Source organism: Lichenostomus cassidix, chromosome 2, assembly GCF_008360975.1.
Source record: "Lichenostomus cassidix isolate B80296 chromosome 2, HeHo_3.0, whole genome shotgun sequence".
Classification (NCBI taxonomy): Eukaryota; Metazoa; Chordata; class Aves; order Passeriformes; family Meliphagidae; genus Lichenostomus; species Lichenostomus cassidix.
Window position 1 is genome coordinate 36,031,037 of NC_139482.1, and position 144,179 is coordinate 36,175,215.

The window sequence follows — 144,179 nt, forward strand, 5'->3', positions numbered from 1 at the left end:
GAAACTCTATTTGAAGCAAGAAGTCTGCAGAAACTTCTACTACATTTCTCCTGTTGGTCATCTTCCTGAATTTCTCCTGCTCATGCAATGGAAGGAGTGATATGGCATTGTGCTTCCATTCTTAAGGCGGGAAACTACTGTGAAAAATGGGAAGAGAAGGTAAGCCCAGGAGAAGACAGGATAGATGTTATGTAAGGGCTGGACTGCAGTCACCCTGTCCCTGCCGAAATATTTCTCAGGTGTAAAAAAAAAATAATTGCCAAGCAGTGGAACAGCACATTAAGGAAGTGGGCGTACAACATCTTTTTCTGAGGACGAATTTCACTTAGAAACCTCATTCTCCCATACCATCTCAAATAAATCTCGTAACAATTTTTTTGCTAGTCTTCTCCCCCTTCTCTCTTAAACTCTTCTGAAAGTGTTCTTGCATGGTACAGTAGCTGAGACACTGGAAACAGCCTGTATTAGTTGGTACAACTTTATAGTCCCTGCTGGCATAAATGAAGGGTTAAAACAAAGGTGCAAATGAATGCAGATGCTCTTCAGGGTGTGTTACAGTTCCAGAAAAGTTATATATACTCATACATAGCAAATTTAAAACTGTGAAAAAGCCATCCCTCCAATATCTAGAAAGTCCTTCTTCCTTTTGGGAAGTTTCTAGCCCTTAAGCTTCTTTCTGCAAGGATAATCATATGCATTGAGTACACCCCATGGAGTCAAGAACTTGGAAGATTTTTACAAAGGCCCTAAATCTTTTTTAAAATGAAAAACCTGAAAGCAATCTCAGCCCAAGTATCAGTGGCTTTTGAATGCTTTAGACGTGACTACACAGTTCACTATCTGGAAAATAATACCTGCTTTTTTATTTTTAACTGAAAATTGTATTTCTGCAAGAAATACTTTGTCTGAATTTTATTTTGTATGTGTGAGAAAAGCATCATCTTCCAATGAAAATGGTCAGTTGCTGTGCAAGAATGCTCAAAGCAAATAATTTTTTTGAGTTTGCATGACTTTTTTGTGTGTTCATTTTGAAATACGAGTATAAAATCAAATGTATTTTTTAATTTTTCCCATACTTGCCATTGGAAAGCAGATTTTTCTAATAAAGCAATTATTTTTCCACTGGCTTTGTGTTTTGGCTTGTTGGGTTTTTTTTGTTATTTTTCTCATAAGAAAACATATGGGGGTTTTGTTGTGTTTTAATCAGATTTAATAATGATTAATACTTGACATTACTTTTACTGGGTTTTTATTGGCATGTGCCACAGTTAGCACATATATTACACATTGGCTCCAGAAATAACCAATCCAGTCCAGGTAACATTAGCCTTTGCAGGTGCTGATGGTAGATAGGACAGGAAACGCTTTGCTCCTCGGACAACTCGGCTGCTCATTGCCAAGGAGCTTTTGCAGAGGGGGCCTGGCACTGCAAAGTAGCCAAACTTCTCCTCACCTGAATCAGGAACGCTGCAGATATGCCAGCATTTGTGGCCTCCCAGGTTTTTGGTGGCCTTCCTGGTCACTGATACCCATGCTGGGTGAAAGCCAGCGATTTTCATCTGGGCCAGGGCAATAGTTTTCCAAGGGTTAGTCCATCCAAGAGGCAGTTGATATTTACTGTATTAACTCCTTCAAGAAATTATTATTCAGCTCCATAAGAGCTGGGTATTGGTTTGATTTCTGCTGCACGTTTGTCTCTGTGTAAAGATGAGGCAGGACTATTTCTGCGCCAAGGAGAGGCCCATCATTGCAGGAGACAAGAGAACAAACATTCTCACAGTATAATCAATCTTATAGAGCAGATGGATACAGTAATTAGAGCAAAAACAATTTTGCCAAGAATATTAACATTTCAACAGTTTATCAGAAAGGGGGTGTTGACACCGGTCAATAATTTTCTGATTATTGCAAAAACATCTTAAGTTGTTGACTATTTTGTGCAAAATAGGACAGACTAATTTTGGCCTCCTGACCTTGTTTACAGCAATGGGAGGTAGCATTGCCACCAAAATCTTTTTTAAAGCAAACAAACAAATAAACATGTGCTTTTCCATGATTTGAAGGTATTTTACGCCATAAAGATGTATGGGGTTTCCAGAGACCATATTTATTTATATTTTACTCAGTCTCATGATACTTGGGTGCATGTTGCAAAAAATTAAACAACTGTTGTCAACAGTTAGCACAAGTCAAGCCTACCCATTCCTCCTCCTCTTCCCATACGTGGATGAGATAAACATCATGCGTATGGACCCAAAAGAATGAATAATAATAAAAAAGAAGTTAGAAGAATCCAAGTCCATCAAAGTTTAAAGCACTCCATTCACCAGGGAAGAAATAGCTTCTCTTCGGTTCTTTTTTTCTGTTGGAGTGTAAAACTGGCAATTCTGTGTAGGACACGAGAGGAAATACTGGAATAAAATTAGTACAGATGAGGAGTGGGACATTTTACTGATATTAGAGTGTATTTCTGTCATCTGTTTGTCTTTTATTTATTTTTTTCCCTCCTCTGTTTATTGTTTCTTCCATTTTTTCAGTATCAAGGCAATCCTTGCCATTCACATGCTTTCTCCCCTGTGCTGTTCCTCGCTTGCCTCTGATGCTGTTCTCATGGGGCACTGTCAGTGCTGGGCCATTAACACCCTGTTACACAGAGCCAGCAGATTGGAGCATTGCTCTGTGCTGAAGGACCCTCTCATCTGCCTGCCAGAAGGGATCCCTCTGTGGGTCATCAAGGTGCTTTGATGGAACAGCTGATTACACAGCTGGATAGAACATTTGAAAAAAATCAGCACAAATCCTGCCATATAACTCACTTTGAGGTATTGTGAAAAGCCTGGGTGTGTGTGTACGAATTCACTTTGTCTCACTTTCCCTTAATGAATCACATGAACCAGGTTCTGGCAGAACCCAGGAAAAAGAAATCAGCAGAAGGAGGGAATTCCCTTGAAGTCAGGAATGCCCTCCTGCCTACCCTGCCAGACACCAGTGCTGAAGAAGTGGGTAAAAGACCACATGTCCAGGCAGAAAGCTGCAGTTACAGCTGCTTGTCTTGCATGTGGCACATAACTTCTTACTAGCAGCACTAACACTTTGCAGCTACAGTTATATATCCCTCAGCTATGGCAGTACAGATGGTTTGATACCAATGACCAGTTCTTACAGCAAAACCAAGGAGGTGTGGGGTAAAATGTCCTTAAATGAAATATTTTCATCCCCAGTCTCAGTGCTCTGTGAATATAAGGCCAGGAAGAGCTTTCCTGTTGTGTCTTGTGCCTCTCACTTGTTTCCTGGCTGGGTAAAAGGCAGAAAGAACTACACCAGACTAATCTGCATCATGACCATGCTGGGTGGGAGCTGTCTGTGGCATTTCACCTCCTTGTTACAGCAGCAGTGACCTAAGCTTTTATACTATGATGTCTAGAAAACAAAGCAGTTTTCCCCTTGCCCTAGCTAAGTAGCCAGAGACCATCAGGAGAGCAGCTCAGCAGCTGCAGGAGAAAAGGGGCAGCTGCTACTCAGAGCCTTTGCAGCTGCTCCGTGCTAGACCCTGTGGGTTAAAAGTCTGGACTTAAAAGTCCTTGTGAGAATAATTGTCCCATCTACTGGCTGGCTGGCAGAGGTTCTGATCAACAGCTGACATATTGATTAAACAGGAGAGAAAATGGATAAGCAGATAGACTTGTATTTCCAAAAATAATAGCAAGCGAAATTGAAGCTAAATCACTGGAAATATGCCCTTTTGAATCTTTAAAGGTCAGGAGTGTGCATCAAAGATCAAGTAATGGAGGAAGTGGGAGGGGAATAAATACCCTGAAGGACCTGAATCAGCCCGAGTTTTGGCCTTCAAAGTTTGTGCAAAGCATTTCCCGAAAGGAGGCAGAAAGGAGGAGGGCAAGCTGAAGCCAAGCCCTAGGGCAGATGGTGGCAGATGCTGCACACTGGAGCAGTGCTCCATGGGACATGATGCCAGCCCAAGGGTCTGCCTGCACAGAAATGATACATTGGATTAGGAAATTCACCCTGGCTTCAGGAATGAGCTGCATCAAACGTGAAATGCAATCACATTGCTTTGATCTGCTTTCCCACTGCGCTCACTTTGTCCAACAGTGTTTGCAAGCGGTGTCAGGCTCAAGGGCTGCCTGCTGCCCTGGGGAGGTACCCCAGCAGTGCCCATCCCATCACCCAGAGTGTGTTCCAGAAAGCCCAGTGACAACTGGAAGAGACCTGGAATCAAACCAGAACATTCCTGTGATTCTTCTCCCAGCCATCCTGTAGCGAATCTTTAAAAAGCTTGGGAGTGATGTCTTATGAGTTGATGATGTAAATATATATATATATATATGTAATCTTTTGTGAACCTTTCCTCAGGGCTTCTGAAGAAGAGAAAGGAATAGGTCAGCTAAACCTGAATGAAAGTGGGATGTGCACAGGGAAGGCTGAAAGAAAGGTGGTACCAAGTGATGAGAAATGGCCCAGTTTTGTAGGCAAATGGGGTCAAAGGAGCCATACTTCACTCTTGCTGCAGTTGGAATATAGTTGTGAACAGCAACTGTACTGGTACCATGGCAATGACCAAAATTATTTGGGTATAAATTTTTATGCTGGCATGTGTGGGAGGGAATGTTTTGTAAATATGAGGTGACCTACTCCTCAATGAAATTCTTCAAATAATATTTTTAAAATATGGTTAGAACAATATAGGGAATAAAGTACACAAACTGCTTTAAGCATGTCTTACCAAGAAATCAGCAAATTTCTGTCCACTGAAATTTGTCACACTTGTGACTATGGAGGACTCAAAGCAATTGGTTGGATATTGGACACTGTCCATGTGGATGCCATCACTAGGTTGCCATTTATCCAGTAGAAGAGTGGAAAACCGTCCCTGGACCCTTCAAAAGGTCAGATCAACCCTTGGTTTTCACAGTTTCTTTGCACTTCTTAAAACCTATTTGAGCGTTTTGGTATGATGGGGTGTGTAAAGCAGTGAGCTCAGCAGTAAGGTGTGCAGAAAAATGCTCCATTTACTGATTTTTAATCCTGCTAGTTGATAATTTCAAGCATTGCTTCCAGTTGTGTTACAAGAATTTTCTTTTTGTATTGACCTTCCATGCATCACCTATGGGTGTGCAGGTATTTGTTGAAGAAACAAGCTGAGCTACCTTTTTACAAGCCTGTTACTGTGTTCACTCTTTCTACATTTTGACAAGACATCCATTATGTGAACCAAAAAGTGGTCCTCATTTAGTTTTTCCTTGTGAATAACTCAGATTTCCTTCAATTTAAACTAGTCTTGTAATCCTCGAGCCATCTCTAGGCATGACTGCCCCCAATAAGATTTATCCAGATATTTCTTCTCACTCACTTTTCCTCCTTTTCTGTCTCCCTCACTCTCTCAGCTGATATTAAATCCTTGTTAGGTTTGGGGTACAGCATGTTTCCTACTAAGGCAAGCCACCAAGAACACCTCCACTTATTTCACAGTGCAAGCTGCCATGCTGATAATGATAAAGAATCACTTTTCCTTCACTTGTGAAAAGACAGCCTAGTTTACCTTTCCCCCTGCCCTGGTTTTCTCTATAGAAAGTTTTTTTTCTAAATTGCTTTCCCTAGGTGAAAATGTTAACTGCAGATGAAAGGCCATGTTTAGGTTGATGATGGGAGAGTGAAGAAGATTTAAGGTGTTTTGGGGCAGGTCATGTTCAGGGGATCCCCCTGGAGATGGGACACATATGTGGGACATAGCTGAAGCAGTGCTGCCTGTTATCAGGTCAGTGTCCTGCTTTAATGTACATGTGGAAAAGCAACAAGGTTTGTACTGTAAAGAATGTTTATTTTGTAATGCAAACAACAAAAGAGAGTACCCTTTGTTTCAAATTCTGTTCTGGGAGAAGGTCCTCTGCAAATTCAGTAGGACTGTACATGAATTTTCTGGCCCCAACAATTTCCAATAATTGCAACTGATGTTTTGAGATGACCACAGCAGTATGAAAACTCTGAAGCCTCTTGGGGCAACTTACTTGCTCTAAAAGTTCTGAACTGTGTGTGTTTTATACATCTCTGCACCCACAAAGGTCATGTTTTTTTCTGTTCTCTCGCACTATGATAAACACCTGAGCTATAAAACACATTTGATTTTTTTTTTTAACTCCTGGGCCACATCTGGTCCGAGGAGAAGGAGCACTGTAGGAGACAGCTCCGAAAAGTAGGTTTGAGGCTACAAACATACTGCTTGTGTTTGGATCTGATCCTGGAAGAAAATGAGAGGGTTTACAGCCTGGATACTACTTTAGCACATTGTATGGATAAGCAAGTAACCTAGAAAGAGAGTCCCAGCTGCATCTGCCATGGTAACATGTCAGCAGCTGACAGAAAGAATCCTGCATGTCTTACGCACAGGGACGGTACCAGAGGACAAACTGATAGGGGACCTCTCTTGCCATGGACAGCTGAGGAGGTTTTTGTGTTAACCTAGATACTGCCTGACAGGGGAAATCCCACAACTGGAGACAACTGTGCATTTTCCATGGAGTCTTGGCAGTAGTCTGTAGTACTTTGGGTATTGCCACAGCACCCCTTGCAAAAAAGCTCAATTCCCCGTGCAAGGGCGGCTATTGCGACTTTTCTGATCCTTTCGTCTTTCCCTGGCACCTTTCTTCTTCCTCCCCTCTGGAAGGCATATCCCCTTGCCCCCTCTACTCCATCAGCTCAGAAGCAACCTGTCTCATGATAGGTTTGCTCCAGTTGTCACTCTCCAATAAGCAAGAGGCTTATTCAAGCCACTCTGCAGGGCTCACAGCATGATGACAAAGGGTAGGTGACATCAGACACATACAGTCCTTGCTGCAAGCCTCATATTAAACTGTGGCACATATACCTGAGTGCTGGCACATCACCAGCAGAGGTGACATGTGGCCAAGATGACCTGGAGCAGGAAGAGTGCCTGGGTCAGGCTAAAATGAAACAATACAATGTGAGATAGTGGGAGGGCTGCCAGCAGCAGAGCGGACGGGAAGGCTCCCGTATGAACCTTAAAGCAAACAAACTCACTGCCAAGTAGCACTTCTCCTGCTCCAAGGAGGATCACTTATTGCAGTTTGAATTATTAGCTCATTTGTTGTAGTAAAAGACTGTGTGGACGCAAGGCACTGTGAGGAGACCAACCTAAATTACCTCTGCATGCAAAAAAAGGCCTGGGAGTATATTTATATCCCTGCTTTGCTATGGGACTGTTATTCAAAGCACAATATAAATCATCATGTAAAAATCAAAATACCTTTGGTCTCTGAAATGTACCTGACTTCAAAGCGCAAGTTCAATAAGTTAAGCCGAATTGGTAATACTTAATGTTCTAGTAGAGCCTCTATAATGTCTAATTTATACTGCTCTTAACATATGGAGCATTTGTTTTGGCAAATGAACTTAGTAATATTTGGTGCCTTCGCAGCACACAATCAAAGCACTGACTTTGTAAATCACTGCAACAAAGTCACTGGTTTGGAGGAACCTTCTCCTCTTTCTCCATTTGCTGCACCTTTACCTTCCCAACTAAAAGAAAAAGTGGAATAATTTACTTTTATACATGGACACTTTTTGCTGGGTCATCTCACCAATTTAAAGGAGCTATACAAAACACAAATCTTAACCCCTGCATTGTAGGGTAGTGAGTTTTTATAATTATAAGCAACTTGTAGATGTGACTGGGGCTTGAGACTGTCCCCAGGCCACGGACCTCTTGGAATCTGGGACCTAGTTTGGTGTCTTTCAGAGTGGAAAAACAAACTCTAGGGACTCTAGCATATACACATAAATCTTGTCAGTTAAATATAGAATAATGGGGAATAATCAGGGAGCAAAAATACTCCACTTTTTATGGTAAACCCCATAAAACATGGTAAATACCTCAGTTTTATGGAAAAAAACTAAGTCCTGCCATCCCCTCCCAGCTTTCAGCTCCTCTTTCTTAGGCGTTTGGTTTTCTTTGCAGCTTAAATTCTATTCCTAGTAATATTCTTTCCCCATTCTTTCCTAAGTATGTATGAAATAATCATTTCTTACAGTCAGAGAAGATCTACTCAGTGAGTTTTACTAACAACTTCCCAACTAATAGTGTTTTTATGTCTCAGTTTTTGTCCTTCATTACAAAATTCAGATCTAATTTCCAAATCTTGGCCAAAATGGAAAGGTATGTTTGTTTGTTTGCTTGTTTATTTGTTTAGGGTTTTTTTTGTATATTTCCGCCAGATGGTGAGAAAAAGGAACTTAACTGAAAAGGACATAAGGTAATTTTCTAGGTAGCCTAGCTGGTTCATGAGTCAAGGTGGCATTTGCTTGTTGTAGCTTAACTCCTAACAATACAAATCTCTGGCATTGACAGGAAGCTGGAATCCTTAACACCCATATCACCTTTGAAAACTGCTAAAGATTTAACAAAAATGCTTTTGGTCACTTAGGCCAAGTTAAGACTGTACTTGAGCCCACCCACTGGGACACAAAAAGGCAATGATTCGAACTCCTGTGCAGGTAATGTGTGACTACAGAGCCTGAACTATTTGGAAGATAACCTCAGCTACAGTAGGAGAAAGAAAAGCGAAGATAATGGAAAAGAAACAGCTATAATAACCATCTGCAAGCACACATGGCCTCTACTTCAGTACCCATAAAACATAAAAGGATAAAAGAAAAGGAAATTACTTGCACAATAGCAAAGACAACTTCATAAACATTTCTTCTTATGCTTTGGTAGGGTTGCCCTGTTTCTGGTATTAGGAGTCCTGTGTGTATTAGTTTTTAGTGTGGAGAGAGGTACATTCCAGGAAGGCTTTTCCTTAACTTCCCCTTCTCCCTTGTACATGCACGCATTGTTAGATGTAAAGTGTACCCAAGGGTGCCAGCAGTATTGTCCTGCCCATCAAATCAGCTTGCATTGCCTGGGCTGCATATCCTGCCCCTTGGCTGTGAACAGAGATTAGTCTTAGCTTTGTCTGCTCGGCTTTATGAAGTAATGATGCCATTTGAAATAAGGGAAGAAATGCAGTGGTGATCACAGTAACTTCCCTGGACTAGGATTAATTTTGCCCTTCTGTGATCAGCATAGCCTTGGCCTATCAATAGCTTTATAGCTGCTACAAGTCCCTTAAGTGAGAGCATAGGTTTTACTGCCTTTCTGTTGGAATGCAACGTCAAATTACATATACGTGTCCATCCTAAGGCTTATTTCCCTCCCAGAGTGCTACTAAGGCTTTTTCTTTCAACTGGACTGGATCCCAAGCCCAAACCATGGTGCAGCCCCAACACAGTCCTGGGAGCTGCCAAGAGGTGCTGCAGCTGAGAGCTGTTCAATGGACCCACAAGGGCGTTGAGACAAAGGACAATCTGTAGCAGTTTTAAATGTGTAGAGTGACACTTTGTTGCCTAATATGTATCTTCCTAATGTCCTTAATGGAACTAACCCAAGAAATTTGCTAAGAGTAGTTTGTGCCTTTGAAACGCATGTTGAGTTTTGCAAACTTTTAGTCATTTCAGAAGAACTGAGCTGAATTCCCATCCCGAGTCACACCGGGTGTGAGCTATTTCTCTCCTAGGAGAACAACAGCGTGTACTTCATAACTTTTACCTGCAAACTGCTCTTTAGCCTAGACATGAGCCTTGCATAAATTCAGAGGTCACCAATTGTTATGGCTTTATCAAGAACCTTATTAGTGATCATTAAAAATAATCTTGCTTAGAAGGGGACTGCTATGGGCAAAGCCCATCTTTCCTATTTACTTTATGACTATTAATGGGTTTTTTTAATGTTTATACATTAGTGCAAGGAACAGTGTTAGCATAATTCTAGTGTAAAATAAAACCAGCTGTATCCATTATAAGTGCATTACTGCCAGGAACTGTAAATATGTTTATGCCTGATAGCCTTCTGACTCAATAATATCCTGCTATCTCTGTTGGGCAGGCAAGTTTTTAAACCAAGAAAAGACAGGTTATGATTTTCATAACCAAACTGGGTTTCTTTTTGAAGTATGTTATCTAAATTCAAATTTTAAGAAGGTCATTAAAAAAATCTGCCTGTGATTTTAAAGGAGAACAAAGTGGTGGCAAGAAGGTACGATGTGCACTAAGAACAAGTTATTCCTCCCAGATATACACATACGCAGACAAACCCTGCCATATCATACCATACAAACAATTTTAATTGTGTAGTTACAGTCAATAACCACTCCTAGTCAGAACATTTCTGCATAAAGAAAATTGTGATACACTTATAAAAACAGCCAGCTGTAACAAAATAACTGGTGTTTTCATAGCAATAAACTCATAAAAAAGAAATACACCTTTATACAGAAAATTTATACAGCTGTAGCTTTAAAATTGATTGTAAACCAAAGGAAGACACATTGCAAACATCAATTATTTTCACATTAATTGCATAAGTTTCTAAGGTGATCTATTAGTTTTATTTACCTAAGCTTATTTGCATGATAGTAAAAATTGCATACAACAATAAGAGTGAAGCTTATAGTATGAATTGCTTGGATAACATAGAGCACTTTTTATAGGCAACTGTGTAAAGCACATTTTCTCTATTTAAAACTTTTAAGACACTTTGTTTTACTGCCCATCAAAATACATTTATAAATAGAAAAAAAAATCAGTATGGTAACAAGAGAAGCAATATTACATTTAACGGAAACTTCCAAAAAAATTAATTACAACATGATGCTGCAGGATCTACAAATAAATAATGAGGACTAAATTGTGTTTCACATTTTCTTTTTCATTTTCTCTAAAACCATGTAACAATGAGAATGGAAAAAAAATACAGTGACCTTTATTTCCAAAAGAAAACAAATCTGAATTACGGCAGTGCCATATAATACAAGGCATTTGTTGGCATATGTTATCTTTAAACTGCATTCCACAGTCTATAGTTCTTTTGTAACATACAATAGAACAAGAGTAACAAACTCTTTTTATTTTATTTTTTTAAATAAATGTGAGTTTCCAAAGATCAAGTGTGGAGTGCTACAGTAATAATTAAAAAACAAGAACAAAACAGAAACGAAAAAACAGTAAATCACAAAAGTTGTAATGCTTGTCTGAAGGCTCCAGAATCAAAATCACTGGTATCATGCTTATTGGGTACACTCACAGTGTATCCAGTGAACACAAATTAATATCAAACAATCCTCAACGCTTCATCTGTTGCTGCGAAGCAGTTTGTAAAACAGAGTAAAACATCTAGTGCAGTCTGCATTATCCTTTTTTTCAACTTTTGTGCAAGTTTTGGAAGATTCATTGGCCAAACAATGAATAATAAGGGTTTTTGACAGAACGCAAGATGGAATTTTCATTTCATTAGTAAATACCAGCGGCACTGTTGAAAGAAAATAATACTTTTAGATCAGTCTTTCAATTCAGCATTAATCTCTGTGTTCCCTTCTACTGATAACTCTTCTTCTAGTTTAACTGAAAAAAGCGTGTTTGCATTTTTGTCTTGGATGCTGTCTTCTAAATCCTTGAGCAGCTCTTCTTCCTTGTATTCTGCAACATCCACCTCCAAACCAGAATTGTCCTTCAGCTTCCCATGGTGCTTGAGATAATATCGCTGGTTCTGAAAGAACTTGATAATGGTGTACTTGGGCAGGTCAAGCTGAGCGGAGAGAGTCTGGATTGCTTCTTCATCTGGATACAGGCCTACATCTTGGATGAAACTCTGTAGGATCCCTAGGGCCTCCACGGAAATCTTTGTTCGCGGTCGGGGTTTCTGACGATTTTCATCCTCAGATTCAGCTGGTGATGCTACTGTCGGTTGCCTTGGGGGTAGTCTGGGACCTGGTTGTTGTTGCTGTTGCTGCTGCTGTTGTTGCTGTTGCTGCTGCTGCTGCTGCAAGACAAAGAACAGCATTTTTTTGTACATGTATTCTTGCTTATATTTTGTTACTGAGAAAATCCTGGGGAGGGAGCAGGGGGAAGAAATTGCAGAGCTGCAAACAAAGGCTTAGTAAGTTTAAAGAACAAAAAGGAAGGAAAAAAAAGGGAAGAACAAAAAGAACACCGTAGGTTTGTCGGACCGAAAGCACTGATGATACGACATCGGTGTGACTTAGCTGACAAATTTTAATGAACATGCTCCATGAGTCAAGTGCAGACAAGACAAAATGCTAAGTAGGTGACATAGTATAGGATTAACTTGACCAGCTTAGCCAGAACTGTAGCAAGGGCAAAGTGAGAAAAGTGCCAGATGAGGGCAAACGTGCCGGAGCTCTGCCAGCAACAGCAGCTGCTGCCCAAAAACAAGGGCTGCAAATCTCTTGCAACAGCTAGATGAAGGGACTGGGGAGTCAGGGGGAAGGAGAGCATTTTAGCTCTTTAACTACATAAATATCTCACTGCTGATCTGACCTCGGCATGCACTGAAGTCTTGTCAAACTTGCAACCATTACGACAGAATGTGCTGGCTGGAAGCACCTAACGTGACACTGTCAAACCCAGCCTCGGCAAGGACAAAGGGAGCTGGAGGTAGGAAATCTGTATTTCCCCTTCTGGCTCTGACCTCTCTTGCCTGTGGTCTCTGGGCAGGCCTGCATTGCCTGTATCCCAACGAATAAACAGGGAGCAGACCTATTTACCTGCTTCTGTGTTTGTGCTGGGGATTATTTAGTTAATATTTATAAAGCACTAAGATGCAAAGCTCTAAATAAGTTGCACTATTATTATTAGAAGGGAACATGCTGCATTCCAAAAACTCAGGCAATAAAAATGAGCCAATATGCACATCAGAAGAATAAGATAAAGCAAATCATGATGTAAATTATTAACAAGAGCTTAAAATGAAGTTTTGCAAGCATGGATTCAGAAACATTCTTAAAAGGTGAGGCACTGAGCCCTAGGGACAGAAATGTTTTTCTCATCTACCACCAGGGCACAGTACACTATAAGATCTATTTAAAATCAAAAGTAGATTTATCAGCTACTGTTTGTGTTGACAATTCTTTTGCTGCACAGCACAGGAAGCACTGGTTAGTAAGATATTTTGGATCAGCAAATTTCTTGTCATATGGTACAAACCACCAGTTATTATTAAAAAACAACCACAGCAAAACAAGCAGTTGCTATCACTGCATTTTATTTTCCTTTGAAAGTCTCCCCTCAACAATTTTTTGTGTTGTGGTAGTGGATTGCAGCCTTCCAGCAGCAGTTCTTTGAGACCCTAAGAAGCACAAAGTGCTGTACAAATGGTGTAATACTGAAGGGATTATAATTTTGTCCACTTCATAGGGACTCTTGTGGTTGTGGAACTTCACATAGATCTCCACCACCTGTTTAGAAGCCACTACTTTAAGTGATCTTCATATTCTAAGATCTGACACAAATGCTAGTGGAATTAGGGCTCCATCCTCATCCCTATTCACATCCTTTCACGTTTTATGGTCTGTGAACAGTCCCATTCAGGGCTCCAGTCCTGAAGAGATTCAAGACTACTCCCAGCACATTAAATTCTTGCAAGACTAGAGGCTTTGTATATAGAGTTTTAGAACTTGTGTCTGAGCTACATATTTATGCATCTACAACAATTACTGTTTAGAAGAGCGGAGACAAAACTCAGGCCCAATCTCCCAATCCTTACTCTTACAAGTCATATTAAGAGATTACAATGCAACTGCTTATGCGAATAATATTTATGAGATCAAACACACAACTTTTATCAACAAGGCAAGAAAATCTAAGTAAGTGGCATAGTGGTAGAATGTTTATACTGTGCATAAGCTTCTCCTTTTATCCCCTTAAGAAGCGATTTTATTAAAAACAATGTACATTTTCAAACAAGTGCTGTTTTATTACTTAATATAGATCTTTCTCTCTCTTTTTGCTAAATCAAACAGCAAGTTTCCAGGCTTTCACAATTATTTTAGTACTTGATATCCTAAGGGATTGTCTTATTCAGTTTGCTTTATCTTTAATATACACTCGTGTTGTTTCTGGCTGTGAGATAACTCTATCCTTCCTAGCTTTGTAAATATTTTGCTGTATAGGTAATACAAATGATACACAGAGTCTCAGCTGAGGTTGGGAAAGCATGGGGTAATATCTGCCCTTTAGGAAGGAGCAGTTACAAGGCTGACCTCGGGTCTTTTGTGAGAAGTGATTAAAGAGTCCCCAGCTCAGAGAGACAGCAGTCCCCCCTGACAACCTGGGCTGCACAGCTTAGCACAGCAGCCAGCTCTGCTCCCAGCTGGCAGTGCCTGTGCCAGCAAAAAGGGTGGGTGCAGACCCTGGAGGAGGCATGGCTGGGGCTGCCCTGAAGTAGAGGGCAGCTGTTTCCAAGCCTCACGGTGTGGACCTTGCATCCCCTGCTGTCTCTCCCTGACACAGTGCCCTTGTGCCGGCTCACCTGCGGAGCAGCACCCAGCCAAGGTCCAGTGGTCAGCAGGCCTGGTAGGAAAGCGCCTCTGTGCTCTCCTTTCCCAAGGGTGGTGGGAGAGGGGCTCTGAAGGAAAAACAAACAAATATTGACTCACCCCAGTCTCAACGGGGGTTAAAGTGGGATGAGGAATCCCCTTCCCTTCACTCCTACCCAGGACGAGCCGCCACTGCTGAGGGCTCTTGCTTAGTTTTCCAACAGCAGTGCAACAAGGTCCTCCTGCACCTTTGGGAAGACCTTTTACAACCAGTGCCACATGGCCCTGCCTTTTGGTCCTGGTGCCTGTCCAGCCAGGGACAGCCAGCACAGGGCTCACCCTGCCCTGCACACAGATGCCTCGGCACACCACCACCACACATGCTTGCAAAGAGCCACTGAACCGAGACAAGAGCTGTGGGTGGTCACACTCTCCTTTGAACACTGGTGGTGGACGGCAGTGAACTCTTATCTTGCACCAGGAGACCTGCGTTTAGCCTGACCAGGAGGGAAGAAACACTAATTTCCTTTGCTCCATTTAAAGCTTTATTTACTTAGCGCTCTGCAGGATTGGCCAAGGTAAACTAACCTGAATCTGTTCTGCTGGCACATGGATAATGTGGGAAGGCCTGTCGCCATGGTGATGAACTGCATTGCTTTCTTGTTCATAAATGGCATCGCGTTCAGGCTGAGGAAGACTGAGGAACCTTCGGATCATGGAGAGATTCTCCCAGAGGGTCCTGTTCTCTGGTGAAGGATCTTCTTTCCAACGTAACAGCTCGCAGAGCCACCCCTTGAAGATAACACCAGCAAAACATTAGTTTTTTTATCACTTTGCAAGGGGCAAAATGAGGGTGAAATGTGTACTTTAGAGGTGCTGCATTCTCTCATGCTCTCACCTGATCGAAAGGGCTTTCACTGCACAGGCTGGGCTTAAAGCAAACACCAATACACTGAGAGGCTTCCCAGCCATTTCACAGACCCTTACCAACCTTGGGTATTTTGGAAAGCACCTTCCACTTGGTCCCACAGCACAGTGCTTGCTCTTTGTTTGCTTGACTGTAGGGCTGCCTAACATAAATCACAGCAGTAGAGGAGCACCCTAACATCCTTCCAAAAGACAGAAATCCTATGACTAGATGCAGTCAAGCAATAACTTCTTAATTTCTGCTCCAAGTAGAGGTTTCTCTGCAGGTGAACTTATTTCAAGTTATACATAAGTCTGTTTTCAGATTGTCCTCCCAGATGCAGAAAAAACCAGTCTCTCAATTTTACACACAGGATTATTAGGGGTTGAGGGGAAGGAAGATGTGCTCTAGCTTCTGATACATTTATACCATTTCCACATCAAGGATAGCAAGGTACCTACGAGTTTTTGGAATACATAATAAGAAGTCAGCTACAGAATCCCCTGCAAGAACTGAAGCAATTGCTAATTTGCTTCCAAAAGAGACATACGAGTTAATCTCAAAAATTTAATGTTTTCTTACATCTTCTTAAAATTTAATTGAAGATTTTTTCTTAACTGTACACTGGTAGTTCTAAAAGAGGAATGTAAACCCTCTAGCTAGGACAGTGTGCATCAGCAGAAATTTTCTGATATATTAAAATTTAGGAACAAAATATTACATGTATAAAACATGCATATTTCCTTTATTTTAGCTTCAAGGATCTGTTTTCAAAAATAGGTCCATGCAATTTTATTTCTTAATGCTGTAGGAAAGATAATGTGACATTTTATTGAATCAACAAATAATATAAATGTACAGAAGCTTTTAGATCCTTTTTATATGTACTGGTAGTGGATTAATGGTTTATCCAGACTGGTTTACTAAAGATACAATAGACACATAGATATGATATAGATATGTATTTTCTTGAAGATACTCATATCTTTAGCTAACAGTTAATAAATGCAGTGTAAAAATATTGCTACAACAGGAAAAGTAAAAGTAAACAAATAATGTTAATGCATTCATATTGTATATGAAAATATTTAGTGAGGTGCGTATAAAAATTTGAAGTATATTTGCCTGGATATAAGTGGAAAACTGAACAAATGACACAGAAGAAAATGCCCCCAAGAAACAATCAAAATGAAAAATGTTACAGAGATGGTGGTAGCAGAGCTGAAAAAGGAAAAATTTAAATGGGGCCAAAATCTGCCAGGTGCTCTTAAGGTGTGCTAGGGAGGGAGTGGAGAGAGGGGAGAGCAGGGGCAGCAGAAGGGCTCCCCTACAGCCCAGGGATGGAGCACACCCCATTCCTTCACCGTGCACCAAGGGGGGACGCTGGGTATTGCCCCAGGGTTTAGCAACATGACTGGGAAACGCAGCCAAACGCCTTCACATAGAGCACACAGCGCTCAGCCTGTCCCGGCTGGAATCGCATGGCATGTTTTCAAAACAGTGGCAAGGGTCTGTGGAATCTCGCTGGAATGTATTAGCAGGGTAATATGCAAGCTCTCCCTGCCCCTAACAGAAACAGCATGTTGCCTGTGGTTCTCTGCTCACCTTGCATCCTCGGGGATACTGAGTGGTGGGTTATGCTCAACAGCACTATTAGTTTTCTGCAGTAAGTTAAGAATGCTGCACTCAGAGGTGGCTTGTATGGAGGAGAGAAGATGATGAAGAGAAGCCAATCTAGATCTTTTAACTGAAAACAGTTATAAAATCCTTAATTAAAAACCCCAAAGCCACAAACCATCCCATACCAAAGTGTAAAAATTGTCCTTTGGTTGTTTGGAATCTGCATTGCTTTACACTGGACAGACTGTCCCTCTTTCTTTCTAATGGTGGTGAAACAAAGAGCAGAGCTGTCTATCACGACAGTTTGGTGAAAGTAAACAAAAAAACCAAGCCAACCTGACTACCCCCATGAAACCTCTCTAAGGCATACACACAGGCTGGAAAAGAAGTTGCACCACGCACTTAGAAGCTGCACATATTTTGTTTGCTGACCACATGAATCACAGGGTTTGTTTTTTCTTAAAAAGACAGTAGAAACACTTTACCATTAAAAAATGTCCAGTAGAAAATATAGTTCCTAGGCAATAACATTTTTTGCTGATTAAACATATTTCACAACAACAGTTTTTGTTAACTAAGAAATACCTTCTCCCCTTATTGTCTTTTCTGTTTCTGTATTTACTAGGTCAGACCTTATTTTTATTAATTACTGATAGCTAACACTGTATTTCCAATATTTTTCTCTCAATTTTTGCACTGAAATAATACTTCTAATTCCTTATCTAAAATTATTTGATGAATTGTAACCTGAAACATGTCTCTGCTAGCCTTTCAGGGATTTTGAGATAAGGAAGACAGATATTTCTGACAGGGTACACAGAAAAGATTGCTATTCTACCAAAATGTCTCTATTCCACTTGGCACATTTTTAAAGAAGTAGACACACTCTGAATAAACATCTGATGGAAAACATGAGAAAAACCAACTGAATTCTTTTATAATTAGGATAGAAAGGATAGAAACAATTTTTTGGTCTTCATTGTTTATTTCTGAACATATTTATTTAAGTTGATCTCACCAATATTCTCAGAAGAGATAGTGGATGGACAGCAGAGAGGCTATTCTTACTCTCTTACTTAAGAGAGTAAGAATTTTATACCAATATGCTTTCTTTTGTTCAAGGCAAACAAATAAAACTAGAAGTACTTCATTTAGTTTCGGGTTCAGAATTCTGTACATGAAATAAAGCTAATTCATAAAAGTGACTTACATGAGAAAGTATAAAATGTTTTTATAAAATTTAGGAAAAGTAAGCATCCAGACTTTTGCAATGGTTAATTTTAAGTTCTGTAAAATTTATTAGTTTTGTTTCCATTTGATCTAAAAAAGTATGAACTGCTGCAGATAATGTAGTTGAATTTACAAGTGAATGTAACAGGGCTGTTTTTTCTCCTCTCATGTTTTTTAAGTCTAGATCAATTTCTGCCTAGTTTCTTTTTTTTCTTGTCTTTATAGTTTTACAGGAAGTGGAAATGACCACAAAATAATAAGGAAATATTTATGACTCAGATTAGATCACAACTGGTTTATACAGCATATAGAGTACATTGTTAAAAAAAAGCGTTAAAATAATGAAGCTGATACATTTATGCAGAAAGGCAAACCCCCCAAAAACTCTGCAATGACATTGGGAACAACCTTGATTTTAAAACAGAGTAAATTTGCCAGGCAACATTACACTGAATATAAAGAGAGTACAAAGCAAAATATAAACATTAGCCACATGTAAATATGTTTGGAGAACTTTCAGGATGTTACTACTTTTCAAACTGACAAAGTTTAATTTGACACCTTCTGTTCTAAAACCTTTGTTTCTATTCAAAATCACGCCTTTAGCTGCTATCAATCACTATGCTCTCCCTATTACTTAAAATACTGGCATGGGCCCTGGATAAGCTGAAAATGCCATGCAGATGAATTCTGAGATAATATGTTCAAACCTGTTATATACAACACAAATCCTGTAAAGTTATGTATTGTAAACCTACATTTATTGGGAACTAAAAGTCTTAAATCCATCTGCTACAAAGAAAATACTGTTATGCACTTTCAAGTAACCAAGTACCATCTGCAAAGGTCTTGCTACAGTAAGCAAGAAAATGGTGAAAAAAAAAAGATGCTAAACCTAAGATATTTAAAATAAATAAGAGTCTTCTGTCTAGTTTTCTGATAGGGATTTAGTAAAGAAACACAAGACATTAGAGGAAAAAAAACCTGTGAAAGCCGAACTGCCAAATTATTGCAGGAAAAGCGCAAAGAGGATAACTGCCAAAACTTAGGCTCTACAATACCCATGAGCATGCTTATTTTAAAGAAAGCATCTATGCATTTTATCTACATATCCAAATGCTATATATCCAAATTCAGTCAGACCTGTGCCACGCTTAAATAAAATCTTCTCCTCTTTCACACAGAGTTTCTAACAAAATATTCTTCCATTCTCATACCTTTCTTATTGAAAGAAAAAAAAATCTACACCTAAAGTAGAAATACCTACCCTAATTACATCAAAGAGGATAATATTAACAATCTGGCCAAAGCTTTCCAAATCAGTAACAAACACATCTAGTCTGGGAAGAGAAGGCTACAAGGTGAAGCAATTGAACCCGTTTGGTCAATTTCTTAGAGGGATAATAATTTGCCAGATGAGGAATATTTCTTACAGAATAACAAAGACTTTGGCATTTTTTGGAAATGCTGTAATTTAAATCTAAGAGGGGAAAACATTTTAACGTATCAGTTCTAAGACATGATCAGTTTTTCTTTGGTATAGTATATTTAAGATTATTTTGTATCATTCTCTGGGGTATATAGTATAATAAAAATATATGGTGTTAAAAGAAATCAATCTAAATAGGGAGGTATTTGATACAAACATTTTAGCAGAAAGTGTGAATTGCATTTCAGCATCTACCGTGAACAAAGACTAAGTACATAATCCATTAAACAGTACTTCTGACTAAAAAAAATTGAGTATTGTAGACTAAACTAAAGTAGGCATTTTGAATGAGTACATTTTCAGCAACTAACTAGAAAGCTAGCAATTTATCATTCAACAAATAATTTTCTACTTTTAAAAGAATCTGTAAGTGTTACTTATGCTAATGAAGACTGTTTTTAATCTGCCCACAAACATGCTAATAGAGGGCAATTTTTTTTTATTTTCAATGCTGAAGGCACTCCAGTTTATAGAACGCAGATATGAAATTACACTTGGTAAAATGGGCTCTTAATTGTCTGAGCAATCCAAATCCTTCACCTTTAACAGGAAAGCTTATAGACAAAACAAAGGAAAAGAACTCATGGACTAAACTTTAAATATTGACTTTTTTCCCTTCAAAAGCCATCTAACTTGCTTTACAATCTCATTATTGTTCCAAATGGCTGCACTCATCTTAGATATTTCTGTTTCTTTACAAAACAGATTCCACATATACAAGGAAAGAAAAAGGGCCGACACAACCACTACCACGTATGCATATAGTATTAGTCTTTAGTATTAAACCTGTAAGCTGCACATTGCACAGAAAGGTTGCTTTTGGAAAAGTCATAATACTTTGAGTGAGATACATAATGGTAGCAAAGGAGTACTGAAAGCATTTTAAATTATTTACTAGGTTAAAAGGGTGAAATGGTACTTTAAATACATCAAATTTCATCATCTGGGCCATTTTTTGGTAGCAAAGTGGTATTGATCTTTCCAAATGCTTAAAATTAACTATTTCCAGAAGGTCATTATTTGATTAAAGGCATTAAAGTTGAGGGCAAGAAATGATGCACTTTGTCTTCTTTCCCATTCAAATAATCGTGTAATTTAATCAGAACTATCCCTTCATGTCCTGTAATAAAAATGTTTGTCTTAAGATATTGTTCTTTACCTAACATATTAACCTTTAAATGTTATGAAGTTCTTAAGAATAATCTCTGCTTAGAGAAGATTCTTCCATAATGCAATGAAAGGATCTCCAGCATTTAAATTGATAAGGCCAAATTTCCCTTACACATTGATTGGAAAATGCATTAAACCCTTCAACTGAGATTTCTCGCAATGTTCAACAGGATCAAAGATTCAGGGAGTTCTGAATCAGTAAATTCATGCATATGGCATTGAGAAGCAAAAATAAGCAAATGTCACTTCAGCACAAATACCACCAATAAGTAACAATGGACACTGCTTTAACTTATTTGGGAAATGTTTGTGTTACATTTTTATTATGTGAAAAAATAGAATAGGGAACACCCACTGCAGGGTAACAGAGCATTTAATTCAAAATTCATTTTCATGCTGAGATCACTTAAATCTGACTTCTTTCTGTGTGAAATACCTGTGGGTTCAGACATGGAAACAAGCCTAGATGACAAGAGCAGTCCTTTTTACCCTTAGATGTTACTCTGGAATTTCCTCCTGCAGGAAAATTTATTCTGACTGCAGGTTTATCTTTCCTAAAATACATAAAGTGTCCTGGCTAGCTCCTATGCAAAGCTGAATAGACCTAAATGCTCCACAGAAAAACTGAAGTCTATTAAAAGAAAGGCCACTGGGTATTTTTATAAAAATTTAGGAAAACTAATAATCTACCAGACTTAGCAATTTTTGATACTGACCAACAGTATAAAAATGTTAGTGAATTAATTTTAGATTATATTTTCAAGAAATTTTAAGCACTGACTTCCTTCTGTGAGGCATATAGTTTTGACTAATTTTAAAAACTGTAGTGAATATTCAGTACTTTGGAATTTCCCTATTTTTCTAAGAAAATTGTGCATCTTGAACTTAAGAAGCAAAAGCCCATTTCTAGCTGGTTCCAGAAGATGAGTAGAGATACCAGAATATGAATTCTTGTCTTGGTATGTGGCCTAAAGTGATAATAAATGTCCCCGGAACAATGGTTGCCTCAGTATTTTATTTACACTAATCAGCATTAAGTTTCAGGCTTTGCCTTTGAGCATTCTCCTAATTCAGAGAAAGTTTGAAACCTGAATCTGTCCTTTATCTCCAGGTATTCCTGGTTCATCTATTTTACTGACTTTCATTACTAGCACGTTGAAAAGGGAAGCCAGATGTGGATTTTAAGTAAATCTGTATCTACCATCATCATAGATGAGATTTAGCAAAACAAACAAACTGAAAACCCCACAACTTCATAAGGCTTTTCAGAAGAAAGGTAAACTTCACTAGCAGAAAAAACTTCCTCTGAAGAATCCCAAAACAGATTATGCCATTTCCTTAACTTTCTTATCTAACCTATTATTTAGCTGCACCACCTGTCTGGATGTTACCTCCACCTTTTCTCTGTGAGGTGAAAAACAAATGACCAAACAGCTAGCAGTGATACTGACAGAATTTCAACACATATTTTCAGTGATATTTTAGGGGGAAAGGATTCCTAATGTTTCTTCATCCCTCTGCCTTTTCTTCTCCCTAGCCACAGCATTTCAAAGTTAAATACATATTTCTATTCTTGTAAAAATCCAGACAAATAAATTAAAAAAGGAAACTTGCTAAAGGAACCTCCAAAATTGAATGACAAGCAGCCAACAAGTACAGAAGTGAAATGACATGGAGAGCTGCTGTCCTGCTCCCAGTCTCTTCTGTCATATCAGACCTCTGCTTCTACGTGGAGCCATGCTGAGTGGCCAAGAGCCAGTGCTTGCAAAAAATAAGCTGGATGAAGCTCTGAGGCTGTATCAAAACTGGTCTGTGTGTCCCCTGTGTATGAGCACTGGAGACACCACCAGCTCATGGACAGAAAATCCTAACCTGTAACTCTAAACCTGGCTGAAAACATAAGTATCATTACTTTTTAGTTGAGTACAGAGGAAATTCAATAATCTAAATGAAGGGCTTCTTCCAGGCTTGGTTTCTCTGCTCTCAGCTTCCTTCACCTTTTCTTTCCCCTGTTCAAATGTATCTTTTTTACAGTATTGCCTTCAATTGCCTAGCAATGATAGATAGGCACAAGCCCTCATCAAAACCACAATGTATATGCCTTTGAAAATCTTACATAAAATGCAACTATATTCATATGCAAAAAGAAGAGAAAAAAGTAATAGATGCAAAAAATAATGGGGGAAGCTTTACTCTGCCTTCCTCTACCTCAGATCCTTCGTCTTTCACAAACCTCATTCAGCTGGCATTGTAACCGTGAGAGAATATCAGACAAAAATGGACTTAACAATAATAAAAAAATAGCTAAGAAGAAAGAAAAAACACCTGCTAATTATTAAATAAGTCAGTCTTGGTCTGGTACATTACTTTTTATAGTATGGTCATATAAAATGGGTCAGTGGGTTTCACAGAGGGTGACTGGTAATATATAGCCCTTTATCTTTTATTTAAGCAGAAAGAAGTACTGATTTCACTGCAATATCAATGTGTCCCTTGAAAGTAAATACAACCCTAAATTCAACCACGACCCTTAACAGCCCACTTTTATTTATTCTTAAACATGCAATCAATTTTGTGTGGCAGCTGTATCTGCAGTTTAGTTAGAGAAGAGTCTTTAATAGAAAGAGCCTGGCAATTTTAAAAATCTTTTTTACTACTATCAATTTACAGTGAACAGCAAACGTTTATTATTACATTGCTTACAGAGATTTAACATTTGCTTTGAGGGAAAAGACCTCCAGTAAAAGATCCATTGGGCCAAAGTGTCACTTTTGTAATTACTTATATGTTTGCCCATCATGTTATAAATTAAAAAAAATAATATTATAATTTCCCAGATGGAGCAATTTAATTTCATGGCTCCTTGTCATATGTTTTTTTCTTTCCAGAATTCATTTTGGATTGGGGAAGATCTACCGCACATTGAGGAATCACAGGCTCACAGATATTTGGACTTCATTGTAAATTCAGTTCAACTGACAAGATATTCCAAAAAGCGACATCATTCCAAAACATACGCAGCTCAAATGCATTCTCAGACATCCCTTCACATTTTCACAGCCTAACTAAAAGCTTTCATATAGGTTTGAATTAGACATTTAAATATTCTGAGAAAATGTCTTGTCTCTTGCAGTTAAGCTGGATTCTGTGGCTCTCAGTTTCATAGTGAAGAACACTTAATGCCCTGATAATGCCAAGGGTGAGGGGAGTCTTAAGAAAATTGAAAAGAAACTTTTCTCTGACTTTCCTCCAGATTTTGTTAACCACAGAAACAGTCAGAAAATTAATAATGTTCATTATCTCAAAGCAGTTAAAAAAAAAAAATTCTTTAAAATCCACACCTGTGAGAGTTAGATGCCTCCCAGCAAATGAGAAGGGAGCAGCCAGAAGCATGCATCTCACCCATGGAAAAAGAAAGGCAGTGAAATCCTCAGAAAGCTAAAATACCCTTACTTGTAGCACAATTGCTTGCGGCAGAAACTTTAAACAATAGGAAAGCTGGATCAAAAGGGAAGCTGGAGAGATCAGGTTTCTCTCTGCTGGGTGGGAACCAACACAAGAGTGTTTCCACGACGTTTGCTGTCAGGATGAGGTCAAGAACAGCCACAAGGGAAAAGTTCCTAGAGAGAGCAGTTCTTAGTGTTACAATTTTCCTCACTGGCCGAGGAGAGTGCCAGCTCAGCTGAGTCCCAGCCCCAGCTGTATTTCCAGACCAGGGTCTGCATGGAGCAGCACACTTCTTCCTGCCCTGATCCCTCCCATCCTGTTCCTCAGGTGAAAAAGACTTGCTCCTTATATAAAATAAGAGTAGTAAATAATTTATCAGAGGTGAGGCAAACTGGCTGCCCGAAAGCAAAAAGTAAAAAGAAACTCATTTAAGCCCTTCATAGCTTTTTTAAAAATAACTGGTCTTACATAAACAGTGGAAAGTTCCTGTATTAGTAGAGCTTTCTCTTGCATGCTATAGGTACTAGAGGTGCTAAGCACCAGGCTCAGCAAAATAACGACTGACTTGAGTAAACCCACAGATGTTAATTGATATGTGTGCGTTTCTTGCTTATTAGGGGGTCAAAACTTCAGGGAATTCTGCTAAGGACCACTCAGTCCAAACATCTTTGCTTTACAAAGATCCTGAAAACTCTGTTTATATGTTTCTCAAATGCCAACCTGAAGTAAGGGAACATGGCACTGCACAGGAATAAAAATGAGATGCCCCTTGAATAACAATGTGCTTTCAGATAGAATCTGGCAGATTTGAAATTAGATAAATATTTGCAAATTGGAATTTTTCCCCACTTAGCTAGCTGCATGCCTGCTCTAGCCTATTCATTAGATGCCAACAGTTTGGGTAATGCATAACCAAAAATCTGAAGTTTGACTTGAAGGTTAAATTTGAAGAAAGTAAAAAAATGGATGCAATGAGAAATTATTAGGAACAGCAAAATTAAAAAATATCTGGAACAAAATATAATCTCCTTTTTTCACCTTGCACTGAGAAATCCTGCAACATTCTTTCAGGTTTTATATGTTTTGAATTAGCCAGTTTAACATTAAAGGAGAAAACACACATCTATTCTTTCTTACTCTGCCTTTGCCCAGCAGCCCTTCACCTGATTTGTAATTGGTCACTCCTTTAACAAATTGCTTCTCAGACCACTACTGTATATTTGTGTTTGCGCAAGATGCCTTTATTCTTTGCAGTTACATGTTTAGCAGCTCTCAGTTTTTCAGCAGGAATTTTACCCTGTCATTTCCTGTTTAGTTACGGGTTGAGCTTGCTTTTGTTTTCTGCGCTGTTTACTTGGTACCCTGCTTCCCCCACAGCCAGGAACCACAGGCTGCTCGCTAACTCCTCAGCCTCCTCCTCGCCTCTGCCACCACAGCTTTGTTTTCATTTATGTCCCTAGTTGACTCTCATACAGCTCACTGAAACTTTCCCCCTTCTTATTAATGGTTAAAACACTGATATACTCAATCTTCAAAAGCCTCCGGAATCAGTGATCTGCTCAGAGAAGGCACAAGCAACCTGAGAAATCAAGAGTATGGCTTTTTTCCTATCTGAATCCATGTCACCACGCAGAGAAAGGAACTATGCTTCACCCACAAAGCCAGTAATGCTGGCACCCAGTCCAGAGAAGGCCAAGGGCATGGAATGCCCACACTGTGCCCCACACACAAAGGAATACATATAACAAAATCATGGTGTGTGTGGGGATTTGCCAGGGGTGGGATTGCAGCAGGCAGAGGACAGGGGTAGGACAGGATAAAGAGGCAGATGGAGCAAGAGTGACTGGTGAAGGTGTAAAAGGGACAGGAAGAGGTGGGAAAAAGTCCAAGGAGAACTAAGAGAAGAGCCATACTGAGAGGAATAAGAGGAGGTGGTGAGAGGAAAACAAAACAGAAGGTGAGAGTATAGAAAGCAGGAAGAGAGATTAAGAAATCCATCCTGCAAGAAACAGCACCTCTTGTCAGGCAGACAGCAGGTGCTGCCTGGGGAAGAGCTGATTCAAACATCTGGAGTGTAGGAACCAGAACACCTCTACCTAAGAAAGAAAAACTAAAAATAAAAGACTCAAAGGAGGTGGGAGAGGGTGCCACACTTTCTTCTTTTGGCAATCCAGTGCTTCCCAACTGCATGATATTTTTTGAATGGCTTTACGGAGAAACGAGTTCTTTTATTCCCAGATCCTTGCAAGAATCTTCACAGTTCCTTTCAGCATTACCTCGTCCAACATGAGCCCTTCCTGCGTTCCTCTTCATCTTCAGACTTATTTTTGAGATATCTGCGACCACAGCACTTCCAGAGCTTTGGCTGCACCTCCAGAATGAGATTTCCCCTTTTTTTGGGGCCTGCACAGATCCTGAGGGAGTCAGTAAAGGCAATGGCACTGCCATGCAGTGAGGAACACTGATGGCACACCTGCACTGACCTAGTCCAACTCAGCTCTGGGGAACTAGCAATGCACTCAGTAGCTGCTAGCCAACTGGTATGAACATGGGTCTTTAACCTTGTCTGCAGCAGCTTGGGAGGCCATCTACGTAGCTAAATTTTCTGCCACAAACTGTGCCTTCAGTGGCTTTCAAAACCTGTCCTGTTCACCTTCTTCTCACTGACTCTGAACACTGAGTCTTAGCTCCTTGACTCTTGCACTTTCAGTGTTGCCACTGCATCACAAGTCACTGCCAATGGATGAAACAACCTCTTACTAAAGCTACTTTTTTTTTTTTAAACCTCCCCTGGAAGCCTTATTACAGATTAGATTTGATGAATTTCTATCCAAAGCACTGCACCACTCCTCCTGCCTGACAATACCTGGAACAGGTTTCGAAGAATCTGCTCAGTTGCATTTTGCACACATACATTTTTTCCCTTGCTGTAAAAATTGTTTTAGAGTCTTATAATTAAAACTTTCTATCAAAATTGCATTAATTTTTTTCTCTGTGTAGGAAAAGTAGCCAACTGTGATCTACTAAAGAGTAGATGGTTTAAAAAAACACCTTAACAAGTATTGAAGGCTGTTTAATTAAGGAAAGCTGAACAATTTACCTGGGAAAAAATGAATTTATGAAAAAAAAGCAAAACCATTTACAGCAATTTTTACTTTCCTAGACAGTGTTTTCATGAGAAAATATTTAATTTTTCACAATCTGTTTCCAAAAGAAATAAGGGAATATTTTAATTAAAAACCAATCAATTTCCCATTTGCCAATATTTCAAAAGACTTTGAGGATTATTTTTTCAAAAGAATCTTTTCCCCAGAGGAAGAGGTACAGGGAAGAGTTAGCAAGGAGACAAAATCCGTGGTGAAAAACTTTGGCAGAATTTTTTTTTTCTGCTAAATTTAGGTAGCAGTGAAGACTACATTTTTTGGTTAGAAGCTCTTCTTAAAGTGAGGTGTTTGCTGGCATGTTATTTTGAAAACACAGGACAGTAGGATGACTTCTTTAATAAATGGGCATAAACCCCAGAGATTATAAAGTCTCGGAGTGAGTGACAAACCCCTGTGCAGTACCTGATTTCTTTGCCAAAACAGGGAAGGTTTTTAATAAAGGTTGGGGAGAAATTATCTCCAAAGACAGCAGTGCCTCTTCCCCCGGTATGTTTACTCTTTTATTTCACCCCTTTACAGCTAAAGGCAGACCTTAACACACACATGCACACACAAAAGGAAACAACAACCAAAGAGGAGGGGAAAAAAAAAAAAGCGCCTGAAATTTTAGTTACACCACATGTGGTTTTCATTTGTGAAAAATGAACAAGCTGTTTGTGGTTAAACTGTCTAATCTGCTGTTATCAATCTAGCACTGCATTCAAGATTTACAGGATACATCAGCTTCTGTGCCACATTAGCTGTAAAAGGGAGAGGGGGTGGGAGGAAAAAGGAGGAGGAGAGAGTTTATCCTGAGGAATAATATTTCCAATGCAGCCACACTCACACTACATCTGGTTGTGCTGGTAGCGGCAGTTAAATTGAAATATTTCACAGCGTGTGTCAGAAACATGCAGAATGGTAATTATGACAGATCTGATTAAGCCTGAGTGCCACTAGCTCCCTGGCCAGCTCCGGTTGTGCAGGTGTGACCTTGTGCGTGCCTGCGTGTGTAAATAAAATTAATTACAAGCGAGAGGGCGAAGGCTTTGGTGACATCACAAAGCGGAGAAACTCCCAAGGGGGAGACCTAATGGAATATTTTCCCTCAGTCTAATAATACAGTTCATATTGACTTGAGGTAATTAGTGGGATCATTAAAGCAGTTTTCCCGGCGTATTTGGCTGCCTGATCAGATTAGTGAAAATGTTCTTCAGAACAAGCCCTGTGTGGTCTGCCAGAGAAGGAGAAAATAAAAAGCAACAAAGCATATTTTGGAATGATAAGCAGCGCTGGACTTTTTGCACGGCATTTTGCAGGGCCAGTCCCAGGAGCCTGGGTGCCTGACTCTCCTGACCAGTTTGATCTTTCATCCCAGGTGCACATGCCCCTGCTGCATGTCACCCGAGACTTTTTAATTTTTGTTCCTCTATACTTTACAACTATGCCATCCCTACCCCTCAGTGCATAAAAAATCAGATAAAGGGCTTTGTGGGAGTGCTAGCCCTGGAAGAAATACATTAAGATAACTGGGGAAAGGAAGAAGAATAAATACATGATCAGCTACTCCCCACACCTCCCCAGAAGTCTAACAGAAGACTGAAGGACTGGTTTGAGAATCAGTAATGTTTTCATTTCCTAACGAGCTTACCCCATCAGAAGAAAAAGGGGAAAAAAAAAGCAAAAAGTTTAACTATGATATAAAGTCTTCCACAGTAACAGAACACAGAGCCCTAATCAAGAAATGGACCATTTGTTTAAAAACAGTCTATTGAGCATGCTCTACCTTGCAAATGGAATATGCCAAGCTCTGTCACAGATGGCAAGCTTTGACAGTTCCCATCCGTAGCGTCGATACTCGACAGTTCAGCACAAGATCAGTGACATTCTGTCTCATTAGAGCCACGCTAATTATCACAGCTAGTTTCAGGGGAAACCATGTGTTGCAATGGTCAATTTGAAGGAGTCTGTGCATCAACAAACTGGTAATAAGGATCAGACACCTTATTATATGACAGCATGCTGCCTATGATCTGATTTACTGAATCAGAGGTACTGAGGCAACACTGAAGCCTGATGGGTTATGGAATCGCGTGTACACAATGTGTAGCTGAAATACGCTTTAAAAATAAAAGGGGGCTATATAGAAACAATACAAATAAAAATTTTAAAATGGTGAAGTTATAATGTGGAGTTTTTTCATTTGCCATTAAGACATGCAGAGATGTTAGAGATCTTGTCAGCCAGTTTTATCTTTAATCAAATCATATAAGATAAATAATTCAAAATGAAAACTGTAAAATTATGGATTATGCTAAATTATAATTCATTCCATACTCTGATTTTTCAGTTTCAATAACATGTACCAAACATTCCTTATGTTGTGCCGTCTTGCTGCTTTAACATAATTTTATATTTTGTAAAGAGTTTTCTCTTCTTGGCTCTTCTTTTTCATTTGTACATTTAATGACTTCAACTTGTACTTCTCCGAGCTTCTCTCACTCATTTATGCTCTTTCCACCAGACAAAACCCATCCAACCAAGACCCCCCCCACTCTGCTGTTTCTGGACACCTGCGGGCCGCATCCTGCCAGGCACTCAGCGGTCCCAGCGCCTCCCAGGGATGCGCCGCAGGCTGTGGCCGCGAGAGCGTTAAGCATTAACTCCCAACAAGCGCAGGGCAGGTGTGCAGCGCATCCCTCCAGGGAAGCTCTCCTCAGGGCTCAAATACACTCCGTTTCCTGAAGCTGCTACCAGTCCTTTAAATGGCAGCATTTGAACAGCTCCTGCTGCCACCCGCCTGGCTGGGAGCCTCCAGCCTCAGCCGATTTGACCCCACATGGAAAGCAGGCTCAGGAAGCACATGTTTTCATCCGTGTGTCAACAAATACAGCCCCTGCCTTACGTGTTGAAAGGGCTACCTGGGCCCAAGGAGCTGTTTGAAGAGGTCAGTATAACCCTCTTACCAGTGAAGTATTTTCCATTCTGTACCTGTTTTTTTGGCTTGAACTATTTCAGGTTTCAATGCATTTTCCCCTCTCCTCTACATATGCCCTCTACATACATGGGCAATTGCATCCTGATGTGAGCCACCTTGAGGGTTTTAAGGTGGTTTCTCTTCAGTGCATCTTTGTTGATTTATGGAGTTTCTGTCTATTCTTTACTAGCAGGAACCCAAGGCTCACTGAAGTCAAGCCACCAAACCAAAGTCATACCAATAATGTGGGATATGGTCAGGATCAATGCCAGCCCTTTTTTGGGTCTACCAAGATCAAGAGATAAGAGAGTTAACTACACTCAATTTTTCTACCCTCTTTCTGAGAAGTATTTTTTTTAAAAAAAGCTAAGGAATTTCCTGAGCTTTTAACTTTTATTTCTGAGAGGAGATGTTGTAAAAGAGACTAGGACATGGGGCAGAGGAAGGATATGAAACATTCTTTTTTTTTCCCCCACTAGAAACCCGAAAACCTTTCTCCCTCCGACCTGGGCAAGACAGAACACACTATGACTCTGTAACTTGATATTTTGTGAAAGAAACAAATCAGCTCTATCTGCCAAGTTTCACAGTTTCACTGAATGACATGCCGCTTTATGGGGCAATTCTTGATTGCATGCAAAAGCCCATCTTGCTTTCTCAGTTCACACTCTTCCTCTTCCATCCCTGCTGACACCCGATCCCACCCTGACTCCTGCTGCTCATGGCACCTCTTCAACTGCCAGAGCAATCACCCCCAGGCAATGAGGGGGGAGGAAAATAACATTAAAAAAATAATAAAAAATAGATGGTGTTGTGTGCTTTTGCAGCTAATGTTTTCTAACTACTGTATCTCGCCTTCACACCAGGGAGAGGGGTTTATTTCCAGGTGGACCTGTGAAACAACAGACCTCGGAGTACATTGTGTTTCCACCTCGCGTCTCCCTGTGCAGCATCCCTCCCTGCTCCACAGAGAATCCATTGTACACTGAGGTTGGGAGGGGGTGGGGGGGAAGAAGGTTTTTAAGCCAAGATTTAAACCCAGGAAGTGACTCAGCTGCTCTGAGGGAGACAAAGGCAGGAGAGGACTTGACAGAGAGAGGGGTGATGGGAGAAGGACAGAGCCCCCTCCTGCCCTGCAGGTTGCACCCCTCTGGGCAGCCTGAGGTGCCTTGCCCCGAGGAAACAGCTTTGGAAATAAATTTCAAGATCCCTTCCTAAAGCCACATTGTTACCAGAGGGTTACTCTTGGTGATAAAAAGGTTTCTTTTCCTCCCGCTGGAAAATAGTTGAATAGATTGTTCTATATCTGCGGTAATGGCATGTTACATCTCTGTGCCAGATCCACAATACCGTGCTTGTTCAGTGTGGGAAGCTGTTTAAAAAAGACTTTCCTATTAGAGTATATAGCTTAGTCTCTAGATGGAAAAAGCCAGATCAAAGATATAGCATTTATAAAACTGCTGGTTAAAAAGATAAAAGTGAGATAACAGACATCAATTTTTCACTATAAATCTCTGGGTTTACTACAACATTAAAATTTCCAGTAAAAGCAGGGTTTTATATACCTGAACTCTAATGGCCTATTCTGAAAATATTTATGTCAGGAAAAGCATGGTATTTGCATGCCAAAAGCATTTTTAGTGCCAATGTTTAGCATTCCCTTCCCATTTAACTCCTTCCCATCTACTCATGAGTGCTAGATGCTCTGCCTAGTGCCTACCCGTTGGATCTGCTCACACAGCCCCTTGCAGGAGAACACTCCAGGTGCGTACAAAGGCAAAAAGTCAAACTCTTCTAATTAAATAGCACTGCACAAAATACTTGCCTGATGGCTCAGGATGGAGTCTCTAGCATGATCTAAACCAGTGATTTTACCACCAAGCTTTGTATGTGAAACTACTACTAACCAAAGCGAAAGACGGACGGAAGGACAGGAAACTGGGCAACACAATGCAACAGCTCAGGACTCTATGTCACTAGGTGAGGTTTCTGGAGGTACGGATAATACTCCATTAGATTGATTTTAAAATCAAAATCAAAGCATGTTTCTGTGAGAGCCAAGTGTCTCACCTTCCACATACAGGCATTTTTGTTTGGTGAGAAGGGAGGGCATTCAGCGCCTATGGGGCCATAAAGAGCCATCCGGCAGGATTGACACCACAGAAGAATATCAATTTCACCTGTTTATTTTACTACAAATTAAACGTCTTTAGCCAAATAATGCAGGCTAGCGGCCTTAAACTGTAGTGCATGGGACTCTCAGAGGTACAAAGCTTGATATTAATTCAGTTTCTGCAAACTGCAATTTCCTAAATTTAAGAAAACTTCAGCAATTTAAGCTGATTTTCAGCAAAGTTTTGCTTTCTTCCCTGCTTCATACTAGCACGTGCAAGCCACAGCTTTGCAGGATAAGCCCTAACATAAATCTAACTTCTCAAAACACAGCAAACATACAGAAACACTACAAGTCTCTACCTGCCTTATCTCTCAGGGCTCTTAGGTTTGGGGGTTTTGTTTGCTTGTTTGTCTGTTTTTATGGAATAAAATTAGATTTCAGCATCTGTCACCATCAAGAAAAACTCATCCCTGGCTCCCACATGAGAACATTGTAACCACTGCACAGTTACTGAACCATGATACCTTAATGATCATTACACAAATCAATTTTTTTTTTAAATAACAAAATTAAGAATGTGCTTCCATAATTACTAGAATCAGACTTTCAGGTTATAAATTTAATAAAAACCCAATATGATGAAATTGTAAAAGTAACGTATGCCTCACATTTTATGTGTGGATTCTTTTAATTTAGAGTTATTCAGGTGTGCTGATTAAATTTTAGCAAATAATACTGTTGGCATTGACATTATATCATTAAAAACCAACAACCTGGGAGAAGAGACAAAAAACTCGGTAAACCTTTCTGTCTTTTTTTTTGTATGCATTTTTGCAAAGCTCTCTTTTCAACATAATTTAACAAAAAAAAAAAGCAGGGCTATTAGACAGGCAACTACAATAAAAACGCATGATTTTGAATACAGACATTAGGTGCTTTGCCAATTAAAGTTCTAAAACTCCCCAAAGATATGATGTATTCCAGGAATTTGAATTATAATATGTTCCTTAGCTCCTCAGTATAATCATATTAATTAAAAATATATATGTTGTATTTAACAGATTTTGAATATATTCTGTACATAATATATCGATCATTAAAAACATAGAAACTTAAAAAATACACAGAATGTATGCCTTCCTATATGGGAAAAGAATTCAACATTTGAAGGAACGTTGAACAGCTGTGTCTCCAAACCTGTTCAAACCCATGTAACAGTTAGGCCCTTTTCTTTGGAAAAGCCAAGGAGCCGCCAACAAAGTGCACCATGGAACTAGAAATATGCAAATCATCCCTCACCAAAGCCAGCACATGATCTCTCTGACAGCCCTGCAACCTCTGCCTGATCCCACAACCTCTTCCACATGAGGCCCCAGCACACAGCTGGTTTGTTGAGCATCAAGCCCTCACACGGTCAGTCCTCTGCCACTCAGAAGGATTTTAAAACAAACCTGTCAATCAACACACTAGTATCTAATATGTTTCCTCCAGACTTTTCACTGTAATGAAGTGATTATCTCAGGATTTCCAGTTCCACTCTTGCCAAAGGCACTAACACAGCGCAAGGGAAGGAGCTCGTTTTTTACCTTGACGCTACCCAAATACAAACTCCTGTAGCGCATCATTTAATCACAATTCTCTACAAAGTGCTCCAGTCAGCAGAACATTATCTGCAGTCTCCTGGCTCAGGCAAGCTCAGACACCTTGCAGATATTGGCTGCTTAGACATCCAATCTAATGTTGACCCAAATCAGTTTATTAGGAAAAAAAGAAAGAAATAATGAAAAGGCCCTCCAACAAACAACTACCTTTGCCCCCTCGCAGAGCTGGTTTAGGTCACAAATGGTTTTACACTACAACTCCAGTCTACACTCAGAAGTTAATCAAGTTTTCATATCCAAAAACAAAATAAAACCAGCAATGTTCAATTTTAGCAATTTTAAAAAACAAAACTGTTAATCAATGCAACATTTTCTAATATGTGTCCTTCAGAATTATCACTATAACTTAGAAGGATTTCCAGTTCTGCACATGGAACCAATGCCCCCAAATTAAATAAATATCAGTATTAGATCTCTCTCAAGAGAGGTTCTCTTAGAGAATATGTTTGAACAAGCCTTGTTTTCTGTGTGAGGTAGACTTTTTCATCCCAAGAAATGTTTACTTGTACCACTGAAGAGTCCAATGCAGAATCTTTTACAATACATGTACCTCCTTTAATATGTGTGGCATTACAACATATTTAAATATTATTAATTGGGTGTCTAGCAGTCAGCTAGTTCGAGAAGACCCAACACATCCAGTCTACCTAGGAGGTTACTTCTGCAAAGCAGCTTTCTAGTACAAATGATACTTTATCTAACTACAGACCTGAAAGGTTGCTAGACACATAAATTAACATTGCATTCCTGACACTGGGGAGAAAAATTACCTTCCTTATATCCCTGGGAATACAGGTATAATCACTTAAGTAAAATGGAAAAGAACTATCTGCTTAGTGTTTTTTTCCATACTTGATAGCAAAGTTTGTACAAGAATCTAAATTTTATACCAGTGCTCAAATAAACCTGAGCTGCATCCTACCATCCAACCATGAAGCTTACAGGCTTCATTTTGATTACCTGTCCCTTTGAAAGTCAGCACTGGACAAGCTGACCCACCTAGAAATTTTAAGGCTTTGCACTTAAACAAATATACTATCACACAAATCAGATCAGAACAAAATTATGTGGGCTGATAGACAGGCTTCATACCTTAGCTTTACAGAAGACTACAGTGGGAAGGGGAAGGTGCAGAAAATGGACAGTTCTCTAACCCCAAGTTTTGACATGTAAATAAAGACATCTGAGGAGCACACAGGTTGGAAGCTGCTGTAACATTCTATCATAATTAGAAACATTTCAAGAGCTCTGTAATTTCCAATCAAAATTACAGTAATTTCCGATATACAAGCCATGATTCATGACAGAATTTTTACATTCCATGGGAGATTATAGTGGCCTGATGTATGACACACTGAGTACAGCACTAACATAAACAATTCAGTTTAATGTTTAAACAGCACTTGGTGTTTAGAATCCCACAATAAAAGAAACATATTATTGTTGAAATTATCACTTTGACAGTGATTGAAGGGTAGGCAGGCATGTGGCCTATAAAGCTATAATTTTTACAGTCCACAGCTTGAGTTTAATCATTTTGATACAACATTTCCAAAATATCCCTTTAAATGCTCCTTACACCATATAACTTGAGACAACATCCTTTCTGTACAATGAAGTGAACTCCAAAATGTGAACAGCACAGGAGTCAAAAGTCAAACACTTGTTAAAAAGAAAATCAGCACTAAAATGCTGACGGCCCAAGAAACATCAGTCTAACTGAGCTTCACTAGCTTTCCTTGGAAGATTTTTCTATGAAGCAATTTTAGAAAAGTAAAGGAGTAGTGATTAAGTGGATTTAACATTTAATCTGATGTGAAAATTCAACACTGCAACCATTGGTGCTTTTGCCATTTCTTTCAAATGTTTGTATAACCACAGTTCTAGTCTTTTCCATTTTTCTATATATTTTTCCTTTACTTCTTGAGTACATTCTCAAGTAAATCAATGCTTTTGCATACTCCAGTGATCTTTCTCAGAAGGCATGTCACTTATGATAATCACACCCAACAAGTGCCTGCTGATTTCCCTCTTGCCACTAAACTTGACAGAAAATCTTCAGTTGAAAAAAGCAGAATAGGAAACCACACAACAAAGGCTTAAAACTGAATATGCAACATATATGCATGCACACATGCAAGTAACCGAGCAGACATCACATTCTGCAAAGAGCATACATTTTTTTCTCAGCTAGAACTTGTGTAACTGTAATTTGTTAGGGGTTTGGTTTTTTTTTTTTTTGATAATGCTGTCCACCTCTCATGCACAGTCTCACCAGTGGGTCTGAATAAATATTTTTATGCAAAAACGCAGCACCCCAGTGTTCCTTGTTGCAGCACATGTAATTGCAAAACACCAAAGCCTCGAGATTAATTTGGCAGTAATACCCAGAGCTTGCTCACAGCTTTTGCCACATCCACACCAGCTAAAAACTGATGAACCTTGATGCCTTCTGAGCCACACCAAGACCCATGGGCACACAGTGAAAGTGTCTGGCTGGTGGGGAAAAGGGAGTGAGACATCTCACGAAGCCACTTCTCTACCCTGCCTGGTCCAGGGGAGCCAGAGGTTACCTCCAGACTCATCAAGGAGCCCTGAGTTGTTGTACCAGGCTGATACGCTGACCCAGCCATCCATTTTAACTCACATAGAAACTGATCTGGGGGAATAATTGCACAGAACAGGGAGCTTTTTGCACCCTGGGAGTTTTACCTGGCTTTTGGTTGCCGCAACCTTCGCAAACAGTGCTTGGGACACCTTAGCTCTCTTCATTTCCTGCTGAATCTCATCATAAATGGAAGCATTAATGTTCATGGAATTGTTTTCTGGTTTTCCATTCCTCTCTGTAGCAATAGTAGCAGTTTTGACCTAGAAGATATGAGACATTTTTCATTACGAAAAGGTTATTTTTCCTCTCTTTCCCTCCCTAAGTAGCTCCCCTTTGCATCTTATTCTTTTTATCCAATCTTTCTCTGATATTCTTTCAGCTTTTCAGAGAATTAACATTACATGTTATCTATGGTTCAAGCAACTGGGAAACAAGAAAATTCGGTGCATTGTAACAGGTGAGTGCATCTGAAAAATGAGTTACCATTAACAGACCACTGCAAATTTCAATGTCATAAAATAAATTAGGTAGAAACCTGTCAGACAGTCTTGTAGAGACTTGTGAATCCTTATATGATTTCTTTGCCCCACACAAATTAAATAAAAATTGTAAATGCAGCATAGAAGAATCTCTAATGAAATAGAAATCTGACAGATATATCTTGATTCATGTCTTATGCCCAGTACACTCAAATGCATGATAATGTTGAAAAGTTGTGGCTTTAGATTGAATTTTTAAAAATTTATCTTATCCGTTTAGTTCTTAAGAACTAAACGGATAAGATAAATTTCTTAGTTCTTTTAAGAAAGAGATGTTTTTAAGAAAGAGGCAGTTTAGAATAATGCATACTTTAACCACTCATTCATGAAACCAAGATAGGACTTTCTTAAAGCTACTGATTCTAGCTGTATTTCACATACATACATCAAATATTTATTCTTCTTGCAGTCCAGATTAAATAAAAACTAAACATGTAAACATGACAGAATTATTACAGTACCACCTTTATGCTGCATCTGCAGCATTAAGGAAAATAACAAAAAAAAAATACATCAGTAGCGACATGATGTGCAGGAGACTATCCTTTCCTTCATCCTCTGGAAATGATGGAAGTGATGTTTCAACACCAAGCATCATCCCACCAAGGTTAGACTGCAGTTTCTGCAATATCAGTTGAGAGGTACAAAAAATCAGCAGGTACTCAGCTCATCCTACTATATTCTCAGTAGTTAAGGATAACGTCTGTCTGTAGCAGTTACTCTTGCAAGGCTTGCTCAAGATTAGTGGACCTAATGGGCCACTAATCCTAAAGTGGTTCAGAGGAAAGGAAAGACTGGATTTCTGCCAAAGAACCCACAAGGTGATGAGCAAACAAAATCAAACCTTAAGATTTCAATTCAAACCTACTGATTCATACTGAGGTTACTGACAGCTAAATTAATTCAGTTATTCAGAATTTACACATCTCCTTTCAGATAGTCATTCAGCCTAATTTTAATCTAATGGACGGAGCCTGGCACTTCCAGAAGGTGATTCAGCCTACTCTTAAGTACATGTCTAAACCCACACTTTCAGTATCAGTTTGATCCAGTGCAAGTCAGCATCTTCCTGTGCTCTGAAGTCCCATGAGGTTCAAAAGGAAATCATGACAACATGGTAATTCATCTTCTAATCTCACTCTCTCTGAGCTTTCATATGTCACAGGTCTCACGATACCAGAGTTGAAGGCTTTGGGTGAGAGACGTACTTAGGCAAATCAGCAGCCCATTTTTTCCTAGAAATGCCATGCTCAATTTGTGTTAGATACCATCCATAATGCTTTTAAGATAAAATAATCTAGTTCAGAAACAGGGAGTGCATGCCACTTTTGCTGAGCCTGATTTGTCTATCAGGCTTTTCAGGAACTGTGCAAACACGCAGCCATTAACTACAAGAGGCAAAACTCCAGCAAGAACAAGGTGTCCACAAGCATTTCCCCTTGCCCCGACTCTGGCAGGCATTAGCACTTTCTAGTGTCTGAAAACCAGGGTCCTAAGTAAAAAGGGAAATAAAGAAAAAGCCCAGAATGTGGCATACAGTTAATAATGTAATTTGTTTTCATATGAAAACAATTAGTACTTTGTATCCATGCCCCTTTCTGCAGTGTGACATTTTACCAGCAACATTGCAGCAGAGGATGGCCAAGCCTGGACCAAAGGCTGCTCAGAAACATTTGAGGCACCTGGCAGCGGGCAGTAAGAAGAGCAGTATCACAAAAATCTCTCCTTCCCACTGCAGAGCAGGAAAAGGTATGCCTCACACCAGGCAAATCAGCACAGGGCTGCAAGAGCAGGCTCATCTCCTGAATACCATAAAGTGAAATAATTTAAAAATACTAAATCAGTGGCAATTTTATAACCTTTAAATGAGAAGGATTTGCTGGAAGATTAACTGACAACCGGTGTGGATGTTAAACACAAAACTGGAGACAGACTTATCTGCGTGCATGTAAAAGTCAGCCTAAACTAAATTAGAGAATGAAAAAGTGATGGCTTTGTCAACATGTCTTCTTGGACCTCGGGTTTAAATTTTGGAAAATGAATTTCAGTCCTTTACCCCAAAAATAATTTTAACTTGTAACTAATCTTTGAAGGACCCAACAGAAAGATGAGAAGACAAAGGCATTCAGCTAGCCTTTTGGCTAGTCTTTTGGGAAGGAAACACTTTGCTCTCATGATCTTGATCGAAATGTGTCTCTTCTGTAAGCACACTGCCTTTTTAATTGCTACTGAGCTTCAAAAAACAGCTCCACATTGTAGCAGTACTTCATAGATCACTTAACTGAGCTGTGAACTCCCAGATCATCAAAAACCATCACACACCATGCTGTAGAGATCATTTAAACTGCGCAACTTGGTCCACACTTTTCAATGTCCAATTTAATACGGATATGCATTTAACCCAAGGGAATTACTGAAAATCCCCATTCTGGTTTGCAAATCACATCTATCTTTATACAGGTACAATAAATTCAACAGCATCTACTATGTCACCAAAGTTAAAACAAACAAACAAACTCCTATTGCCTTCTGTTGATATTTAATTAGGGAACACTAATTGAATTCAGAAAACACTAATATCTGCATCAAAAAGCAGTATTAGTCCAAAGATCATCAGGGGAATAAAAGTCTTAAAATTATAAAATTATGGGTTTGGGGATTATCAAGAGTTGTGGTTCACAGTCATACCCTCTCCCTCTCCAATTCACTTCATTGGCCAAGTATAAAAAATCTTCTCCTGCCTCTTAATAACTTCTCTCCAAGTATCAGGTATAGACTCTGCCTGGTCTATATGGACTGTTGGTCTGCTCTGGTCTGATGAATTCCATGCAATAATGCTAATTACCTCTTGGAGAATATCCATACATAAAACTGTTTCATAATTTATACATAAGCAAGCATCTAGGCTGTTGTGTTGAATTTAGAATTGAGTTCAAGACAGAGGCTGTTTGAAGCCGGGTTGAAAAAACACCCTCCTCCTCAAAGAAACCCAACAGAAAACAAAAAAGCTCTCCACCGTGCAACTTCAGGACTTGGAAGAGGAGGTGGAAAAAGTATTCATTTCAGAGAGAAAAACAAAACAAAACAATCTCTCATCTCATCCACTTAAGCACAACCTCCCACCCCACCCACACTTACAGCCACATTTTCTGTTTAGGAAAGAAAACATAGATCAGCTAATTTTTTTTTTTTTTTGACAGTAACCAAATTTTGCCAACACTAACTGAAGAGGGGAGCATTATTTTACAAATGTAACACACTGAGAATCAGAAATTCATTTGGCCATCTTCCTATCACCAATCAATCTAGTCTTCTAAGAATACTCGAAAAAAAAAATAATACATTCATCCCCTCCTGGCCTACCAGATATATATTCTCATCAAATAAGACTGATTACAGTAGCAAGAAGTTCTGGATTAGTTCAATTTTTCTAAAAAAAGGCTAAGTTGTCATAGAAGGAGTAACCAGTATGAAGAGGTTTTCACAAACATGGAAGCTCATTCCTTCCCCATCGAAACTGAAACAAAAAAATCTTATATAACACATTCTCATAAGTACTGTTTTAGCTTGGGAACAAAAATCTTCTTTAATCCTGGTTTAGCTTTTAATATTACATTGTACATTAAAATTCATAAAGTAGTTCATTCCAGGCAAAACAAACTACTTTTCAGTTCTGCTCTGCAAATAGCAGAGGAGGTACAATAAATGCTGTTGCTTTCAGAACAGCTTTTATCAGGACAAGGTTTACTACTCCATTATTACAGTGGCGCCTAGAAGTGCAGTTATAGTTACGTGTCAGGGCTTCCATTAACTCTCCTCCGTGGTGGTTTTTGTGGGGGTGGGAGGAAAGGGTTGCATTTATTATTTTGTTCATTTTTACTTTTGTTAAAATGCAACTTGGCACAAAGATTATCAACCTAAATCTCAAAATTTGCCAACTTAAAAATTTTGCTGGTGGTGATATATGGCACATGCATATGTTTAAACTCCAGGGCTCCACCATAAAGTTTCATGGAAGCTGGTGTTATCCAGAACTCCTTGCAATGGAGATTCACTGGTCCTCAAACACCACCAAAGCAGTGTCCTCCTAGACACCAGTCTTCCAAGACTGACATCCTATCTCTGAGACCCAACCTGAGACTGTTTTAGTATGAAGAAACTGTAATTTATCTGTAGTCAGAGGGAGGCCAGGATTACATTATATCCATGAGATGAAGCTTTGGTCAATGAGTACCCAGAACTGTGACTCATGCAAGATTTGTGGATACTTCTTAAAACATTGCCTTGTTAAAATTACATGTACTCTGTTTTTACACAGTATGATGATGGGCCCCGAGGGTTAACACAAATTCTCTTTGGGGAATATGGGTGGCAAGAAGCATTCTTCCTCAGCTCTACTGAAATGGATATTACTTGTCCTGAGAAGGAAGTGTTCATAACTGCAGGATGGCTAAAAAGCTTTAACCAGAATATTTTGGAAAAAAAAATCTGACTTGGCCACCTGTCTCCATCCACCCCCACAAATCGTACAAAGGAGGAAGGAGTCATCTTCCCCCCACATCCCGAACTGCCCTGATGAGATGTAAAGGCCATCCCGAGCACCTTAGCATCCCCTAAAGCATCCCCAGATCCCTCATCCCCCCACAACATGCAATAAATTCTTTGAACTTGACTTAGGAGCACCCAAAAAGGCCTCTGGAGTGATCTGCAAGATGAAGGTGTTGAAGAGTGTAGAAAATTAATAAAAGAAATGGAACATGAAAGGACCTTTTACCTTCCTTCTAGACTGCAGAGATTAAACTACTTCTCCATGCAGTACCTACCTGATGGAGATGCTAATACTATAAACTCCAGTGCCCCAGGAAAGAGCCTAACAGACAGGCTTCTGCCCCAGGGGTGGCAACTCGAACAATGTCCAAGGGAAAAATCCTTGTGTACGCCGTCTCCTTGTGCTCAGTCCGCCAGTGTGGAAGATAGTAGCAGACTTTTACAACTGGACCAGCTTAGAGGTCTACACATGCATCCCAAAAGCTCATGCATTAAAGGATAATGATTTCAGTTAAAAAAAAAGAAGTAAGATTTTGCATTTTGTTTAAGTCAGAGAGAAAGGGAGAAGTAAGGGGGACAAAGAGCTTCTTAAAGGATTTCAAAAAAGAATTGGAAACAATCCAGATACATTAGCTCAAGTAGCAACTAGTAAGAATGCTGTAAAAATGAGATAAATTCAACACTGTTCCTTCTAACTCAGGCACCAGGGTTTATGCTCGGTGAGTTTCTACTACCCAATCAGACCTCCAAGGTCACGCTTTCTGTTTTTGCATATAACAGTATGCAAAATTTACACAGAACAATCTCAGCTGCTAAATGGTTAAGTCTGCTGTACTGTCTGGCCACCAGTTGGCAACACAAAAATGCAAAATAGATCCTTTTCAGGATGTTTATTTTCACATCCTTCCGAAACTGATAACTTGCAATTGCAAAATAAACCTTCATGTGTGGCATATTAGCTCCCATTTTTCATGGTTTCATAGTTTAATTGTTTCAAATGTTACACTGGTCTAAAGATTTAATATTAAATACATTGGCTCTTGCGTAAATTCTGTTGTCAGGATAAACGGTCTGTTTTCTCTTTCAATGGTTATCCAAGAAGCACATGGCCAAGCTGGAAAAATATTATGCTGTATTCCTGCATAGTGAACTTTAAATAATTGCTTATAATAAATTTAGTAGTAAGGAGGCTAGTAGCTTTATTTCCTCGGTATCAAATATTCAATAAACTGTGGACATTTTGGGGGAGGTATCACAGTAGCAGTTTGCATAAAAAATTTTGCAGTATCCTGACTATGATTTCTTTCTGCTGTGATTTGCAAAGTTATACTTGCCAGTGTTACAACTAGGATAATTTCAATATTATTTCTAGCATCAAGTATTGTAGTTATCTGACCAACACAGATATTTCAATTTTCAAACGTAGGACTCCAAACACTTAGCAGCAGGTGAAAAGTGCTTCAGATGTTTATAGATGGGTAATTCTGGAAACATGGAAGAAGGTCACAGAGAATTGCAACTCAGAGGTTTCTACATTCTCAGTCTATTCACTAGGGAGAGTGTGTGTGTTTTGCTGAATGACAGAGAACAGCACAACAACTGGAAAAATAAGTGCTTTGTTCTGTAGACCTCAAGTATTAGTCTATAAGGTTTCCTTGTTAACTTGCTTTCCTTTTGAAAAGGATTAAAACAAAAACGTATGGTGTTTCCACTTTGAAATGTCGCAATTAGGTTAACTATACTCCTGACTCACACTAAAAAAAAATGAAATGTAATTATGAACAAGAGCGCAGTAGAGACAGATAGATCCCCCCCTCCCCTCCCCAAATTTCGACTTACAGTATGTTTTGTCAGTTAAGAAAACCCCTAAGTCTCACTTTCTTTCTGGCTGCAAGGGATTTATACAGTTTAAAGTGTGAATTAAAACCAGTACAAGGACTACCTCTGACTTGACATCCTTCTGGAAGGTCCTGTAATTAACTCTGTTCTTTAGCTGTGAAATTGCCCAACACCACTTGAGACAGAGTGAGACATTACCTTGGCAGAAAGAGATAAGTTAAGAAGGAGGGTTAGCCTTGGCTCTGAATTACCTGGGCTGTGGGAGCAGGTACAGATATTAAAACAAACTCAACTGTTATTTTAAACACAGTTATCTCTATTTAACTGTTTCCCACTAAAGCATTACTATGTAAATAGATTCTTGTTCTTTATCTTGAAGAATATCTATAGTGGATTTTACAGACTAAACTCAGCTGAAGATAACAAAACCACACTATTAGTACAGTCTGTTTTTTCTGCTAAAAGTTTCTTCTCTTGCAAAAAGTACTGCTGCAGGTCAAGGTGATCTTCTGTTCTCCCTCCTACAATTTTGTTATTCCTTACTTTAGTGTGGTCCTTAGTATCCATTAGCTGAAGGAAAATTAGAAAAATAATCTCAAGAGGAATTTATAGCATTCAGAAGGGGTATGGAACATAGTCATAGTCACAAGCCTATGACTGCTTAACAAAAACCTGCTGTTTATATACTCAACCATCACAAAATTCCCACAATCCCAACCTTGCTTTGTTTATCAAAACTGGACTGTGTACACAGCATGATTCCCACATATCTGCAGATCAGTTTGGTTTTTCCCTGCATAGCTACAACCTTGAGCAACAGCAATGCAGAGTATTTATGAAAATATACAGGTTTTGGAGTGTTTCACTCACAACCACATTTCTTCTTTGTGGAAATCCTGTGCATTCCTACAGCTCACATGCATTTCTCATGTACCTTAAAACAAGCATCAAAGTTTCTTTGATCGACACAAGGACTACCCCATTGAATCTCTCAATCCCACTCTATGAAACTTTGTATTTTTTTGAGAATTAAATCAAATAAATTTTAGAGAAATCAATAGGAGTTTCATTTTAACAAATACTGAATGAAGCTTTAATGGACATATCCAAATCTTTCAGAGTGATAGATAAAGCAAGTCTATTATGTTACCCAGTTGTAAGTAGCTGAAGCTGGTGAAAGCATTCCCAGCATTTTGGGATGGGATCTTCTTTCCCCCATCACTTTAGTTTTACCTGTTTGCTTTCCTGAAAAATATTTTTAAGGCACTACAAGGTACTCACACTTCTGCTTTCATTCTCTCTCAGTTTAGAGATCCAAATCCTTCAAAATCCCTATCTGAAGCTTTAACATTAAGAACCTAAGAATTGTAAGAAAAGATGACAGCTAAAAGCAATCACCTTCCATGCCCAGTAAAGCTCATACCTCAGTAAAACGAGCAAAAACTTCTGTAGGAACCATAATGGATAGAATTTATCTTAAAATTAGAAAATAAGTAGTAATAAACCGCTACTGTCATCCACTATATTTCTCAAATTTAATTTGCGATATGCACTGCACGCAATGATTCTGAAAGTGTTTAAAAAATGCGACAGCAAAAGGTTTCTCTCTTTCAGAAAGGTCTCACCCGTGGGACAGGGAGAAAACACAACAAGCAAATCCCAAAGGCAGAGAGAGCAGTTTACTTGTGGAGGCCGGCTGGGCGGTGTGCTTATGAGAGGCGCCGGACCCATGGCAGAGGCTGCGTTCAAGCTCCTTTCCCTTTCGTCCTGGTAAATCCGATCTCGTTCTGCTTCTGGCAGCTGCAAGAAGTTCTGCATAGCCCGAAGGTTTACCAGCAAGGACTGCGAGGCAGTCTTGGGATCCTCTTCTTTCCGGAGGATTTCTGAGAGCAAGCCCTGTAGGGAAGGAAGAAGAAAAAGAATAGGCTAGAGAGTTAGCCTAGGTGAGTGTCAGTAATACCCTGCTCTGCAAAGCCACTGCTTATGAGTCCTCATTCTTCTTACCACTGGGCTGGGAATGAGAACAGCAAATGCACTATTTGCTCCACATAGGATTACATTAATGGCATTTCAGGTAGCAGAGAAGAGAGCCTCAACTGTACCCTTAATTTTATTAAGCACCTGTTTTAAATACAACATAAACTGAATATGCCTAATAGGTCTCCCTCCTTTTACCGGCTTAACTTGCCATGAAATCTTTCACAGTCCACAGACAATCATGAGATGTTAAGGATAAGTGAGATACACTGGGGGGTTCTCAGACTTCACTGACAAAATGGATATCCAACCTTAAAAAACTTCTAGCAACTTAAACAGCACTTTGAAAGGAAGTGATATTTCCCAACTAATCTGAGACTATAAACTTGCAACGTTCTTAAAGTACTGCTTCACTGACTCAGGCCCATATTTTTATAAGTCAATATTTCTTTCTAAGAGTTGCATATTGGAATTTAACAAGTGAAGAAACTCACTGTTTGATGCCCTCATGTTCCTCCTTGCACTTTCCTCTCTCCTCATCAAGACAACCCTAATCCTCACACAGTCCATCACCTGCAATATTTATATTTAATGTCAACATGTTCTTGAAATCTCCTCCCCCTGCCAAATCCTCCTTTTAAATATGTCAGGCATTCAAAATGCTCTACTGTTTTGAAGTAACAAGATGGTGCTAAGAAAGCTAACTTTTGGAAAAGCAGATGTGAACTACTATTTAAAATAAATGTTGTTGCTGTGCTGGGAAAGAGAGAGGATTGGTATGGGAGGCTTTTACTTCTAGTGTAACAAGGGAACACATGTGTGTTAAAGAAAAAACACAACCCTACGTTTCTTTTCCTAAAGAACTGTTGTAAGTTATTCGGGATAATGAAGGGATATAGGGAGAGAGAGAAGCAGACAATAAAAAAGTGAAAACTAAGATAGGTAATCCTGACTGAATATATCTATTCCTAAGGGAGTACAATAGAATGATATGGCCAAGACGTATCTTTTTGGGAAGTCTGGTGCTCACAGCACCTGTGGAAGTTGTCACCTCTCTCAAAGGTCCTATCCTATCAGGCAGAAGATCCTTAGGGAGGTGCTGCTGCAAATCCACTGCTCTCAAGCAGCTGTGCTTAGGCAGGACGAGGGCCCACCCAGTGTGAGTGTGAGCTCTGCATTTCCCTGTTAGGCAATGAGGACAGAGGTAGAAACCACTGTACCACAGCCAGTGTGGTCCTCATGGCCCTGTCTGTGCCTGCACACATAACAGGGAAATGAGATGGAAAAAAACAACACCTTTCCAGCGCAAAGCATGAAAAATATTTTGGAGGAGGATTAAAAAATAATAATCTTGGGGGATACTTTCTTACCACTTTTGTTGATCCCTCCTGTTTTCTGTTATCCAGGCAGAAATTACTCAGAAGGTAAATAAACAAGTTAGTGACGAAAGTGGCATTTGGGTGATGTACAAGTTTTAAATATTTTTCTTAATGGTTAGTCTAATAATAAATTTACTTATTAGCAAACATGGAAAATAATTTATGTACATAATTTTTTTCTACTTTTAAGTACTTAAACCCACAATTACCAATGTTTGTTATTGGTAGGGTTACACAATCTACCTCAAAAGGAGGTACAAAATGCTTTTGTGCTACTGGAGACAAGGCAAAGCTGACTGCAGAGCACAGGATGTAGAGAACTGAAGAGAACAATTTAGGTTGGAAGGGACCTTTAAGATCACTGTGTCCATCCATTAACTGTGCACTGCCAAGCCTACCACTAAACCATGCCTCAAGTGCCACATTTACATGTCTTTTAAATACCCCCAGGGATGGAGATTCCACCACTTCCCTGTCTGCCAATTCCAGTGCTGGACAAAATTTCTGGAGCAGAAATTTTTCATAATATCCCATCTAAACCTCCCTTGGTGTAACCTGAGATCATTCTCTCTCACCCTGTTGCTTGTTACTTGGCAGGAAAGACCAACGCCCACATTGCTACAACCTCCTTCTAGGTAGTTGTAAACACATCTGATTTCTGACTGCTACTGTGCTAAAGACACCTCTCAATGAAAAAATGAGCAAGAAAAACCAAACTCAAGTGGACTGATCATTTTCAGGAGATTCCTTACAAACAGCCAACTCACTGTCAGCTGCAGGAAATGTCCTTAAAAAATACTTTAGCCCATGAAAGAAAATATTTGCTTGTATAAGCCTTGGCCACATAATGGGCAGCTAAAAAAGGTAGAAAAGGCTGCGGTTTTTTGTATCACTTTTCATTCTTCAGTGAAATAAGTAAAAAAAGGAAATGTTGGGGGATTTTTGTTTTTGGTTTTTTTTTTTTTTGGTTGGTTGGTTTTTTATCTTTTACATGCATTTTGATTGCTGTGGGACACCTCTTGGTGATTAGAAATGCCACTAAGTATTGATTCTTCTCTCTTCCCCTATCACTGTCATGACTCTGCCTGAGCTGGGAGCAGAGCAGAGGACAACGATGCAGAGAGAAGATGGGAGATGACAGAGCAGGGCGAAGGCAACGAGTTTGCTTCTAGGCTCTAAGCCTAAAGGACAGGATATGAGAGGAAAAACCACTAAAACTAAGATGTAGTTTTAGTTTTAGTTAGAAGTAGGTGCAGGCAAAGTCTTAGAACACATCTTGCCTGCTTCATATATTACTTTGAGCATTGCTACTGCTGCAATTTCTGAGCACAAAACTTCAGCTAAAAGTTGTTAGACAAGATGTAAAATGGGAAAAATCCTAGAAAGAAAACATTGGCTCTCGTATTCTGCTCTGTGCTGACGTGCACAGATTTACTGTTCATTTCACCAGCCTTGAACTGGTTTTCCAAGATGCTAGTCTTGGTGTCATCTGATATTGTACTTCAGGTTGCAAAAACTGAGCTTGTTTTGCAAACAGGTTATAAACACTGTTAGCCTCAGAGCCCTCCTCACTGTTCCTCTCTTGTATTCTTTTTGCACTGGAGATGTATTTTCTTAAAATGTTCCCAGGTTCCATTGAAAAAAAATAGAAATTTAACATGTCATCACAAGTATAATTCATTACTAATGGCAAAAAAATGTTCAATAAATATTATCAGGGCTTTCAAAAGCTCATTACAAATTCTTTAAAAATGGAGATAAATTAAAGTGTCTGCCAATATGAACAAAAACACTGCCTGTCTGGCCCCCAGTTTGTCTCCTCTTTGAACGTAATCACTGATTCAAATAGATTTTATCAGTGTGATAGAACTTCAAAGCTCCAAGAAGAAAAATGCAATTTGCCCAAACCTTCCCAAAACATGCAGAACATCCCTGAACACTATCCCTCTTGGTTGCAGGGCGCTCCTATCCCATGTCCAGGTGGAAGATTATTCCCAAGATCCACCCCCAAGACTGGATCCCAGCCAAGTAAGTTATAAGCAGACACATTTATCTATGTCGCTTAGTAGCAAGAGGAGAGCTGTCATGATAGTGTAATAGCACCTTTTTACCTTTTATTCAATAGTGATATGGATAGTGTACTTTTTCTTAAATTACACTACGAGGAATTATATGGATACAGTGGCAATTTCTGTTATACTTAAGCAGGCAAATTTCTCTCTACCACGTAATTTACAGAACTCAAATTCAATAAAACATTACATGATGGTCCATTACTGTTATCAATTTTGAATAATCCATCTTCATTTTTCATTTTACTGGAAAATAAAGTGTGCCAAAGACAAAGTGGAAGAAAAAAAAAAAAAGTAGTGCCTGAGAAGGTGGTTTGTGTAAACTTAGATTTTGTTTTACAATTACACAGAGCCATTTACTGCATCCAAGCATTCTCCTTTGAAATAGCAATTGCTAGAATTAGTATGAGCACAGTCCTAAATACACAGAAGTTTTCACATATGAGAAAGGGCATTATACATGAACGAAAGGCAGTATGTCCTGGCAACTAATATTTTAAACAAGCATGGGGCTGAAGTAGGAAGAAGGGAGAGAGAAAAGTGAGAAGCATTGAGAATTATTCAAAAACCTTCAGATAAACCTTGTCACTGGTAGGAAAAAGAAAAATTACAAAAGGCAGACATGGTAAAGCAGCAAAAAGCACTCTTCTTTGAATGAAGACAGAGCCATGAGGTCAGCTCCACACAACAGCACCTGAGTTCCTGCAGCAAAACTTACAGCTGAAAGTGTACACAGAGACAGGCAGCCCCCAGTTCCAGTTCCAGCCACAACCATGACTAACACAATTCCTTGCTCGCACAGTGCAGTCTCGTCACCCCACCATGCACCAGGCTAAGCTACACCTTCGAGTCAAATGTCAGACTGCCTGTGGGAACCCAACCCTTTCACTTCCTGACTCATGCTTACTTTTAAGAACACACAACAGAAGTGGGAGTTTATTTATTTGTTTAGTGCTCTGAGGGCAGTTCAGCCCAACAAATGTTGATGCTGAGCTCCAGCTCTAAGAACAAAACAGAGCAGACAAACTCCCAGTTTAACCTAACATTTGAAGCAGCAGGCAGAGCCTCTCTGCTGATGGGGGGCTGTGGCACCACACGTTGGGGGGCTGCCCCAGTGCATCATCACTGTCACCCCATGGCTGCTTGGGGCCTCCCAGGGCAACAAACTGATCACAAATGCTATTTTCTGGACTGCAAAGCACAAGAAAATACTGAACTTGGTCTTTCAAGACAGTAGAGGTATCTGTACAATGCACTGACATCAGCTGGAAAAAGGTATTATGTTTATTAATTTGATGAACTGGCAACTGAAACATAAGTGTCTCAATTTTCCAAAATTATCCTGGCAAACAGAGAGACTGGTAGTCACCTTTGGATGCCTTGCTTGAGGTGAAACTCAGATCTGCCAGCACAAGTACTAACTCAACAAAGCTCTCCACAGTGCACTGCAAGGAGGTGCTAACAGGATTCAACCTGTTTCTTTGCATCCAGTGAGCTGGAATCACAACCGCTGAAGGACAAGCAAAACTTCAGATCTGACTGTAATCTGAAGGCTTCCTAGAAGGACCATAGAGAAATTCCTCACACAAAAACTGCTTCTGCTCCCTGCAACAGTTGTCCTATTGTGCCTGTATAGATGTGAATTGTCATTCAGGTTATAGCTAACTGGACTTGGATTAAAGTTTACAAGGCACATTCCTGAGAATTCAGTTTTGAAATTACCATTTGGAACTTAAGGGTAGGGGGAAAATCATTCAACACATTAAAATCACACCCTTTCTTTCTCAAGGACACACTTCTGAGGTGTGGCTCATGGTTTTTTTCCTGCTTTATAGATAATTAGTAATAACAAAAAAACCCACTCTAGTTTTCAGAAGTATTTTTACCAAAATGTCTCCTTTGATTGGGGAAAGAGAGAAATATTCCTAGTCGACATTTTTGCTCCCAAATTAAAAAACCTTGACCATTATGATCAAGTGTTGAATTACCACACAATGCAGGTAGAAATCTCCTTCCCACTTAAAACCCCCACCAAATTCTGTATTCATATTGTAGAGTATAAGTCTGAAAAACAAGAGCATCTTCAGCCAATTTCAAAGTCCATTTTATTGCCTGAACATTAAGCTAAATCACTCTTAATTTATAGATCACTTCCTTCTTTAACGTTTACACTGAAAACAAATCTCACTCCTCATCTGAGACTGTATCTTGACACCAGGGTTTTCTTGCACAGAACTCCTAACCGATTTCAGTGAGTTCATATGCCTTTAGAAACTGATGGCATGATATAGTCCCTGGACACAGCTCAAATATGCTTCTGACAGTTTCAAAAATGTCAGTGGTAAGCCTGAGTTAGCTTTTTATCTCAGAAAACAGTATATGAATTTAAACAAGCATTTTCACTTTCTCTAGCCAAACAAACAAACAAAAAAACCTCAAACAAACAAAAAAACCTGTAGGATATTACATCACTATTAGCAAATAACTCATAAATAGCATCAATTATTAGTGTACTACCCTAATTTTAGCTAAATGTGATGTATCCTTGAATAAGCTGTGAGGAATTCAGAAGTATAGCAAGCAGAACAAATTTTAAAAGTTTCCATGAAAGAATTGCTGGTACCTATGTTTACTCTTGGACATTAGCTGTCTCTGTGGGTAAAATTAACAATTTCCAGGTTTGCAAAGGTGAAATGTGCCCATAACAAACTCCTCTGTATTTCACTGTGGCTTTGCATAATATGAAAAGAATGCTGAGATATTTCTTGGCAAAACTGAGGCTGACACTCTCTAGGCTCCTAGTATTTTTCCTTTTTGCTCCTTATGTTTGCCACAATGCTTAACAAACACTGCAGAAGCATACCTAGCTAACTGCAAATACTAACTTGATTAGCAAAAACAGTTTTTAGGATATAGGGATATTACTTTGTGTTCTTTCAAATAGATTTGGTTGAAAATTGCCAAAATATATCGATCTATTTCAGATCTCTTTAGGGGAATTGTTTTCAATGCTCATTTTGGGGTTTCCTCCCAGGTTTGGGTCACTGAACACATTTTATCAAGCTGGTTAACTACAAATTCTGGGGAAGAACTGAACTTTAAACAAATATTTAATAACATTTGTAGTAGAAAAATACATAGCAATACATATTTTAATATATATTTAGTGTAATAATACTAATACAAAAGAATCAGTATTTGCACTAGGAATCTGGTTCTACAGTTGTATTAGCATTTTCTCATACTCTGTCATATAAATTCAATGTCCACTCAGAACCAATCATCCTTGTATTTCAGGTAACAAATACTGCTCATGCACAAAGGACATGCCAAAAGCTGTATGCAAAACTAGCTGACAAAAACTGACCACTTCAGAGGAGGGAAATTTGAAAGAAAACAATGTGCTTTAGGCAAACCTGAGAAAGAAGTAAATGTAAAATATTTTTATTTTCTTTTAAATTCTTGCTTGGCTTTTTGTCCAGTAAGATAGCAGCTCAAGCCATTGTAACATGAAGCTACTATTATTGCTTTAATACTTTATAGAGTATCAATAGTTAATTTTTTAAACATTGTATTAAACAAAACTCTATGTCACTTATTTGTAAATATAACAACTGGCACTGCCTGGACCTAACTTAATCTTTGCATGAGTTCACGTAACCCATGAAATTTGGTATGAAAGGCCCAGATCTTGAAAACAACCTCTGCTGTAAAGAGGAAAGACACAGACACACAGAGACATACAGAGAATTCACACAAGTCTACTTTCTTTTAGCTAAAGGAGGATGAAAATATTGTAAGGCAATAGTAATTCAGAACAATTACAAATGACTTGCTGATTCAAATCTGGTACCAGAGCATTTGAAACAGAATTTTTATTCTCTAAGCTATGCAGGGAGAAACAAAAACGTTTCAAGGAAGCTCAAATTATGATCTTTTTTGTCATACCATAATCTATAATGGGCAAATTCTTCCCCAAGTATGTGTTTTCATTTAAAAATGTGGAACCCAAAGTAAATTTACCTATGTCTTTTTAAAGTATTTCCCATTTTAAAAAGTCTTATTAAAAATATTTTATTTTCTGTTAAAACATACTTCTAAAATTTTGATATCTTATTATTTGCATTCAATATACTGACATTTCTTCCATAATTTCTGCTTGATTAAATTCCATGCAACATGGCATTAAGTTAAATTCATAGAGCAGAATAAATTATAACAGGGTTAGCTTCTAAAACAGGTGTAAAAAATAACACATTTTAGTGTTACTTATCAGCTTTGCTAGGGCTAGCTTTTTCTGCATTGAAGAGCTGAAGTATATGTTCTGACGTGGACACCGGCAAGCTCAGCAACTACTGTTTTTGCAACAAACTACAAAAATACATGAAAAGAGTAGATCATCTAGAGACAAAGCTTTTAAATTTTAATCTTTTCAGAAGCCTGAAAGGATGTTATTAAGACTTTCACTAGAAAATAATAAAAATAAATGCAAGTATGGATGAAAGACCATCTCCAGTACACCTGTGAAAGAAGAAGAGGTTGTTCAGTGCGCGCAGGTGGTCAGCGCAGGTACAACTCTGCAACACAAAAGGCAATCTATTGGGTGACTTTGCGAATGGTTCTGCATAGACTTGTTCATTTCCTGTCCTGGGAAATTCAGCTCTTCATAAACCATCACAACTGGAGAGGAACCAGGCTGTCTGTAAGAAGAGCGGGTATTTCCCCAAACCAACCCGACTATTTCAGTACTGTATCAACAATGGACAGCGGTCCCGCAAGGAAGCGTGGTTTCTTCAGAGGAGCTAAGTGACAAGGTAGAAATCAGAAGACAGGCTTAGAAGATGGCAATAATGAATTAGAGAGAGAAAGAAGGAACTCTTAGACTTTAAAAAAAAGAAGAAAAAGGATGACTGACCTGAGTTCGGTTAAAAGCCACACGTGCAAATACTGCCTGTGAGATTCCTGCTCGTTTCAGTTCATCACGGACCCACTGGTAGATTTCGGAAGACACCTCTGTGTTCGTTGAGACCTGCTGCTCCAACGGCTTGTTCATGGATCTACTGACAGGAGGAGGGTGGTTCAAGTACTGTTGGTTTAAGGACTGCTGGGCTAGAAGTCTGTTCACTGCATACTGCTGGTTCAGCAACTGGGCCATTACCAGCTGCTGATTTACCAGCTGAGGGCTAATGGGAGTAGATACAAGTCCAGGGTGCAGGTTTGGAAGCGGGGTCCGAACTGATGGTTGACTACCATGAGAAAGCTGAACAGGAGATGGAGGCTGTTCGGCTGTGTTCCCTGGGACTGGCTGCTGACCGAAGTTGACATGGTTGGCACCTTGCTGGGATAGTTCAGAAAGGCTATCCATCTCAACTACAGCAGAAAAGAAACATTGAAAAGGCCAACATCAGACTGAAAATCACAAACTTGACTGTCCTCACAAGACATGCTAATAAAAATAAACAAATGTAAAATGGCAATGCAACCCAACCATGAGCGGGTTGCTGCATCCCACAGTGACGGACACAGGGGACTTCAGACAAAGCAGTAACCAGCTAGAGATGGGGCAAATACAAGACAAAAAACCACTCTGTGCTGCAGATGATGCAGGTGAAACAGCAAGTGCATCTGTTCAAAGGGTAAGGAGGGCTGTTGTGGGAAAACATGCCCCAGCCAGAGAGAGAGAGAAGCCCCAAGTGATTGGTTTTGTTCCTCCCATGAGGTCCCTGCCATGACATCTGCAGTTCCCAGCCACTGGAAATCTGTAACAAGCAGGGTGAGGTGCAGACCTCCCTATGCTCTGCTAATTTCTAGATGCTGTATCAATTGTATGGGACTGCTAGGAACTAGTATAATTTATGTAAATTACACAGATGGGCTGCTTTATCTTGCAACCATGTATGCATGGTTTTTTTCAGTGACTTGCAACATGGTTGAATTTTTTTCTCATATTAACTCATCTGCCTTGACACACCCTCCTTTTTAATTAACAGCACAGTTTTTTAAACTACAAGAGTTCTTCCAGTTCCCCTCTTGTGCATGATTAAACAATATAAAATAACTCTAGGTTGATATAAAGGAGTTTCCTTTTTAACAGCATATGTCACTTTTTTTATTCTAGAGCTTTAGCAGATCTGGTCTGGAAATAGCCTTAAGAAAATAAGCTTTATTTAAAAACCCAAAAGTCCAGTATTTTCACAAAAGCATTGTAGCAATTTTTCCTTATACTAGTTAAGGCTTTTTTTTTTTTTTTAAGGCAGTATCTGAGCTTTTCATAGTAATTATAATCTTCACTAGCAGTCATCAATGCAAGGCCACCCTTTCCTCCACTAGGATCGGAGCTAGATGAAGAAATCATCACTTGGATTCCCACCTGCATGCCCATCTTCCTCCTGCGTCCTATCATGGGCAGAAATTTGATAAACAAAAAACAAGCCAGTTGTTCTCCAGAGAGTTCTGGTGTCCATATCCTGGATCAGTATCCAAGCAGAGGCCCTGCTACTCCTCACCCAGGTGGCTTTGGGGGCAATGCTGCCTCTCCCATCAGCATTAGGTGACACAGGAATAGACAAACACACATCTTCTATTTGCTGGCTTCATTGACCCCAAATGAATGGATGGTGAACTTGTCTTGGCAGGCCACGGAAGTAAAATTTTGCAGGGGTTGCCCCATGCAGGAGCACTGCTGCAAAAGATGCGGGAGAGGCTGTTCTGGAAAGGTCACTCTCCCACATGGGCACTCTGCTGCCTCACGCATGGACCACCTGAAACCACATGAAGTCTTACCACCACATTTGGTGGTCTCAGAAGAAGGGTTCGGAGTTGCACAGAAGGTACAAAGTAGATTAAGAAGAGAGGCTGCCTTTTTTCACTCAGGGAAAGTAGAGATCAACCCAAGTGGGCCATTCACTCAGAACAGTAATTCAAGCAATTATCACAAAAGTGATGCATTGTCTTCATTACAGCCTTAAGCTATAAAAGGCAAGGAACCCGTTTTGGTAGATGAATGATTTTGCTTCAAATACTGAAAGCTAAGTCAAGCTCAAAATTCAATCCAAATGGAGGTACCATTTCTCCATTCTGTTGAAATCTACATAGAAATTTTCTGACATAAAGTGTTCAAAATTAAGTGAACAAGTTTAAGAAAAGGTATCATAGAATGAATAGATATAATTTCTTTTTCTCCAATTATTTAGTTGTGCTTACTACAACAAGCAAACTATTGTCACAACAATTATTTGTTAAAATTAATTGAAATTAGGGTCCCAAGATTAGAAAGCATTATGAATTCAGAAAATTATAGCATATTGCTGGAAGGCAGTGATAGCTATAGAAGCCTGTTTCTTTAAATATATGTTAGCCAGAGGAGAAAAAAACCACATACATTAAAAAATCAGTTCGTCACAGTTCCAGGAACAGGTTTTCTAAACAATTATTCTGGGTGGTAGAAGATCTCTAGATTTACAGAATGACAGCTTTACATCTCTGGCAACCCAAGTCAGCTTGGCTGTTTCAATAGCAAATATTTATTTAAATGAATTCTTTCACTATATATGTACTTTCTACATCTACTCATCAAAAGCATCCTAAACTTATCGTGAAGGGAACTGGCTTCTTATATGACTGTGACAGACCTCAATGTGACACATAATGGTATGTAACCACCATCAAGGCAATTTTTTTTTTTTTTTTGCTTACCCATCATATCTTTTGCCTTCTTGAAATGTTTATACCACCTTCCAAATTCCTGACATTTTGCTGCTGAGACATTTGCATAGTAAGTGCTGTTCACAATGGAAGAAATCATACTCTGTGTGAAAAGGGGAGAAGAAAAAAAATCTGTAATGCAGAGCAGCATAAGTCACAGCACAAATTATTTCAATTGTTGAACCATTATATTTTTAAAGTTTGAGAACCATATTGCATTTTAAATCCTATCATCCAAAGCTTTTTAAAAAGCTCATTAATTGAGCATGAAAACAAACGAAGGTATATTGTAAATGGCAGCAAAACTAGCAGATGTACTAAGGGAAGAACAAAGTTATCGACCAAGAAACATACAATAGGATGGGATCTGGACAGAAGACGCTAATCTTGACAGTGAATTTTGTTCATCCTATTACTGCTTTTAAATTTGATTGACCCTTCACATACCCACACAAATTTACAGGCATGCAACTCCTACACTGCCTTCACAAATGCAGGCAGTGGCTCAGGTTACTCATGTCCAGTTCCTCTGTGCCACTTATCATAGAGTAGACCCCAGAAAATCATAGGATAAAACTTTATCTGAATGATCTATGAATAGGATAAAATATGGGGTTTATAGCAGAATAAAGTATGTATTTAATAACCCAAAATGAACCCAGCCTTGTTTTCTCTAAACAGGGTATTTTAAGTGATTTGCAAAAACAGGCTTATGAAAAGCTTATTGTCATGTCTAATTCTGTAACTGAATATTAGCTGCAAAATAGACCAAAGGATGATCGAGATGATTTTTTTCTCAAAGGTTCTCGAGTTATCAGATAGCTACAGTGAGAAATTTACCTTCTGCTCAGTTTTGACCAATTTTAAAACAGTGGAATTTACAATGCATAAGACTTTCAGTTCCAGTACATTCTTTTACAAATTCAATTAAGACTAAGCCTTGCAAAATGAGATAATGCTCCAACTTGAAAATTATACTCAGTATATGATGTATGAACAACAAAATTAGCAAATATAATTTCAACAGACTGAACTTTGCCATCCTTTAAATTTCTATGTGGAAAATAGTTACTTTTGGCTTAACTACAAGAATTGTCCAGTGTATCGAAAAACAATGACAGTCAAGAAGACAAAGCCTTGATTATTATGTTACTTTACTATTCAGCATGTAACACTTAGATAAATTTATGTTGTTTTAAAAATCGATGCACAGCATCAACCCTTTGTCACACCAACTACAACAGCCACTGGAAGAAAGAATCTGGAGTAAAAATACAATAAATGTTACTGTAAGTCTTCTTTTAGAAAGCTAGTTTAGTTTCTGACTAAAAGTATCTTGATTATTGATCTTAGTGAAGTTCATTATAATCATTTCCTAAGGTATTACTCAGTAACAAGCTATTTGTGGAGCCTCAGAACTCCTAGAGTGAGGCAGTATTATTTATGCCAAAATGTGGATACCCTCTACTCACGAGGCAAGTATTTTAATATTTCTCTAAATCACCCAAATTCTTGCCATTTCTTGATACTAATCTGGCATTTCTGAAATTAGCTAGAAGCCTTTCGTCAGTGGTATAAAAGGAGAGTGAAATTTTAATAGACTACCACAAGTCTAGCCTGAATGACCAGAACCAAGCTCAGCTGAACCCAATTTCAACTTCCAGTATAATAGCAGTATAATTGATGTCTAGTACATACAAAATTATCTTTTAAGCTCTTTTATAGATTAAACCATCTTAAACATAGGCACATGATACATAAAGCATGATTTTAAAAGGCCTGTGGGTCCAAACTGGTAAATTATATAACTGCACAGACTATATGCAAAAACTGCAAATCTGTATGTGCAAAAAGGGACAATGCACCTGTCAGGGGCCACCATTGCACACCAGCCCATGTGTATTTTGTGGATGTCATTAAGACTTCAAGGTGGGTTTCACTCAATTTGCTTTGCCCCTTTCAGTTGTCTTCTCCTGCCCAGCTACCTTTAAGTATGAAAACATGTATATTAATTTTAGAATATTACATATTATTGAACATGTTTGTCTAAGATTTCCTAGTGCTCCCTTCCATGTCATTTTATAAAGATGATACACAAATGACATGGCAGTTTGCAACATCCCCTTCTTCAGGAATAAATTTAATGTAGTTACTTTACAACCGAAGAGGGGACTGGTCTGTTTAAGAAACACTGCTGGAAATTTTAGCTTCTCTGACACAATGTGAATTTCAAGCTTTGATGGCTAACACTGGGATGTTACTCCTGCTCTTCAAAGCAGATTTAAAAAAAAAAAGACAGACATTATAAACACATTTAAAAATGAAAATTATCCTGCATTTTCTTTGAGAACACTTCATGCAAACATTCAAGTGATATTACCTACGCTAAGAATCCTCATCAGGAGGAATCAATGATTTATTTACTAATTCACTGAAGGCAAAATTTTACAAGCCAGATAAAATATTACTACCTTGTTAACTCAGAAAATAACTTGACAACACTGAATTTCATTGTTTCTATGCTTTATTTATTGTCATCAAACGTGCAGTCACATCAGTGTAGAGAGATGCACTTTGCTATAGAAATTTCACACTGCTATAGAATTCCTGTACATTTTAATGCCAATCTACACATATAAATATCTGTTATGCTTATGGCCTAAAAATTAAGGTTACCCCTATGAGTTAGTGGTCTTCAGAGAGATTCACTATCTGGACTGAAGGCATATTGATGTCTTTCATTTTACCTGGGTCATTACACTTGAGGAGTTCCCCATGTCCTGATTTATCAATAATCAAAATCAAAATTATTGTATTTGAAGCACATCATATTCTGATATTACTGCACATATCCTCCTTATCTGTGAGGCACAGAGGCAGGTGTCTTCCACACACAAGGATGACGAACATAAATATATCATACAAATATTCAAATGCATCACATTCATCACTCATAATCAGATTTCTTCTTCACATGTTGTAAAGAAAATTGAGAGAATGCAAAAACTGATCACAGATACACAGTCTTAATTTATCTCCTAGTAGTTTATCCTTGAAAGTAAGTTGTGAGCCTTCAAGATCTCAAATTTCCCTCTTTCCCCTCTCCCATACCTCCCTCCCCCCAACCACATCACTTTCAGTCATGTTCTGAGAATCGGGAGATCTCATCTGAAATGGTGCCACCTTCACAGAAATCCCACTATTCTGGAATGACACCATCTGCTGCAGCCCAAGTGCTCTTTTTTTAGCCAAATAAGTTAATTATAATTAGGCATCCAACAACTGTGTGAAGGTAGGGGTAGAATTTGTTCTGAAGTTCAGCTGAGGTTCACCCAGCGTAGATTGAACCAAATCCCATATTCTCTGGAAGATTAACTACGAGTGATTTGAAAACCAGACACCATCTTTTCTCAAAGAAGTTGGGGAACATCCTGGGGAAATATCATAAATCTCAAGCAGGAATCGTTTCATATGCCCATCAAACAAAACTCAATAAAACAGTAGCATCAGACACCTTTTGTTTTGTGCCAGAATCTAATGCAAGGTGCGTCCTGCAAGATACAGGAAGGACCCGAGCCTTTCATGCTGGCTCCTTGCTGCAGCCACTGCTGCAGGTGCTTCCAGGGAGGCATTTCTGAGTCATTGCCTCTAACACTGCTCTTCAACCAGGTGAAGTGTTGCTCGATCATCACTAAAAGTATACTGTTGTCCTTTTTGCAAAACAACAAAAACAATGTTAATCAGGTTAATTCAATCATCTAAACCAAAACTGTTCATGCTTTTCTGCCAAATCAACCAACCACAGCAAAATCTGTTATCAGTGATTGCTCAGCTTCCAGTCAAAAAAGCTTTTAACCCCCACAGTCCCAAAACTTCCCCTAAATAACCTTAAAATTATTTTTATATGGGCAGAATAAGGTTGTTTTCATGCCTCAAGAAGGGGTACTTGGGCTGCGGTATTTACACAGAGCAAATACATGCTAACAGACTTAGCAGACAGTAACAGACACAGCAGCTACCTAAAACAACTCGGCTGAATTAGATATCGGGGATTCCTTTGCAAATTAAACATTTCCCTCAAAAGGAGCACTGTAACCAAAACTTATTTAGGCCTTCCAGGTCGTTTAACTAGGAAAAAAAAATCTGAGCTTTTTTTGCAACTCATTCATCGGTGTTTAAAGCTTCAAGCCTGTTCAGTGGAAGGGGCAAGGGCTGCAACAACTTATTTACACAATTATCTAAATACGATTAAACAGCTGATGGACAAATATTAAACTGGAAAATGTATAGTCATTTCAGCTTAATGTAATCCCCTTTCTGTAAACACCCAAGATGATTTTTTTTCAACCAGAACAGTCCTGACATCTCATAAGCCTAAGGGTGAATAGCAAGAGATTGTTTTTGATAGTTATAAATATTCAAAAGACATGCAGACCATCTGCTTTCATAATACAGGTAAAGCAAGACTGAAATGGTGACTGCTGTATAAAAATGGTTCTTTTAACAAAGTCTTCCTCTCCTCGAAAACTATAAAGACAGATGTCAAAAACTGTTTACACAGGGTAATCAGGAGCGTGCAAAATGTAATATTCCTTTTACACACAGTGCTTGCTAAAGAGGTTTTTTTTTCTTTTTCTTCCCATCTGTGTGTTGCAACACATTTCTACAAGTTAAAAACATTTTTTCAAACAGAGATCTCATGAATACCCAAAAACATGCTATCTGGTTTCTGAATGCTAATTAATTTCAACTAAGGAATCTGATTTTTTTTTCTGTAGAAAGGAATGCATGCTTTTGAAATGGAGTACTTCAACAATGACAGACACTGAAAACAGAACACCCCACAAGTTTAATTTTGCACTAGTTTGACACTGGCTATTTTCACAACTGTTTTACATTCAAACCCGCATCTGCTAAATCTGGCTATAAGACAGGCAGCAACTATTCTCTCACTTTTCAAATGAGATTTTATTTACGTTTTACTATTTATCAAGTTTTTCAGTATAAAGCATTGTAACAACATAATGGTTTTGTGAAGTGATAAATAGAAGATACCTCATCTTACAAGCAGAGTATGAACAGTGCTGCCCATAAACCCTACAGTCAATTTTCAGAGCTGAAACACTAATCTTGACAGTACCCTTTTAATGTATGATATTAATGGTACAGAGGCGTTAAGCACCTTTTTTATAATTCTCAATAAAATGAACATTTACTGAACAATCTGTCAAACCACTGGCTCCATTTTTTAAAGCCAAACTTTTAAGGCTCTATTCTATTTTGTCTTCCATAAATCCTCTGCTTTACATCCCTAGACACCAGCAGGGAAGCATGTTCCAATGCTGCAAACTTAACATGGCTTTTTAAAAAAAAGTAAAAGAAAAAAGCTATGAGCCTTTGTCCCTAGTCCTAGTTTGAATAGTGATAAAGTTGCAGAACAGAACTTAAAGATTTGGGGGCAGATGGAGGGGGGGATCTTTTCATAAAGGACAGAGGAACTTTGTTTCCCCTATTCTGGCCACTATCAGTGGCTTTTGTTTGCCTGGAAATAGCAAGCAGCAGTTCTAACACAAGCCAAACTCTTATGAGTGCTTATTTCTCAGGAGGCTCCACGTTAACATTTTTCAAATGAGAAGGGAACATTCAAGCCCCAACCGGATAACACAAGATTATCCCCAAATCAAAAGATTTTAGCCTGCCTGAGCCTACACCAGCCCACGTACTGCAAAAACCCAACCAGGGCAAAATGTTGTTCCTAGTGTTCTGGCACAGCAGAGAAATATCAACTGCCATTCTGAATAAAAGCAGACCAAATATATCCAGCCACTAGCTGGTTTTTGGGCAAGGAATCATGACATGGACAGTTTAACTGCATATGAAGAATTATGTTAAATTCCTTGGTCCATTAGCTTGAACTATAGTAAATAATGCAACAGAATTTGTTGTCATATGCCCTATAAACATGTAGGATTAGGGAAAAACCCCACAGATGGACAGCGAAGAAAAAACTTTTGTTTGTGCCTTTGGCATTGCACTTGGATGGCTATCTGACCTCCATACTGTTGCCAGGGTCAGGAGAAAAAGGATCTGCATGGCAAATCCTGGTCATATAAGTTAAAACTGAATAAAACGCAGATTTACAATGATGGCACAAGCTTTTCTTCCAATGCACTAGCATGTCTTTCCTCCTTTCTCCTATCCTTGAAAAACCTAAATTATCTCCTCCTCCTTCTCTGCCTTATGTTGTCTTTAAGTATTATAAATGTATGTATTATTGTAAACATAAAGCTACATTGAATATAATGAGGAAAGATATAAAACTAAAAGAACCCAAATTATATATACATATATACGCATATATTTATATACGTATAGAAATATACCCACACATGGGAAGATTTTGAAAATCAGAAATGAGGATTCAGCATCTGAAGGAACTGATCCTTGCACTATTTTTACCGTTCTGTAATGTAAATTCCCAGTTGCTGCATGACAGAGCAGCATTCTCCCAATGTTTTCCGAGCATCTCCCACTGATGGATATAAATAAAGCTCAAATAAAAAGCTGCTTCCCAAGATACTACTCTTATATCTACAAAGGTTAAAAGCTTAAAAGAGAGAAAGATAGGTAGGTGGGAAATGTTAATTCAGATTTGAAGAACTTCATAACTGCCTTACAAGCTTCATGGCACAGTGCCTTAGACTTTAAAAAAAAAGAGAAAGAAGAAAGAGAAAGAAGTCACAACCTCAACCTATAAAAGATAAGGAGACATAACACATTTTTGTCTTCATTGTCAGATGTCCAACACAAATCTTTTTAAGAATCCCGATTTTACTGCACACGATTTGTAAATGGCAGGCACTTAGTAGTAAAAGTCCTGGCTAAATCCTTCCTAAAAACAACTTGGATAAAATATAGAATGTAAAATAACCAGCATTTAATACGTTAATTCTTGGTTTACTTCACAGAATGAAAATGAAATTGAGGGGTGAGTTATGACACCCTAGGATTTTGATTATGCAAGTGTCTTTGCCAGCAGAGCTCTGAAATTTGAGAGCTCCATGGGTAAGAAAAGCGCTATCCATTTTAGCCAGGAATCCATTTGAAAGAGCTGTTATGAAATAATTAGATTGCTTTAAACTGCTATTTCAGCTTGAACTGGGAATGCATGTTTTCAAGGACTCATCCCACTGGTGTCCACTACAACATTGTCTTGGGGAGTACAGGCAGGATTTCCGCTGGATGAAGACAAACCCAGAAGCCAACCTGGGCTGGATTTCAAGTCCACAGGACCAGAATTAAGCTACTCCAGGGTAAGTTCCATCCCTCCTTACCAGTTCCATGTGGTGACAGGGTCCTCAGCCTTTCTCCAGAAGGCTGCTGTTCCTACACTAAGCCATGTACTACATGAAGCCTGTGCATCTGCACTCACCTCTTCTTAGGATGCAATGAATGGGACTACAGGAAATCAGAGCCCAGGAGGACAATCCAAATCACCCAAGACACAAATCAACATTTCTTGTATGGGAATAAAGAGGTAGGTGGGGTCTTGGAGATCTCACAGACTGATTTGGTGAAAATCCAAGACACCTTCAGCATTCCTCTCTGGTGGGTTGCTTTTCTTTCCAACCACTCTGTTCCAGCCAGGTCAGACTGCTTTTGACTTGTTTCCTATCTGGAATGTTTATCCTAATGAACGTGGTTGAAAAGTGGTTTCAAATACTAACCTAATGCAAATGCTTTGTGTGATACAAGACATTTTAGACCCATTAATGCATTTAAGTCAGCTTTGTATACGCTAAACTTTTCTACAAAAATGCAGTATATATATTCTCCTGATAGAGATGTTTATAATTGTTCTATCTTCAACCATCCACAATGGTTGTTTTCACTACAGCTTTTGCTTAATATTATCCACCATGTAATGGGAGATTTCCTTGCTGGGAAATAGGACATGATTTTCAGCAAGTCTCTTCTCGGATTCCACTGTTCTGCTAAGCAAAGCATCAGATGTCTGGCATGAAGTTGAGCCCTAAGGCACAATGTCCAGACAAGAAGTCATCAGACTCAGTAGCACTAACAGTTGCCTTGCTGAATTTCTTTTGGTGTTAAGGATAAGCCTTTTCTTTGATCTCTTTTCCATCTTCTACATAAGCTTTTGCAGATTTTTAAAATCAAAAGAGGCCATTTTGAACATCCATTTTGGTATCTACATAAGAAGAGACCCTAGAACTTCGTGTAGCAATTTTTGAGTTCAGCCAAGTTACCAGTGGTCGAGCTAGAGAAATCATCTGCTATTTATCTGAAGACATCTTGTGCTGGATCTTTCATCACATCCTCTTTCACTACATATGTACCTTTTATGTACCTTTTCTCTTTTTTTTTCCCAATGTATGACTAGCATTTCGTTTGAACTTCACTGATTTCTGCTCCTTGTGAGTGTATTTCTCATGCCTCTGATTGCTTGCTTAAATACCCCTCTAGTGCCAAATGTAACATCACTTATCTATCCTTTGTTAAAATGGTTGTGTGAGTCTTACTGTTTCAGTTCATGCCTCTTTATGAACCACCTGTATATCTGATTATTCTTAATCATATAGACCCAAATTCTACGAGGGATGTGCTGCTAAAAGCACATGAACAAACTACTTTCTGTACTGAGAAAAACATAAAAATTTGTCAGGAGAAAAGTAATTTATAGTATGAAATTTGCTGTGGATTCTTAACTTCTGCTACGTAAAATCACTAAGGTGATATTTTAAGCAGCTACATTAGCCAAGATACTAGTTTTGCCTCTGTGTTGCTATCTTTCACTAGCAAAAGTTTGTGAAAAAGTATAAATGCTCTGAAGAATTCATAAAAAAATCAAAGATTCAAAGAAGGTATCTCAAAAGAGAAATGTTCCAGCTAGCTTTCCGTGAGGAATATGTATGTGCACTTTGAGGTTCCACTCACTGAAAATTTTTTCTTAAGTACTCATTGTATTAAAACATATACATTAGAAAAAATTTAGCTGAATTAGATTTAGCACACAAAGATTCTCCTTACAAAAAGTGCAAAGTAAGGACCACACCTCTAAGAGCTGGCAGATGTGGTAGCTGGCACAGATATTTTGGTGGAATTTTATTGTGATATATATGTAAATATATAAATACATACACAACTCTTAAAATTTTAAGAAAGTCAAAATATGCTGATTCAAATATAAACACCCTAGGTAAATTTATGGAGCTAAAATCTCCTCTCTGTCTCTAGAAAGGCCACTGATACCAATGTCCTTTGCATGTGTCTCAGTTTTTCATGATCACAAAGCTCATCCTTCTCCCTGACAGTTTACTGTAAATTATCAAATCCTTTGGAACAGTGGCACAGCTAGGCACACTTTCCCCCCTCTTCTGGAGCAAGCTTATAGAAAAACTGCAGCTCTGAGCATAGGTAATCTTAGTACTTAAAAGACAAAATAAAAATAAATGAGACAGGTGTATATGAGGAGAATGTTTCATGTGTTCCCACTTCTGGGGAACAGAACTTTTCCCTTTTGAGCAGTTTATTCCACGGCTTTGAGTGAGGCACGTCTGAGGTTGCTACTGTCCTGAAAAACCTGTCCTCTGATCACTGCTGCAAGGTACCAGTGGAATCTGATACCATTTGTGCTGCTCTTAAGGAAGTGTCCAAGGAAAGAGAGACAAAGCTCACCCTTGCCTTAGGGCTCTCCTACCATGATTCTTGGACATAAAAAGGAAGAACTTAATTACTAATTAAAAAAGAAAAAAGTGGTGATGGTGCAGGAGCAAGTTTTGAGAGTCTTGCTCAGTCTGAGAAACTCATCTCTTTTCTTCTAAGTTATGATTAGAGTGAAGGCATGCAATGAGTCTGGTCTGACAAGGTTGAGAGTCTCTGAGCACTGCCTCTCAACAAGTGGGTCCTGTTTGCTTTTGCTCCCATCAGGTAAAAATTATTACCAATTCAAGTAATTTTCTCCCAGCGCATCTTTATGCCTACAGCCCTGTGTCCCCTAACACAGATGTACCTCAGCTTCAAATCTGCTGACAGTGACGCTACAGCACCTACAGAATTTGCTCAGCTTTTGGGTAGGTTTTATAACCACACTGATCCCTGTGCCTCCCACCACTGCTAGTAATAACTGAACCAGTCAGAGAAGGTCTCTGCAAACCAGTCACAGCAGTGATTAAGATGTAGACATACGTATCTCCTTGCCCTTTAAATAGAAGGCTTAATTGGTGATGTGGATAGCAGCTTTCTAATGGACAGAAATTAAACTCCATTTAATTCCTGAGGAGACACTTCCAATGCACACATTTGGAGTGGGGAGAGAGGGGGGAAGGAAGGAGCTGCATGCACAACTCAGTCTACCTCTGACAATCGCTGAGGAAAAGCAACATGAGGACCAGAATGGCATAAGTGTGGCAGGTGTGAATTGACCTGCACTGGCAAAGCTGCGAGCTGGGAAACTTGCAAATCACATGATTGTGCAATACTTGGCTCCAGTCAGTGCTATCGTGTTCTTTATTAAAAAAAAAAAAAAAAAAGAAATCTTAAAGACATGTACATCAAGTTAAGGGATTAACTGTCAAGTGACATTACTGAAAATAGAGACAATATATTTCTTTATTGTTAATGAAATTCAGTTAAAAGTGAAGGAAGTGATAAAGAATGTACTGTTTTGTAATGTATTTTACATAAGAACGTAATATAGAAAGGGAAGTGCAATTAAATCTTAATGTGGACTTTTTTATTTTTAGTTTATCATCTGGTTTACATTTTGAGCCCCTTTGCAGCAGTAAATTATGCTGGCATTTCTTAGGGAATAACTGCCATGTTAATTTAGTTTAATAAAATAACTGACAGAAAAGGGGGAAAAGAAGCAAGAAAAGGCACTACCCCCCCCCCCTTATCTTTAGCTAAGTGTTCAAATGCTTTCTATATGAATTGTCCGTGGTCCAACTCCAGTACCATGTAATAATACAATACATTACAACACAGTACAATACAATCTTGGGTTTCTGTAGCGCCCTTCATGCAAGCATCCCAGGGTGCTTTACAATCATTATGAGTTAAAATTAAAACTGAAGCACATACAATTCCTAATAGAATCATTTTAAAAATGCTAAACAGAACAAATAACTTTTAAGTCTAGATTTAAAAGTCCCAACAGCCAAGCTTTCCTTACTTCAATTGGCAATGAGTTCCAAAGCTAGGGAGCAAAGCCACTAAAGGCTCTCTCATGTTATGTTAAAGGATCTCTCATGTTGTTTATACTTGTGCAGTACTCCACAGCCAAAAATTTGCCAATAAGAAGAAAAAAATATATATTTATTTGCTATCTTGCTTCTAAGAACACTGGAGAAGTGGTTTGTTAACTCTTTAATAAAGTTATGGAAAAAATAAATGAATCAGGGTTTGTATTTGGCCGTGACTGTGTTAAGAGGTATGCAAGAAACATGAACGAATACAAATGAATGCAGAATTTTGTAGTAGTGTCTTTCTTGACTGCCTCTTAACCCACTAAATGTACCCAGAAGAAAAAAAAAGCATGGTTATATGTATACATGTATCTACTAAAAGAAGAATACCACCACAAATATCAAAAATGCAAGTTATTCTATATACCATTCTCAGGAACACTGAGTGAAAACAGAAGTCTAGTCAGGCTCAGTTCTACAGCACATGTATTCTTTAGAAGGAAAACGCATCAGAAGAAAAGGCACTGTGTTCCTTTTTTATTCTGTCACTTCCCTAAAACTTGAAGTCCATATGATGTAGATAATCATACACATGGCACAGTTCTCAAAATTGCTGAGATACAATAAACAGTGGTTAGCATTCAAAGTGGGATGCACAGTCCCAAAAATGCTTTAATTTAGTACTTGGTTTGTAAGAGAGCCTGGTTGAGGACAGGTGCTTATAACTCCATAAAGCTGATTTTAGGAGTGTAAATACAAAATAAAAAAACAAAAACAAAACCAAACAAACTCAACACTAGCACCATCCTCTCTTGGACTCCTGCACTTTTCAGAAGCAGAAACACAAGACCTCATTACAGCACAGATAACAAGGAACATGCTAGCACCTCACATGCTCCACTGAAGTCAGAAACTGCTTTTATTTGAGGAACAAAGCATGTTTTCCCCCTCCTCCCACAATAATTTCAGGCCTCTTAACTGTTTTGGAAAGTGACTTTACATCCTAAAGAATTATTACACTTAATTCTAATGAAAAGGCAGAAGAAAATAGCTATATATTTTTGCCTTTAATAGGGTGCTGCGCAGATAAAACAGTTGCAGATAGACTGGCATAGCTTTAACACTGAGAGTGTTTAGGTGCATCTAAAGGGCATAAATCAATGATCAAACGATCAATCAATTGAAATGTTGAGTACCCTGTGAATGTCCTCACACGGCTCCACCAAAACACATATTACATCTTGCTCATCCCATCAGCAATAGGCTCTGCACTGTCCATTCTATCTGGATGACTAAAAATAATAGGCACAAATTTTAATAGTTAATTGCAAATGTTTTAAAAATCCAGATACCATGTCAGCTTGAAGAGACATCAGAGTGAATGCTCTTGAACAAGTGGGGGGTGGGTTGAAAAGCCCTGCCTGCCAAAACCTGAGCCCAGGCCCTCAAGGATTTACTTCCCTGAAATAATTAATGACATCTTTAAAATCTAAAGTACAGTAACTTCTAAAGCAGAAAAAAGAGCTGCATTCCTTACTCAGGTTATTAATTATTGGGGGAGGGGAGGAAGACAGAAGAGACTTACAAGCAACAAAGAAATCCAAGGACTTGATCTCAGGTCTAGGCAGGTAAAATTGAAAGGGGAGGGGGCAAAAAACACCTTTTGGTTTAGTAAAGCATGAATCAAAAACTGCTCATAAAAAGTATGTATTTTGGCAACTCTTAATAGCTTATTCCTTGATGCTCTACAGGTATAGAAATTTTAATTTTAGCAAACACAACTATTTTTGTTAGGATTTTGGAAGGGTAGCTCAGAACAGCAGCATGGAAACGTGAGAGAATTTCTGTTGAGCTGCGTATTTGCTATGATGGCCAAGTGCCTTCAGATCAGGTGAACTGAGAAACACTGATGTTCCAAGAAAGCTTTCTGTCTGTTGTCTATGCCAGGTCAAATAAAGTCTGCACAAGACTGCATGCAAATTCAAGGCAGGATATCTGAACAGAAAGGAAAGTATATGATCTTTACTATGCCCATGTCAGAGGCAGAGAATCATTCACTACAGCATGAAAGCTTGTTAAAAATGCAGTCAGGATAGTTATATTTGTCACAAGTGCAAAACTATTCAGACTTGGGTACCATACCAGCACTTGTTCTGTGTATGCATACGTTTCAGGGAATGCAAGCATATATCTCTCTGACTGAAATAACGCTATTCCCTCATCACCAAGAGCAAAATTATGTAAATGACATTATAGGCGGGGGAAGGGGGGAACACACAAATATCTTCCAAAAATTTCAAAATAGTCCGTAAATTACTATGTCCCCAAGTATCACAGCCTCTGGATATATTTTTTGGAAATACTGCATGTCCCCTACAAAATACTGAACAAAAAGCCATTGAGATTTGAGATTCTAATATATATCAGACCTAGAATTTCTCATCTATAATGCACTGACTCGTCGTTGTCCTGAGAGTCAGACTAGAGAGAAGCAGTTTTAAAGGATGAGCAAAAGGAAGAAAGGAAAAAAAAATTCCAAATATCTTCACATTTCAGGATACTATGGGGTAAGAAAAAGAATACTTTGCTTCAGGAGTTCTTTTGCAGTGCTTTGACAAAGTGCCTGTTTGTGAATACTAACAACAATCATTTAGAAAATCTTTCTGTAGAAAAAAAAAAATCAGTCAAGATAATACCAGTAGAAAAGCCAATGTCATTTGATCACTGCCATATTTTCAAATCAGTGCCCAGATACTAATTAATCTTTACAATCTCTTCATTCGGTAGGTGATTTGTTATCTTCTTTTCATGGAAAAGGTTACAGGAACTGAAGATAAGAGGTACATCTAAACATTCAAAAGCACACGGTGAGTTTGTTCCAGAACTATCAAAAGAATTTCCTGTCCCTTTCTCTGACCAATACTCCATGTTTCTTTCCTCTTCCTCATAAAAGTTGATTCAACTATATATATCATACATATATATATATATAAAAATACATAGAGAAAGACACAGTAATTCAATAGGGGCAAAAGAGGGAAAAAGCCCTTATTAATATCAGAAAAAATACAGCTTGTAGTATTTCAGCTATTAACTGTGGAAGTAAGAAGAAACTTCTGCACTAAAAATCAAAACAGAGCAAAACTGTGAAAGTGAAGTATGAAAATGCCAAGACTAAGGCGAGACATTGAAGGACTAACATTAAATAAGTAAATGCAACAGAGCTGCCTGCCTGATCACTTTAGAGCAGCTCCCAGAAGACTGAGGTAGAGTAGAGCTTCTGTGCAAGGGTTTGGAAATAAGAATTGATGGTAGAACAATTTCTTTACAACCCTTAGGAGACTGAAGAGCCAAAACAGGAGGGAAATGAGATCTAGGCCACTCGCGAGATAGACCAATTTAATGGAATGCACAAGACGGCCCAAAATTGAGCCCTAGATTAAATTCCAAGTTACCTTCCCCATCAAAAGAGGTCTGGAGAGGAAACAGAAATGAAGCAAGCTGTGCGTATCAAACGCAAAAATCTTTCACTCAGCATCTGCACATGCCGCCGGTCTCCAGCAATAAAATCTGCAAACCCAATGTAAAGCACGAAAATATGCACTTCAGCACATAATTCAGAACAGGCTTGGCTTTGCCATGCAAAATTTCCAGTGTCCTTTTACCTTGACTGCTTGATCCCAAAAATTTGAGTCTAGATCTATGGACAGCTGTTTGCAATTCCACAGCAGGTCAGAGCCATACGTTTGCTCCAGTCCGTCCTAAGCACACCAAGTCATGTTGACAGGGATTCCTCATGATGTGGGCTCATACACTGAGCAATAAAGCTGACCTTCAGGTGTAGCCACACAGTCACAGAGTGAGGCAATTACAGTAGCTTCAAAAAGGACCATGTATTCAACTGTCCTAATGAGAGCAAAAGCCACAGTGGTATTTTACCAAGAAAGGCGTGAAGAGTTCGTACCTTTACGCCTGAAGATTTTAGTTGGTCAAGAAAATAAATGACTAAAAAAATTAAAAGAAAAAAATACACTCAAGGAAATAATGCTTTTAAGTTTTCAAGACTCTATAATTGAAACAGATGGGTTCTCAAAGTTTTGTTCACATATTTTCAAGCTATTCAGTGTATCTGCACTATAAAATAGTTTGCTTGTTTGCTCTTACTTTTTTTCAGTACATAGAATGCTGGTATTCTGAACAAATATAAGCAATTTTTTAATCTATAAAATGCAAGATTGCTTCAAAAAATACAGTAAATTCTAAGTGAAAAAGGGGCTTCAGAGATGCAATGCATTGAGCACAGCAGCTTAATTACTTTTAAACAAGTCCTTCCATACCTACACAAAACAGAGTATTGCTAATGACAGTGACAGAAAACAATAACTCCTCTCGTTTCCACTTTGTCATTTTTCTGTGTTAATTTATTAAATCCATAACAGTGTTAATAAGTTATGGTACGGTGTCACTGCACTAGTTTGCATTTGTGATGGAGCACTTCATAGGGCATTGCCTATACCCGTGGAAGAACATAACAGGAGATACCCCTTCTCCGCTCTCAGAAGACTCTCCTATGCTGGAACTTTGATGGATCCCCTAAGGAAACACTGCTTCCTGACCTCTGCCTTGCTCTTACTTCTCACCTCTGATGCAGGAGCACGCCACAGCAGGACAAATTTTAGTATCTTTAATAAAACACTGACACTCCAAAATCAGTGCCCCTTCCATAGGAGTGATATACAGGGAGTTGGAGGTAAATACAGGCAGTATTCAGATCAATTTACTCATGTGAAGAGGACGCTGTCAGATCAACTCATCTTCCTTCAAGCTCCCAGAGGGAAAACGGGAAGAGTCAGACTGACTGATGGGCTCTTGATCAACTGCTGTAACTGCTTGTTTTTCCAAAAGTTAAGAATAAATAAATAAATATATTTTAAGCTTAAAATTATTTGGTTTTTAAAGAAAAAAGAAAAGCAGGAGCTATTTAAATTCTTGCAATCCAACTATGGCAGCACTGGTGAAGATAGAGATGGCAAAAGTAATAAGCACGCTTTTAACAACAGAAAGAAGCTCACAGCTTTAAGTATATTCTTTTACAAATAAAGAAATACAAACCAGTAAACAAACAGTCCCAAATCAGAGTTCTGTAATCTGGAGTTTTAGTCATCTCAAGCATTAACTTGAAGAGCTGCTATTAAGCAAGATGGTTTTTTGTCCATTAAAGTTATTACATAAAAATTCAGTATAGTTTGAAAGAATTTTTTTTAGAAGAATGTAATTACTAAAACTCTTTTGTGAAACACAATGTTCAAATAGAAATGAGATATTCTATCTCTATAGAAATTATTTGCTTTCTATCAATATCAAGTAAAATGTAGCACTATTAGATTAAAAAGGAGAAAAATCCCAAGTTATCTGCAGCCTCCATAAGCCAGCATTGCAAAAACTCACATGGTTTTATAGTAGGTATATACAAGATAACTTTGTAGACATATTACGGGAATGGTTTGCAACCAGTGAAGATAATTTTGATTATTTCCACTTCAAAACTTCTTATATTGGAGCCACATCACTGAAAACAATCTAACCGTAGGGGAAAAAAAGTGATGGGAAACAAGTCTGCTAATCTACCTTCACGAAAAATAGACAGAGGAGGAGAGTAGTCTTCTGTAGATTAACTGAAATCTTTCAGAGACAAAGACTCCAGTATTCTAAGCAAGAGAAATAAAATCCCCATAAAAATACCTTCATTTCCTATATTTCCCTTTTTCCCTTCCTGCCACAACTAGCATCATTTATTTGTATACTGAATTTGTCTCCACTGCACTACAATGAAATGCATTTTAAAATTTAAAAGGTAAAAAAATACCATGTTCCCACCACAGCATCATTGGACACCATACTGTGTAGAAAAATAAGTCGAGCCTTTGCAGTAATTTGACAAGAGAAGAACAAAAAGAATGGCAAAAATAGAACAATACGACTAAGGCTTGAGGAACACATCAGTTCAATATTTAGCAATGCATAAATTGAGGTTTCATTTTTGCTTAGGTATATTTTGATTAGAACTAATAAATGACTGATTTTCCTTTGGTTCTTTGCAACAACAACATATCACCCAAAGAGCTTTATTCTTTATTCCGTTCTCTTATAGCATGCCAAAGACTGTCTCAGTTTATGAATTAGCATTTAAAACTACTGTAGGTTATCTAACAAGCATTCAGATTCAATAGTACTTTTGACAGCAGTAAGTAAAGAGCCTTTTAACATCTTGAACACATGTGCTTGAAAAAAGTAGTTGCATCAAAGCAGTTCAAAGACTGAAGACAAAAACCAGTTAAAATCCAGTTTGCTGTGAGATGATTTTAGTGTGGTGTAAACAACCTTTCACGACTCCCCATGGGAAACATTTTAAGACTATGTTCAAAATGAATCAGGCATATTTATAAAGATCATGAAGTGGTCAAATGCATTTGCATTTTTGGCAGATCCACTCCACGGGTACTACTTGCTACAGTCTGTAGAAATCTCAAATCTCACATCAGCACTGCCTATAGTGCTTTATTATTTATTACATGTTATGCAAAGTACCTGTGAAAGGGGACATTCCTTGGCCAATGAACTCTGGTTCATATCCTTCAGTAAGTCCTTCAGAGCATTTCTTACTGTTGTGTGAGACCATTGTTCAGGAGGCAAGTCTTCTAGTTTAGGGCAACTATTTGAAACACAGATTAGAAAAGGGATTATTACAAGATTGCATCCTGCTGCAGAACATTCCTTTAAGACAGACAGATTTCATTTTGCGCATCAAGCAGATGCATCTGGAGATTGCTCTCGGTCTCCTGATTGTTCCGATTAGTTAATTACTTTATACAACACATCTGCTGTATTGATGCATGAATTATACATCAGCTGCATGTGGCGACTATTTTTTCATGTTACTTCTACCTTCCTGCTCTGATGCGCTTGGTAAAACAATTTAAGGTGTAATGCTTTCTCACGACTGATCATGAAAAGCATTAATATATTAACCGTTTTTTCTTTTTTGTTGCCGTGAAATTTAAGAACCTAGACAGCAACAATAAGTGCGAGCAAGTCATTCTTTTACAAAATGCACACAGATGGTACTGTTCATGATATGCAAAAATATTTTTCTCTTAAGTAAACTTTATGTAAAATGCCTTCTTGTAATGCATCATTTAATTGACTAAAATGCAATATAGTTTTAATGAGATATCCAAAGAAAATCTATGTATCAGAGCTATAAAAGTTTTCTGCAACAGTATACTGTAAGTTAAAGAAGAATTAGAGTAACTAAAAAGGAATTTAGGCAAGCCTTTGTACTTTGAGCACAAAGCACAGTGGGAATTAAATACAAGCAATATTAACAGTTAAGAGCTGACAAGTAACAGTTCACAGTCCCAGAACTGGTATACAACTTACCTGTGTAACTGGATTTTCAGTGTGACCACATGATACACATCTTGCAGCATGTCTGCTACTGTAGCATCAGGGGCATCTGTCACATAGGAGAGTGGAACTGGATTCCACTTCCCAACCTGGATAAGTCCTGCAGGATTGTAATTTTTTGAGGGGAGGGGGAGTGGGCAAGAAGGGCAGAAAAAATTTAAAGAAGGTGATTTACCTGATTCCTAGGGGCAAAAGAAATATCTGATTTTAACATGATCACCACCTTTGTTTCTAGCCTCTTAAATCTGGCAAAACAAAAGAACACCAGCCCCCCCAAAAAACCCCACCCACATATCACCAAGAATATGCTTTATCTATATTAAGAAATTATACAAATACATTACAGTAGAGAATTTTTAATATGTATAGAAGTATATTTTCCTAAGTTCCCATGAATTCAATAAACATGATATAATAGTTAACATTCCTCTTAACAAATTAGAAAGGATTTTGCAATGCAAGAACTGAGCACAAAAAAAATTACTTTGCAGTCTATAAAACCATCAGGAACAAAATAAAAGAAACAGAGCTGGATATTCAGTCATAAATGCAAGTTGACTCTCAACAGTCCATCTGCTCAAATATGCTTTACACTTCCTTGTGGATCCTCAGTGGAGCAGATTATTAAGGTCAATAAGCATACTAATGATTCAGTTGAAGTCTTTTTTTCTTCTTTAAAAAAAAAAAAAGAAAAAAAGGAATTTACCTCCACATTCACCACGAACAAAATGTGCACTAAATAAAAAGACATTAAGGAAAAAAAATACAGAGACAGATTCTGCAAGAAGTTTAGGAAGTAAAACCTGCATTGCATTCCTGAAAGAAATCCTGCCCCTCCCCCAAGACCCCACAAACAAACACAATTCATTGTACAATTTCATAATCTTATTTACCTTTTGCTTGGGCAGCAGAGCTGTGAGAATATCCAAGAGATAGCAATGCCATTTCAATCAGTTGGTTGAAAAGCATATCCTTCCTCACCAACACAAATTCTGCATGCTCCTCCTTAGAATCATACTCAATGGCATTTTCATAATGTTCCACTACACAGAAAACTGGAAGCATACTTCCTATTAAAAAAAATTAAATTTAACATATTAAGCTTGAGTTATAGTACAGTAGGTGGGTCTATACAGCGTTATGTAAATAAAACCTGTACGAACAGGCAGAGGAGGCATCAAGATTCATCACAAATATTTGATCAACATATTCCCCGAGTCCTTTCCCCTCACCCTCCCCAAAAAAAGAGAAAGTTCTACAAAACATACATCTCCCTGAAAAGCAGAAATGCAAATTTACCTTGCTTGACCAGGTACAGATTTAAAGAATTACCTTCTATAGAAATAACAAGGTTGACTGAAGAGAAGTTGATTCTCTCTGTCCTGCCTGATTTGTTGTGAGTAGCAGGCAGCATGAGAACCTAAATACATACTGCAGATGTCTTCACTGTAAGCCATTTTAGTACCAGCCACATAATTTTGTTCGTTAACATTAAAACTTTCTTAGTCCTGCCAAAAATATTTAATTGCTTTCAACATCAACAACAAATCACCTTGTGTGTTATACATTCACTCTGAAAAGAGTACACAAGGAAACAAGGCAAAAGTTAACACTAATTTCTCCTTCTTTCACTGAGTGCACTTCAGCACTACTTTCACTCACATCTTTAAGGAACAAATAATGATTTCAATGCCACTTTAAGAAGTGTACTTGCAGTTCGGGCTTATTTTTGTTGTTCTTCTTGTTGTCTCCTGCACTTTACATCCCACAATGCTATTTTGGCATGCCTGAAAGTTAATTACTAATTTCCAGTTTTGTAGCATCATATGGCAAAACCTGCCATACACTGCATGGAATATTAAGCAAATAACCTTTTTTCTTTGCTTTTGCCTTTTTAAAATTTTTGGTTTATTTTTTTTTTCCTCCCTTTTGATGACAGAGAAAGAAGTAACAAATGACCCAAACTGTTTTAGGGACAAAGTCTCTCCCAGCAATCAGATTCCTGGACTTTATGAAAATCCCTCCCAGCCTCCCAGATGGACATGGATGACATGATGACCTGTGGTTTTAAGCTCCGATCCTGTTCTGCTGTCTCCAGCAGCACAGGTTAGGATCCCTTAATGACAGAAAGCAAAAGGGTTAAAAGGAGATGTACAGAGCTGTCTTATGGCAGCCTGCCAGAGGGGTATAATCTTTAGCATAAATGATGACAAGGGTTATTTTAACAGGGCACCCAGGAACTCCAATTAGTCCTACAATGTTAATGCCTCTATAACCACTGCCCTCTAGACTTACAGAAACCTCCTAACCTGCTAAAGTGCACCAGACATGCTGTAATCTAAAAGGAAGATTTACTCTTGGCAATAGAGTAAGACCACGTCTGTTGATTTGTGCTCTAACCTATAGAAAGAAATCATGATAAAAAAGATACCTCTTAAGCGTGTGTATTTAAACTACATCTGTTCACCAGAGAGCCAATCTCTGGCAAACAAACCCCTTCAGGCTTGCAAGGAAAAGCTCACAAACTCACTCCAGTTTGCCCAATAGGCTCAGCATGAAAGACTGAAAGACAAGAGTAAAAGCTTGCCAATATTTATGTAGTGCAGGAAGGAGTGCTTTTTTTTTTGTCTTTTTTTTTTTTTTAATCTGAGTGAGACTGGCCAGGAAGGGAAAGCAGACCAAAGGAAAAGCAGCACATGCAAAGTGGTGTTTACTTCACTGGTTTTAAATAAGCTGTGGACACACACAATTCATCTGCAAAAAGGTGGTGGTTTATTTTTTGGTTTTTTCTCCCTTCCAGGCTCTCACAATTGATGTTTCACCTACTGCCGTCTGACCCAGAGTAAGGGCTCAAAATTCTTAAGTAGTTTCAGCAGTAATTCTTGAAGATAAGGTGAAAGCAAAGCTTCATTCTAACAAACAGTGCAGATGCACCCAAAACCAGCTAAAGCATATTTGTTTTTCCCCTTATCAGTTCCTACAAATTAAGCCATGATCAGACACAACACACAGGTACTTCGCGGCGTATCAGCACCCTTTTTGCCAGGTACATGGTTTCCTGAGTTGCATTTTGGAAAATGCGGTATTTCAAACACCACAGGAAAGCCTCCTGGCCAAATTTTGAGGCACAGCGTAGATAATCAGAGGTGGATCCCGGTAGTGTGACACAGGTATCATCTGACTACAAATCAAGCCACTAAATCTTTTAGCAAACTGTCACTAGTGTCCTTCTGTTAATGTGAAAAATGTTATACAGAAGAGCACAATCTCAGCTGGCTGATCACTCCTGCTAGCACTTGGCAAGACCTCCAAGTGCAGCAACTTCATAACCTTCTAGTATTAAAGGGGAGAGCATTGGTCAGTGCTCCCTGCTAAAAATACAGCATGATTTAAACCTGAAGGCAGTGTTAGAGCTTTTGCTGAAGGTTTACGAGTCTGTGTAAACAGCACGTCTGCCATAAGGAGCAGTGAAGTCTGTAGAATCCTTGTCTAAAACTGTCCTGGCATTAAAGTTTGCTGTGCAAATATCACATAATACCAGAGACAGCTGAAATCTCCTATTTAGGAATTTATGGAACTTATATGTTTGCAGGCGTCAGAAAGTCCTTTTTATACAGCCCCACTGCTTCACTGTACAATGTTAATGCACTCTGCTTGAAAAGCCGTAATAAATTATATTTTTAATGCTCTTACCCTGGCTTTCTTAAGATGCATACATTCTTGGCAAACAATCAATAAATAGGGTAATCATGAGCAGAGGCCAAAGAATTTGCTGAAGTGCTGTTTTTCCATTTTTAATAGATAAAGATCTAACAATACGGACTGCTGTGTCTGTTCATTTCAGGATCAATATATTCTTTGTTTTCGCCAAACCGAGGAAAAAATAAATGATTGTACGATAAATGTTATGCATCAGACACAATGAAATTCCTCTGCCTTCTAACTTTGTGCGTTTAATAGCCTTGGTTGCATTTTGCACTTTGCTTAGCAAATACAAGAAAAATCTGGATTATAAGCATAACTGATTAAACTAGGAAAAGTAGAGGCTGTTTTAAGACATATGCCAAATTACATGCAGCATATTTTGATATACATTAGCAAGCCCACAGGACATGGTCAAAAAGACTTACACATTTTGGTAAGTAAAATTTTGTATATTATTGTCCTTTAAAAGTATTTTCAATGCAAACAAAAGCCATCCATATACAAACATCAATGATTCTAAATGTGCCTTTTCCTTGTGTAAATGTCTAATTACAGCAAACCAGCCACTGAAAAATATGACACCCAAGTTGTTCATTGTTCAATAATGAATTGTACTTAAGAAAATAAACTGCGAAGATTGACATCATAAATGAGTTTTCCAATGTGATACCTAAAGATTTACACTCTCTCCTTTAAACCAACTTGCAACTGCTATGGAAATACTGCTGCCCTTCCAATCTTAGGACCATCATTATGAGGAAAGGTGAGAATTTGTTTTGGGGGTTCAGTATTTACTCTTACATATTTTTGCGTTTCTTAGCCCAACAGTTACTCAAAGAATTAATACACTATATTACTTACATTTCAATGTAAGAATTTGCTTTAATCAGAGCAGCTAGCCTTTACCTTAACAAAAATCAGACTCCACCCTGAAAAGCAAGATGCTCCACCCAAGAATGAAGCTTACATTTCCCAAATGTGATTTATATCAGAATTGGGAATATAATGTATTTTAGAATGGAGATTTTATTTCTGAAATATAAATGAAGTAGAGTCTGCAAAAGAATGCTTCCCCCCCAAATATTATAAATTATATTTCTCTAATGAAAAATTATCAAAAGTGTTACCTTTTCTAATATTAGTTTTCATCAGGTGTCCAGAGTGTTTTAAAGGCACTCCTTGCATTTTAGTTCCTGTACTTCCAAGTCTTCCTCTTCCTAATGGGCTCCCATTCTGTTCCAAGCGCGCAATTTTGGCTGGTGGACCCTTCGGATCGCTTACATTGTTAGACATTTCTGAATGTTCTTTCCCCTGAGTTGCCTCGTTCAAATGATCCATACTCAGTCCCGCCTCTAAAGATCACCTGCCATGATTCAAAAAAAAAATATATATGTTGTACACGTGTGCGCATATGTATACGTACACAGCCTGCACATGTACAGAGACAGATATATATGTATCATAAGCTCATAAAGAAGAACAGATAACTATTTTAACTAGAAAGAAATGCCTTTTTTAAAAGAAACAAACTTATTCTTCAAAAATTACCTCATACCCCAGTTTACAGAGACATTGTATCACAATCTAGTGAAACTATTTTTTAAAAGCCAACCAGAATACCTCTTAAAAAAAAAAGAATCTTTGGAGATATTCTGGTAAAACTGAGAGGGTCTAAGACTCATAAAAACGATGATGATTGTCAAGGTGTGTGCTCCAAGACAGCTATTGTTACAAATTTCACAGAAAGGTTTGTTATTAATCGCGGATGTTTTTATGGTGGGGAGAGAGAGAAAGATAATAATGAAAAATTTCTTGATTTATTTGATTATAAAATGGATGAACAACAATAGAGAGATTGTTAAAACTCTACTTGAAGGAGCAACAGATTTATTAGAGATGTAGACTACTGTCAATTTACAATTCCTCCATCCCTTAAAAATAGAAGTTAGAAAAGAATTTGACATTTAACTTCAGAAAGCAGTGGCGGGAGATGGTTGCTTTTGAGTTTCCTAACCAATATTATACAAAGACTTTATCAACTTTTGCAAAGTTCAAAATATGCAATTCTTCAGATGTTAGCCTTTAAGTGTTAAACAGAGTAGCTTATTTAATTAGGAAAAATAACTGAAGAGTTTCTCACCAACCCAAAGCTGGGGAAAAAATCTCCACAATTTCTACAGTACTTCTGAAGCCTTTAAATATAAAAACCCCCCAAAACCTGATGCTGACACAGCTATTTGAAACCAAAAATCCAGAATTTCAATAGCAAATTAAGAAAAGGTTTATGTTAGCATGCTTGTACTTCCCTTTTTATAAACTTTTGAAACCTCTGTCCATGAATTACAATTACAGTTAAATCACTAAAAATCTCCTAAGCCTAGAATATAACAGAGCAAGTTTCAAGAATTTTTGTCACTCATCAGAATCTGTTTTGCCAACTATATTAAAAAAACCTTGCTGAGAGCAAAGGCATCTTTCTGGTTATGATTTCATTAATCAATACTCCTGTGATTGTTAGGCATTTTACCTACCTTTCCCTGACAGGGAAAGATATAACTACACAGACATTTATGTTTTTTATATATATATATATATATATATATATAATATAATCACTAAGGACAGGTCAACAGACATTAATCTATGAACTAGTATTTACATTAGCAAGTACAAATACTAATACTGAGGAAGTCATATTTAGAAAGACCGGTGTGCATCGGATAATTGCTACTTTCTTTCAGCTGCTTAGCAATTCAATACATTTTCTGCGCATTTCACAGCAAAGTTATTAGAGTCTAAATATCTTGGAATTTTATATATATATACTTTTATGCCGCCAATGACAATTCTGTAAACTATTTTTTTCTCGTTTGAACATCATGCTGTTTTTCCCGATATGGTGAAGAAAGAAGCAATGTATTAATTCGAACCTTTACAAGCAACCTCAAGAATGCCACCAAATAGATGAAGGTCAGACAATCGTTATTTTTCCTTATGCTGTTAGGTGACAGGCTAAGGTTCACCATTCATCTTTACCCCATCTGTTTTAGGTCATGCGTCTCATTAACAGTAAACATGCCTATTTTAGCCACTTTTCAAAAAGATTTTTTAAACTGTGTTAAGTGTAACCTAAGCAGAAAATTACAGACTCAAACTGTTAACGTCTTCCGATGTTTCTGACGATGCAAATATGCCATAGAGCTGCTTTTTGGAGATTGGTCTATCTCAAGAAAAAGAGGATTAACAAAAAAAAGGGAAAAAAAGGGGTGTGGGGGGGAAGAGTAAAAGAAAACATACACACAAAAAAGCCTCGAACAAGAAATTCCTCATCACTTTTGGCAACTTCTGAAGTACTCTAAGGCACTGAGGTTTTTTGCTACAAAAAGTATCCAGTCATCATGAGTCAGAATCGCACTACATCATGTACAGTGAATAAAAGTGATAGATCACCACTTAGTTAATACACTGACTGCAACCAAAACACCAAATGGGTCATTTTCGCTTGGCCTGAGAATACCCACCCATCGGCATCCTTTCACCGCTTAGTCATCTTGTAAAAAGCTTTATGTTACAAAGCAAAATTACATGCACATAAAACACCTAATTTACTAATTTAAACTCCATGCCCAAGGCTAAAGTTCACTGAAACCTCAGTTTGGAATAGTGATGAGCAACAACCAGCATGGCCTGCCCAGGGAGAGGGTGGCAGGAAAGACCTATCATCTCCGCCGGTTCCAGGCCAGGAGTTTCCCTGGGTTTCGCATTTAGGCATCTTTCACAACTACAAGTTTTCATCACAGATCAGTGAGAGAAGAGCACAATTTCAAGGCACAGTTTCCCGGAGCCAGCGTACACGTACGGTAACACCGCGCAATTTCTGAATGAGAGTCGGTGCGGTATCTCCTTTTGTCGCGATGTAACGCTGCCGGTATTATATTATTTCTTTCTCTCCTCCTGAATCAGCCCCCTCCCCATGCCTTTCCCCTCCTCTTCCCTCCCTCCCCCATAAAAACCCATAATCACATTTGAGAGAGGCTCCGCACTTATCCGTTCCATATGGCTCTCACAATCCAGGCCAAGCTTTCCCTGTGACCTTTTAAAGAGACAAAGAAGCAAAGTACTTATCTAGAAACAGAAACACTGCAGTTTTCTGAGTGAAATTAGCAAAACCGACCCGAAACTCACCACTTCAAAACTTGACAGCATATAAATAACAAAAACAAAGGAGGTTTCCTTTGCAGCCCGTGCTCTTGAAGAGGAAGAAGTTCAAGACTGATGTTTTTTAGGTCCCCCCCTTTCTGAAGGGGGGCGGGGGGGGCAGCAGACCTGAGGACTACTTCCCCTAATATTCTCTTATTTTTTTTCTTTTTTTTTTCTTGTTGCTATTTTCCTCTAGGCGGGGAGGGGCAAAAACAGATAGCGAGAAACAGAGTAGCCATGAGCAAAAATGGCAATGGACAAAAAAAATAGAGATTAAATATCTTTTAAGAAAGCCAGATTTCGAGGTTTAGCAACGGAAGACAGAGCTGCAGATCAAATTGATCAGACAAGTGTAACGCTCAAAACGAGGAATTAATAATAATAATAATTAAAAAATAAGTAGCAGGTTTAAATTAAGGTGGAGGGTGACTTAAGTCTAGCTATCCTTTCAAAAATAAAACCAATGCGTAAAGGATCAAGTGAGAAAGGGGGTTATTAAAAAAAAAAAAAGCAAAGAAAAAAAAAAGGCAGCTTTTCTATCCAGTGTGAAGAGCAGAAAGTCTACTTCTAGGTTGTCACTTACACTATTATTCTCCAATAGGCACCCAGAGGAGCAGCACACACAGAAGGAGCCCGCTCCCCTCCCCCTCCGCAAAAATACACACCGTAACAGCCCCCAAACTTTCTGCGGAAACCTCAGCCCCAGAGATCGCTACTGGAGATAAAAAGAAAGAAAAAAAAAGTGTAGAGAAAATTGCAGGAAAAGGCACTAAAATGCCACTTTTAATCTCGCCTTTGCGGTCCGGGGAGGGAAAAAAAAAAGAAAAAAAAAAAAAGGCAGAGAGGACCTGTCTCCTCTCATTTACCGGGGGCTGTTGTGCGACTGAGGGGGGAGAGAGGGAGCGAGAGAGGAGGGGAGAGAGAAAAAGAACAGAGGGGAGGAAGGAAACACACAACAAGGCACACCACCACCACTACAAAAAAGTGACGAGGTTTCACTCCCTCCGAGTCCAAAACCGGGAGAAATTATAATTAAAAAACAACAAAAAAAATCCTATCAGGAAAAAAAAAAAAGGAAAAAAAAAAAGAAAACCACCAACAAAAAACTGGTTCTGCTCCTGCAAAGCAAAAAAAAAAAAAAAAAAAAGAAAAATCTGAGAACTCCGAGAAGAGTTACTCGCAAGAAGGGGTAAAAAATATAAAATAGGTTGCAAAAAGCCAACAACAACAAAAACCAAGCCAGCAAAAAAAACCCCCAGTAGCAATTGAAAAAGAATAATAATGGTAGGCTTTGTATTTTGTCTTTTTTTTTTTTTTTTTTTTTAATTCTCGTTTCCCCGGGCTGGCTGGGTATGGTTGTTATTTAGGCCGGTTTGGTGGTTGTTGCTGGATGTTACATGGATATGTGTGTGTGTATGTGTGTGTGTCCCCGGACGGAGCTGCCTCGCTCTGCTCTGCTCTGCTCCCCCCCTCCTCTCTCTCTCCCTCTCTCTGTTTCTGTCCCCATTAAATTATTAGTTGACTCATCACTACTCCTCCTCCTCCTGCTGCTGCCGCCGCCGTCCCCTGCTCACAGCCTCCTCTCCGCTACCGCTCGCTGCCGCTGCTGCCGCCGCTTCTTCTTCCTCCTCCTCATTTTAATACAAAATAACACCGAGGCCACCGGCTTTTTTTTTTTTTTTTTTTTTTTTTTTTAAACAGCCAGAGACGGGAGGAGGACGCAGCCTCCCTGCTGCTGCCCGGAGCCCTTCCCCGGCGGCCCCGGATCATCCGACGCGTCCTGGGAGAGAAAGTGGCAGAGGAGGAGGAGGAGGATGAGGAGGAGGTGGTGGTGAAGGAGAGAGGCGTGGGGGAGGGGAGGCCGGGGAAGGGGGAGGGGGATCGGCAGAAGTGCGGTGGCAGAGGGGGACCGCAGCGAGGAGCGGGGAGGGGGCGCCGGGCCGGGCCGGGCCGGGGGGGCGGCCGCCGGCGGCGGTAGGTGAGCGGGGGGGCCGGGGGAAGAGGGCGTGCGGCTTCCGGGCGCGCACGAATTTGCAGCGAGCTGCGTGCGGGTGAGGCGGCCCTGCCTGCGCCGCGCACAATGCCCGCTGCGCGCCGCCCCGCTCCGCGCCGCCCCGCGCCCCTGCGCGCCCCCTGCGCGCGCGCACGCGGCAGATGGGGCCTGTGGCGGAGGGGGCGAGCCGAGGGGGGACGGGCACGGGGGCGCAGCAGCAGCGGCAGCAGCAGGAGGAGGAGGAGGAAGAGGGGCGGGGGTGAAGGCTGAACAATATCCTGCCGGCGCTGCCGGGTGCGCCGCGCTAGCGCAGCCCCCGCCCCTCCGCGCGGAGCCTGCGCGGGCCGCGCCGGGCAGGTGCACAGCGGCGGCGGCGGCCCGGGCCCTGCAGGTGGGGGCGAGCCGCGGGGCCGCCCCGGGGAGCCAGCGGCCCACGGCAGGGGAAACAAGTTTCTCCTCCTCTCGCCGTGCCGTCGATACCGACGGAGCTGAAAGAAAAGCACCGGGCGCGGTTCTGAGAGGCGGCCGAGGCTGGGTGAAGGCGGCCCCGTTCCGCGAGGGCATCATCCAGCGCTGCTCCGGTGGGCGCCGCGGCCAACCAGAGCAACCTGCAGCACGCCGCGGGTGAGAGCGACACATCGCTCCGGCTCGGGACGGCGACATGCCGCATCCCGCGCCTCAAAACTGCCCCTGTGTCGAGTCCGCAGCGCGGGACCGAAAGCCACCCCTGAAACGTGAAAGCTGAAAGGTGGTAAAGTATTGACAAAATAAATAACTGCCAGACAGACATGGGTTTTTTCCCATCATGCCCTTGGAAAAAAGTAACCCAACTAGCCAAACTTGAAAGCAACAAGTTTGTACAAGCTGCGAGATAAGAGAAAAATTAAACTTCTTTATTGATAAAATGCATAGTGTTTGAACAGACTATGCCTAAAAGGAAAGTTGCATCATCGACCAAAGAAAACATGAATTATTGCATAGACAGGTTTATAACCAGAACGTTTAGGGCAGTAACTTTAAAACAACCAACAACAAAATATCAACAAAAACAGTACAAACATGAGGCAGCAGAAAAAGTAGGTGAGTGGGGAAGCTAATACCAGTTCTGTAATACACAAAATGGCATGGCCTCTGAACACAGAAAGGGCAAGTCATTAAAGCCATGAAGAGAAAATTTTGTGCTACACATATATTACTTACTATAAAAAAAGAGGAGTACATCAAGACTAGGTAAAGAATCACATTGATGTTTACTAAAATAAGCGCAAACAGCATACAGGGCATGCAGGAAAAAGAAAATGGTAATAGGGTGAAATGCATGAAATATTTATCATATTGTGCAGTGCATAAAATAGATTATAATCTCAGAAGCAAAGAAATGCAAGGAAAATGAATACACTGTTACATAATACTATTATTCAAAGCAGTGCAAGTGGAGGTGGCATATGTATGAAACATGAAAAGTTGTACCTATGTTGTGTGTCATCAAAAGGGTTACTAAGATCATTACCGAGACTGCTGAAAAGGAAAAATAAAAACCAAAACCCCAAACCAAAGAAACATGTTTCACAAAGAAAAACAAGGGAAAATGTAGATGACATCTTCCATAACATGATCAAGGGGTGACTCTCTAGCAGGTTGTTTGTTTAGAAAGCAATCTTTTTTCAACAAGATAGGGTATCAGTCCCTCCTAAAAAAATATATATATTTCCCAATATATTTGAATATTTGGAGGAGAACTGCGTTAACTAGTTTAATTGAAACTTTGTGGGCACAGTGGAAAATACCAATGTATTATTTTTTCAAAGCCCGATAAAGTAAACTTCAGCAGTAAGCAAGACTGACCACTAAAGAAGAAAATCATGAAGGATATGAGAGTTTCAGCTGGCAGTATGCTGCCTGCAGCATGATGGAGGAAAAGGACATTGAAGATAATTTAAGAGATGGAGAGCTGATTAGAGCAAATATGATCTGGAATAAGATTTGGGACTAAAATACCACCTTATAAAAATGATTACCAGATATGACAATAACGAAAACAAATAAAACCACCAAAAGATTAAAATCTTCTAAAATAACTTTTGCTTTGGTGCTCACAAATCATTCTCTTAATGATAAAAAAAAAAAAGATGTTTGGATTAAAACTAAGTGATTAATCTAAAAAGCAGAGACAGTGAATTAAAGGAGCAGGGAGATAACAATCTGATAATACAGGAGCACAGAAGGCCTAATAATGATATTATTACGCACACTAACCAAACACTGACAAACAAATATTCTGTTAATTATATAATCATGCATATGCTTCCTATGCTTGAAATAAATGATTATGGAAAAGAACTCTCTTCTTGAAATTGCATATATGCAGTAAACCTTATAAACTCCCTACCACATGGATTAATCTAATTCCCATACAGCACTTACGCCTGGTAAAGTATTTACTACAGACTTGGAAAGCTGAGCGTGGAACCCTCGCTTTGACTAGAAAGCACAAATTACTGAAGGCTGCTACGTCTTGACAGATAGAAAACAATCAGATATCTCTTATCAATACCAAACTACTTGGAAATAATTCAAGATACAGATATCTGATTTTCATTTGACCTATTCCAATTTGCACTTTGCTGTGTCAACTTTGATATTAAAATGTTCAGCTAGAATAAAGATATTTATAATAAAAACATATATAAAGAACAGAAGATGAATAGATATTGTCATGGATACATATGCAGGCAATCATTTAAACATGCGGCAATAGTAACATCACATTTTTCATAGCTTCTAGTCAACATACAGCAGGCAAATATATGCTTAATAAAGGTTATTAATCCTTAATAAAGTTGTTGCACTGTTTTTATGATATATAAATACATTTTGCACTAGCTTATGTTGAAATAAGACAAATATTTAAAAAGTTGGGCTGCATATTTTCAACCCCATGGTGAATTAACTCTCAAGCATCAGTCTCAGTAGCTGCAAAGCAAAACAAATTTTCCAGTGTGGCATGCTGCCTCAGTGCCTCCTAAAGTCTCTATTCCAATATTTTCATGTTCAAAATAAATTAGGAAATACGGGCCCAAATCTTGAGGCTTGGCTCTTGTGCAATGCAAACAGAAATGACCTGGCAGCAGAGCAAAACCAGCATGGCTGTATATTCTCTTTTATCAGATTTCTTTGGGGACATCAGGCTGATTGGCTTTTACACATACGTACTTCTGACAATGCTGTGGCCCTTTGGGTAACTGGTAAGCACCAGCCCATGCTGGAGGTGATGCAGAGCTGTGCAGCAGCAGTGGGACTGCTGGGAAACTCCCTTTGGTGGGGATTTGAATGCATTTCCCCCACTGCGAGGCGTGATGGGTGCACATCTATGGGTAATCGTAACTGCTGGACAGCAAGGCAACAATAGTACCATTCCGTGGCTTTCTGAAGGTAAACATCTGTGGCCAGAAAGTGAGTTACTCCCCGGAGGGCTTGTGCCTGCTCGCCATGTGGGTTCGGCAGAAGTGTGGGTGAAGGGGAAGGATGTGCCTTACTGTCCTTTCCCGTGTCTACCTGTGCAAACCTCAGCTCAGTCACCGCTGTTGTGCCAATGCAGTCCTATGGCCCTACAAGTTATGAACCTCTGACTGAAGTTGTTTTTCAGTCTCCTCACACTAACTTCCCCTTCGCTTTGCCCTGAACAACAATAGTTGCCCGACACCGCTCAAATGTTTCAACCAACCTGACTGCAGCAATCTCAATTTACATATGACCCAAGAATCCGATGCACACCAATGTGAATCACAGCATTCTGCGACATCCCCCACGCTGAACTCAAAAGTTACATACCAACCTAGATTTTTTTGACTGCAACCTGCCCCAGCCTGGATAGGATGCCTGTCAAAAAGCAAAAGTGCTATGAAATGAAATTCATAGCACTGAAAGGCATCGCACACAAGCTGTCGTCCCCTCTCACATTTTGCATGAGCAATTTCTGCTCGTTTGTGTTCTCTCACACACCGTGTCCTGAAACAGTTACGTAAAATGAATATTTAACTTACGATAGTCAGCTGTATTGGACAGCACTTAATTGGTTATTAAGTGAAGTAAATTATCCTTACCATATTTGTCAAGAGGTGAAAAACCTACATATATGGCTACATGTAGTGCATTCATTAGTTTACAGACCCCAAAGCCCCTGGGAAGTATCAGATATCTACACAGTGTCCCATGGTGCAGCATTTTGTAGTTGGATGTCTCAGCTAGCTTGCAGATATGTAAAATCATATACAAACAGACATCTCCCTATTGATTGCCTCTGTGATGAGGCTCGTTTACTCCTGCAAACATTATCTGCAATGTACTTCAATCACAGAATCTTTTTTTAAAATGGAGTTGAATAAGAATATGCAAAATGTGATTTTGGATAGAACAAGTTACTTTTAGTCAAACTGCTGCACCATTTTGTGCCAGTCATTTCATAGCTATATGTCTATTTTCACTAAGATGCTTGTGCAACTGAAGTAAATACATACTTTTGCAGATGTGGCCCCAACAGTTATTTCAGTTCACCCCTTGGTGAGTCATGGAGAGGCAAAATGCTGGAAGAAAATTATGGAGTAAAATCCAAAAAATCTGTTTGGCATGATGTAGTGAAGGGTGAACAAGAGCACTAATGAGAATAGTGAGTCTTTCACCCCTGGCTACCGCGAGAAATCTTAGCTGCTTAAAATTGTAATAGAGAGGTACCCACTTTCCCATAAAAGATCACAGCAATCAATATTAATGGTTAATCACATAAATCCTATTCTGTAGTTGTACAGTCTCTTGCCTGCTATGTGGACAAACTGAGTTCCCCTTCTGCAATCTTTAGTAGGACGTCAACTCCCACAAACACTATCTATATGTTATTTAATAGAAGCCAGTATGTTTTATGACTCTAGATTTCAGAACCACTTCAAATAAAAAGCTAACACTTTAAAAAAGCATTTTGAGGACCATATTCTCTTCCATCCTTAACACTAGACAAGGACCTTGATGAGTCATGCTCGTAATTTCCATGTGGCAACTACAGCCAACTACTTCCACAAAAAAGAACAAATAAAAAAAATGCAATAGAGCTTTATATAATGCTATTTAATGCAATTAGGCAGCCGGAAGAAAGGAGGAAAGTTGGCATCTTAGGATCAGCCAAGTTTCCCATGTCATAAAAGTATGTTCAGCAGGTCACTAATTTCACAGCTTTCTCCCCAGAGGTATAATTTTTAGGTCTTTCATGTGAAGATGTTTAATGTGGGACACTGAGAGATGAAAAAAGAGTGGATCCTGCTAAAACCCTCATCATCACAGCACTAGATAACTCTGAGGCATGAGATGGGCATATAATTGTTACCTAAAAGAGTCAGTTGATAAGTAGTTATTTTAGGGATGTGTCTGAATAGAAGCTCTATTAATTTACAGTATGTAAATCATGATCCCTGGACATAAAAAGCCATAGTTCCAGTTATTTTTACTTGTTAAAAGGAAAGTTACACCAAGTAAAGCCATAGTTCCAGTTATTTTTACTTGTTAAAAGGAAAGTTACACCAAGTATCTCTAAAGTGTTTCGCAATGTTGTTGACTGGTTCTGCTTTTTTCCATTTTGTGACTCATTTGCCCTCACTTCCAACCACTGTGCTTCTACCCCAGTTAGTATGCTTTTAGGAATACAGAAATTTGATCCAATGATTCTGGGTAAGGATGAATTTCACACAGCCCAAGCAAAACGGTGCGTTATGGTAGAAAACATCTGAACCATTGCACTTAGCCCTACAGAGGATTATTCAAGTATTGTTATCGGGAGCTTAGATGTTCGTGCTGTTGAGCTCAAACTGCAGTGAGTTCTTACATAGGAATTCTTCATCAACAGGAGAATCATCTCTGTCATTGACCTGATGATAGTACAAATAAAAATCTACTGACGCAAACTGAAAACATGGAAGAGTTTTAAGTCGAAGGAAATGGTTAGAACTGATTGATGAATTGAACTATGTCAAACTTTCATTATGAAACACAAAACCACATGAAATGTCCTGTTTCCAGTTTCATTATTAACTCAGAATTCTGCCCAGGTTCTGCTACACTTTTTCTAAGGTTCAAAACCTTTAAAGTAAAACTGTGCATCTAATTACGGCCAAACTTGAGAGGAGTCAATATTCATTGTACATAAAATACATGCAAAATGTGTGGTTTTGGTGTAAAACAAATTGAAAGTTGGTGGTTTTGGCCAAATTAGCATTTTCTTCTAGGGCTCCTTCCAATCTCAAACTCAGATGATTCCACAGTAACAGAGACAAAATGAATGAGTTTTTCCACTGTTTTTTTCAGGAGCAATTAGCTGTTAATATTCACAGCTCTTTTAAGGGACAAGATACCTGTTAATATTACCAGGTGCTAACTAACAAAGGTTTAGCATATCCAGTGTCACTAAAATAAAGGTCATTTATACATATGTCAGAGTACGCTTAGTTTAATGCAAACATAAAGCAAAACCAAATAGCTTCAAAATGTTACTCCAAGCACCCCATAAATGTTCAAAATACTTGTTCTGATTTAGAAAAAACAAACAAACAATACAAAACAAAAAAAACCCAAAACCAAAAAAACCCCAACAAAACAAAAAAACAAAAACAACAACAAAAAAACCCCAAAACCCTAACAAAACAAAACAAAACAAAAAAAGAGAAATTAACAAAAATGTATTCAAGTATTTGATGTACCTTTTTGTGTAAAGCAACTATGTTTCTAGATTTCCTGCTAAGTGGCTACAATGGAAACAAGCTGAGATGGAGACCAGCACTTGGTAACCCACTAGAATACAGTATTTTAGGGCAAAATTAGCTTAATATTTATGATAGTACTTTATACTCATGAAAGCAACTTGAAGAAAATGCCTTAGGTGCATAAAAGTTAGCTCCCGCATTGAAAACAAAAATTTGTGGGGAAAGATTTCTTCTCTGTAATTTGCTCCTGGCAGGTTATTCTACAAACTCCTTCCTGTATTAGATTTTTCCTTCACAAATGTTGGTAAGATGCTTATGAGAAGTTTTGGAATATTCTGCTCATGAAAGACACACTGCATTCTCTCAACTCGTTTCTCCTTTATAGGTATACAGATGGAAAATCTCTCTGCACCACATCTGCAAAAGTGCCACTTCCAAAGTGGGTGGGGCCGGGTGAAGAAATGCGCCGAATTATTGCAGTCATAGAAAAATAATGTCCAAAACAACTTACCCCCATATTTTTCAAACATGGAACACCTTCAAACACAAGAATCGCTCAATACGCTGCCATGAATGAACTACACAGAAACTCACCTCACATCTAAGCCCATGCTTAAAACTCTGCTAGATATTTTTGTGTAAAAAGAAAAAGAAAACATATTCAGCTTTTCATTTACTTAATACCAAATGGTCCTTGCTGTGGGCACATCACAAAGCTTTATTATCTTTCTTGCTTGATTTAGTTCTGTAAAAATCTTTCCATGACCAGAAGAAGTATTGAGCTCAGTCCATACTGAACTTTTTAATAAAAAGCAGTAAAGCAATCTACTTCATTGTCAAATGATTGAAAGAAATTTAATTAATGCCTTTGGAGGGAACGCCTGTATAAGTATCACAATCACAAGAATGTGCGTATATGCATATATGAATACATATGCCCAGCCGCAGTCTACCCTGTTGCTTTAATGTCATAACACTATAGTCCATGAGCAGCTGAAGGCAAAAATGAACTCCTATAATTTAAAATATCGTGATGACACAATTTTAAGGTCAAATTACATTGTGTAGTTTATTAGAAGATTAAATGCTGGCTTCATCACAGGACACTTTAGCTGTAGAAAAGGCAGGCAGTATAGAAATGCTCATAGACAAACAAATTTAAAATAGTAAGTTATAAACAGGGGAAAGTAAGTTTATGCCACACCAGCAAAAGCAAAAGGAAACAAAAAACCCCAAACTCAAAAAGCAAAAAACACAAAGACGCATGAAAAGCAGTATGCTATGTTAGATGTTTATCTATACATAAGAGACAGGTGTCACAAAAACAAAACAAAAAAATCACGAAGCTAAAGAGAAACTTTAACTCACCAGTTTCCATCTGTTATATCTGAATTCATGCATAATTGATTATCCATGACTGGTAAGTTCTTTTTTTTCACTAGCCTAACACAGTTTTCTAAACATTATGTGTTAAATCACCACCAAAGTAAAGGGTGTTTGAGAAACCGTAAGGGCAGAATAAAAATTTTTAATGAAAAATAACATGTCAGTTAATAATAGAGCTGACCTATGTTTAAGAGAGAAATTTTAATCATGTGCATATTAAATATTAATAACCTATTCTGTTATTGTTATAATAAGGTTAAGTAAGCTTCTCCATGCTTAAGGAAAGAGAAAAAGTAGGAATATATAACAGTGAAAAAAAGCGCTGAGAAGCAGAGACATAAGGAAAATGTGTCAACAATAAACAAGAGGAAATGAGAAAGAAGGAAAAGATGAAGGTGGAAACTAATCTCTATGTGTCATTATAACTGCCAGAGTACTGGCAAAGCAGCAGCATCCTTTTATTTCAATTTTAATCATTTCTGAATTTTAATACCCCTCTCCTTTTGTAATTCTCCTGGCATTCCCTATATGCATCCATCCCAGCCAAAACACCAGTGTAAATTAAATGGCACGCAACCACACCACTGATGTAGTTCTCCCAGTAGAACCAATTGAGTGACCAAAAAGCAGAGAAGGTATGACTACTTTGTGTCTCCATAGACCACTGGCCAATTAAGTGACTTAATGTTCTTCAATTCCTTTAATTTTGAAAAGAAGGGCAGTGGTTAGGTAACCCAGCAATATAGAGCCATTAAAAAAAAATAAAGCAAGCCAGTAGTAATACAATAATCAGTGACCATCAGGGCCTGGAAAAATGAGTTTGCTCTCACTGGCACTAAGGAGCATCACATGATTATTTAATTACAGCTCTAATTTTTGTCTCGTGGATGGCAACATATCAACAATTAATAGGGCAAATAGAGGAGACTGCATTTTTAAAGAGACAGAACCTATATGAAATAGTGCTTGGTAATGCAATTTATCAGACAGTATAATGCTTCTTACGGCATGTCTGTCATCCTGCCAAATATATAAAGAAATTCTACTGGTTCAATTCTCTTGCATGGTGTCTATAAAATTCTTCTGGAATGCTTAGAAAACAGTAACTACACCTATGAGTATCCTAATTGTCATTTTAAGCAGCAATGAAGAAGTCAGTTACTTTTAGGGCTTGCAGCCCAAATAAAGTACAAGTTTAAAATACAAACATGTTACAAAATTGCCTTAAAAAGATTTTATAACTAAATTCATCAGGAATGGTGAAAAGGATTATGGTATTAAATGAGTCAAGTGAAGAAAAAAAGAAAAAGAAAGTCAATAAAATACAGTCAATGGGACAGAGATTCATTTTGATTGATTGACTGTACTGGGAGACTTTCTTACAAAGCATACCAAAACTAGGGTCTAAAAACCAGTATTGTACCGTTCCTGCACAGGACTGCTAGATAAGAAATGAGAAACAGGACCCAAAAGAAGATGTATGATACATATTATCAATTGAAAAGCTCTGCTTTAAAACAGTTGGATGTGGTTTTCCTTGTGCCTCATCCTGCAATGACGGCAGTGCAGAACCTAAGAACTGTGGGAAGTTCAGTATGTCGAGGAGCACTTTTCACAATTAGGGAAATCTGGAAATGTATCAAAAGATGAACTAATTTTATGCACCTTTTTGCAAATGTACTCAGTTTTCCACAGCAATAGGTGGACCAAGCTAAGAACCCCATAAATTAATATTACCTAGTATATGTTTCAGACAGTAGTCAATATCGGACGTAGCAAAGGCAAGATTCAAATTTCCTCTCAGCAATAAACTGTAGCGGTGAAAAACCTACCAAACCACTCTTAGAAGCTTTTTTAAATCTTACTTCTCAATATAAAAATTAAGCATGCTTTTTCATTTGATATTCTAAAATCTACCCTTTGAACAAGCAAAGAAATGCTGAGTTTGGGCCCTTGCACAGAAAAAAACCCACTGCTAAACAGCAGTTCAAGTATTACTGCAAAAGGTATGACTAGAGAAGTAGTACTATTACAATAAATGCTCCATTCCTCCCCAAAATTGTGTCAAATTAAGTTGTTTTCATTGAAGTAATGAACATTCTGGATTGGAGATCTTAATCTATAATCTTAAAAAGAAAGCTGGCAAGCAAGAGCTTGTATGTAAAAGTAAATATCATTCTTTTTATGCACTGGTTACAATACAGATAACATGTCTCACAAAGACTGTAATTAAATGTCTAATGCAGAAGTAACACTAAAAAGCATACAATATTATTACATTACAATGAATCCTTAGAAGCTAAAACTGTCATTTTTAAGTTTTAAGATGCCTTTAATTATTCTTGAGACTTCTTACATTTATCAAGGAAGCCCACCTATGATGAAAAGCCCCAATGATTTAAAATCTTTCTAATACTGCTCTCCACAAAAATATTAATTTCATCTTTGATTATAAACATTTTAAAACTCAGTCTGCAATTTCTCTCCACTTCATTTTTTGCCTTTGGTCCTTCTGTGAGATTGCGTGCATGCACGCTCTCTCCCACTCTCTTTCCTCTCTTTTCTGTCTTTTATTTACTGTAATAGAAGTAGGAATATAGGGTGTGTATGATATTTAGAATTTTCATTGAAAATGTTTTTAATTACCTGGCTATTATGACCAGACACATATTCTAAGTGCAGTTACTGAAAAGGAAATGTACCTTTGCATGTGAGTTTGAGTTCAGAGCAGCAATTCTTGGCACTTCTGCTGAAAATGTTTTCCACTCTAAGACTGATTTACAAATATAAAGAATTACTTAATCCTTCAGTGTTCTATGAAACACGTATATTACTAATTTTATAGCTGGGTGAATAAACTAGGAGAATATTAAGGCCGCTTTTATAAGAGGATAGTGTGCTGCAGCTTCCTTTCCTTTCATATGAGATGGTGTACTGAGCATTTTCAAAATCGGGGTTACAGCATTAAAGGTGGCAAACCTGGCATGGACAGTTATTACCACAAAATCACACATTTTTTTCAGAGCTGAAACCAGAAGTCCAGACACCAGAAAAGATTATGAGACAGTGCTCCAAGTATATGTGATCTGAGTGCATCACCACTTCATCTAGTGAGCAGCAAGTATAACGACCCACAAATGATTGCTGCTGGCCAAACAAATCCTGCCAGAGCAGGATCCTGGGAAGACGAGATGCACTTGAGGTTTAAAGCACCTCCCTCATCTCCTCAGGTCATATCATGTCCTAATGTGCCACGGGAAAGAGATAGAGCAGATAGTCGCTGGAAGTTATGTAAGGCCAGCACAGCTGACAGACGTGGCCCGTCCTGATGCTCTGCACCCAGGTGCAGCTGGGGTGACCGAGGCCCATCTGCAGCCCAGCAGACTCCTCTGCCTCTCTAACCCGCAGTTCCCAACAGCGGAGCACAAGGTGGCGAGAGCTGACTCTTGTGAACCTGCAGCTGTGCAGAGGTGTCACCAGCGATGCTTTACAACAGCTCAGAGACAGCAGCTAGCCTGCGCTCCGGTGAGAGCGAGTCTTGCAGTCCCAATCCCAGCACGCACAAATGCACAGTGTCTCTCAGGGAAATCAATCTCCAAACAGATTGCTGTGTGTTGGTGTTCTAAATAAATAACTAAAAGGTGGACCTTGGCACAAATACTGTTAGTGTGTCCGTCAGCCCGTGTGAACACCTAACATGGATCCTCTACAAGAACCGTAAAAACTGAGCTCTGTGGTGACACACCAGTGTGCATGGGAACAAAGTCAGGCTCAGCAAGTTTAAAAGGAAATATTTAGAATTCAGACAGTGCCTGAGGTATGTTACTACACTCTACTACTGTACTCTACTATTACTATGCCATTCCTAGTACACTGCACCAGATAACACAGATTAAGAGTAGATTACAACTGGTACAGGACACAAGGGCCGGATCAGAACATATGTACAAGATCAGTGCTGGCAAGTCTCCTTAAAATTAATCTCTATCAAGACTTATACCTATTGAAAGCAATGCTGTGCAGAAACCATTAGAAAGTTGACATTTGCAAAGCAATAGAATAGATACCCATTAAGGAATGAAGAGTTGGTGATAACTGTGGTAAACTTAGATGCCGCAGGATGGCAAACATTTGAAAACGCCAGCATTTTTGAAGGGAACATCCTAGGGAACATCGTTTTGGAAGTCACAGTCAAAACTTGTGGTCAGGGCTGTTGAGAGTTCATGATACTGCTGCCACAGGAACTGACCAGCAAGACAACTTAGTGCTAAGTATAATAATTTCTTATATAATAGTATATAAGAATCTGGGGAAGAAATGAACCTCTTCGGTAAAGGTTCTTAATGGAATCCTCCAACAGAGAATTTAGAGAAGCTTTGTGTAAACTGTGGATTATTCTGACCTTCTGACTGCAGTTATCTTCAGTTCACATGCTGGCTACTTGGACTCATTAGTCCAAGATTAAAAGTAACCTCAACAGGGCTTTCTGACGCGGACTTTATAAAGTTGCAAAATTTCAGTATAACAGGCAGTAAGATCTGTAAGTTACTCTTTAACCGTCAAACTGTTTTACTTCTTTTTTTTTTTTTTTTTTTAGAATCAGTAGCAACTTTGTGACAACTAAAGTTTAAAAAATGCACTTGATTGCATAGTGACAGATTTGCAGAACATTTTTCATCACACACACATATGTGCTTTCAGTTATTAATAAAATGCTTCTGCCCTTAATCTGCCATTGCCTGAATATACAATTTCAGTGTCTTGGATAGACAAATACTGTTAAGGAATTCTGTTTTCCCTGTTTGAGATGCAATTCAATTACACCAAGTAAAACTGAATACTATGTCTTTAAAACTGGCTTCGGCATGCCACAGAAAGAAATACCGAATCATTTTTCTATTAGGTTCCTCTTAGAGTGGAATGATAACAAAACTTTCTTCTCTTCCTCACCCCCCCTTCCTTCTTCCCTTGTTTTAAACAAGGAAGAGCCAGCTGCCCTGGGTAACACCACAGGTAGATATTAAAATGGAGACAGCCATTATTTAGTGGCGACAGGAATATAAATACAGGCACTAACCTATAAACTGGTGTTTACTTCAGGAAAGTAAGTCATATTTTTTCCTCTGATTGCCGTGCTGTCAGTTTAATGCAGCGTAAATAAACAGTAGGTGCATGATAGCTTTAAGTAGAAAGTGTTCATTCCACAAGAGGAGCAGATTACTGAAGCCTGATGCCTATAACGGCAAAAGCAGAACTTCCATTTTACCTGGCTTAGAGACTTGTGGCTTTGCTATTAAATTAATTTGTCAGAATTCTATGAAAAATACCATGTACTCAAAGAACTTTACCAAAAACATTCATTTTTGCAGCCCTCAACTTGAACCATTTGAAAAAACAAAAGCCAATCACTCCTCTGTAATTTCATCATCCCATCGCTCTAAATGAAAGCTTTATATAATCAACCTAATATAACAGAAAATAAAATGATATATAGAATTGCCTATACTTTGAGTTATTTTGTTCTTATAAATATATTCCCTGACTGAAAGTAAAAAAATTCCCCTTTGGAAAAAGCAATGATGTCTGAGAAGATTGTATATACACTCTACATCTATTAACATAAATTATAAGAAAGTAAAATGTTCCAGATGTGTTTAAACTGTTGTAGAAGGAAAGTTTGTGGCTTCACTGGATATATATTAAATATATCTAGAGAGAGCAATGGCAGTTATATACAAGAAGGCAATAAAATGCTTCACTAGAGTCTATGTTAAAATACCATAGTTCCTAGAAATATGACTAAAACATTTCAGAAGTCATATTTCCTACAGTTTTAATTCAGAGATCTACTTTAATATATTTTCGTCTATATTGCAAAGGATTTTATTAATAAAATAATCTCTTTTTTTTTTTCCAAATACAGCTGGAAACCTAAGGAATTACTTCAAATTCATCTGAAAATTATTAGATTAAAAAAAAATAGATGACAATAAAAAGGTGACAATACTTTGAAAAATCAAGTAATTGATACATTTAAAAGATTTGGTGACTTTTTTTGTTGTTTTTCTTTTAAAGAATAACGGACTGCAGCTGATTATCTTCTAAATGGGAGCTGCACACATGTAAACCCCTCTCTATCCCAAACCTGTAATATGAGAGAAACCTCTCTAAAGAGGTTTTAGTGCTGCAGGGGTGGAAGTGCCCACGTCCCCAGCAGGGCTGAACGTGGTGGCCGGTGCCTGTGGGATGCTGGCAGGGCTGCAGGCAAGGCTGGCGCTGCCTGCCCTGCTTGGGAAGCACAGCAACAGAGGGCAGGTGCTCATCTGCTGACCTGCTGGGCCTACGCTGCAAACCAAAGAGGTGCCCTGCTCGCCTACAAGCTGGGGCTGGCGTGGCAACCTCTCTCTGCTTCTGGTACTGCCAAAGCACTGTGTCCCATCAGTGAGTTACAGATCGACTCTGCTTCACAGAGCTTTCTCGGGAGCACAGCAGCAGGTTAGGATTCACACGAATTGCTAAAATAGCAGGAGAGGGGAAACTGCGAGAGTTACTTTGCTATTTAAAGTATCAAGGACAAAGAATATAAAAAGGAAATGGCCAGTTTTTCAAAATGCATGCACAAAGAGCATTTCATTTAAATATTTTTTGTTCCAGTAAACTATTTTGCATACAAAGGAGTTATTTATTACATATTTGAACTTGTGGGAAAAAGGGAAGGAATGCACTGATTCCTGAAATAACTCTACAGCCTTTTTGGAGGCTTCGCTCTTCTGTGCTCTTGTTCTACTCTGAACAGTTTTATTACAGGGACAGAGGAATTCCTTGGAGTCAGTTGTTTCTTCTTCACTAGCTGTACTGAAGAGTGGGCATACATAGCATACTAGCCAAGGATTTTAATTTCTCTTCTAGTGCCTTATTATGTGTGTGCACTATCTGTTCCGAAGCATGCTTATATCTGAACACGTTGCATTTTCTGCCTGCTCATTTTTTTTACCTACTCTATGTTATTTCACAGTTCCTTGCAAAACCATTGCTTTGACTTGAAAAGCAAGGTAATACCAATAACAATCTCAAACAGAAAGCGAATTAGAAAATGAGTGTATGTATAATCATCTTAAAGAGCATATAGGAGTACGAGACTGGAAAAAGCACTCTCAAATTCTACAAATAGTGCTGAAGAGTAATTAGAAGATAGAAATTACAGAGAACATCCTATATTAATGTCTATACACTCTACGCTTACAGTTTCAAGTTGTTTTTGAATAGTGCGCCTGATTTGACACATTTCTATCTGGTGATTGTGTTAAATGCTTGAAGAGATAGTGAAATATCCAAGCATTCCTTGTGCTAACTACAGCTGAAATTTTACACTTATTGTAACCTTTCCTAACAATGTGAGAAAAACAGAGTAAATATATTAAATTTGTTTCACAACAGATGCTTAGGTTGTTAATATTTAAGATGCCTATTCATGCTATTCCTGTCTGCACATTTGTCAAAAATGTAAGCTTGAATGCTAATGTTTGCCAGCAGACTACAGCAGACAAATATATGAATGCACTGTACCAAAATAATATAAAGTAGAAATAAGGGGCCGCTGCTAACTCCCACCCAAGCAGCACGGACCAGAATGAAAGGGCACCTCCAGATCACACGCCCTGGACTCTCTGCATCTGAATTTGTGAATTATTTTTGCAGAAGCGCTGTGCTCATTTGCACGGACTAAAACCAGCTAACAGCTTTCCTCAGTTTAAACTCATTTCAGCTTAGGAGCGGGTGCAAAGTGTTTCAGAAAACTTGTATTTTAGCGAAGTTTCTCCTGCAGTCAGAGAAAGCTGGAGACTGGCAGAGGGAAACTCCGGGTCGGGCAGGTGCCTGTCAGGAGCGCTCCCCCCGGCAGCCGGCGGAGACGGCGACAAAGGGGCGAGGGTTTAGCAAAACCTCGGCTCGCGGGCTCGGAGACGGAGCGGAAAAATCAAAAATAAAATCCTGGAGCACAGAGATGAGTTCCTGGCACTGCTCCCCGTGACAACGGCAGCGCCGGGTCGTGCCGCGGGCGGGCGGGGGGGACGTGCCACCCACCGCCACGGGCGCGCCCCCGGCTGGGCCAGCCGCCGCCGCTCGGCCGCCCGCGCAACCCCCGCGCCCCGCGGAAGCGCCACCCCGCGCCCCCCCCCGTGCCCGCGACCCCCGGGCCCCCAGCTTCGCCCCGCGCCGTCGGGGGCGCCGCCGCCCCGCGCCCGCCGCTGCCGGGAGGCGCGCGGGGCTGGGGAAGAACTTTGCCAAACTTCTGGGGTTTCTTCCCTCTGCCCCCACCCCCACCTCCTCCCGCTCCCCCCGTGCCGGTGGCGGGTGAGGCGGCAGCGGGCAGGGGAGCGGAGCGGAGCGGGGCCGGCGACCGGCAGCGGCGCGGCGGCAGGTGTGAGCCCGTGCCGGCCGGGAGGCTCCGGCAGCGGCAGCGCCGAGCGCAGCCACCCGCCCCGCGCCTCCCTCCCGCCCGCCCTCCCGGGCCGGCACGCCGGCCTCGGTAAATCGCCGCGGCGGGTGCCCCCGGCACGGCCCCGTCCCCCCCCGTCCCCCACGTCCCCGAGGAGCGACGCCGAAGGAGCGGGACCGACTCACTCATGGGAGCGCGGCGGGCGAGGCCGGCGACACCTCCGGCTTCCGAGGCGCCGGCGAAGTTAATTGCACTGAAGTTCAAGTTGTCTTTTCACCCATCAGGAGTGGGCGTTTAAAGGAAGGAGAGCGAGGAGGAGGAGGGGGAGGGGGGAGAGTCTCTCTCGCTCGCTCGCTCTCGCACACACACACACACACACACAGAGAGGCACACGCATGCACGCACGCACACACACACACGCACACGCACCCGCCCGCTCGGCTCCGCTCCCGAGCTGCCTCAGCAAGGAGGAGCCCGGACGGAAAACACCAGGGCAGCAAGGTACCGGCGTGGGGCAGCCCTGCCTCTGCCTGCGCGTGTCTGTGCGGGTGTGCCTGCGTGTGCGTGTGTATATGTGTGTGTGAGTGTGCGTGTGTGCCCGCGCTCCCCCCGCCCGCTGCCTCGCACGGCCCCTCCGGGCGGGGAGGTGCGCGCTGCCCCGGGGAGGGGGCGGCGGTGCCGTCGGGGCAGCGCGGCCGCTGGAGGCCGGTCCGACCGGGGCCGGGGGACTCCGAGCCCCGCGCCGCCCGCTCGGCTCCGCTGCCTCCTGCCTGCGCGGCGGCGGTGGGAGGGGGGGAGACCGAGCGGCGGCTGGAGCGCAGCGGTGGCGTGTGTCTGTGTGTGTGTGCGCCGCGGCTCCTTCCCTCTGGCGGCTCCCGGCCCCACGGGGCGGTGGGGCTGACTTGCTGGAAGTGCCGGGGGAAGGTGGTGTGCTTGTGTCCATCCCTGCCGTGTCCCCCCACCCCGCAACTCGTGTCGAAACCCTCTGCCGTCCCCGCATTGCCTTTCCCGGGCACCGCGCCCCCGCCCCCCTCTTCCCCCTGTTCTCCATCCTTCCCCCGCTCCTTTATTTCCACAGCTGCCCCCGCGCCCTGTGGCCGCCCCCCGCCGCTGCTCCCAGAGCCCCGGCGGCAGCCCCTTTCGGGCAGGCAGCGCCCCACGGCCACCCGCGATTTGAGGTTGGCTGACGGAGAAAAGCTTCGCGACCGCGCTGGCGGCCTCCGCGGGTTGGGGATGCCCGGGTGCGGGCAGGCATCCCCCGGAGGCCTCTGCCCGCCGGCAGCTCCGCTGCCCCGTCGGGCCGGGAGCGGGGCCGAGTCCCGCCGCGCATCACTCTGGTGCTCCTGCCTGGTGTTTCACCTGGTACCACGTGCTCCTTCCTAACGCTGTTTGAGAATTGCCTTTATTCGTCAAACTTCTCCTTGGGGAAGTACTTTTCTCTCCCCTTTTTGGGGTTTTTTCTTTTGGTTTTTTGGTTTTGTTTTTTTGGTTTTGGTTTTGTTTTTAAGACCTTCTTTCCCCTCTTCACTGATGCAGGATTTGGAAGTGGAGTTCCTGGAGAATGACCCTGGCAATGAGTGCAGGTTTCCCTGAAAGCTGAGGCTGTTTCTTATTCCCTTAGGAGACTGATAAGAGAGGGGACCCCGGATGTCAGCTCTTTCATTTGTCTCGACTTTGAGGCAGATTTGCTCTTTCAGCTCTGGGAACGGACAGGTACAGTTCCTGTAGGCACCTTTGCATGAAACAAGACCAAGGCCAAGAAGTTGATACGTCATTGCTTTTCCTAGTTAACCAGCAGTATGTCCTATTAATTGCTATTAGAAAGTTAACCTTGCAGCTCAGTTATTGAATAATCATTAATCCATGGAGGATACACAAGCCCAAAGGTTAATAATAGGAATAGCAATTAATAATATTGACCTTGCCAGTGGGCAGAGTATTTTTGTCACAGCTATTAAAAGGCACTCCTATTTATACTAGGTATAGTGGTGCAAATTTGGACTCAATATGTTGAGTACCAAATTACTGCAACAACACCAGAAATTAATTCATCCTTTTATCTCCATGTTATCAGTCCTCTGACTTTTTCTCTGTTTAAAATGTATCATCCCCTACTCTCTCATTTTAAATAGAAATGCTAGGTCTTTAATCAATTCTGACATTTTCACTAGAAAATAACATTGAGCTCACTTACACAGATAAAAATTTATTTGCCTGCATCTGATTTGTTGTAGTGCTTTGGACCTATTCGTTTCTCAGAGAGGACTTAGCTTTTTATGGTCTTTTGATACCATGGGATAATAAATAGGAAATCAGTACAAAGGGGACATTCTCACTTTTATAGGTCCAACTCTCTACTCCCTAGAGTTGCCTCCTTGTAGGGTTACTCTGAGTGACTGACTGACTAACCTAAATCCTTCTGTTGTCAAAGACCCATCTCCTTTATTTGTATCACATTTCTGACTGGCTGGTCAGTAAGCCCTAATAATAATCATGTTTCATGTCTCAGAAATCTAATAATCAAGTTACTCATTGCTACAAATTGCAGCTAAGCTATTTGGGTTAGTCACGTTATACCCACTTTAAAGGCAGGGAAACTGAAACAGGAAAATTAAGACATTTGCCTGAGGCTACACATGGATTTGAGACCAGATCCAGAACTGGAACTGAATTTAGACCAAGCTCTCTCTTAAAAATCCTCAAGTGCACTATGGAAAATCTTTCCTTGAAATAGAAATGTAACATAAACCTTCTCTTTCATCAACTTTGTATAATAATCAAAACAGACACGCTTTTTTTGAGGTCTCATTTTGTTTTTAAAAGATGAGATTTATCCAGCTTAAAAAAAGGTGTGGTAATACTTTTCAACTACTTTGGGCAGTTTACTTTAGAAACAAATATTTAATATCAGACAGCGAGCAGTAATGGGAATAGAATTGCTTGTTATTAGGCTCCTTTAAACAATATTAGCTGAATGTTATGGTATACTTACAGACCAACAAAATATAATGGGATGTCCAGCATTAGTATAGATAAGGTTCTCTTGCCTACCTAGTGTGCATTGATTTTCACTGCAATGCTCCTTCAGTGCTTTCAGTATCAAAATACCCAGTATGGGTCTAAACACTGAAAAACATATGGGACAACCATATACTGTGTTTGAGAGTTATGATTTATATCATTAAGCAGTGAGTTTTACCAAGTTGTGTCATTCATGTCACTGAAGCAAGACAAATATTGCCTGCCCTTTAGCTGTGGCATGTCATCAAAGCTATATGGTGTGACTGAGCACAGATGGCATGCCTAAAAAGCAGGTGTATAATATAACTTTCCTATTACTGACACGTAGATATTTCCTCTTCCTCAATGTCCACCCCCAGATGTTTGCTTGCCCAGCCTTCTACAGGAACTATAGAAAGTCCTGTTCATCCTGCTCATCCCTGATGCCTGGAATTGGGCAGTCAAAACCCTATACAGAATAAGTGTTTGCATTCTTTTAAAATTTTTTTTTATTTATGCTGACAGCTCCATCCTGAGCATTTTTAGAGTCCTGATTTGAGGGAAGTGGGTGCAGATCTCATTCGAATAGTCGTTCTCCAATACCATTAGCATTACCTGCCAAAAATGAAAGTGGCATATGAATCACAATAAACCACTCATGAATTTGTGGATTTAGAATCTGCCAAGGAACAACAGATACACACACGATTTCAAAGACCCATCAGTTTTAGGGACTTCCAACAGTGCATAAAAGCACATTTATCCAAAGACCATCTTATTGATGGCACATTCTATAAGGACTACAGGCATAACTGATTCCAAGGAAGGATAATACTAACTGAAAATATTTCTGTTCCAATCTTTCTTTTACAAGTGAGGTAGTGAAAGTGATGTATCTGCTAATTGTAACTATGTCAGAGGACCATCCTGAGGTGCCCCCCCCATATTGAAGTGCTACTGTGGCATAACGATGTGTTACTTTTGTGTGAGAAGAGCTTTAAAATCCTCTGGGAAATATCACAGTTCCTTTCCAGTTCCTTTCAGACATGTAAATACCTTTATGTTTAGACATGAGTACAGAGGGGTGGAAAGTGAAGTTCAGCGAGGAGTAGAGTGGGGTTAAAAGCATCCACATAGATTTAGGAACCAAATACACACATGTGTGGGTTTTTTTCTGTATCTGATATTACCTGCGGCTTGAAACGAAATGTTCATTGTCAAGAAAAAATGCTGCAGAAACGTGTGCCTACTTGAGAGTTATGTTGACCCGTGGTTAACAGAGAAGGCCATCTTCTGCCTGAAATTACCAGTGAGCAACAGAACTCTCAGTAGTGCTCAGACACTTATGTCATTCTAAAGTAATATGTACGTTATGAAGTATGGTTTATTTCCAGCTCTCAGTATATGGATAATGCAATATCAGTGAAAACCACTACATGTCACCTAGCATTCCTTATAATTGCTTGCTTTCATCATGGTTTGCTTAAGCTGAGCATATCAGAAACTGAAAATATCATTTGGGTCTTTTTTCCTTCTTAACATACAAAATCCCCGACCTGTGTTTTGTAAACTATTTATATGTTATTACTTGTGAAACTTAGCAAGGAAACCTGCATACTGGCATGGTCTACACATGGATGTCTCAGCAGCTTGATGAAAATTAAGACTTGGTTTGAGTAACTGTGTTCCAACCGATTATAAATGTTATCTGTTGTAGAAGAAAATGGTAGTCAACAGATACAACCATACTAAAGTAGCCTTCTGTGCATATTTTAAATACAAATGGCCATTATCAGCTGTACCACAAACTTTTCTGATGTTTCATTTTGTTAGTGGCTCCGTGGGAGATAATCAGATTACTTTTTCTGAATGTATCTTCAGTGCATTTCTGCAGTCTTTTGGTTATTCTACTCTTTGTTGATTAGCTACTAATCTGTCGAGCTCAGGCCTAGACCACCTTGCTACCTGAATGTCTCTTCTGAAAATTTGTTTACTGAAGTGGGAATCATGTCAATAATAACATACTCATCTGTCTGTCTCCAGAGTGGCTTGAGTTCTCTCCAGACATTCAGTGAAGGTCCATGTTTCCAGGCCCTGATGCCATACAGTGCCTCACTCCATCTGGCTCCTCTCCAAGATGGTAACTACTTTCTGCTCCACATCTTTGTTACAGGAGACCTTTGTATTACCTAAAACAGTAAACTGTATCCTGTAGATTTCCTCTTAAAACTTTGCTATATGGAAAAGAAGATCAACTTCTTGCAGGTGCATCAGTGATGTCAGACTTGCTTCTGTTTTGCCTGACTGCCATCTCTGTCTTCCATCATCAGTCTAAAAGTATAATTTTTAAAGGATTGAAGGAGTTATATTAATACTTGTGTGAACCACTTTTCCTGCACGTTGTCTGTTCTTTTCTCCTTCCACTTGGTGTCTGGTTTGTCTTGGCTGCTTTTAAAAATTCTGTTGCCTCTAGTGAGGGACTGCCAGATTAAACCAGTAAAGAGAAACCAGGTGACTGTCTACTTTTATGAATATAGGTTGTGTATAATAAATTCCGGTTTTACATCTATGCAAATTAAGTCATCATATGATTCTGACTACATGCATTTTTTATCAAATATGGCATATATTTCACAAATTATATTTAACTTGTAGTCATGTTGCAATTTTGAATACTTAACTAGGAGCTACAAGGTGTGCCACTAGATCTTAGTAAGTAGGTTTACAAACCCAGAAGAAATAGGAGAAATTTTCCTTCTTGCCTTGTATTCTAGGTAAGTGCAGTGAAAAAGCTTTTCCTGCTATAGATGGTCATATAAATGCCTCATCACTGTGCTGTTTAGAGATGAAAGTACACTTGGTTTCTAGAAATGTAGAGATTTTGTAAGGGCCTAAACAGAACCTGCCCAGAATAAGAAAGTTTCAAAGAAACATGTCTTTGGTCTGGAGTTTACAGCATCTAGTTAGTGAGGCCTTTTACTAATGTTTCTGTCATGGAGTAGAAGACATCAGTCAGAATGTCAAAATAAACATTTTACTTCTTCAAAATTATATTTGCACCTCAGGAATACTGTGAAGTGAAATAGGATTTAACATAATTCTTCCTGTGGACAGACAGGAAAGTTTTAATGTCAAACCCTAAACCTTGCAATATGATTCCCAGCCATAGGTGCACCATACTTTGAATAATCAGTCTGTTAGCTGAGCCATGACAGGCATTAATGCTGTGAAGGTAACCACTCAATGCTTTCAATGTTAACTGTCTTCAGTAACTGCCGCTGTTTTTTCCTAAATAAAAAGATATTTTGGTGAGCACTAAGACGTCTCTGTCAATACTTGTGTTTCGGTCAGTGAGAGGATCTGGATGGTGTGAAATGTGTGAATCAGGTGGAATTTAAACATGTGAACAAACAGCTGTGATTCACAAAACCTCTGCTAAGAAGTTGCCTAAACCTCAAAGCACTGGGTTTGCCACAGAGTTGGTTCCACTTCCACCTGGGTTTCCCAAGTGGCCATTCAGGGCTGTTCATGCCCACCCAAGTTCTCCAGACCTCAGGACCACAATAATCTTCCATTCCCGTCTTTTGGTCAGCTTGGCCTCCTGGTTACTCCTGGAGTGTACTCCAGACTCCCTGACACAACTGGATTCTCAACAAAATGCAGCGGGGTCACTGTGGTAATAATGGGACTTATTCTCAGGATTATTTTTATTTTTACTTTTATTTTTGTTTTTGTTTTTGATTTTTTTTTAGGGGAGTGTTGTATGTATTCCACGACAATTTAACATAGTGAAGACAAAAATAATCCCAATAAAACTCAGTGTGTGCCCTAGCCCTGGGAATAATCTAAACATTAGATTATGATCTAAGGAATCTTGAATTCGTTTGTGCTCAAGGGCACTGTTTCAGCAGAAGGGTCGAGACTGCCTCTTCTAAAATAACCATCAGCCTGGTGGTCAGAGTCCTCCCCAGGGTGAGAGGAGTTGTAAATTGGGGCCTTTCAGGGCAGCAGAGATGAATCCCATGATTGCATGAGTGCTCTAATCACAGAGTTGTTATATAGAGGGAGATGGGAAGCTAGCTTCTCCTCCAGCTATGTTTTAATAAAACATAAGTTTTGAAGGAAAGATCACAGGAACCTATTTTCATAAAAAGAATGAGGGTGTAGATATTGAGTGGATGGAGGCATCTCTCAGACAGCCCTGGGTAGAGCCCTGTCTTTAGAGGTAACCCTCAGGTAGAGCCTTGGCTTTTGAAGGAGGCAGGATTGTAGATTTGGGACAAACCTCATTTTTCCCCTGGTTAACTCCAGTTGTCTTATGTTGAGGTCAAGGCACGCTGTGCTGGCTGTTTTCCAGGCCACCCAGGTGTCTCTCCTTGTACGCTGCAGGAAAGTCATGCTTTCAAAACATAATTCTGTATACCTGGTAGGGAACCATGGGACAAAAAATTCAGTGTTGGAGCACCAGAATCCTTTATAGGACTAGGCCTTAAACCATATAAATCAGTATCTAATAATTCATAACAGTTGATTTCATATTAACAGACACTTATTAACAGATACATATTAGCAGATACTTGGTATCTGCTGGTAGCTGTTCAGTTTCTGGTCCATTTTTATTTTGTATCACAAAGGACAGCCCAGGAAACTGTTGGATTGCATATTATTTATAATGAAAATTTTCACTGTGTTTCCCATTAGGAGCTCTAATGGCTAATATGGCTAGACACTCATATTTACTTTGAGTCCTATGGGATGCAAGGTTAGAATTATATTTTTATGGAATTTATCTAAATTAAAATGGAAATACACACTAAAATTTTGGCCTTTTCTAGGAAAAGTGTAATGATATTTGAAGATGTTTATTTTTTTCTTTAAAAATAATTTCACTTTGCCTACTTGAAAACTTTAAAAATCAGGGGACAATATATTCCTCCCAAAAAAGGTAACAACTTGACCGCAGTCCAGTGCATGGATTTCCTCTGCCATGAGGAGACTGCTTTTGCCACATATAGGATGTATGGGCACAGTTCAGACAGTCTGCCCCATGTGTGTTTCCTTCCCCAAACCTGCTTGATACAACTGAAGAGTAGGTTACAAAGCTGCCCTGGAACCCTTCCACCTGTGATCTACATCCTACAACATGGAATATTCTAAATATCTTGGGCTTTCCCTAGCTAACAAGCTGGTTATTCTGGCTATGCATGAAGATACAGATTTGGGTCTTAATTAACATCTGCAGTTTAATCAAACCATTCATGATCCTGAGAAATCTGAACTGTAGACTTTCTGGTTTTTCTGATGACAGACAAATACCATGAACTAAAATAATGGTTTAGTACATACAGCATTTGCACCAGCTCTATAGCTGTGGTAACTTTTGTGGAAGCGTGAGAAGTCTGAAGATCATATTTTTCAATGTCTGATGAAGAATTTAAAGATAATAGATATGAGAATAAATACACTTGGGACTTGACAGAGGTTTTTAGTGTTTAAGTTTAAACAGCATTATATGTCATTTTACAGGGCCTAAGTCTCCTGTGGTGACAGTCCTGTAAATCTCCAGCTGGGCCCAGTTTTATTATAAAAGAAGTTGACCCAAAAGAGAAAATATGGAATAAATTGCCGTGAAAGTGGATTGGCCTGTTTAGTCTGGTGACCTAGTGAAACAGTGGAGGACTTTATAATCTTCAGTGCAGACAGATCTTCATTGTTGAAGGAAGCAGGAAGTGCTAAGAGGGCTGTAATTGCATATTCTTTAATAAGAAATATAATTGTTGCTTTCGCCAAACAGATCTCAGACAGATTTTAATAGTGTGCACACATTGAGAAGCCTCTGGAACGCACCTTTTTACCCTAATTTGTTCATATACATTGATATATTCTAATGTATTTACACCCTCTAAAAATGTAGTCCATGTAGAGCATTTCTGAATTGCAGGGTTCCTCATTCTTTTTTTTTTCTTTTTAGATTGTTTATGATGTAGAGAACTATAATTGAGCAAGATTCAGTAAGACAAAAGAAGATCCTGTAGATGTGGCTCTTTTGATACTTTGAAGTTTCTGTCCTAGAATAAAGGCTTCTGTTTTCCGTGATTATAGTGGTCAGTCTTGACTGCAATGCCAGGGCCTTGCCATCTATCATTGTGCAGCAGGTTTAAAAAAAACCACAAAAACCTCAGTATTGTATTTTTTTCCCCAAAAATTCAAATTAGGAAACTACATTTGTGATGTAGTATAATTTTCTTTGTTGAATCTGAAGGGAGCAAATCTTGTGTTAAACTAGTATCAATATAAATCTTGGTCAACATGAGGGAAAGCAGTGTTGTGCAAAGCCTAGCATAACTACTGAATGTCAAATCAACAAAAGCAGAGAGGAGCTTCTAACACTGCTTCAGGTGGCTGAAATTCAGTTTTTCTTATTTCTTCATGTTCTATGGTCTTGTTCTAGTCATTGCTAAACAAATAGTTTTCTTAACTGGCATTAAGAGTATGGCTTCCTGTGAACCATGGTAACTGAGGCTTGAGATTTATGAACAATTGTTTAGTTTTCTTCAACTCCTTCAATCTGTAGATCTAAGCAAAATCACACCATATGTTGAAAATGAGTTTGGTAGTGACTATCTTTCAGCAGCTGTGCTAAATTTGTATTGTTTTGCAGTGCTATGGACAGCTTTTTCAAAACAATTGAGATCACAGATTATATATTAAATTATTTTTATTACTGTTGAGTTTTGTATTTTAAAAGCCTTGAAATTTTCTTTCTGTGAAAGGTGAAGTCAGGAAAACATTTGCTTTTTGTCCCAGGATACTGGGACAAAATATCATATCAGCTTATTTGTAGAAAAGTTAAACCATGGATGGATAGGTAGATGCACCATGAAAATGTTAAATGTTTCAACCTCTGTACCATAAAGCCCAAGTATTTTTTGTTTAACTACCAAAAAAACCCCAAAACCCTGTGTTCTCTTGTAAATTGGAAATTTGCATTACAATATTAATGCTTAACAGATAGTAACTCCTTTGAGTTTATCAATTCCTTTTATATCTTCTGCTAATCGGTCACTCCCTTTTAAAGGCTTCCATTGCCCAGGTGGCCTATGTGTGAAGTATCCCATTTTAGTCCCAGAGGAGTATTCAATTTAATTTATCAGATCAAGGAAAGAACAGGCCAGTCTACAATATTTGCTGATGATATTCAAACAACTCAGGTTTAGGAAGAGATTTTACTAAAAAGAGCATCTACAGAAAGAAGAAAAGGACCACTACTGTTTGTCACAGTTCATTTGATTTGTCTCTTTTAAAACCACATGTCAAGGTAAGTTGTATCTGTGCAAGCAGGAAAATGAAATCGTGGTTTGCTACTGCTTGGCAATATTCATGCAGTGAGTCAAGTCAACAATACTGAGGTTGAGCAGAACACAAACCAAGGAGGCTGCCCATGCAAATGATACATCCTGGTTGCTTCCTCATGAACTCTTCCATGAAATCTTGCTGCACCCATCTTGATTGCATATGCTAATCCTGGCTTCTTAATTGACTCATAACAGATTTATCTGGATTTCCAACTTCCTCTTCTCTTTAGAATGTTAATTAAAAGAAAAAAGATTACATTTAAGATATTCATGACAGTAGCTGAGTTTTCTGCTAGAGGTGTTCAGAGCCAAAGTTTGCTTTTATTTAGATGGGACTATTTAAAATCAATGAGCTTAAGTCTGTTTTGTACTTGGAAACTTTTGTTATCCACATAGTAAAAGATGGCCTTAGCAGCAATGGAAGACAGTTCATATAATATATTTTCTAAATTTTTCCTTGTACAGTAAAATTGACAAAAAGCCCCCAGCTTTTAGTATAAAATATATGTAAGAGTCAAAAACCAGTTTGTTTGGATAAAAATGAGCTCAGAAGTGCTTATGTAGACTTGTATATTCTCCATGTCTTCCCCTAAATCACTCACTGTCACTATTAGACCTGCAGAAGTAGGAAAAGGAGGGCTTTGATATTCTCTGTATGGAATATGGAGATTTTGAGTCATATCCCTAGCCTGAACAGATAATTGTTCTTTGGTATTTCCTAAGCCAGACGCAGAGCTTGTTTATTTTTAGTCAATATTTAGGAACACTTTAAATAGTAGTTATCTTTTTTATCATATGGACAAAATAAGACCTAATTAAAGAATAAGTAGAATGAAAATTCTTCCTTTAAAAATAAAAAAAACAAACTTCATTTCTATTGTGGACTTTTACAGGGCTTTTTTTCCCTTTTGTTGTTGTTGTTTTTGTTTCTCCTTAGGAAGGCATTTTGTAGTCATACCCTTGCTTGGTAACCCACCATATTGTTGTTGGTAATTTGTGTTTTTTTATATTCAGTAGATTAAATCATACTATCCTATTTGGGATCTTCCCACCATTACAGCTTTTGCCACCCATAACCTTATTTTATGATCAAAGGGGAAATAAAGGGAAAGCAGTAATGTTAATAGGCTTTCCCATGCAGTCTCTCTGGGAATGGTCTTTTTATAAGTGTCTTGAACTTGACCTCTTCAGAAGGCCCAAAGGTCCAACACACATTTTTAAAGTTGCATTTAAATTTTAATATTTTTATTCTGTGAAGCCATTTAAAACCTGGCCCTCAAAACACAAAGCATAAATCTTTCAGGACAGTCATACAGTAAAATTGATGTGTGCGGAAGAGAAATTCCGGAAAACCCCTACAGCTCTATTGCTTTGCTTTTCATGTTGTTTTATAGATACGTTCCCTACAACACTACCAAATAATCAAACAAAATCCAATGAATAATATTGTGATTTCATCACTCTGGCATTTCAACTTGCAAATACAATTTAGCAGTGAATTAGGAGAGGAAAAGTTTTGCATTGCCCCACCCTTATTATAAAAATGTTCTTCTGAGCCAAGCATTTGAGGCATTAGAAAGATTTACAGTAATAATATAAGTAGCAATAATGAACTTGGGAACAAGGGAGTCTTGTAAGAGATTCTCAGAATGAGAGAGAGGTTTTGTAAGCAATTCTATCAACACTAAATAAATATTTAGGAAGATTGTCTTCTCTTAGTGAGTCTGTATAATAATTGTAGTGCTAATAGGAAGTGTATCATTTGGATATGAGAAGATATGTATCTCTGAGTCCATTCAACTTGTTTGTGTGGTTGAATCTAGTTCTCATTAAAGGTACTGGTTTGACTGTCCTGATTGCTACAGTCTTCTTTCCATGAAAATGTCAGCTTTGTCACCTGCTGTGCAAGGTTTCCAGCCATCCCAGTTCATCTGAGGGCAATCACTTCTGTCTGCGGTCTCTTTTTTTTGGGATGGTCAACAAGGCAGCCAGGTGTGACAGGGCAATTTGATAATATACTTGGAAAGGAACAAAGTATGTGTTAAATGATTGAACTTGACCTGTAAGTGGGGGTCACACCATTGCCCATCACTGCGATGTCAGTGTGCTCTCCCCACAGAATTCAGGTCTAATTTTTCTTCTACTTGTATTAATTTCCTACCCTCCATTCCAAAATTCAAGTCTCTGACCATACCAATAAGCGGAAAAAGCTGGGGAGAAGGGGAAGGCAAGGCATGAGGGAGGCAGGCAAGAGTGGCTACCTGTGTTCCTTGTCTCCCTGCTCTGTGTCCTGCTGCAAAGGGAGCAGCTGGGATGGAGTGTGACCTCTTGCTCCCAACACTCACCCCAGCTTTCTAAGTGCATGGCTGAGCTGAGGATGTGGGCACAGAAACAGGGAATCCCATTGGAATTGCTGGAAAAAAACTCTCATTAACTTAATGAGATTTGGAACATTACAAGGGAACTCCAGCTGGAACCAGATCTGAACCTGAGTGCGAAACATTCCTGAATACACTACCACAAACTTGTTTCAAGCAGAATATGTGCTCAGACATACAAATGGCTAGATTCTGATCTCGGTAACACCAGCATGAGTCTCTTGACTCATACAAACTGCACTCAGAGGACTAGCCCTGAAGACTATAAAATGAAGATGCACACATGCCACAGGAGACTGCAAAAGGAGGGTGGAGCTATGAGGATTCAGCCACACACCTTGCTGGAACATCTTAAGACAGGTAGACCTGGCAGCAGTTGGCTGAGACAAGACTTTCATCCTGCATAATCACTACTTTCCATAATTAAGTGCAGAGTCTGCCTGGGTTCACACTTGGTTGTGCTGCAGTCTAGCTGTGCTCAGATCCTTGCTACCAGATTTCTTGCCCAGCTCTCTAACAAACACTCTCTGCTTTTGTTTCTTTAAGATCATAGCTGAACTGCCATGACTGCTGGGCTTCTGGGGGAAAGAGAACTGCCTTGTGAATATCAGAAAGATAGATGGAGGAGAGAAGAAACAGATTCTCCCTTCAGCATAGTGTGATACAGCAGCAGGCTGGGCTCAAAATAGACAGAGGAAGTGCTGAATGACCCAAGTGATGACAGGCTTGGTGGCATTCTCCTGCATGTATAGAAGACACTTGTTTTGTCCATATGTCTCCATACTGTAGCTGAGAAACTACTGTAGTGCTCTCCTGGAGTGATATTCAGACCGCAAGTTTAGTCTGAAGGAAGAAGCCAGTGTGTTTCCATCTAGCTTATAAACTGTTGAAAAATGTCAGTAGAATAAAGATCTTTACATTAACTAGTCTGTATTTTTTTTCCATCTGTGGAACTACCAAAAGCTCTTGCTTCGATCAAAGTTAATGTGAGATTTCCTGGAATATGAATTGGCCCTTTAGATAGAGCTTTGACTTGTCACCTATTTAAGAGTGTTTTCATTATTTTCTGATTACTTACCAAGCATTGCCAAATTTTACTTTTCTTTTATTAAGTAATTTAATACTCAGAGCTCACAGAAAAACTTAACATGTCATCCATCTCTTTCAGTGTAAGTGATTAAAAGCAAACTCCATTTCTTAAAGTAGATCCTTTTTTTTTACATATTGCACATCTGAACTTGCAGTGAGACTAATACCAAACAAATAAAAACTTTCTTTTTTGAAACTTTTGAACAAGTTAAAACACATCCAAAACTCTATTCGCAGCAATTGATACTAATTAAAATGCTGAAGCTGCATTAACAAGAAATGAAAAGGAGTATTTTGGGTCTTATCTTTTGCAACCTGAGTGTTTTTCATGCTCAGCTTTTCATAAATGTGGAAATATTATACCTTGTATTATTTCCGTGGAAAATGCTATTGCTGTTTGGTATTTTATGGGGTGTGGTTTATAATTTTATTAACACCATCTGTTGTTTAAAAGATAATATAGAATGTTTAAAAATTACCAAAAATGCTGGTGTACACAGAATCAGGAGCAACATTTGCAGTTTGCTCTTTGCCTGGCAATTCATCTGCACATAAAGCTGATTCATATTGAAGACAGTTGAATTTAACTCCTTATGGTTCATGGGATGCTTTAAATATCTCCATTGGCCTGTGCACTAAAACACTATTAGTATCATGAACTCATTCTGTATCTGAAACAGCCTGTGCTGTCAGACCTCCTTAAAAGTGCCAAAGGCTAAGAAGAGAAATGAAAGGCCGTATTATGAAAGGCCATATTATGAAAGGACTAAGAACCCTGAAGATCACCTTCAACCAAAGTTACAGAATTACATGGCTTTAAAGGGAAAGGTGGGCCAGCAAGATGGATGAGGAATGGATTTGTTTGCATGTCTTATGCTTCTGCTAGAAGCACTTAGGTACATCTAAAGGCAAAAAAGAGTTTTTAATTACTGAATAAACCTTTTTTCCTGAAGCTGAGTGGAAACACATCATCCTGGGCAGGTGGTTTTACACATTTCTCTCCACCCACAGCCTGAGAGCAGAGCCAGTTAAAATCCAAAGGCAGGAGAGGTCATAAATACAGGAGGTAGGAAATGCCTGAGTGAACTTGGAGGAAAATCTGTGCTACAAATCCAGGAGAGATGCCTGTGGTTGGCCGGTGTCTTGGACAGGTGGAGAGCTATTTCAGCTTTGCTTAACAGGCAAAGCATTGAGGCCTTCTCAAATCTTTGTCCATTACCTAATTGCTTAAAATAAATAGCCAGTTGCATTTAGGGAGAGAGACAAAACATTAGATAAGAGTTTGCCAGTCACAATATGATTCTTCTGGATTTATGGGCCAGAGACAACTGTTCTTTTTGCTAGAGATATACAAAAAAGAAGATAATTTCCAGCATGATCCCACAAAATAAAATTTGTAACACTTTGGCTTCTAGCTACAGATTTCCTATCTAACGAATATGCTGGGGAGGACAAGTCCTGCTGTTACTAAGGAATGGAAAATCCTTGTCAAGGAAAGGCATGTCAGCCTGCTACTGGCTGCCAACACAAATATTTTGGACTCAGAAAAACTACATTTCAAAGTAACAAGAATCCAGGTGACAGATATTTTATTTAACTCAATATCATAACCTTATCTATAAGGAAAAATGGACTAACAGAGTTATTCTAGGGGAAAAAAGAAAGTGTTCTAGCTACTCTTGTACAGAATTCATATTCTGGGGTAAAAAACCCAAACCCCAAAAAACCAGACAAAAACTCCTGCATGGGTGTATATACTTTATCTTGGAATTAGGCTGGTTTTTATTTTAGAATAATTATTCCACTACTCACAATGCACGGTAATTATTCCCAAATAAAGTCTTTTTTTTATTGCAGTGAAGTGTCCACAGGGAGCTATCACAGAGTAGTTATCCTGGAATTGCTATGCTTCTTAACTTTCCTCATGTAGACAAGACTAAAGAAATCATATCCAAAAGAAGATCGAGGAGGAAAAAAAAGTGTTACAGAATCAAGTGAGTGAGTGCTAAGAGTTCTACATTGTAATGTAGATGCTGCAAACCACACATTTATCCCAGGAAGGTACACCGCAATAGCAGCAGAAAAGGATTTTTTGGAAACGTGTAATAAGAATTTATGCCTTTTCTTTTTTCTTTAAAAATTACTTTCAAATATTTAAAATTGGGCTTTCATCTTTATTCAAAGCAGATGCACTGTTTACTAAACAATTTTATGGTATTCCCTCTCTGGATCTGCTGGGAAGCTGTGATTAACAGCAATGTTCAGTCTTTTGGAATATGGTAGCCATGGTATGGTGCTGGGTCATAACTCCTTAAATGAGCTGAAATTCTCAGCCTGTGGCATGTGCCTCAACAACAAATTAAACTCCAGGATGAGAATGAGGAATGTTTTATAAGTTAAGCTGGTGCACCTCTCATTATATTTATACTACACTGAGGTGCACAGTACAGTCCAGCACAGTATTCTTGCTTCAGCTTGAGTGATGTATAGTTGTAACTGTATTCTTTATATTTAAGTGATATTTTCATGCTCTTTGAACTTGTGAAAATAGTCCAAATCAATGCATAAGGCACGAGACTCCTGGAATTTGTGGTTCTGGGCAGAAGATTGACTATCCTGTCACTTTATGTCACTCTCAAAGTATCTTTTACTATTGGTGACCCAGAGAGGATCATCTCCTTTGACTCGTGTCATTTCCTCATGAGAGAGCTACCCTTACAGCATCCTGGGCTGCTTAAATCTCATCCCTGGGACACACACTGTGTGACATGGACTTGTCCCCACTCCCATAATCACTGTGGTATCCCTGGTAAAGACAGGGATTTAACACTTGGTCCCATGCGAAGATCCCACCAATACGTACACGCACTGCAGTATGTGGCCACTCACGGGGTTGGAGAAGGCAAGGAGGAAGAACACAGTGTTGAAGCCTAGGGTAGAAAGTGCTAGTTCTGTTGGGAGTGTTGAAACCAGTGGATCAGGCACCGTATCTGCCATCCAAGGCCCCTTAACAAGCAGCAGTGTTACCTCCATGCCTGGTGCACAGCACTTGGCTGGTGGGAGCTGCTACTTCTGAGTCCAGATCCAATACTCTCAGCTGCTCTGGGTACATATCACAAGCCATATAATGCTGCAGTGGTCTTCTAGGAAAGGAATGACTGCCCCTGCGCTTGTAATTTTGGGATAGGTGGAGGAGCACCACAGTGTTTTGCTTTGCTTTTTTCCTGGAGAAGGCAGGTCACTCATGCCAGGGCAAAGGCTGGTAGGCACTGTCTTCTGGAAGGTCACCAGGTAGCTCTCCCCAGCTTGGGGAAGAGCAGCTTGTCATTTGCAAACCCACTGGCCTTCCAAATCAGGCAACTGTGGGGGAGAGGGAGCTCTGCAAGGTCTCTGCCAAGCCTTGCCATGACCTTAGGTGTTGCCTCAGTAGACACGGCTCCGGCGGGAGGAGAGCCATGTGCAATGCCATCTGGACCCACGCTGGCGAGGTGACCCTCCCTCCGGCACTCTGGCTGTGGACACCTGTGCCTGTGTCTGCCTCCAGAGCCCCAGTCCCTGCTCCTCTCGGATCTCACCCCGGGAACTGCTCAGGCATCTCCCTCTGTCCCTCCTCTCTGCGGACAACGGTGACAAACTGCTGTCTGTCCACCCCAGCTAGTCCAGGGCTCAGCAACACACACCGTCGGGATGTGGATCTCTGTGGTTCCTGCACGAGGATGGTGGAGGTGTTTGTGCAACCTCCTGGGACCCTGGCTTGCCTCTGGATGTAGGCACCACCAGGGACTGGCTTGTGCTCTGCCACCACAGGCTCTTACAGCTCTCTAGATCTGTCCCAGAAAACAGGGTGAAGCAGGGGAATTTGCTTTAACATCCCTTTGATATCAGACAGGTGGAGAGGACACCATCAGCAAGTGTGAATAAATAATATTCTAATAAATATCAGTATTGAGAAGAATACTTCAAATAATTTAGAGATATTGTCCTCAATATACAAACTCTTATCCTAATTTTTTGTTTGGAGAAATGTGAAAAAAAAAAAAAAAAGACCGACCAAAAAAACAGTTGAGAGGGGTTGTTTGTTTTTGTCAGTCTTCTAGCTCTTCTTGTGTTTTCATCTTGCTCAGCAGGACTGCCAGACCTTTCTCTTCACATTCTGATACTTCTTCTTTGTGATTTGGATGAAAACAGTAATTGCAGAAACAGTTGAATTTTTTAAAAACATGTTACTGAACTTTTTTTAAAGAATTGTCAGCAGTGTTTGGACTCAAATTTGAGAGCTGGCTCATGAATCCCATGCTGGAGTGATAATATTTGTATTTTTTTGGCACCAGATACTTGTTCCTATTGCTTTCAACTATTTTCAGGCAGGAAAATAAAATATTTGTGCTGTTTCTGATAATCAGCCTGTTCTTGCACACTTTCTTAATTGGGATATTGCTGAGGATATAATTGTTACCCTTTCAAACACCATGAGAAATGTCCCAGTTAATGCTTTTGCAATAAATGGGGCAGTCTGTCCACAAACATGGAGGTATTCCCATGCTGGCTTGCACTTATTTGTGGTCTTCATAGTTTTTCTTCCTGAAATCCTGATCATTAGCTCTAGAAAAATGAGCCATGCTACAATTCAGGCTAATTACTGTGTTTTAACACATTTTAAGTAAGAGTAGTGCTGTTTAAAACCATGTCAGCAGGTCACACACTGGTGGAAATATAACTCAGCTTTTTACTCTGTAACACTTGCATTACTGTCCACTCAAACCATTCTCCATCGTGTCCTACCTGCCTCACCTTACTATGAGCAGCCTGCCCTCAGTCTATCAGCCATCATGACTGTAATAGTAAGAATGTTAATTATTTAGCCATGAATTCCCTTGTCTGGTTTCCCTTCAACTTTAGGGTTTCTCTGTCACAACTTTCCAAATCTAAAGCATTGGGGCAAAAAATGGAATAAATGCTTTCCTTTGTTTTAAAGCTTGTTTTGGTTTGTTCTGCTATAAATCAGGAAGTATTACAATTCCAACACCTGAAATATCCAGGTAGTACAGAGACCTGCAAGAGAATACTTGCTGTGGGTTTACTTTGCATGACTGAAGGAAAGGTCTTTTCCTTCCAGCACATTCCCTGCATTTCTATAGGAGGCTCATTTTCCAATTGCAACTTCTGTTGGGATTCATGTCCCCAACATTCTTTTACAGAGACAAGCAAAGTGATCTGCCTGACATCTCTGGGTTGCATCAGTTGCATCAGCGGGGTTGTGGTTGGTGTAGGTGGAATGATCTTGGCCTCACAAAGGTCAATATGAGGATTGCAACTGAGACTATATTACTCTTTTTTTTTTTAATTATTATTTTTAAGTTTCAGAGAACCTCATTGGTCTGAATTCTGTTTTGATCCTGAGATGAAACTGGCTAAGAAAACTTGGCCTGCCTTTTCAAAGTGATGACTGGCTGGACAGAAATGGTGGCGAGGAATCCCTTGGTGATGGACCTCACGTGGTTCATATCATTCTTAAGTTCTCCTTAGCACTTAATTAAACAAAAAAACCAAAACAAGCCAAACAAACAACCTTAATTTAACTCTGATGTTTTTCCAAAACAATGTGTTGCCATGTGAATCTACTGGCCCAATGAGAGTTACACAGGCTGCCTATGTAGCATAGCTGTGTGGAGACACCACAGTCCCTACGGACTGTCAGCCACAGGGCTAAAAATGGGATTGACTCTGGCATGGCATCTCATGTACAAAAAAGTATATTTATTTTGGTGGAATGTCTGTGACCTCCTTTATTCCATGTTACTCCTGATGCTTCACCTCCTGATACTGAGGTGTATCAGAGTATAAGAATAAGCTTCTTTTGTGCACTGGATATAAACAGAATTGATTTAAATGTGCCATTTCACCCTCACAGACCAAACAAAAAGTCCCTTATGGTTTAGTTTCATCTGGTGTGTGAACTTTACCCAAGACCCATGGTGCTGACAACTGTATGATTCATAAAGAAACATACCATCATGAGCCTCAAGAAGTAGAATTTAGATGTGGCTTGAAATATAAGACAGAAATTGAATGCAATAATGAAAAGTATTTGATTTTCCCATAAAAGTGGCAGATACAAGGTCATCAAGTGAAATATGAATATGGGTACTAATATCAGTGCTTCAGTCAGGCTTCCAGTCCAAAGTTTTAGTTCAGAGGCTTATGACTCATTTATAAATATTTACCAAGGTGGCAAACTGGCACTGGGGAGCCTGGGAGGTTTCTCTAAACAAACATTTTATCAGAAGAATAGGTGTTCCATCTTGAAGCTTTGTGCAATGGTGTGGGAAATTTCTACTCTGAGTTGGAGTATCCTAATGCAGAACATTCATAGGACTGGAAAACAGCAAATGCAGAGATAGATAGTTTTGCATTTTATTTGCTTTGTCTTTTTTTTTAAACCAAGATTGGATCAAAACAGATTTCAAAGAAGAAAATAACCAGTTTTCAAATACGTAGCAATAATTTAAGCATAGTTCTACTTACAGCCATCTATCTTGAAAATGGTCTGGTCCAGAGATGTGTGTACACACCACTCTTGGCTATCCAACTAGTTGAGTCCTGAATTTTCAGGAAAAAATATATGTGTTATAATAAATATCAGAAGTGTCATTTCACTTGGAAACACATTTGAAAGAACTGCATGTTCTCAGAAGTGTAGTCACATTAGTAGTAGTTCATTAAATGGTTCTAACTTTTTTAAGCGTGTTAAGTCTGTAGTATCTATTCATGTGAGGTAAAATTACAGACTGAAAAACTTGTAGTTGTCTGATAGTACAGAAGTTACTGTTGTTATAAATCAGTTTTTTCTCTGGTTAAATGATAGGGTGGAGAAGGGTGAGGGTGAAGCAAGTAACTATCTCACCTCTCCATCTAATTTGAAGGAACATTAAAAGATGAATGAGAAAAAGGTTTTCTTAATTTTAATTTTACAGCAGCCCCACAGCTCTCTGAGTTTAGCTATTTTTTTTTTTTTTTTAAATTTTCTGGTAAAATGGGCCTCCACTGAAAGAACGCTATGTGTGTAAGATACTGCCTCTCCAGAGGCAGCATGTTCCTAGACTGAAGAAGCAGGATTTCCAAGCAGCATCAGATGCTGTTTGGAAGAAATCCTGGCTCTCTCTGCTCTACCTCCCATATGTTGGCTGCTCATGTTGTAGGACACTAATGAACTCTAATAGACCTTAATGATAAGGAAGTTCTGCTGAAACCAAAGGTATACACAGGGCAACACCACGTCTCTCCACAGCAGGACAACGATCAGAAGTGATGTGCAAACGGCCACTGGCAGATGCTTGTTAGAGACTGCTGAATTTTCCTTTTTTTTTTTTGCCTTTTTTCATATTTTTTATTCTTTTTTTTTCCCAGCAGTCCTTGGTGGCTTTCTAATTTGGATGACAAAATATAAATAGAAAATGAATCCTTTAATTGTAGAGCTGCACATCCACAATCCTCACTTTTGAAGAACAGCGCATGGCCAGTGTCTCTGAATATTAAAAAGATTTTATTTACATGTCTCTTTTGGGAAGCTGTAAGAGTGTTATCTGATTTACCATGATCTGTGAAATTGCACCCAGGAATTGCCTAAACTTCTTTTTTTTTTCTTCTCTCCATGACAGTATATTTATGATTTAACTGCTGTGGAGCATTTGGTCAACCGGTAAGATCATATTTGCATTCCAGCAGTGATATTGTGGCCTCAGTCAAAGATCAGGGCTAGATCAGGTTTTTTTTTCACAAGTTGTTTTGGTTATGTTAAATTAATAAGAAAAGAGACTATTCTGACCCAGCAAGTTCACAAAGTCTACATCAGGATACAACAAGATGCTGAGACAGATGAATAAGCAGTAAATGTGTCAAGAGGAAAAGGAGGAGGAGGAGAAAAGCATATTTTTTCCATAAGAAATAGCAATTTCCACTCTTTACCTGTTTGGTCACTGTTTCTTCTGGGATACAGATTCCAGGAAAGATTATTTGCAAGTGAATGAGTCCTCCATCCTGCAAGGACCCGTACAGGTGACTAAATCCATACATTTGCTTTAGAAGATTGAGGCTTTAGGGTTTTACACTTTTATAACTTCAGCCTCATGTTTGATTCTGTCTTTTGATTACCTTCTTGCCTAATGTCATAATGACAAAATGGCAATCAGGCACGTCTGCATTTATATTTACAGTAACTTTGAGTGATCATATGGGGACTCACACAGGAAAGCATAACTTACTTTGAACCTCCTACCCTTTCCTCATGCATGGCTTAAAATAAGTAGGCACAGTTATCAGACTCTTGTCAGGACTTGTAACTTGTCTGCAATAACAAGGTTAACCAGCAATAGCTGTCTGTGCTCTGTGGTTGCATGCCAGTAAAACACCGACAAATTGAAAACTGTAATGAGAATAAACACATTATGAATATACCGAGCACATTGACACTTTTACATTAGAAACTGCGGTCGTGGTAAGTTGCCTTGTCCTAACCAGCCCCTGCCGTTTGAAATAGGGCCCCATTTTAAACTTATCACGTGCTCTAAAACAGTGGTAATAAACGTGTCCCGTGTGCCATAACCCTAGGTTTTCAAGACGTGGTTTAAAATGATTTGCCTGCTTGGTGTATTCCTACTTCCCTCAGTAAACAACTGAAAGTTAATAACAAGAATGGTTTCATAAATGAAAACATAAGTTGTCACAGAGCTGAATGGACTTATAATTTATAGGCAATCAGAATTTTCAAGCAATAATTATTCTACTATTTTTGTTTGGGCTTCTTTTAGAATTTTCTTTTTCCCTTGCAGATATGATTTGGCACTTGTAGATTAATAAAAGATTCACTGAAAATCATTTTCCATCACTGAATTCTCTTAAAATGAACTCAGTGACATTCTGTAAATCACGCAGAGGATTCTACGGGCAGAAAAGCGCGACTTCCCGGTTTGCTGCACAGCACACATACAGGTGGTAAGGATGCAAAGGATGTGCTGCTGCATCAGGACTGAGAGCTGCAGGCCTGCGTTTGTCTCTTTGCGCGTCGGAGCGGAGCGAGCGGGGCGGTTCGGCTGCCCTCGGCCGACAGTGCGCGCTGCCGGAGCGCGGGCAGCCGCGGCGCTCGGAGCGGCGGGCAGCGGGCAGCCTGGCACGGCGAGCGCAGCGCTCAGCAAGCAGGTGTGCCGCAGTCAGGAGCGAGCTGCCTTGGCACTGCTGTGCGGGGAAGTTTGTGCCGCGCCTGCCAGCGCTGGCTGGAGCAGTCATTATCTTTCCGCTTTATGTGAGCCTTCTCAATGACTGTTTAATTCCCCCGCCTGCTTCCTGCCCCTCTAACAGGTGAGGTTTGGCCAGTAGCGGATATGTGATGCAGGAGCGGAATGGCACGGTACGAGGGAAACTTTGGACCCCGGAGTAATTCAGGCAACCCAGGGTGACGCTGACAGTGGCTGGACAAGGAAGGAAGTGCTTTTGAGTCTCCAAAGCTGTTTGTGCTGTGGAGGATATGTTCCCAGCTGAGCCTTGGCATCCACGCAGGACCTGACAGGCTGCCTTGTGGGTGTCCTGGGCAGCCCGAGAGCTACGGTAGCCTTTGTTGTCACTCAGCTTTGGGGAGCAGGATGTCAAAAAGGCAAAGGAAGGAGGTGGGGCTGTAGACCTATTATCCCTCTTTATCAGCCTGTGGAGCTGGGCCAGTACCTGAGGGAACAGCGTGGCGTGTGATTGCTCACCTCCCATGAAGAGAGGGTGCATGCCTTGAGACTGTAGCTGGGTGGTTTTACTATCCTGCCAAAAATTCAGAAATTTCCCTCTTTGTATCAGGATGAAACAAGTGTTCTAAGGCAACTCTGCAGAAGCCAGTAACATAGAGGATATTAGGACAGTCACATGGAAGATAAAGACCCATGCTTCAAGCCCTGATTTTGCTTCATTCTAATCAAACATTTGAACCTGCCAGAGGCCATGTACAAAACCCTTTTCACCATTTTTTCAAGGGTGGGATTTTCCCCACCTCTCTGCACAAATATCACCTCCACCCTGTGTGAGTTGCTCAGGCAGTCAGACAGAAGCCAAGCAGAAGAGGTGAGATACAGCAGCCTGGATTAGGACAGCCCGAAGCTGCGGCCTTTGGCATCAGACAGAGTTTTGCCATTAGCTCACTTCAATAAAGTTCCCTCCTGGAGGACAGGATTCAGCAGAGGGAAAAGGACTCCAGCATTCCATAGCAGTAAACTCAATCTGATCTCAGGCTTGGTGTCAGGAGTGAAAGGTCACTAACACGGAGGAGAGGATGTGTATTTGCAAGGGTGAATGGGCAAGGCCACCTGTCTATGTAAATACTTTCTGAGGGCCGTAATCATGCTCTCTAACTTCAGCACCCTGAATTAACTGATGCAGGTGCCTACCTCTTCCTGTGGGTCACACAGAGAAATTAGGTCCAGGATCAGTTTTCTGAATGCAGGAGATATGCCCCTGTCACCTGCCTGACCTGCAGTTGCTGCACCAGGAGGTCACAGCTCTCCTGTAGTGCCTGTATTACACACCTGTCAACCTTGGGCTGATATCTTGGCTACCCTAACTTATTCCAAGAATTTGATGCTTAATTTGGAAGAAGAAATCAATTGAATCCTGGGGTCCTACTTTTGATTACCTTGAAATGCAACTGGTCTAGGTGTTTGAAGTAAAGCATGCCTATATGTGACAATCTCCTCCCTCACTGAGGTCTGTGCAGATCAGCTGGGAGCCCTAATCTTGCAGTCCTGGCACCCCTGAGAAGAGCACAAACTTGGTTTGGAAAACTCACACAGGAGCTCCCAGGAACATTGGGCTCTGCCGGCAGAAGTCAGATGGCAGGAGTTGCACCAAGTTTCCATCCAATCTCTTCTTACTCTCCTGTTTATTTTCTTATCTCTCCCTGCTGATGGATGACTAGACTCATCTGTGATTCTAGGCAATAGCTTACATTAATGCAATTTCTCAGATCTCAGATCTATTTGGCCTCTTCAATAGAAATATTCTATTTGCTTTTTTCCCTAATCAACAGACTTAAATGCTTTTCCTTTCTGTAATTTACAGATTCAGATGACATTGAACTGGCTCTTGGAAAATACTAAATGAAGTTGATAAAAGTGTTAAAGTAACAGTATTCATTTACTCATTTTTCCTTCCTAAGGTGTTAAATACAGAAATTATGCTCTAAAATAATTTTCTTTTGAGTGAGCTGAGGTTTGAGCTTTTACCCCAGGAACATCATTCCTAAGAAGACTTAGCTGTTTTAACTACTGGTTCTGTCAGGTCATCTGCCATATTGATGTGTTTGGCACACATGTAATCTTTGTTGCAGCTAAAGAAAGCCTTTCCAGTGATTCTCTGCTTTTCTACAGCGCTGCCTTTGGCTACTCTTAGCAGCCAAGCTAAGGCTAAACCTGTGCTGCAGACACCAGCATCGCATGGAGCTGTGCAATAATGCAGAGCTTCATGGAGGTTAATCTACTCTGCCAAATAGACTTTGGCTGAACTAGCCAATAGCCACCATCTCCTATTCAATTTTATATGATTTAGTCCAAAACCAACTGTCAGTCACAGTAGGGGCTGTGTTACTAAACTATCAGTGCACTGTCAAGGAAAAAATGCTTCAGGTGCATGGCAAAGCAGTAACCACTCAGTGCTTTGCTATAATTACATAGATGTAACTAACGAGGGAAAAGGTGGTGTAAATCTTTTTCATCCAGTCTTTCACTGTTCTCTTGTCTTTCTCCAAACAATGGTCACAAAAGGCCTGGAACCCTGATAAAAATAACAAGTGTTAAAATTCAATATTTAAAAGAAATAAACACCAGTAAAAACTGAAATGAAAATGGACCCTTTTAAATTGCCCCTTTAACTGATGTTTTCTTCCCAACATTTAGGATTAAATTAGCATTTTGAACAGATTTTTGATAAATATGAATGTGGGAAAGAAATACTGCAAAGGTATGTACCATATATAGCTTAGTAAAACCATGTGCGTATTCATGTCAGAAGGAGAAATATATTACCTGGCACCAAGGCAAAGAGCTTGCAGAAGATAGGAGTGCTCTAATCTGAGTTCAAAATTTTTTTGATTTAAATATTGTTTTGTTCATGTTAGATTAAGTCTTAGAAGTTATGGCTGAGAACAAGACCTTAATGAATATGCAAAGAATAAAATGACACTCTAAAGAAAAAATTATTATTAGAGCTCAGCAATAAATGATTTTGAAATGGCAGCAACATTGAACAGTTATATTTCTGTTCCACAAAAGGATGAACTGTCATAATCTGAAATAGTGAAGCATCTTATTACTCTGTTGCATTGTAGATAAGCCCTTCTGTGCTCCTCCTTTACTCAAAGCTGTGGCAAACTTATAAAATTTTGTGCATTCCAGAAGGATTCAATAAATCTAGGTTAATTTTCTGTTTTGGAAAATACAGAAAATCTTTCACTCTTCTCCTAAAATTTCTCTAGAAAATAATGGAGGTTTTCCCACCACTATTTTTTTGTAGTCAAACAAGTCCCAGCTACCTACCGTGTGGGAGGAGAGAATCTCAAATGTAAACAGGTTAATACTACACCACACCATCTGGTAGTGATGGAGCTGAAAGAAAGAGATGGTTGGAACGATGCTGATGAAAGGTTGCTTCAACTCAAGCAGAGGAGAGAAAGTTGTTCAAGTAAGTGAGTGAAATGGAGAAGCAGATGAGAAAATTATGCTGAAGCCTCCTAAACTGCAGGAACCAAAATTAAATTTCCTTGAATAAGTGTTTTGTAACTGTGCTCTCTAGTCCAGGAAACTAAGCAGACTGAAAACAGAAAGTTGCAGTATTCAGGTAAAAGGGCCAAAACCCCCTTTTGAGACTACACTTTCGATCAGGGCACTTTTAATGATTTTTTTTCTGCTCACATCTGATTACCTTGTCTTTCATAGACAATTCTTCAAGTGTTCTAGCACAAACAGCATAATATGTATTTTCTGAAAATAACAGAATTACAATACAGTGCATGTTACACAAATAATTTAAGAGCCAAAATGACATTCTCATATTATAAAAGGACCTGTGCCATTACCTACCATCTCTTTTGCATGAATTTGATCACTGTTTCAAAAGTTATCCCTGTCAACCATTTAGACAGACATTGATTATTAGGCAATCTGCTTATTCTCTTGTTCCCTGCTTCACTTGTATAAAATGCACACTTTTCCATTTCTATTATTTAGCATTTTTTCATCAATCTTTTTTAACTAGGCAGAGACAGCTTTAGCAAGCAGCAGTAATATGTAAGTGGGATAAATTTATCTTTCAAAAACTTACACTCGGTCTTGAATGTTTTCTTGTTATTAAGGTTAGATCTCACTCTCTTTCTCTTTTTAAAATACTCAGTATTGCATTTTTAGATATCCTGCCTATCTAGTTTTAACTTTAGGGTGTCAATTTTTACTTTTCACTCAAAATCTAATTCATTTATTCTCCATGAACTTGAAATCATCTTCATAAAGCTTAGTCCCTTCTGGCAGTAAAAAAAAAAATCTATGAATTGGAAAGAGCATGATGCACTGTTTTATAGTGCTTAACAATAGTGTTTTTCTGATAAGACAATTAATCATTTTGGTCTTATTTATTTTAAATAAAATAAGCATTAAAATTGGTCTCCAAGAGCTCTGCTAGGGTTATACTTCAATTGTAGACTCCTGAAGGATTATTTTTACTTGGATCATTTCAGGGATTTGGTTTATTTCACAGCCCAACATCTAGTTGTGTCAGCATGACCAGGGGGAGGCAAACTGTGAAGTGGGGAGTGGGAAGGAGGAAATAGAAAGTTTCTTCCCTGCCAACTCCTCTGTATCATTTAATGACAACTTGCATCACTCCCTAATTTTTTTTTCTGCACCTGAACCCTTTTACTCCAAAACAAGGGTTACTTTTCATAAAATGACCAGCTGAATTAACTAGGCAGGGCAGGTTAGAGCATGGGCTCTACTTTCAATAACCTTTCTGCAGTGTGGATGCAATCTCTACCACTAGCAATATGTGTTTCTTCACAACTCTCCCCACACATCCACAAGGTCGGATAAAGTTTTCCTGTGGTTACTGGGAACAAATCACAAGATAGCCAGCTCATCACACTTTAACTAATATTTTCTATATAAATTTTACCCATAACAACAAGGAGGAAAGAAAAGCTTTTGGTTTTGTGTTGTTTTGCAATGAAAAAAAAATTCTCAGAAAAGCATAGTTTAATCTGAGTCATCAAGTATTGGTCATCAAGACTAATTTTGATGTGGCCTCAGAGTTTGCATCAGTGAAAGATACTGATTTAATCACTCTTTGCTCTACACAAACATTTGGAGGAGAAATTTTACAGTAAAACCCCTGAGAGTGGCCTGACCACTGACATGTACAGCAACAGTGATGAGCATCACAGAAGCCACCTCTGATACAGATGAAAATGTCTGCTTGTAGATCATACTTTTTTCACATAGTGGACATGAAGGGATGGCTGATACACTGCCTTTCATTTTCCAGGTTGGTTGTTTTTAAATTGTATACATGACTTCGTATACATAAAGTACTTTTACTGCGTTTATGGGAAGCACAGGAGAAAAAGAACTTTTCAGAAAGAAACAACACCAAATTTATTCCCTGTAGAAGAAATGCAAACTTGTTGGCATTTAAAGAACCTGTAGGATAGCTTTAAATGAAGCTGCAAAACTTGGAGAAACTTTAATTTAATCAAGTGCTGATGACACTTGAAACTTCTTGCAGCAACTAGGGATTCACAGGAAGATGAGTCTGTCTTTGTGTTTCTCAGTGAAAAGAACATGAAAATAAGAATGTAGTTCATTACTCTTAAAAGGAAGACTATCAATTACATTTAACAACTAAGTAATTCCTCACCGATACAGAAAGTTCAAGGTTTTTCTTATTTACTGCAAGTATTTCTGAGCCTATAGTTTTTTTAACCTCTTTAATCAATGCAGAAGCTAACAAATTTTTTTTTTTAAAAAGGATTTCCTTGTGTTGTACCACTACCACACTTTCCACTTAAAACCAAATAGTTGTGAATAGTTTTTACTATTACCTCCTTTTTGTTTGACTCCTCCCTTATTTAAATGTTGGTAATTAAATGTTGCAATGGTATTGCTGGCCACTGCAATGCTGAGAAATGCTGGTCTACATGACCTAATCATTTTCCAAACTTAGTGGTTGTGATTCACCTCAAAGATTATTCAAAGACTTTTCCCATAACGCCTTTGACAAGCTAGCAGCATTATCCTGATAGCAGCAAAACCAGCCAGATCTGTTCTGGTTCCTATTGTTATAGCAAACATGTATGATATATATGTAGATACACTGACATTTCCAACACAGAGTGATATAACTGGGCCAGCTGGATTCACATTCTCCTGGCAGGTGAAGTATATTGAGCTAAATGATCTGCATTGACTAACAACTGACAACACAGGGGTGCAGGCACGGGGCATATCATGGAAAGAGTATTATTCACTTCCTACGTGCCCAAAAGAGAGTGGAAAAGATGTGTTAGGAACCTTAGTTCCCTGGAGCAGGCTTTAGGGAATGCGAGTTTAACGCCACCAAACACATGTCCAGCCCAGGCAGCATAGGAGACAGGTAGACATGAGGTTATAGGTGCAGTCTGGTCTTGGTAAGACCAGGATGTGACTGAGCTGTTACTGTGAATGCATCACTTCTCTTCCTCATAAAACTAACAAGCTCTTTGTAATGCATGCTGCTGCAAGCAGCTTTTTGATTTCTTGCAGACTAAAATTACGCCTTGTATCTTTTCCAGTGATTGCAGTTCTTCAGCAATTATAACCGAAATTTGATCCTGAACATATATATGTAAAAGTGTGGTTTATAATGATTTTACATCATGATTCTATAGAACTTTAATATGCTATATTAAGGTTGCAGTACTAATGACATTCCTATATTTCATTGCCTCTTTTTCATTCTGGGATGTCTGAAACTACAGCTTGGTCCCTAGACTTCTGAGGTCAGTGAGGGTCTTCCCTTGGCATCGGAAAACTTTGGATGAGTTGTGTCAGTTCATCAAGAGAAAGACTCTATCCTTTGAATTGATTGATTGATGCTCAGCAACCAAGGTGAGTTTGCTGGGTCAAGGACAGACGGTTGTGAGTTCATAACTGTTCTCAGCTACACAGTGGAGACCTTGTTCAAATGGTGGTTCTATGAATACGAAAAATAGTAAGTGAAATTCAAACTCTGAAACTATGCAATTAATTTCTGTTCTGCAGAACTAAGAGACTCCAAAAAGAATGGGTTCTCAAGTACTGAGGTGACCATCATTTCTAAAATATACTTACATGCAAGCTTTTGCTGAGTAAACTATAAACTCCCACGCTGTTGCAGAATGACTGTCAGTTCCTGCCTCATAACATCTGAACACCATTTTTTTCAAAGAGTTAATCAAAGTACACCACCAAGAATAAGTAATTCCAAGAAGTAACATCAATGAACTCATTTGAACTCAGCCAAGCTGCTGCCCTGCAACTTCCAACAAATGCACTACTTATGCCAGGCACTCTCCTGTTTCTCTTTGTCTATCACACCTCCTTAGAACAACTGTCACAGGTATAGAAAAGTATAGGGAAAGGTTGACACCAAAGGTTCCTTTATATTCCTTAGTATTCCTTTGTCAATGTGCTAACCTTCTTTTTGCTTTTACTAACAGTGGCTGGTACACAACTTGGCAGCTTGTGTCTCTGGCTTGATTTTGGATCACCTATGGCTAAGGGCCATGGATATTACAATGAAATAGTAGTTTTGGTTTATTTATAACATCTCTTCCGGACTTTTTTTTTGTTAAATGAAAATCTCCCTGCCCACAGACAAGCTGTAGTAACTTTTAATGGGAAAGTAACTTTCTGTCAGTAGATTTTGTATTTATTCTTCTAAAAAAACTCATGGAAAGAGCTGCAAACTCCACAGATGCTTGCAAGAGAAAGAAATTGTAATTGATTCCTACAACAGAGAAACAATTCTTTGATATTTGCACTATTCACAAGGAGTTCATTACTGAAACAACAGCACATCCTGTGAAGCACACCCTAACATTATCAAAGCTTTTTATAAAAGTAAAATAGACTAAGTGTGAAGGATTCATGTAAGGGGACAAGTATGTAACTCATACATTAATCAGTGATTCTGAATCAAAATTATTCTGGATAATTAAGTAACTCTGAAGGTGTTTAAGTATACTAAAATAAAAAAGCTAAGACAGTATAAAATACCTTTGGCCTAAAGAAAGCATAGATCACACGAATTTACCCTTGAATTCATCCCAACCACTGCTTAAGGTACAGTACTGTATAAACCTATAAAGCAAACTACTACAGGCTCTCAGTTTGTTGAATGTTTTAATTAAGGGGATTCTGTCAAAGTATTTTTCACTATTAGGAGAATATTGTATACAAAACAACTAGAGATGGTTGAACTCATTTTACCTCATTACAAGCCCATTCAAAGACCACTTCTAATCATGAAATATTATTAGCTTCTTGTTCTTTTCAGAAGATGATGACATAGAATAACACCTAATGATAAAATAAGGCAAGTAAGGAGAAGAAAGCAGCATGGGAAAAGAAATATCAACACTGTGTAAAGAATGAATTCAATAATAGGACAGGTGAAAGTAAAATTAGTAGCAGTAAATACTAGTAAAGGAATACTAGTAATACCTTCTATTCATGATCCAAAGAAATATCTGGCAGATTAGGTAGGTGTGTGTGGGTTTTTTACCACAATTTACCTAAGTTATGCTACAGTTCCAATTCCTATGTGGGGAAAAAAAAAAAAAAAAGCTTAAATTACATCAAAGAAATGTCTGCAAAGTCAAGCTAGCTCTTCAAAACCTATGGTCTACAAGAATAATGCAAGACGTTCAAGACACTGAGTTTGCTCAAGACTAATGATAATCCCTTGTGAAATGCAAACTGAAATTTGTTTGCCTACCAAAACAAGGCCTTTTCCCTATCCCCCTTTCCATTCACAGATGCTGGCATGTGTTGGCTTGTTATTGTAGTTTATGAATGTTGGCCTTTATTTCTGTGAAATTAGTGTTATCAACTTCATTTGACAAAATGTAAAATTATATGTAAAGCTGACAGACTTGGAAAAAGTAATAGAAATAAAAAGGAGATAAACATAGCTTTAGGAATATGTGTTCTCTTAAACAGTTCTTTTATTCTGAAGGGCTACATAATTATACCAAGCCATATGTGTGTCTTTTTTTTTCTTTAATAAATATTCCTGAAACTGGACAAGTGCTAATAACACCACTCAGAAGAATGACATCTATCATCCAGAAAGTTCTCATTATAGCTTACTTTATCAGTTCAATGATGAAAAAAAATTAGCTATAAATCAGAATTTCCAGCTAATGTTTTAGCTGAAGTTAAAATAATATTCTAAAGTCTGACCATAAAAATGTGAGATTAGGCTACACAGCCACACAAGATGTCACTTCTCCTTTACCTGGAGATCTACATGATGAATTATACTGTTCCCACATAGCACAGGACAGGTGGAATTTGAATAATACATCCCATAGCGTATAAATCATATAATATAAAGTAAACACTCCATAGGTTATGGGGTTTAGTATTCTGGAATCAAGATTTCTTATGCCAATTGGTAGCTTTTTATGTTCTTCATTGGTCTTTTATTAACAAGCTATTTGATCTTCCTGTCTAATTGCTCTCATGTTAATAATTATGCAGGATTAGGAAAGCTCTAATTCTTAACCGTGCATATGGGAGGATGTATAGTTATGACATCCCTGTAAAATCTTTGTGAGAAAGACATGACCCAGGGCAGTGAGGAAACTCTCCCGGCAGAGCTGACAAGCTGGGCACAGTGCCACGCGGATGTAGCTGCCCTGTGCCAGCTTGCCGTGCCGGCATGGGTGGTCGCCACTCCTCAGAGCCAGAAATCCACCCCAGAACCCCTTGTCTGAGGGTGGCAAGGGACTTTCTAGCTCCAGTGCTTTTATGGGTTCCATTTAAACTATATTAGATTATGCCACAGCCTTTTGCTTACTTGCTTTCTCAGGCAGGGAAGCTAATTTGCAGGTGTCAGGCTAAGGCTCCATGGGGCTTTGCAGGACTCCCTTAGAGTCATCAAGCAGGGGCTTGAAGTCCACGTCTGAGTGGACAGAAATGACACTTTCTGACACACAGAAATTACAGGATCATTTTTCCTATTTACTGTGACTCTGATGGTTCAGCAATGGTGGAAACCAGCAAACATTTTGTCTTGGAAAAGCTGGCTGAAGAATGCTGCCTTTCTGATTATTCCAACAGCTCCATGAGGCAATAGAATGGATACAAATCTTTTGAGAACAATCACCTTATTTTCATTTTCAAAGCATTTCTTTAGGCTGAGCTGCTTCAGCTACTGCTTTACTAAGCAGCTCCACAAAAACTTGCACAAGCATGATGGAGGGGCAGGGACTGATAGAGAGGTAGGAACATGTCAGACCCACTCTAGAGTAATATCTTGGAATAACAAAATCCTGTTGTTCTTGTTTAGCCACGTTGGCTATTGCACAGAGCAAGTTGGAAATGGAGGAGGAAGAAGAAACTTAATTTCTTTGCCTTCTCCCTGACTGCATAGGAAGCTGAAGTCCCTGGTAGGAAGCTTCTGCTCTCCCCCTGAATCTCATGGCCAGTGGCATGGCTGTACAGCAGGCGTGGCTTTTAGACATAAAATCTTGTCCCCTGTGTGGAAGACCATGTCCATTTTAGCTGATTATTGAAGGAAGGATCTAAGGACGAAGAAAAGACCAAGGTGGACATAAATGTCAAAACAGTTTGGGAAATCAGCTTCTTCAGTCTTGTTCCTGTTTGAAGATACAGGGTCTGGGGGACTCCTGTGTAAGTCCTGCGTGTGTGTAGGAAACCATTCTTACACCCCTGTGCTTGAAAAACAGGTCTGACAGGGTACTGGCCTGCAATGCCCTGGAAGAGCATGAGGCATGATTTCCCCATTTCCCATTTCCTAATGCTTTTTGGTTCACTAGGTAAAAAACAGGGCTGCAAGCACCCTGGTGTCCTTGGGAGCGAGTTGGTTTCTGTTTCCTTCCTGTGGGCTGCTCAGGTGTTCATGTGCTGGCCCCACCATGAGAAGAGACACACAGCAAGAGCAGAGGGAGATCCAGCTGCTGCTCTTCCTGCCCCATTTCTTGCAGCCCCTCCACATGTCCACTGCTTGTTACTGGTTAGAAAAAAGAAAAAAAATCAAAACAACCACACACACACACAAAAAAAAACCCAACACCAACTCAGTCAAATCCTTTCAACAGATTAAACCCTTTTTGACTGAGCTGTTGTTTGAGGTGTTGTTTGTACTGCACTCAGTTTTGGGCCTCTCACTTAAAAAAGGACTGAGGTGCTGGAAAAAGGATTGAGGTGCTGGAACTTGTCCAGAGAAGGGCACCAAGACTCATGAAAGGTCTAGAAAACATGTTCTTTGAGGAAGGGCCGAGGAGGTTGGGGTTGCTTAGCCTGGAGGAGGCTCAGTGGGCACCACATCACTCTCTAAAACCCCCTGAAAGAGACTATAGTGAGGTGGGGGTCAGTCTCTTCTACTGTGACTGCAGCGAGGGGACCAGAGGAATTGGCCCTCAGCTGAGGCAGGAGAGACTCAGATTAGATATAAGAAAAAAACTTTTCACTGTTAGGGTGGTCAGGCACTGGAACAGGTTGCCCAGGGAGGTTGTGGAGCCACCATCCCTGGAGGGGTTTAAGAGGCATTTGGATCTGACTCTGGGTGTGGTTTAGGGATTAGCCCTGGTTTAGTGGTTATGGGGTTACAGTGTTAAGGCTGGGTTAACAGTGGGACTGGATGATTGTAAAGGTCTTTTCTCCATGATTCTGTGATTTGTCAGCGTAGTCACTACTAACTGTCCTTTCAAAAGACACTAATTTTTCCATACCTTTGTACAATTCAGCACTGGACACATTTCACAAAACAATTTTTTTTTTCTTTTCCCCGGAATAGTCTTTTCTAAGCTGATCTTTCCTTCCCCACACTCCACACTGGCAGAAAGGCATGGTGCAAGGATGGGGCTTGTGAGAGCTCTCTCCTGCTTCTCGCCTCAAGCAAGTTGTGACTGTTCCCTGATATGAGCTAAGTGCTTCACCTGAGGACAGCCATTACCTCTTCCCACCCCAGCAGAAGCCCTTCCTGCCCCTGTGCTCTGCCTGCCCCACGGTGTTCCAGCTACAAGAGCCAAGTGGACGCGCACCGGCACCACTCTTGCCAGAACCGCGGTGAACCAGAACCACAGAAGGGTTTGGGCAACGCTCTCAGGCACATGGTGCGATTCTGGGCGATGTCCCGTGCAGAGCTAAGGGCTGGGCTCCGTGATCCGTGCGGGTCCCTTCCAGCTCAGGATACTCTGTCATGCTGCGCTCATCCGCAGGGTGTGCGGGATACCCGGACGGGGCGGGCCAGCCGGGGCGGCACGGAGCGCGGCGGGGCGGGCAGCAGGAGCGCGGCAGGGCGGGCAGCAGGAGCGCGGCGGGGCGGGCAGCAGGAGCGCGGCGGGGCGGGCAGCAGGAGCGCGGCTGGTCGGGCCGCAGGAGCGCGGCAGGGCGGGCAGCGCTGCCGTTCCCAGGGCGCGCCGCGAGGTGGCTCCGCGCCGTGACCCGCAGCGCCCCGGGCCGCGCCGGCTGCCAGAGGGCGGTCCGCGCTTCTCGTTCCGTCGCATTCTGGAGCCGCTTGCTCATCGCCGGGGCCGCCGGAGGACAGGCACACCCCTCCGGCAGAGCTGAGAGCTGTGCTTGGGAAAGAAGGAGGCAGCCGGAGCTGCCCGGGAGGATTCAGGGCTGGGGCGAGGCTGGGGAGCGCCCGGTCCCGGCAGGTCACTGGCGCTGCCGCCCTGCCCTCGCCTGCCCCTGAGAGCCCAGAAGGGGCAGCTGGTTCCACCGTAAGGGTGCTTGCAGCTTTTTGAGAAATAAAAATCTATCCGTACGGAATGGGTGTGGTGACTCAGTAGGTAAAGGCGAAAAAGACATTGTAAAGACTTCCAGGGCTTTAAAAGTTGGAACAGAAACTGTTTTTTTTTTTTCTTTCCTTTCCCTGCTCCTTTGAGGTGGGCTATTTCTATGAAGAAAATTCTGCTCACATTACAAAAGGGGGATGTCAGGGGGTTTGACTGTCATTGAGGTTGAAATGAACTTTGTCACCCTGTTTAAATATTTAAGTCTCCTGACACAGGCAAATACATCACGAAGTGCTAAAAAAATATATTTAAAAATACAGCTGCCTTTGAGATGAAGCATTCCTATTCCCACTGTATCAGTTCACTTTGCTCAAGCAACCCTGAGGTATAGAGCAGGGAAGAAACTGGACTGGAGAGGCAGCTCCATTATAAGATTCTGCCTATTTGTGCATTTGAAGTGGTAACACTTTGTTTTATGCTGTCTTAGCCAGTCTGTTGATTTAACTGATTTCCAAGAACTTAAACTTCTTATCAATATGGACGTGCCTCAGTTTTCTTTCTGCATCCAGTCATACTAATGTCCTATTCCTTTAAATAGCTGTAGTTTTGTTATAGTTTCATACTGTTTTGCATACTGGTAATATTTAGGGGATTTTTTAACTTTCTTTTAACAGTCTTACCTTCCCTGCACACATTAAAGGTTTCCACTTTTACATCACTACTTTGGTTGTATTAGAAGCACTAATTTAACTTTGAAGTCAGAAAATGGTCTTCAAACCTCACTCTGTAACACATCCTTGCTTTGGATGCAACACTGAGGAAGGTAGTGGATGTACTTTAAAATAAAATTAAAATTTTCTTTTTAGATTAAGTTTAACAAAAAATAATTTGTAATGTGGTTCAGGGCAGAAATCAGTTTTATGTTGGTGCATTTTATCTGAGATTATCTCAAAGGGCAATAGCTTCCTGGGCAACTGTTGGTGTGCAAGGCTAAAGCTGGATGGAGGCACTTGTGTGAATGGGAGCCCTCAGTTATAATTTAAGGTCTTATCTCAAGGAAGAACCATATGCACTGTGTAGACAACAAAGACAGTCTCTTTAGTTTCATCCCTTCACTCATGATCAACACACTGTTTTCATCTCCTGTGGCCCACAAAGGTAACTTTCTGAGCGGCTGGAACAGGGGATTGCTGTGAAAAAGGCTTGAAGGAGCTGAAGGAGACCAGCTTATGGTGGAAATGATACAATAGCAGTAAAAGAGCCCAGCATGAGCAACAAACCTCCATTTTGCTGATGCTTTTTCCAGCTCTGACCCCGTATCAGTTTAGTTGTGTTGGGCTTAGCTGATAACACAAAATATCTTCCAGCCTCCAAGTTTGTGAAGGATGTTACCAAATTCTACAGCTTATGAGAAGCAAGGTGTTTATACATCCTTACAGATTGCTTTATACATTTCTTGAAATTAGAAAAATATTCAAGACTGGTTGTTCACAAACATTTTGAGTAAATCATTCCATATTTTAAGGAGGAGACCATTCAGATTGTGTCCCTATCCTTACAACTTGTTCAGTTGTTTTCAGAACAACTGAAAAGTGCAGAGCATACGCAGCAGCTGCTAGGATAAATGGAGGCTGAAGATTTGCCTAGGTATTGAAAAAAAAAATTAGTTTCCTTATTACAGTTCTTTTTTGAGTCTGAAACTATGTAAACTATATATCACATATTGACATTTATGTCCTTCAGCAGTGTGACATCACTTGTAGCTTAATGTAAATTTTTCCAAGTTATACAAAAGTCAAGAGTCTGAAATCTGAGCTCCTAGTTACGAATAAATATACTGTGACTGAATGACTCATAATTCTTTTTCTATTATGTTCAAGCTTGTGAAAAATGAATATGCAACCAGGAATTAAGACAGAAGCTAAAACATGCATGAGAGGTTTTAAGCCAACTGTGCAACTCTACACATCTATGTCCAGATCACATCTGCTTTCAGTCACAAAAGTATTCAGTGATAAGTAAACCCTTTCAGTGAGCACAGTGGGATAGGGATTCCTTCAGTGTGACACTGATGTGTTTGACCTGTGGTTGGCCTACAGGTGTGTGCCCATGTATGAGCAGTGTGGACACTATCTGCATGACAAGGTATATGCAGGATAAACACATTTGGCCTGTGTTTTAAGAAATGTAAAGATAAGTTTTGGGTATATTTGTTAAAGCTTTTACTTTAGTGAAGAAAGCAACTAATGTTTTTAGTCTGACACACTTTCAAAGACATCTCTTTGTCCATCCATCTGGCTTGCTTTGGTTTCAGGCTGTTTTGTGGTGAAAGTTGCTCTAGGAGTACACAGTAGGATGTATGTTGTGGGATATGGGGTGGGATATATGTTGTGTTTGAGGTGATGACTCTGCGGTCCTCCTGTGCATATCAGAAGTGAATTCCTTTCTAATTATGCACACTAGCAGCTGGCCAAGTCCTGTCTCCTGCACTAACACATTTCTACACTGGGAGAAACACTTTGTTCACATCTGGGGAGTAGTTGATGCAATGTGTCATGATTGCAGAGGACAAAGAAATCCTAAGCATAATTTAGACTAGTTATATATGTGGATTTGAAAGCGCAGGCTAAAATCTTAAATATTACCTTGTCTTTAAGAAGATGCTAGCAGAGGAAATGAAGTAATGGTGTGATGTCTTCTCAGCAAAGAGACTGTTCTCATGTAAATCAGCTTTCTTGAGATTAGCTGTTGTAAACTTGGATACTTGGATTATACTTGGGAATTTTGTTCACCAAATATCCATGGATTACTCTTAATCTAAACACAGAAGAAAGAGAACATTTTTGAAAAGAGAGATGAGTTGTGCAAGGAGAGAAGTATTCAAAGGAAGCCTGAGTCTAGGCCCGTCTGTAGTGATCTCAGAGGAGATGTGGGAAAGGGAGACACTGTTGTGTGGGTGATGGTGATGTCTACAAACTCCTCTGATAAGGAATGTGATCACTTCCATGTCTCTGCAGGGATGATCTGATTTAAAACATAGGAAACATTTGTGAGACAGGAAATATGAGTAGCTCAGTTAAGAGGATAGCAGAAAAAGAGCTAGGAAAATATGGTTAGAGGTCTTCAAATAGGAAAAGAGTAAAGATAAAAAGTAAGTGTTTGATCAAACTATTTTGAGTCATGCATGGTTTGTTTGTTTTCTTGTATTTATTGGAACAAAAAGAAAATAGAAATGTGGATATTCTGTGCTGACCTCATGAATCCTCATATATAAAACAGCTGTAAGTTGGGAAGGTGTTCTCAAGCCCTAGACTTGCAACTGTGATATAGGCACAGAAAACACAAAAATCAGTTTTTATTTTTGGTTTTGGTCACTGATGTAGGTAAGAGTGAATGTATGTGAACATCTGTGTGTTTGGTGAGTATATTCACATACAGTGAATTTACCTCAAGTTTTCGTGGAAGTGTCATCTAGCTTTGCACAGCACATGTATGTGTAAGCCAGAGTTAAAAGGGAACATAAAACCCTTAAGTTGTTTTACTTCATTGTTATCTAAATGTTTGCACTGAAACAGCATAGAATATTATTTATTGAGCACTGGATATATGGAGGGATTCATGGCATACCTTGCCGTAGGTCAGTTACAGAAATCACAACAGTTGGATCTTCCAACTTCTGTCCAATTTTGATTCAAACAATACACACTATCATAATATTTTTCATTTTAAACGGGAAAATATGAAAATATTTGACAACAGAATTTGAAGAATGTATTTGGACTAAGTTACAGACCTGGAGTATTTGAACCATTGTTTGCACACCACTGAGAGCACATTGCCTCCTTTTAGATAACAGTGATTTTATCCCCAAAAATGAGTTATGATGGTGGGACCCTGGGTATTGTCCAGTATGATGACATAATAAAGAGTATCAGATAAGCTATATCCCATTTGACCTGAGGCTGAGGAAATTAAGTCAGTTTGTTCAGTGAATGACCATATGGATGTGATGAGATTTTTGGGGATGAATAGGGCGAGAAGATGAGCACATCTATATCTGTTTCAGAGTGCCTAAGCAAGTGCAAAAAGTCCAAGACACCATTCTTATAGAAAAGAAGGAAATAAAACCCATTCTTAAGAAAACCCAGCAGCAATGGAATCTGTTTGGATTTAGGAGAACTAAGTAAAGAGAGAGAGGATAGGACTGGCTTAATCCAAAATCTGAGACGAGGTTTTATCAGTGGGATTGTCAAATGGAGGGAACGCATTTTGTGTCATGGACATGAGAGACCCTGTGTGGCTCCATGACATTGGAGACTTGGTGGCTTCCCTTCATCCTGAAATCTCCATCTTGGTACAAATTTTGCCTTCCACCAGTACAAGACTGGTTTCTGTAACTGTGTCTTTTCCTAAGGAAAGCTGAGTGTGTTCTTCATGTAGCTTTGTAATACCTACTGATAGCCAGAATACCTCATGCCACTTTTTACAGGAAAAGTGCATAAAAGTGAGGAAAATAACCCTATTGACTCTGGCTACATGATCTTTTGTGACAAATGGGAAGTTTCACCAGAAAAATCACAAAGAAAATTTTTGTGATTTTGGCCACATTTTGGCCTTTTACAAAATGAAGCCTGTATTTGGGTAGGAAAAGGCAGAAAAATTTCAGAACTAGTTTGGCTTGATGCAGTCACGGTTACTACAAACATAGATGAGGTGTGAGGTTCAGCAATTTCTACAGTCAGTGCAAGCAAATCTCACACCACAGGGGCTAAGATGAGAAGTAGGCCCAAAGAAGCTCATGTCCTAGTTCAGCATGTTCCAGCCTTGACAGCTTCAGGGGCAGCATCCCACTTCAGAATTCCCACCTTGAAAGTTAGTATTTCTGCTTGATTTCTGGGCGCCGGGTAAGCAGATAGCCTGTGGTTTTCTTTCTCATTTTCCTTCCTGTCCCACATAAAGCAGGCTGTGGTGAGGTTACTCTCCCTTTTCTTCTTTGCTGAAACTTGGAAGGAGCTCCACCTCTGCCAGCTCCTTCCACCCATTCTGACTCTGAGCTATTAGAGGCATTGCTGCCTGACTTCCTCCCTCCCTCAAAGATGACAGCAGGCTGTAGGGGTTGTGTATGGGCAGGGGTGTGCATCCTTCTTTTCTCCTCATTCACCCCCATTTCCTTGCAATAACACAGTCACCTGGTGGTTTGAATCACCCATGCTTTTCTACCTCCCAAACTATTCTTTTCTCCATTCTTTCACAGGAAAAGTAAGGCTGACAAATGAGAGGTGGGTATCTCCTGTAGGCCAACTCTAACCACGTGAACATGATACTTATTAAATATACAAGAGACAGGAATTTGCTGGGAGCCCAAAGTGAGGTATTTAGAGACAGGCTCAACTCTCAGGATGAGAGTATTTCCTAGATTTTACACGATGATCTCTTTTCTTAAAGCTAAGCATATGCTTCTGAGCAGGGTCCTGTCTTTAAATAGTGAAATGTGAAAGGTGTGTCCTCTTTAGCAATAAGAGGGGAAGATGGTTTTGGTGAAAATATCATTACCCTGTAATATTGACTTACACTTATGGAATCCAGGTTTGGAGTAATCAGTTTGACATTCTGTACTGTCTGCCTCTTTTGGCCAGACTTTTTGCTTTGTTCACAAAGCTTAAAGAAAGAGAGATACTAATGAAATTGTAAATGTACTGTCCAAGGAAGTAAGGTACAGTCTTCTTTAACTTTGTTGGAACTTTTACCTCAATAAAAGGACATCAAAGGGCATATGCCTTTTATTCATTTGGTTTTGTTATATGTTTTATAGCTTTGTCTGGTATTCAAAGACCTAAGCAAATTTACTAGAATCAATAAGAAGCACTGATCCATCCTTCAACCTTGCCTAGACTTCTCCCTTGTGGCAACTCCAGAGCTTTAACACTCCAGGTGGATTGTGTCTGGCTCCAGGTAAAGTTTGTCAATATTTTTCATCTGACACAGTATATGTATTTTTCATACGCATGAAAAAGGCAGGTTCAGCAGTATCAAACAACTCTGAGAATTTGATTTCATTTTATCTAGTTATGTGTCCAAACCAACCAATGAAAAAGGAACTTCCCTTAAACTCCTGAAAATAAATTGGAAGGTATATTGTTTATTTTTCATTGCAATACTTTAAAATAAATAGTATCATATTTTTGTTTGAAAATACTATACACGTTCAATTTTCCTTGAAATGTATTTTTTAAAATTGCATAAACTCAAAATCACAATGAAATGCCCACTTCAGATTAAGTTAATTATTTCATAATTAAGTTATGAATGTTGTTAAGTAATAAGTTACGTTAAAAATGTTGTTAAAAAAGCTTACATTTGCTCAGTGTTC

General features: G+C 39.5%; 1 protein-coding gene and 1 long non-coding RNA gene across 6 annotated transcripts; one reads left to right on the forward strand and one right to left on the reverse strand.

The window, feature by feature from the left end:
* Positions 1–10,170: 10,170 nt before the first annotated feature.
* Positions 10,171–102,285, reverse strand: SATB1 (SATB homeobox 1). Of its 4 annotated transcripts, XM_085051066.1 has the most exons (13): positions 83,390–84,549; positions 83,228–83,297; positions 80,332–80,567; positions 76,393–76,569; positions 75,473–75,599; positions 74,621–74,744; positions 56,820–56,931; positions 54,040–54,494; positions 45,380–45,592; positions 36,875–37,030; positions 14,991–15,194; positions 14,396–14,491; positions 10,171–11,887 (listed from the first exon to the last, which is right to left on the reverse strand). In XM_085051066.1, exons 3-13 carry the CDS (start codon positions 80,540–80,542, stop codon positions 11,405–11,407), a joined length of 2,358 nt encoding a protein of 785 aa, XP_084907192.1. In that variant the 5' UTR covers positions 80,543–80,567; positions 83,228–83,297; positions 83,390–84,549; the 3' UTR covers positions 10,171–11,404. The 4 variants fall into 4 exon arrangements, with proteins under 4 accessions (XP_084907192.1, XP_084907190.1, XP_084907191.1 ...); XM_085051064.1 differs by lacking the exons at positions 83,228–83,297; positions 83,390–84,549 and adding an exon at positions 102,149–102,285; XM_085051065.1 differs by lacking the exon at positions 83,228–83,297.
* A 58-nt stretch (positions 102,286–102,343) lies between these two features.
* LOC146441148 (uncharacterized) lies at positions 102,344–108,278 on the forward strand. 2 transcript variants are annotated; one of them, XR_014849798.1, is made up of 3 exons: positions 102,344–102,464; positions 103,500–103,676; positions 105,344–108,278. It is a non-coding gene; the product is annotated as an uncharacterized LOC146441148 (long non-coding RNA). The 2 variants fall into 2 exon arrangements; XR_014849799.1 differs by having other exon boundaries at positions 107,007–108,278.
* Positions 108,279–144,179: the final 35,901 nt, after the last annotated feature.

Bases quoted from the DNA above. Each gene is read 5' to 3' on its own strand.
- SATB1 (XM_085051064.1), bottom strand. From the start codon at position 80,542: ATGGATCATTTGAACGAGGCAACTCAGGGGAAAGAACATTCAGAAATG. The intron at 76,570-80,331 runs GTAACACTTTTG...TTTTTTTAATAG, and splicing joins GAAAACTAATATTAGAAAAG to GAAGTATGCTTCCAGTTTTC. The intron at 15,195-36,874 runs GTAAAACTCCCA...GTTATCTTCAAG, and splicing joins TTGCGGCAACCAAAAGCCAG to GGGTGGCTCTGCGAGCTGTT.